Source organism: Microtus pennsylvanicus, chromosome 2 (genome assembly GCF_037038515.1).
Source record: "Microtus pennsylvanicus isolate mMicPen1 chromosome 2, mMicPen1.hap1, whole genome shotgun sequence".
NCBI classification, from domain to species: domain Eukaryota; kingdom Metazoa; phylum Chordata; class Mammalia; order Rodentia; family Cricetidae; genus Microtus; species Microtus pennsylvanicus.
This window is the reverse complement of record NC_134580.1, coordinates 132703374-132845717: the sequence shown is the minus strand read 5'-3', so window position 1 is coordinate 132845717 and position 142344 is coordinate 132703374. Positions and strand designations below refer to the sequence as shown.

At 50.8% G+C, this 142344-nt stretch overlaps 3 protein-coding genes across 15 annotated transcripts; 1 reads left to right on the top strand and 2 right to left on the bottom strand.

Moving 5' to 3' along the window:
* The first annotated feature begins 4546 nt into the window (after nt 1-4546).
* On the top strand, nt 4547-32019 carry Blcap (BLCAP apoptosis inducing factor). Of its 3 annotated transcripts, XR_012909732.1 has the most exons (4): nt 4547-5140; nt 12665-26147; nt 26241-26348; nt 26858-32019. XR_012909732.1 is itself a non-coding variant. In XM_075962844.1 (2 exons), the coding sequence occupies exon 2, from the start codon at nt 12839-12841 to the stop codon at nt 13100-13102; it is 264 nt and encodes an 87-aa protein (XP_075818959.1). In that variant the 5' UTR covers nt 4938-5140; nt 12665-12838; the 3' UTR covers nt 13103-14593. The 3 variants fall into 3 exon arrangements, 1 of the variants encoding a protein (XP_075818959.1); XR_012909733.1 differs by lacking the exon at nt 26241-26348 and having other exon boundaries at nt 4548-5140; XM_075962844.1 differs by lacking the exons at nt 26241-26348; nt 26858-32019 and having other exon boundaries at nt 4938-5140; nt 12665-14593.
* On the bottom strand, nt 8865-11135 carry Nnat (neuronatin). 2 transcript variants are annotated; one of them, XM_075962841.1, is made up of 3 exons: nt 10934-11105; nt 10727-10814; nt 8865-9770 (listed from the first exon to the last, which is right to left on the bottom strand). In XM_075962841.1, exons 1-3 carry the CDS (start codon nt 11003-11005, stop codon nt 9541-9543), a joined length of 390 nt encoding a protein of 129 aa, XP_075818956.1. In that variant the 5' UTR covers nt 11006-11105; the 3' UTR covers nt 8865-9540. The 2 variants fall into 2 exon arrangements, with proteins under 2 accessions (XP_075818956.1, XP_075818958.1); XM_075962843.1 differs by lacking the exon at nt 10727-10814 and having other exon boundaries at nt 10934-11135.
* Nucleotides 32020-72035: 40016 nt separating the features above from the next.
* Nucleotides 72036-118774, bottom strand: Src (SRC proto-oncogene, non-receptor tyrosine kinase). Of its 10 annotated transcripts, none has more exons than XM_075962827.1 (16): nt 118636-118774; nt 101974-102050; nt 86934-87090; nt 85723-85980; nt 84358-84457; nt 84130-84147; nt 82026-82058; nt 81154-81252; nt 80913-81016; nt 79466-79615; nt 78275-78430; nt 76733-76912; nt 75814-75890; nt 74574-74727; nt 74353-74484; nt 72036-74113 (listed from the first exon to the last, which is right to left on the bottom strand). In XM_075962827.1, exons 4-16 carry the CDS (start codon nt 85970-85972, stop codon nt 73905-73907), a joined length of 1662 nt encoding a protein of 553 aa, XP_075818942.1. In that variant the 5' UTR covers nt 85973-85980; nt 86934-87090; nt 101974-102050; nt 118636-118774; the 3' UTR covers nt 72036-73904. The 10 variants fall into 10 exon arrangements, with proteins under 10 accessions (XP_075818942.1, XP_075818943.1, XP_075818949.1 ...); XM_075962828.1 differs by lacking the exon at nt 118636-118774 and adding an exon at nt 110485-110686; XM_075962834.1 differs by lacking the exons at nt 82026-82058; nt 118636-118774 and adding exons at nt 100706-100807; nt 110485-110684.
* Between the last annotated feature and the right edge of the window lie 23570 nt (nt 118775-142344).

The following is a 142344-nucleotide window of genomic DNA, read 5'->3' as shown; positions in this document are numbered from 1 at the left end:
CTAGGGTCTAGGGATTTAGACTGCAAGCCCATATGGCCTGAATTCAAGTCCAGCCACCACCTGTAGCTGTGCAGCCCCAGCCAAGGGATTCCACCTTCCCGCGCCCATTTCATCTTGTGTAAAATAAATAAAATAATAGTTTATGTGTTACAGGGTTATACTGAAAATTAATAAATTTCATTTAAGTGTCTGGGGCACAGTAACATCTTACAGGAGATTGAGGTTTTAAAAAAGTTAGGCAGTTCCAAACTATACCACTAGGTGTCACCACAGACTTGGCTAAAATAATCCTTGCTTCCCAAGCCCTAAGACTAAGGGAAGGAACCTCCCCACTGAAAGTAGAGGCCAGCTCTGGGAAGGGCTACTCCATATGTGTCCCTAAAGATCACTTGTGGACAAAACCTAAATGCTACCCTCAAAAGTTATCTGGTGAATTCATGGGACCAAGCTTTGGGGAAGTCATTAAACTCAAATAAGGTTACAAGAGGAAGGCCCTCATGGTGCCATTTCTGGCTAAGAACAGAAACCCTGACTAGCTAGCTCAGTCTCTCCCAATGCTGCCTTCCTCCTTCATTATGATCCAGAAAGAAGGTCCTTCCCACATGCCAACAGATGCCAGCACCATGCTCTGGGATCCACGGGCCAGATAAACCTCTTTCTTTGATAAGTCACGAGTCCCAGGTACTCAGTGACAGCAACAGAAAGCAGACTTAAAACAGGGGCCTTCTCTGCTAGGCTTCCACAGCGCGGCGGGGTAGTGGCCGGCTCCATAATCCTTAGCGGTAACAGCTGACAGGCGCTGCCCTGAGCAATTGATGATATGAGCTCACTGTGTCTTCACCGAAGACCATATCGGCTGAGGGCTAATGTGTCCATCCCACTTTACAGATGGGGAAAACAAGTCACGGGGCTGTCAATTAGTGTTTGAGAATGCACAGCTTACAGTAAGTAAGCAACAGCAGTAAGCTGTAACAAGCTAATTGCAGCCTCTTTTCCAGAACTTACATACTTCTTTAATCACCTTGATAAAACTTCTGGCTCCATTTTGAATCAATTGATGTCACATGGCTGCTTTGGTGCTTTTAATGTTAGTGTTCCACTACAGGTCCAATTTCCCAGATCTCATTCTTGGTAAGAAAATCACGCTAACTTTCAGAAACCAGAGCTGGGTAGCAGTGTTGGTATGGGAAGGTAGACACCCTGATTTTACTTTCTGGTCTCCCATCTGTGACATAAGTTCCCTGAGGATTAGTCGCTGGGCCCCAAACCTGCACCGCGGTTCTAACAGACTTCTATGACTCTAGTTACCAGCTAAGTAGGGGTTGGGGATCACTAAGAAGGGGGGAAGCTGAGCGTGGTGATAGTCGCTAGCACTCAGGAGGCTGAGGCAGGAGGAGTTTGAGGCTAACCTGGGCTAGCCAGTGAATTCCAAGCCAGTCTCAAAATGAACAGCCCAGAAAAAACAACAACCAAAATAAAGTAGAAGTTAGTCTTTCGGGGCTGGAGAGATGGCTAAGTGGTTAAGAGCATTGCCTGCTCTTCCAAAGGTCCTGAGTTCAATTCCCAGCAACCACATGATGGCTCACAACCATCTGTAAAGAGGTCTGGCGCCCTCTTCTGGCCTTCAGGCATACAGACAGAATATTGTATACATAATAAATAAATAAATAAATAAATAAATAAATAAATAAATAAATAAATATTTTTTAAAAAAAGAAGTTAGTCTTTTGTTGATGGTCCATGTGGTCTAGAGAACAATCTTCCATAACTAGTAGGTCCAGCTAGCCATCAAAACATCCAGCAGAAAGCTGCATGTAGCGGTGTGTGTGTGTGTGTGTGTGTGTTCAACTGTGACTTCTCTCGCCTGTTGAGCTTTCTTCACCATGGGGTAAAGGTAGTAACATCTGTTGGAAATGGTTACTTTTCTTTTTTTAAAAAAAAATATTTATTATGTATACAATATTCTGTGTGTATGCCTGCAGACCAGAAGAGGGCACCAGACCCCATTACAGATGGTTGTGAGCCACCATGTGGTTGCTGGGAATTGAACTCAGGACCTTTGGAAGAGCAGGCAATGCTCTTAACCTCTGAGCCATCTCTCCAGCCCCGGTTACTTTTCTTTTTTCATTTTTTTTGGGGGGGTGGGGTTTCAATACAGGATTTTTCTGTGTAGCTTTAGAGCCTGTCCTGGAACTAGCTCTTATAGACCAGGTTGGCCTCAAACTCTTGTAGATTCACCTGCCTCTGCCTCCTGAGTGCTGGGAATAAAGGCATGCGCCACCCCTGCCGGGTGGAAATGGTTTCTTTTCTAGCTGTTCTGAAGAACAGAGTTTTGATTCGGCTGCTCCATTGTTCTGTCAGTTAAAAGGCCTGGCCATCTCTAGAGGGGGATTCTTAGAACACACTTAACAGAAACATTCTTGGGTCGGAAACTGGGGGATGGGGCACTTTCAGAACCAGCTTTTTAGCATGTGAGTTTACCAATATAATGATGCCAAGCTGATCCAGATAATCCCTCAACAAGATTCTCTCCAGGTGACTCTAGGTCACATTCACAAAACTAGCAATCCCAAAGACCATGCTCTGGGTGACAGGAGCCAGAGCACAGAGGCCAGCGCAAGCCCCAGGGAGGAAGGGTGAGGAGAAGGACCAAACTTGGGCAGTGAAGGCGAAAAAGTCTAAAGAGGGCAGGGGTCCCGAAGGAAAGGACATTTCAGAGGGAGCAGAGGTGAGGATAGTACTCCGGAGTCCTGGGGGTGTTCTCAGGTGGGCAGGGACAATTTGGGAGACCGTGGCAGGAAGACATGTTGGCTTGGCCAAATTTTAGGGCAGAAAGGGTTTCTGGGTCATTCGAAATCACAGGACCCCAAGTGGAGCAAGCCTGAGGACTGAAGGCAGGCACCTGGTTAGTGAGCAGAGCTCAGAAGCCCCACCTGCTTCGAGCTTTGCAGAGCTCCCATAAGAAAGTTGACCACTAGACCTTTGCCAGTGCCCAGACCTGCCAAAAAGTACCACAAACATACTTTCTGAGCCTTGTTTGGGGTCTTTTAAAATATCCCTATTCTTTTCTTGAGGAATAACCTATATAGAGTCCCCTAGCTTTAGGACCAACTTGTTAGAGGTTTCCCCTACCTGAGCCAAGCCTTTGCACCTTCCCTTCGTCTCCTGACCCTCTGAAACCACTGATCTGATTGCTATCACCATAGACCAGTTTCACCTACCTTTGAACTAGAGCAACGGGATCATGCTATTTGAATTGGTTTGGGTCCTGGCTCCTGTTAAGCCACCACCTGCATGTCAGAATAATCTGTAGTATTTCATAGGTCAGTACTTTGTCACATTTCTGTATAAAATACGTGTGTCCCTCAAAATTCAGAGGGAATTGGTTCCAAAGTCCCCAAATATGAGGATGCCCAGTCTCTCACATAAAACGATGCAGCATTTACAGGTAACCCACACACATCCTCCCAGCTCTAGACGGCTGAGCTAAAGCCCCTAAGAGCCACATATGCAATCATTCCATTATGTTTCTTAGGGACTGATGACAAGAACGTGGTCAGTGCCAGGGCAATTTTCTTCTTCCAATTGTTTTAGAAAACATTTTGAACCTCCCATCCAGAAGCTGTGGCTACCAAGTGTCAAATGTTACCCACAGACTGAGCACTGCAGCACGGATCGGCCCATTCTCCTGTGGATGGATACTGCACTGTCTCCAGACCAGCTAAACTAGGGGTTTCTCTGCTCCGGACAGTCCACAGGAGTGGAGAATCTAGACACAGCACAGGGGTGTGATGAGCACAAAGGGATGCTGAGAGTTTTCTAGAGTGGTTGCACCACCATTAGCTGTGCACAAGAATATTAGTTGCCCGGTCCCTGCCAGCGCTCAGTATTTCTCCTACTGAATCCCTGCTGTATGAACCAGACCAACACAGTGAGCCTGCACCTCACTGTTGACCCACATCCGGTCTGATCTCTTCTAGCTCCCTGAGCCACTGAGTCACCATGACTGTCTGGAAAGCTGTTCAAGTTGCTTATCTGGTCTCTCATCTCAAACCTCCCCTCCACATCTTCTAATCCAGAAATTCTGTGGTCTTGGAGAGACCCAAATTCCTTTTCATTCCCCTGAAGAAAATAGCTTCGCATGCCTCTCAAGACAAAACTTCGAACTCACGACCAAGGTACTTGTCATATCCCTTGCTCACCTCCCGCCCTCCTAGGCTTGTCACCTCCTTCACGCACACAATGCACACACTAACTCTAGCTGCCCAAGAAGTCCCTAACCCTCATTCTTCTCCAGACACCAGGATCCCATTAATTTCTCCTAACTCTCTTTACTAAACAGCACGGAGCCTAATTAACGTACTGGTATGATTAACAGTAGTAATATACAGTGATTGCTGGTGACAGTCTCTCTTCTGTCCTCCAACACTCACTCTCCCCTCTTGATTGAGAACATCGGGGTCAGGAGCCGGATTCTACCTACTTAGCCTCTAGGATTGCGCTTGCGCGTAGTGCGCGCCCAGGAACGTGTCTAATTAGCTACTAAGTGAGCACGTTGACTCATCTAAACTTTAACAAGCCCGGGGCAAGCCATTTCATCATCCAGAAGGAACCACCCAGAATAGCCTGGGTCTGCGCCCAAGGTTTAAAGGGCCAGATCTGAGCCGCGAGAAGTTTTCCCCGACTGCACAGACCACAAAGTACAAGAGCTTAGCGGGAATCAGCGCAACTAAGCAACGCTGGCCCGCCCCGCTCGTAAAGAGTAAGGATCATAATCTGCTGCATATGCATGAGGAGGACCATAGGCCAGATTGGGGCTATCCAAATTGCGCCTGACTAAAAATTCTTCGGGTTTGAAGACTTCAGTGCCCCATAATTTTATTCACGTGCATGTAAAGTCTATAAAAGATCTTTTGTGGAGGATACTGAGGGAAGAGTGTCCGAGGGTAGCCCCACTTTGGGTCTGTAGATCAGGCGTCTGCGACGGACAGCCTGATTCTGGACGGGGTCCTTGGGCCGCCCGACTTGAAGACGAAGGGGGCGTCTCCCCAGCTTCTGCGGCGTCGGTGGCGAGCTAAGGAGGAGGCAGGCTGCGGCAGCGACGGCGACAGTGGCGGCAGTGCCATGGCGGGGCTCGCAGGTATCGTGGCAAAGCCCGCCTGGGCGGGGTGAAAGGTCCTCGGCGCGGCCGCGGCGCCATGTTGGCCGTCCGGGGTCACCTTAGGCGCCGCTTGGCCTCTCGCCGGGGCTTTCCTTCCGCGCGGCCGGGGGCGGGCGCACTCTTGTCTGACGTCGGCCGAACCGCCCCGCTTCTCCCCAACCTGGGCCTTGGGGGAGGGGTCCTCTTCCCGTCCCGAGGACGGGTTCCGGGACTCCTGGCTGTCACTCTGGCCTCCAAGGTCAGCGAGCTCCCGGGGTGGGACTTGGAGCACGGGACGCGACCACCACCTCCTCTGCTTGAGCCTTTGGCCAGGGGCTCAGCTTTTGAGAGGCCGGCCATTCTTTCCTCGCCACTTCAGTATCTGTTTGTCTCTCTCTCTCTCTTTTTGTTCCGTCCGAAGAAGTGTGGGGAGAAGGGAGAACCAGGCCCCGAACCCTCTCTTTGGTGACTGTCTGCTTCGGGTCCCGGTTACTCTCCCACCAACTTTTCATCGATTCTGGACACCGGTTCCCTCTCCTCCAGTGTACGGGGAGTGGCCCTCAAGGGCAGCAGAAGGAATGGAATGCCTGTCACACTCGTCTTGGCCTGGAAAGGAAGGGGGGGGGATGGGGACAATCGATTTTTCCTCCTCCTTCCAAACCTCTTTCAGTTCCCGTCTAGCCTTCGTGTCCCTTTTTAGTTGAGAAACTGCGACCTCTTCTGCTTGATAGGTTCTTTCTGTTTATAGGTTCAGATCCTCCTTTGTCAATTTCAGGGAACTGATGTATTGATGTATTGGGGACGGCTTCTCTGCCCAGCCTGACATGGTCCAGCCATCCTGTCAGCCTTCTGGAACCCAAAGAAGTTCCATTTTAGGTGCTCATGCCAAGTATTAGAGCGAGCTTACTTGTTTCTTTTAAATCACGATTCATTAATGCCGAGAATTCCTGTCCGGAGATTGGGTTTCTGGAGCCATGGTCAGTTTCCAGGGATCAGCTTAATTCTGTATCTGAAAGTGGGCGTCTTCGAGTTGCTACCAAAACAGTTTAACTTCTTGTCTGTTGTTTCTAAGGGGAATCAGAGTTAGGCTGTCCTCTCTTCTTGTTCTCTGTCTTTGAAACACATGCATTCCATTGCAAGTGTGCAGCTGTGTGACCTACCAGGAGCCATATATTGCCTTCCTCTCTGTCTTCCGGCTAAACCTTGGGAATGTTCAGGAATCCGTCCTGCTGTGGAAGGGGGACAGGATCATTTCCAGAGAAGTTGTGGCAAACGTGTCTCTCTGGCATGTGCAAGAAGTCAGTAGTCACCTGGAAAAAGAGACTTTGATAGACCAGTATAGTGTGTGTGTGTGTGTGTGTGTGTGTGTGTACACATTTAAATCTCCTGGGGGCGATCAAGTGCCAGCTGAGATTCTCCTTTTGGGATATTGGCTCCTCAGGAGATCCAAGTTTGAAAGTAGATATCTAGGAAGTGGCCTTTGTGTAATTAGGCTATCTTTGGCTGGCCCCATAGCCCAAGCCAAAAAAACTTAATCCCTGTCCTGTCCCTCAAAGGAATCCCTTCTTTCAACCACGGCTCAGTTACTCTACAGATGGAGGTAATAGTCACCCAGAACCCACATCTCGAAAAATTTGGTACTTACTGACCTCCACCCTACTGAATTTGGACTGGTCAGTCCAAGAAATAGCCTTCTCCAGCATTAGTCCCTGGCATCTTCATGTTTTGCTAGATTCCCATAAAGCTATTACACTTTGCTCACAGTTCATCTGCTTGCCTTTCCCCTGCTTGGAGGTTGCAGCCTCTTTAGGAAAAAGGGATATCTAGCTCTGGGTACTAAGGGCTTTGCAATAAAAGAAAACACCCTGTTATTTTATGTGAGAATAAAATGTTTTAATGGCATATAGCTTGTGGAAACATTGTATAAATAAGGTATATTTGGATCAGGCTTGCAGGTATAACATAAAAAAGATGGGGCATGAACACATTCCTTCTGCCTTCTCTAGGTTTAGTTTGCTTTCAGGACAGCAGGGGATGGGGCAGGAGAAGAAAGTGAATAGTGCATATTTCACGTTCTAAGGGCCACCAGAGCAATCCTTGCCTGGAAGTCCACACTTATCACTGCTGGAGGGTAGATGGAAGGAAGAAGTTTTCAAGATCATGTGGAAAGCCCTGGGGTTCAGTAGCCCCTTGGCTTGGGGGATGAGGGGACAAGATGCACTGTGTCCAGAGTAGCCACACTCCTTTCTCCCTGCTTTGGCTGCCTTTGAACTCAGCTGGCATCTAGCCTGGGCTGAGGTTAGAACATATGGAACAGTGAAATGGCAGTGCCCCCTCCACATCTCCAAGGGGAGGGTCAACCTTCATTGGGAGCCTGGGTTGATATCTACTCATGGCTCAATGGGTTTAGTATGGCAAACCACAGAAATTCCCAGTCATGAAGGAGGTAGGTGCTGACTGCTGATAAGTAATCCTGGGACAAAGGACCTGACCTAACTTTGAGCCTTGGTAGCAGCTGTGTCCACCCTGCTGAGGAAGATGGAGTCTTAGAATGCATGTCATATCCAAGTCCTGTGGAATCCCGACTGTCTCTGATGTGTGTGGAGTTCATCTGGACCTTAGTAGGGAACTAAAAGCAACCTGACAAGGTAGCCTAAACTGATTTGATGGATGGTAAAGCCAAGGCCACACATAATTCTACACTACTTGCCCCTATTTCCTGGTGCTGAATGAAATTACAAGTATCTTCAAAGGTGCCAATGATTGGCCTGAACATCAGGCTTTCTCAGGGGATAGAGACAGGTCAAGGTTCGAGGGGATCAAGGTGCTTTGCTTTGTGTATTTGTGATGTGCCTAAGGGATTTGAGGAAGTAGCAGGAGATCGGTGGCTTTCCAGCTCATTCCTTTAGTATTGACATAGGAACAGGTGTGCAGTGACAAGGATGGATAAAACTAGAGAAGCAGCTTAACAGGTGGCAGGACTGTTGGGTGAGGCAACTGACACTTGCAAGAAGAGCCATGGCTAACCAAGGAGGGGACTAAGCAGCCAGCCCGCTCTCCCTGATGCCGTCAATGGAAGAGGAAAGTGCATCCTGGCGACCTGATGAGGCTAGTAAGGATGTACCAAGAAAACTGGGGGCAGGAGTTGTCCAGCTGGAGGGTTGAGAAAGCCAGGCAAGGTGACCTTGGGGGTGATTCTGGGACCTGGAGCGCATTGAGATGGTTGGAGGAGTTGTCAAGTCATGTCTTGTCCAAACTAGTGCCCCTTTTCCTCCTCAGCAATTGTTTCTTGGGGCTCCTGGGTGGAGTTCTGGGGTATAGCTTTATCAGCCCTCATGGTTCTCAGGATCCCATTTAGAGGGCCATCCCCATTTACTTTCTCCTCATCTTTTCCAAATTGATAACCTGCCGTGGCATGGTACCTTATCTCAGGACCAAGTAAATGCACCCGTTATCCTGGGGAAGGGGAAATGTCCCTTATTCTGAGACAGATGCATACCACTTTTTTGATTGGGGGTGAGAAATAGTCTTTTATCTCAGGACAATATTGAAGTGAGGCAGGTTTGAGAGTCTGTTCATTCTTGTCTTCTTGTCACCCCCTCCCTTTCCCAAGTGGTGTACAATAGATACCTTGCCCAGCTTTAGAGACGTGTGACGCTGTCACAAAAGAAGCCACAAAGGAACTTTTTGGTGCACCCCACTGCCCTGCATGATTCTAACACTGTACAAGACAGGAGAGATGATTTTTTATTTTTTGTGGAGGTGGGCCCTGATCTCCAGGAGCTTACAATCTAGCTGGGGAGACACAACTAATGCACATGTAAACCAGTACAGTTAGTGACTACCACAATATTGACCTCAACTGCTGCGTGAGACCAGGGACAGCAAGATCAGTGAAGGCCCAGGGGTCGGAGAAGGTGTTCTGGTGAAGGTGGGATTCAGTTACTGGTTAAATAGGGCCGAATCAAGTGACACATTTTGGGGAGGGGTTTGGAAGGCCGGGTTGAAAGGGGGAATGAGGGATCAAGGCAGAAATAGGCGAGCCATAGGCAAGGGACAGCAAGAGAACCCCACTTCCTCCCCCACCCATACCCTCCAGTCCCACCACGCTGCATGCAGTTGATGTTTTCTCTTCTGTACCAAGATTCAGGGCTTCAGCTGGTGATGTCAGAATGTCCATTCTGCTGGTTGTTGGGGTGTTGGATCTCTGTGGCTGAGATGGTGCTGTTACAACTTGATTCAGATCAGAACGTGGTGCATACGCCCAGATCTCGAGAATTTGCTCCCCTCTTCCCCCTCCTCTCCCACCCTCCGGTAGTGGGACAGGGTCAGAGGGGTTGGGAAGGGAACGGATATCTTCATCATTGTCGGTGCTGCTTCTCCATGGGCCTACCGGCCCCTCACTGACCTTGGCAAGTGCTCCTCTGACGAGGGAGCACAGGGGACCCCCCATTACTGCGCGGCACTGGCTCCCATGCTGGTCGAGAAGCGCAGGAGCACTTGATGACATGGCCGCCCAGAGCTGGGATCTGGGGCCTCAGTTGGGGGCTTGCTGCCTGCGCTCCCCCAGCACCTGCCGCCCGGTCCGGGACACTGTGTGTGCCAGCTTCTGCAGGGAGTACCTGAACACCTGCGGTGAGAGATTCAGGACCCACCCTTAGAGAAGCACCTGTGACTCCTTGTGCTGCTGATACTGCCTGCAGCTTGCTGGTCCTGCGGTGTGTCCGCCCAGCCCGCCGCCGGCCACGCCTGCCTGTCCAGTGTAGCCTGGAGTGGTGGACCCGGCACAGCTTGTCCACGAGTCAGGGTAGCTGTGTGTGAGAGCTGTGCCGAGAGCTGCATGGATGCAAGCTGATTGGACCCACAACTTAGGTATACCTCACTTCTTGCAGTGGGCTGTGTCCCTGGAGGATTTCGAAAAGTGAATCCTACCCAGTAAATGGCAGCATTCCAGGAACACCTTGAAGGAAATGTGCGATTCCTTTGGCAAAGAATTCCTTGAGCAGGGAACTCTTCCTGCAAAAGGAGCTCTTGGGGTAGATGGTTTTCTGCACAAAGCGCCTTCTTCGAATTCGGCTTTAAGAAAAGCACTTTTGCGCTCGCGCTCTTTTTTTCCATAAAATGATTTGTCCCCTCTTTTTGAAGCTTTTTCCATTTTTTTTTCTGCGAAAGGCATTTTCCTCTAATTGTCTTATTCAAATTGTGTATCTAGTTCTTTTTTCTGTCCCTTTGTTTCTCATCCAATGCTCTTTATCTAATGGTTTTTTCCCTACTAAGTGCCTTTGTCCGGTTATTTTTCCTACATTGCCCGTTTTCTTTATTTCCTCCCCTTTACTTTTTCCTCTGATTTAATAAGATTCTTTTCGTTGAGTGTTTTTTTTCCTGAAAAGTGCCATTTTCTAACTTATTTTTCATCCCACCCCACAAGCGTTATATGTGTATACAGTGTATTATTTTTCAAAAATTTCCCGCAATGCGCAATTTTTTAAGGCAGAAATTTTCTCTGGGCAAGCTCTAAAGTCTCGCTGCACAAAGTGCCCCGCCTCCCTCCTGGGGTCGAGTTTGAGTATAGCAGGCGATTCTTACCGCATTGGTCGTGATCGTCAGCAGCGGGCGACCGCCGAACCCCTGAGTCTTTGTTCCCGGCCTGGCGGGGGCGCACTGGGGACAGGGTCTGTGCGAGGATGTGGGCACGCACGCGAACGGGCGGGGACAAATAGTACCACTGTGGCACTTTGGGTCCGGGTGCGCTTCGGGTGCCCTCTCCCATCCAAAGCCCGGGCATATACTCACCTGCAGCAGCACGCGGAAGATGTACCAACCGATGATTAGCAGTTCTGCTGAAGCTGCTGTCACTGCGGCCATGGTTCTGAGAGTGGGTGGTGGAGAGCAAGGGTTCGCTGAGGTCTACTGGTCTCAGAGTCCGCTGTTGGGCGCACTGCCGCAGCCCTGGTGGCCGTGTACCCTCCTGCCATCTGAGTGCGCATGCGCGCTTGGTGGGGAGGGCGCTGTTGAGGAGGAGGGGTGGCGGGGGGCGCTCCTCATTCGCCAGGAGAGGAAAAAAAAATCTGTCTGTTCTTTCCACACGGACCCCCACCTCCCGAGTCCGCTCGTAACACCCTTCCAGAAGATTCTGCTCTGCCCACTTTTGAAATTCAGTGTTAAATGGAGGGGAGTCATGGCTCTAGAGTTTAGAGTGAGGATAGGGGTGCAGGCTTTTTGGTATGACATACCCAAGTCTGCAAATTTTAAACTCATGCCAACTGTTTTGTGAAAGTCCTTGTTTCTCGGCTGTTGCTTCCCCACTCTGCCCAGCAGGCGATGGTGGCTGCGATCCCCAGTTGGACCGGCCCTCTGCTCTTAGTAGCTAAAGTGATTGTGTCTGCTCTGGGAAGGATGTAGGAAGGATTGATGCCCTTTGTGTGCGCCGAAGGTTTTTGAAGAAATGGTTCAAATGTATTGGGACTGGTTTTCTGTGGCACAGCTGGTATCAATCCCTGTCTTGTGCTCCCCTCCCCCATCTCTAGTAAGTCTGCTGGGTTGGTTTTTTGTACAGGTTGCTTCGCAGCTGGAGCACAGAACAGTATTTTTCAGTAGCCGCCAAGGGTTATATGGCTACTGTCGCCTAGTTTCAAAGTAAAGCTAGTGTCCTTCTCTTAGTGTGATCTTAAAAGCTCTAGTGGAGTGCAGTTCAGGTGGAAAGACCAAATTGCCATCAAGCTACTTGGCACAGAGGCCAAACGTATTTGCCCCTTTGTGGACAGGGATATATATATATATATATATATATATATAAAACTTAGAGAAGCCCAGTTCTGTTCAATGTCAGTAACAGATGAAGGTTCGTTTTTGGTTTTGGTTTTGGTTTTTTGTTTTTACATTGACTTGAAGTTGACTGGTTTGAGCTAAATGTTATTGGACTATTTGAAAAAAGCAAGCCTGGTCCAACCTGCCATCTTAAAATATTTGACGCCACTTGACTGTGTCTTCCCGTAGCTTGCCAGCAGCACGCGGAAGTACTGTCTGGCATCTCCAGGTTAGCAGTTCACAGATAATTGCTGTGACTTGACACACTCCCTCTCTGGCGCTGCAGATGGGACTATATACAGAGCCATTTCCTACCACACGGGGGCACAACACCAAATCCATGGTGTCCTGTGGCAACCACAGGGCGGTATTGTGAGGTCTGGGACCTTTGAGGACGGGCCGCAGCCCCAGGAGGCGATACATGATCTCTGCTGGGCAGGGCCTAGGCAAAACCAGTCCACTGTGGGGACCGTGCCCTCCTGGGAGCCCCCAGTAGAAGCCCAGGGAAGACACACCCCAGGAGGCCATCTTAAACTAGTAATTTGGATAAGACATTCATGGGTGGGTGGGTAGGAAGAGGCATTCACATTTGCTGTTGTTAACCATGATCCATTTTCCCAAATAAGTATACATTTTGTTCCTGTTTTTTTGTTTGTTTTTTGTTTTTGTCTGTCTGTCTGTCTGTTCTTTGTTTGTTGTGTTGGCTTTTCTCTTCAGGATCCTTGCTGCCTTGGTGATCCCAGGCTGACTGCCAGAGAGCACAGCGGCTCAGCTCCTGGAGAGAGAGTCGAAGAAAACGGAGGGCAGCCACCTGTGCCTGCTGGCTCCCATTAGGTCGGTTCCTGCAGCGGTGCCTGGCAGCCTTGGTGAAGGCCCTGCCCGGCAGAGATCATGTATTGCCTCCAGTGGCTGCTGCCCGTCCTCCTCATCCCCAAGCCCCTCAACCCCGCTCTGTGGTTCAGTCACTCCATGTTCATGGGCTTCTACCTGCTCAGCTTCCTTCTGGAACGGAAACCTTGCACAATATGTGCCTTGGTTTTCCTGGCAGCCCTCTTCCTCATCTGCTATAGCTGCTGGGGAAATTGTTTCCTGTACCACTGCTCCGATTCCCCGCTTCCGGAATCAGCCCATGACCCCGGCGTTGTGGGCACCTAACAGCTGCCGAAATAGCTTTCCGAGGAAGCAGAAGACGGGAGGGGAGGCATTGGCATAGGTCATAAAGCATTGGAGTTTCAAATCCCGCAGCCCTGCGGGTGCCACATTCCTAATGGAGCCTTTTGGCCTGTGATGTTTTATCCTTAATAATGTGAATAATGGCACTGACCGGTGCTTCTATTGTAGCGTCCTGTAGTCGTGGGTGGTCTTATGGTCGTGCGTTCTGTCACCATCTGGGTCCCAGCTGACGGATTGGCCCACCCCCTTGCTCATCGTTTTGGAGAATCTACACCCACCCTGGTCAACCACCCTTGGGCAGATACAATGCTAGTCTCATTGTCACCTCCATGACCCTTCCTCATCAGGATCGTCCTGCTTCCCTCCTCAGTCCCTTTCCCTGGTTTCCCCTTGGTTCTCTCCCACCCCTTTCCTTTTGGGGGAAGCACCTGTCCAAGACAGGGCTTATTTTTGCACTTATCTCAAATTTGAAGAGATTGCTGACGCCCGAGAGCCTCGCTTTTTCATCCTTCTTTCCCTGTCAAGCAGAAGAGACGGAATCATGTCTTAATTGCTTGTTGTCCACAAACCTCCAGTATTTTCTCTGCCTCATTTTAAAGAAAGAAGCAGTGGAGAGACATTGTTCCTTGGCCTGGGTGTCTGGGCTCTTGCCTTCCAGTCCAGCCTCTCTCCCTTTGCTCTTCCTTCTGCCTCTCAGCCGTCCTAAGGGGGCCGCCTCTTGTTTGCAGTGCATGCTCTTCAGGAGGGAGGTATGCAGTGTTCTTGTAGATCAGTGGTCCCCAGTGAGTGAATGAGAAAGTATTATGTGTTTCATAGCAGCCACAATTCCCTTGGTAGTTGTTGGGGTATTTTTTTTGATGTGCTCTGTATATGTGTGCACGCATGTGTGTGAGAATGTGTGTGTGTGTGTGTATGTGCGTACATGTACAAATACATGTATATATTCCTTTTGAAGAAGCTTTACTGAATGTGTTCTGATTTTGAGGTTTGGTAGTAGTAACTAGCTAGTAGGTCCCACTGCAGTTTTTATTTAGCATGGGGATTGCAGAGTGACCAGCACAGTGGACTCCAAGGTGGTTCAGACAAGACCCAGGGGAGCAGTGGCCATCACCCTCCTGCCAGGAGCCTCTTCGTTCCTGCACACATAGACTGTACACTATGAAGAACACACAGAACGACTTGGTGACTTGGTACTTGTTTTATATTCTCTGTGCTTCAGTAACAAGTGTTGGCAAATGAGACTTTCCTGGTCCCTGCCCACTGGGGATCAGCATGGTTGTTCTTCCAGTCGGAAATGTCCTCTCTTGTGTGCAAGTGAGGGTGGTGAGCCAGGCACAGAACTGGACGCAAGCACTGGGAAGTGGGACTTCGAGGCCACACTTGTGAAACGCTCGGACTGCTGTTGTAAAGCTTTTTTCTGGTGTGTTCGTTCTACAGCTGTTTGAAATGTTTAATAAAGCTTTATAAACTTTACTTTGTGGTTTTATGTGACTGCAGCATTTGGGTCATGGTGTTGGATTTCTGGGTTGGTGGGGGGCAGGGTAAAACACATGGGGCTGAGTCCTTGGCGCCAAAGTACCTTAGCTAGAGAATTTGATCTGTTCTCTGGAGAGCAGATGGTGGGGTCGGGGAGGGGCAGGGGCAGTGGCAATCCAGGCAATGAACAGGAGAGAGTCTTGAAAATTTTCAGAGATGAGACATTTGTATTTCTCAGCTCCCATGACTTCCTGCCTGAAACTTCGCTCCATAGAAGACTTGAGTAATGAATCCCTTGATAAACAATTTAGGACAGCTGGTCATCAAAGATTTTTATGATGCTGCTTTTGAAGTAAAAATAAGTGAAACCCCTCATGGCATCTCAACTGGTAAAATAAATAAGGCTTGCCATTTACCCAGCATACCTTAGGTGCTAGCTGGAAGCACAGAGGGGTAAACCCTTTGCTGTGGATGTGCACGTGTTAACTGTGGCTGTGACCTGGGACACTCAGTTGTGGCAGCATGCCAGGGCCCTTTGCTGGGTATTCACCTGCAAGTCTCCCTCTCAAAAAGCGGAACAGGAGCACTTCCTGAGAGTGGGAGCTGTTGTGAGGGCTGCCAAGGTAATGTTTGAAGATGGTTTGGTGACTTTAGGGAAGTTCATATTGACCTACCTAGACATTTCCTTTATTGTGGGAAAGCTGTATGGATTTATTCCTATTCTTCTGCCCTTTTTACATTCCTGGTAGGTATTGCTAGTCCATGCTTTCCTCTTCTTGATATAACTTTCCAAAGAGCCAGGTGTAGTGGTTCACACCTATAATCCTAGCAGTCAGGAAGCTGGGGCAGGAGGATTGTTCGGAGTTGACCTGAGCTACTACAGAGTGAGACCCTAGCTAATACAGAACAAAACAGAATTCCCAAAGATGTGTCTGTTGGAGAGGAATTTTTCTTTGAAGAATTGCAGTGACCATTCTTAGGATGTCTTTTCTGTCTGCTTCAGTGTTGGCCTTCCCTCTTGAGGTCTTTGCTGTGCATAACTGGGGTTCTAAAGAGATTGACAAGTTGAGCTGGGCATAGGGAAAGGCTAGTTTGTTCAACAAACACAGAGACACTGTACAAGGCTTGCTCACGATTTCAGGACAAGCAGGCCTGACACTCCAGGACCCCACGATTCTAGCCTAGTGGGGAGACTTAGCAAAATAGACAACTGCAGATTGCAAAAACAAACCAAACAAGCAGATGCTTTTGTGTCTTCTCCTGTGGAGGCACCTGGATGGTAACTGAAGCCAAACTCATTGCTTATTTTGCTCTTCCTTGGAAAGCAGCTTTCTGTTTTAGATCTTGTGCTTGAGAGTCACGTATAGGCCACCCTCCAAAAGATTTATGGTCCTTTCGGTGGGGTGCTAAGAGCCCATTCTTGGCAGGGTGCTTGCCACCTGGGGGTTCTGTCTGCCCACAGGACTCCCCATATCACCTAGGATGCCACCCTTCTCCCTGAGCTGTCTTCCAGGAAAACAAAGACACTTCCTTTGCAAATCTCACCCTGCACTTGTGTTGCCACTGTAGCTCTCTGAGAAGGTGTCCTGCTTCCGCTGTCAGTTTCTGCATAGGTAAAATGTGGTCTTTGGAACAAATACAATTTTCCCAGCCCCAGTGATCTGAGAGTCTTCCTGAATCCTAGGCTCTTTTCAGCCCAGCTGAGGTAGGTGGCTGGAGTGAGTTGGTGGCAAGGGACTTTGGGAGCTGCCTGATGTACTTTGATCAGTGTAGCATGTATGCCCAGATACTGCTTGTCTCGGGAACTTCCCTTCATCTCTTTCCTTCTCTGTGTTGAGAGCTTGTCTATGGCCCATCATTCAGCCCTCATGCATGCTGTTGCTCAGGGGTGTCAGAGTTCCTTTTAAGAGACTGAACTCCTGGAGGGCGTGGCCCGTGAGTCCTGCTCAGAGACCAGCCCTTCTATTCTCCAGTTTTTGTCAGAATCTCGTGTATGATGAGACCCTGGGACCATAGTGGAATGATGGCGGAAGTCACAAAATAATCCCACACTAGTTCAGAATTATGAATAATAAAGGGTTATTTATTTAGGGGAGACTTACAGATCACTGTCCTAGATAACAATCCTCTGCATGAACAGGGAACAGGAACAGAGTCTAGCAGCCAGAAGCAAGAGCCTGAAGCAAGAGAGCAAGAACATGCTTTAAAGCTGCATTTATAGTATGAGACCATGCCCAAGTGGGCTGGTATCTTAAAGGCTATTAGCTGAAGGAGGGAAATGTGCTCCCACAGCAGTGGACAGTTCATTTTCACCAGCACAGTGTCCTCTTGGGTAAAGAGAAAAGGGATAGTATTTATCAGTCAGGTTGTCCTAAAGATTCTTGACTAGGCACTGTGGTAGGGGTTCTGAGGGTCTCAGAAAGGAACTGATGCAGACTGAGAGGACTGGCTGTCAGACCTGAAGACTAAGAGTGAATACCTGAGCAGTGAAGTAATAAACGAGATATTGCTGGATCACCATCGAATCCAGCATCTTGCTTACAGATAGATTGAACTGAAAAGTAAAATGAAGAACCACTAGTATCTGGCTAGATACTGGATACCTTAGAGACAGACCCCAAAAAGCTTCTGGGGAAAAAGAACAGTCTGTTTAAACCTAGAGCACTGACAGTTGGGGAGCACTAAGAGAGGGTTTTAAAGTTGAATTGCTGCTAGCAAGCCCCCAAACGGTCCTGAGAACTCCTGTTTCCAGCTGACTAGGAGCCATCCCAGTATACTAGCAGCATGTGAGATGGGATTCGTCTCTCAGGGATATAGAGAAGGCCACGTCACTGGGAATGAGGAGAAAGGGCTCAGAAGTAGCAGTGGTAAGGTTAGCAAACTAGTACTGGGTGAATGGAGTATGTTGAAAACAGCATTGTGCATCCTGGTCAGGCAAAGCCAAGTGGCTGGAGGTTCTGTATCGGCCTGGAAAGGGACTGAAGCACTAGGGTCAGGAGTGGACTAAAAGACTAAACACCCTGCTGGGAGGAGTCAGGAGCCCTGGGTCTTGTGCTCTGCCTTTGTAACTTGTACCTGTCCAGATCCCACCACCACCACCTTAGCTTCCTCCCCTTAAAATGGAGGCCAGTAGCATCAGCTTCAGGGCAGTCTCGGATGCCACCCTTGCCAGTAGGGCTGTGTGGGCACTCTTGTTCCTTACTAGGCTCCCTAGAGCAGTTAGTGCAGGGGCATGTATGAGGGTGCCTTGTTGGATCTGGTTGAACAAGACCCACCCTAAAGACAAATCTCTGGGTAGTCCTGACCTCTCACCTCTTTCCCTGGGCAGTTGTAGAGAACACACACTTGGACAGCTCGTCCATGCTGCTGTTCCCCTGTCCCGTGCTAGTGGTGGCAGCCTTCCAAAAGCAGGGAGACGTAGAAGATTATAGGGCCCTGGACTTGATTCCCACCCCTTGGCATGCGACCTTATTCTTTACTGTTCATGTTCCTTGAGGCCTGTTACCTCATTTATTAGTCAAAGAAGTCCTTAACATTTCCAGAGACATCTGTGAGACATTGGTGACCTTTAATTTATTATTGTTACTTGAGTCTTAAAAGATGCTGGCTGAAAGTGTGTTAAGGCAATGAGGTATTTAATCAAAGGATTTTATATTCGAGGAATAAACTTGAATTTTACTCTTGGGTGCAGAAGTGCCCAGAACATTCATGTATAGCCAAGGCAGAAATGGAAGGGCCCATGAGGGAGGGAAACAGACGACGCATTTCAGTGGTTCCCGTTGCTGGTTCCCACTCCTTAGCTGGATCATTGAGGTCCTGCGTGACCCTTAGTCATAGAGGCTTTGTCACTGAACCAGTCACAGAACCGGCCTGACCAGGCCTGGCGCAGTGCCCGTCAGTCTGTGTCTTTATGGAGAAATAGGCAGTGAGGTGACTGGTCTTTGCTAGAAGGCAGGGAATCGCCTCCCAAGACTCCTCTTGGCAACTCTGAAGTGACGAGGATAATTTCCAGACTAGTATTTTGAGAAGAACCTCATCAAAAACACACAGCCCGACATCCTTTCTGTGGAGCAGAGCACATGAGGCAAGCCCCTATCAGGCCTAAGGTAGTGGCTCTGTTTGCCTACAGATTGACAGCGACCCACTGACTCTTGATTCCTGAGCTCCAATAGACCATAAACTGAGTTAGTTATTGGCATTGCTCCTCTTGCCTTTCCATCTCCTTTCCTCAAAGATCATGAGCATTGTCACTAGAGGTGGGCTCAGAACTGCCTCTCTTCGGCCTCACTCTGCTGCTGTATACCTGCATCTCTGCAAACACTCTGCCCAGATGTTAGACTTACTCCAGGCCCATGCCCTCTGCAGCCCTCGGGCTTCTGCTCTGTAAGGCCACTTGCTCACAGATGAACAGGGCTCTTTGTAGGGCTGCTTTTAGTGTATGGCAAAAGGGTTGGCTGGTTTTCACTTACTGGTCAAGTATGAACTAGGTGTTTCCACACTCAGAGCCATTTTGGGGGCTGCTGTGTGGTTCCATTTTGCACAGACAGGAACTATGGCCCACAGGGGCTTAACACACACCCAGCTCTTGTCATAATGGCCCTCGTGACTTTACCCATCTACAACCTGGTATGTGGTTGTGGCTAATACTTGAATTGGTAAGACTAGACTGATACTTCTGTACCAGTCTGTACACCTGTCTTTCTGGCCCCTCTGTGTTTCCCAGGCCCATGGCTTTCTCTTCATTTGGATCTAGTCATTTCTGGCTGCTCAGTTTCATCTGTGTCTCTGAGGATACAGCCCAACTTCTTTCAACCCATGGTCCATGTAGCTATTGGGTTTCTGTACCATATTAGGACATGTTCTGTGGCACTTGGCTCAACTTTTGTCTTTCCACAAGGATGACATGCTCCCTATGAGTGGAGCAACTAGTGCTCACAGTCTGGCTGGCACCTCTATGCTCCTTCTCCAGGTGCCAATCAGAGACACTCACCTATCCTCAAAGGACGTGGTCCAAAAAGGTGTCAGGGGTTGGAGTGACAACTGCTACCATCATGAAGACCAAGAAGGAATCACTGCATCACCTAGGGGTCTTATCCCTCTGGAGCTAGCCAAGTGGGAGAGGCAGAGGAGGAGAGTGAACAGACCAAGAGGATGGGATGGCTTTCCCGACTTTGGAGGAAGGGAGCTGGAGGGTGACACCTTTGTGACTGCTCGTTTTTGTATGGCCGTTATTTGGCAAGTGCTTTCCTAGGTTAGAAGCCATGAGCAGCTGTCCTCAGGACCTCCTGAACCTCATAGCACTCCAGTGAGAGTGGTACAGCCGTGCCTGCTGTGCAGATGCCCTCTAGATGTGAATTGCCCAGCAGTAAAAGAAGCCCTGGGACTTGCCGCTGTCCCATTGTCCTCCCAGTCATGAGTGGAGAAGGGGTGTGGAGCAACAGGGGTGAAGCGTTTGAGGCTGGGAGCAAGAGAAGATGGAGGAGGTGGGTGGGACTCCAGGGCTGGAACACATCTGCTCAGGAGGGAGGGGTAAGAGGGTAGAGAACTTTTTAAAACAAGTCAAATTGGAGATAATAACCTGTTAAAAGTTAGGGATGAGGGAAGAAATTAGAAAAGGTATCTAAACTAAAAAGCAAAGAAATGACATCAGGAGAGTGAAGGTCAACAGTAAGCAAGGACAAGTGATGGTCCGTGCCCCGATGGCCTGGAATGGACTGAACTATTTAACCTGGAATAGCCAGCATGGAGCAACCCACCCACCCAAACCAAAGTGGCTTGGCACTGGGACAGTGACCTCGTCTATTCTGAAACCATTGCTGGGAGGTACTAAATAAAAATTTGCTGATAGGAAATGAACATCTGAAGTGAGAAATTACATCAGATGAAGCAGCCAAGCACAGAGGCTCATGCTTATCATCCTAGCACTTGGAAGGTAGAGGTTGAGGGGTCATGAGTTTCAGGGTCATCCTTGGTTGCAGAAAGAGTTAGAGCCCAGAACTGTGTAGTAGTGGCATACTCCTTTAGTCCCAGCACTTAGGAGGCAGCTCTGAGTTTGAGGCCAGCCTAATCTACAGAGCAAGTTCCAGGACAGCCAGAGCTATACAGAGAAATCTTGTCTCAAAACAGACAAACAAACAAAAAAACAACCGACCAAACAAACCGAAAAAAAAAAAAGTAGAGGACACTGTGAGCTGCATGGAACCCTGTCTCAAATAATAAATAGTACACATTCAATTGAAACTGTCAGTGTTAAACTGCTGATGACAGAAGGGGACCAGGGTATCATCCATCTGATGGCCAGCTAGGTAGGGCTACCTAAGTCATTAGAATTAATACATACAGTGGTCAAGACTAGGAAGACAACCCTCCCTTGACCACAGGTCTGCATGGTGTTTGGGGGTATTATGCCCTTATGGTTCTTGAGAGTTGAGGATCCCCTAGAGAGACGCACCCAGTCTTGGATGAGTTTGTTTTCATCACCTAGGGTTCTCAGTCATCCAGATTTCACATAAGGGACCTCCAACAAAAACTAGCAAAAATAACCTGCCCTTTCTGATTGTAGCATCCCTTTCACACAATATGCTGCTTCCCCGGATAGATACAAACTTACTACCCGAGTCTTACAACTCATAACTCCATTACATTTTTTCTTCTTTGTTTAGTTTTTAAAATTTATTTTATTTTATAAGTGTTTTGCCTGCGTGTCTGTAAGTGCACCATGTGTGTACCTGGTGCCCATGGAGCCAGAAACAGCATTGGATCCCCTGGAACTAGAGTTACAGACAATTGTGAGCTGCCATGTGGCTGTCAGGAACTGAAACCACTGCTCTTAACTGCTGAGCCATCACTCCCACTCCTGTGCTATTCTCAATCAAGATTAGATAGACAAAGTAATCCTGCTTTTCCCAGTGAGGATGCTTCTCCACTGACTCGCTGGATACACCTTCACTCACTAAGCCTGTCTCCCCATCTGCAGAGGGAGGCAGCTGAGCTAGATTATCCCCAGTTCCTTTTCAGAGCTAGCATCACGTGAATCTTCAGATGCCCCAAGGCTTGTGACGGTATTAATGGGGAATGAAGACCCCAGACTTTGTCAGCTCCACATTTTGGAACATGGAGGGATCAAGATGGCTGCAGCCCCAGAAGGTGAACTTGCTGGGAACCGGCTAAGATGATTCTGCTGCTTGTGGTGAAGTGTCTTGGCAAACCATTCAGGTAGGTCTGCAGAATTGAAGGAGAGGGTGGGGTTGACACTCTGTGGCCCCTGAGTAATGTTTCCTTGCAGGATTGGATGTCTTCAGACTGGTAGATGCCAACTAGATGGATCCATCCACACTGGCAAAGTAGGTGAGCTGTCTCTCCACACACTTTCCTGGCAGACTTCCAGTGACTTTCTTACTTTGAAATGCTGTCCTATATTCATTGTCATTGTTTCCAGTCATGCCTTCCTGTAGCCATCTGGTTCTCTGTCCAGATGGCACATTCTTTGAGAACATAGCTCCAGAAGTGGTCATCAGTCAGTAATAGCTAGTCTCAGAGCTGGAGCATGAGGAGAAGGCTTGTCCAAAGCCAAAGTTCAGATTGTTGATCTGTTGTTTACTACAAGGAAAGCTCTATTCTAAATCCACCTCAGAGCACACAACTAAGGCGGCTTAGTTGATATGCTTTAAAACCTGAGTTCAATCCCCAGCCCTGTATAAAAAAACAGATTGGCAGCACACATCAGATAACTAGAGAGGATCAGTGGGGCTTGCTGGCCAGTCAGTCTGGCAAATTTTGAACTCCAACAAAAGGGTCTCCCAGGAACCAGGCCCCAAACCGACCTGTGACAGGCATTCCAAGGGCAGTTGCAACATGGACCCTGCTGAGGAGACTGAGAAGGGGCCATCGGAAGAGACCTCAAAAGCACATAGGTTCCTTTTTTTTTTTTTTAATATTTTTATGGTGTATTTAACTTTATTGGTGTGAAGTGTCAGATCCCCTGGAACTGAACTGATCTTCAGACAGTTGTGAGCTGCCATGTGGGTGCTGGGAATTGAACCCGGGTCCTCTGGGAAGAACAGTCAGTGCTCTTAACCACTGAGCCATCTCTCCAGCCCCAGCACATAGGTTCCTAAAGCTGGTAAAGAGTTTGCTGCACAGCTCTGAGAACAGGACAGAAGTCCCCCAAGTGGGGGACAGTTGACATCTATTCTGGCTGAGAGGAGGGAGAAGGGGGCTGAAGGGGCTACAGAGCCAGGAAAGCACCCATGTTCATTGGTCACATCAGGATGGGAAGGCTGAGCCAGCCACCTGCAGAGTAGAGACAAACAGCAAAGGGCCCCAGAGCAGTGGGATTAAGTATTGATGTGAAGGGATTAGTCGTGTTGGTGGAAGGAGCAAAATTCAATCATGTTCCTTTTTGTGGGGAACCTGATCTCCATGTTCTCAGGGAGCCTTCATCTGCCCTGTGGGTCCTAACTGCAGCTCTAATTGGCTGTGGCTGCTTCTTGCCTGGTGGCTGGGGTCATGTCTTAGCATTCTTTGTAGCTCTGGGCACCTAGCAACAGGCAGCTGTTGATGTAGGGGCAGAATAATCATCGTCTGTCTCAACTCCAATATCTGAATTGGAGATTCAGATAGATGCTTTTTGTCAAAAAGATTTACGTCATACAAGGAATCAACAAATGACATAACATTCATAATTACTTTATCTAGATCTCAGGGAATGCTCCCTGGCCTCAGTGTGGGCTCAATTTCTCAAAGTGTATACTACAGGGTCATGGCCACTGTCTTATCTGATCACTGCTGCCCCTCCCCTGCATACAGTGAGGCAGCCAACCAGCTGGCCTGTTTCACAGGGAAAGAAACAGACCCAGAGAAGTAAAGCAAAAAGATAGAATGGTGAGAAGTACAGGGGATGTTATAAGGGCACAGTCTTGAGTTCTTTGGTCTCTCCTAGACAGTGTGTACTGAATTGTAACTATTTCTTCTATAATTGCACAGAAATCAAAATCAGTGAACTGTGGCTTAGCTGCCTGGGCATGTGTCTTTCAGGACTGGGTAGTGTGTCTTCTGCATAGAAGGGCAGCCCGGGTTCCACTTCAACTCCCTGGAAGTTCCTACCAGGAAGTGTCATGGGTGTTAGAGCTGTGTGAGACGTAGGGGTGCTAGAAAGCCACAGATCCCTCACTTCCTTTAAGCATGGTCTTCAGAAGCAGGAAATTGTATGAGAGACAGTTCTCAACTAAAAGAGTAGGATTGCAGAGGAATGGATCAGAACTTCATGGTAGACAGAAACCAGAAGTGCTTAGACTGGTTGTCTGTTAGGCAGTCGGGCTGGGCTGGAGAGGTGTTCCATGGCTAAGAACTCACATTGCTCTTGCAGAGTCCCCAAGTTTGGTTCCTGTACCCATGCCATTCTGACCTCCTCAGGCTCCCGCACTCACGCGCACGCTGCCACACATTTGCATACGCATGCATACACACTTAGAAGGTCAGTCCTGGAGTGGCCCTCCTGTCTTGAGTGCAGCCCTGATGGGTTGGGGAACACAGTATTGTAAGACAGTCAAGAGACATTGGAAAGTGGCTTACATGGCCAGGGTGTTGGGAACACAACAGTGGGTGTGGCAGACACCTGAATCCTAGGTTGAAGGCTGAAGAAAGACACAGCTGGCCTGGAGTCAGTGCCACTCTGTAATGGGGACCCTAAGAAGATGACTTTCTAGGGAGCATGTGGAGAAGATGGCAGAGAGCCTAGACCAAGACAAGGAGTTAGAAACATTCAAGGAGCTGATCCAGGTGGCAGAAAGAGAAGGACCTGAGAGATGCAACACACAACTAGGAGAGGGGGTTGCCATGGCAACCAAAGTAGTAAAGAGTTTCAAGGAGAAAGTAATCAACATTGTCAAATGTGGCAGCGAATTCCAATCTGATCAAGACAGGAATTTCCCTGTTGGACTTCAGGATTAGCTGACTTGTACTGAACTTAAAAGAGCATTTGTGGGGTATTATAGGAACATAAAGGGGGATGATGTTGACATGCAAGGGGGTAGACTGTCACTAAGTCCTTTAAGGAATCAAGAAGGAAAACTTGGAGCTGTGAGAGATGGGGATGTAGAAGGTGAAGCTAGGAAGGATGAGCCAGTGTGTACAGCCACACCCTCCAGTGTCCCGCTGCTGTGTTTCTGGCAGTGTGCCTGACACGATGGCAGTCAGTACGGTTTCTGGAGCAGTAGAGGAGAAAGAATGAGTCGTGCTCATCCATGTACAGTGCCCCATACTGATGGGTGGTCTGGCATGCTTCAGACCAAGATGGGGAATCCAGCAGAAAGTATTTTGGGTCAAGGATAACCTGTGCCAGAGGCTAACCCCAGGAAAGACAGAAACAAGCACACAGAGGCAGACAGACAGGAAGGAGCTGCAGAAAGAAAGGAGCAAACAGAACCCTAGCCTTTTTTATCTTAATCGTGAAGGAAAGAGCAATGCTGATACATGGCTATTCTGGGCTGTGGAGCCAGCGTAATTGAACAATTAGGGACAGAGACAATTATTTGAAATAAGCTCCCAAAGGGGCTGGGATGAAGTGCGGAGGAAAATAATTAGTTTGGGCAATAATGTGTGTATGACCAGATGTGGGCAAAACTCAATTATTTACCTTTTAGAGAGTAATACGATCCCATGTTCTTTTGGGAACATTTTCATCTGCCATATATCCTGCCTACATGTCTAATTAGCACCAGTTTGATCCTGTTTCGTGGCTGGGATCATGTCTTAATATTTTGTGTGCAATAGACTGAACTCTTTAGGTGCCAAGCCAGTGTCTTCTGCCTTAGACTGGAATTCTGAAAATCAACATGTATTCTTGCTGCAACCAAAAGGTATGACTGTGACAGCACAAGAAAGGGAGTGGTTAAATCTGGGGAGGCAGACCTTTGGGTGGAGAAAAAGTCAGGTCTGCCTCGCTCATCCTTGTGATCTCTAGGTTCACACTCACCATCTCACATGAACTTCCTCTCTCTCACAAGATCCAGAGAGGACACACCTGATTGTGCCAACACTGTAGGAGGGACAAGACATGCTGGTAGATTCCCAGCCAGTGTGGTAGAACCAGTCTAAGAGAGACAGAAACAGAGGAGAGAAAAGCAAACAGAATAGGCTGGAGGTTCAGGCCGGCAGACCCAAGCAGTAGATAGAAAGCTTGTTTTCCTGGAGTCCTGTCCCCCCTGAAAGTGACCCGTCAGGGTCCCATCTTACTCCCCTGGTATGGTCTAGAGACAGGATCCTCCCCAGTGGCAGACATTTCTATATTTGCACCCAAACTCTCTAGTATCATTGTTGTGTCTTTGTGTTTGCTCCATCTGAGGCACCATTTGTGTGATGTGACAGAGATGGAATCCGATGGACAGCAAGCTTGTGAGCTCCGCTCAGAGCAGCTCTCCTCACAGTCCTGCCCGATGTTCCTCGAGGCCCCTGCGACTAGTCTCTTCATGCTGCTGATCTGTGTGTTTTTCTGAGCCAAGGCTGTATTTTAATAAGCAAAACTTTGAATAGTGTCTTAATACCTGATGTGGTAAGTACCCTTACCCTGCCCTCTCTTCTTTTAAAAAAATTACCTTGTTATATTGCTGGTTTACTTATCTATCTTATAATTAACTTGTCAAAGTTCCATAGGGGAAGAAATCTTATTAAGCAAGACTGCATTGGAGGGAAAACGGCATCATTAGGATGCCATCAGCTTCTCCCATCTGCGACAGTGGCGCCGTCTTCCATGGTCAGTCTCTCTTGTTTGGTTTTGCTTTGCTTTTAATGCCCTCTGATAAAAGCTGGCCCTGCAAATCGCAGGCGTCCTCCACGTTTCTTAATGGCTTGGCTCCTGAACACCTTATTAGTTTTTGTTGCTTTCGTGAATGGAAAAACTTGCCTAGTTTTTCATTTTACTTTCCAAGTTTTAATCAGTTTGCTAATCACTATGCCGCATTCACAGACACACACCAAGTAAGCGTGCTTTGTCCCTGGACAGACAAAGGAGAGCACAGCACACATGCAGATCTGAGCTAATTGGCAAAGAATGAATTTGAATGTTGGAATTAAATTTCAATTATACAAGTAAAACACGAATACATTTTCTTTTCAATACAGTCCACATTACAGATGGGGCATCCCTGCTTGGCCTCTGTCTCAGGTCCTTGGACATTCAGGGGAGGAAGCTGATATTTGTCCAGTGTTTGCCTGTGCCCTGTCCAACATGCTTCTGTCCTTTTGTTTCGTCTGTCTTCATAGGCAGGTGGTGTCCACACTGGAAGTGCTGCTGAGCTGTGTGCCCCACAGGATTCGCCTCGAGTGGCTCTCTGCATCTCCGTTCACTCCAGTGCTCCGCTCAGCTGGCCACACACAGCCGCACACAGCCGCACATAGCCGCACACAGCCTGCCACCTTCTATTTCAGTTGTTTCCTATTGACTGACTGTGAGAATGCCTCTGGTGGGGTCATAGCAATCACTCTGAGGTACCCGAAGCTGTTGGACTACAGGGAAGACACGTCCTGAATTCAGATCAAAACAGCTTCCATCTTCTCCAAAGTGTTCATTCTCCTGCCAGAGCATCTCCAACTGAACATTTCACCAATGGAATGGTGCATGGGTAAAAATACTGTCCCAGGTTAGTGTGCCTGTGTCATGCCACAGCCAAAGCTTTTGTTTACCTCCATTCCTAGTTTTCCGTCTGTACTGTGTGCCCAAGTCCTTCCTCCTCCTTTTCCTCTGTCTGCCTGCCTGCCTCTCTCTAGCCTCAAGCTCAGGGTCCTCCAACCTCAGTCCCCCAAGTACTGGGATTATAGGGTATGATACCACATCCTGCCCACTTCTTTACTTTCTCTTTTTAAAGATATTTTTATCTTTCAGTGGTTTCTGGTCCTTAATCTGTTTCAAGCATTTTATACTAATTCTTTGTTGTTACAGATGTTTTTCTACATTGTGATTTTTTTTTTTTTTTTTTTGCCAAGACAGGGTTTTTCTGTGTAGCTTTGGAACTCGCTCTGTAGAACAGGCTAGCCTCGAATTTACAGAGATCCTCTTGCCTCTGCCTCCCGAGTGCTGGGATTACAGGCGTGCACCACCACCTCCCGGCTTATGTTGCAATTCTTTTGTCATTTAGTTGAATTGTTTTTAGAAAAATTTAAAATTTTGATAGTCATATGTAGGTTTTTACTTTTACACCTTCTTTTGGCAATCTTAAGAAGCCTTCTTTAGCAGGGCATTGATGGCACATGACTTTTACCCCAGCACTCAGGAGGCAGAGGCAGGCGGATCTCTGAGCGTTCAAGACTAGCCTGGTCTACAGAGTAAGTTCTAGGACAGCCAAAGCTACACAGTGAAATTCTATCAAAAAAAACAACAACAGGGGCTGGAGAGATGGCTCAGAGGTTAAGAGCATTGCCTACTCTACCAAAGGTTCTGAGTTTAATTCCCAGCAACCACATGGTGGCTCACAACCATCTGTAATGAGATCTGGTGCCCTCTTCTGGTCTGCAGACATACATTCAGACAGAATACTGAGAATACTGTATACATAATAAATAAATAAAATCTTAAAACAACAACAAGAACAAAAAAAGGACAAAGAGGCCTTCTTTATATTAATTTCAAGGCATTTTTCCTATATTCTCTGGCATTTATAGTTTATATAAACATAAGCATATACATATATATAGTTTGTAAATGTATATTTATGTCATGTATGAAGAATAAATTCTGTATGCACAAATCTTATTGTACAGTGTCACCGCCCTACTACTTTGTGGAATGTAGATGGTGTCACCTAAGCCTGCTTTCTTTACCTGGTACCACCCTGCTGGCCTTGGGCACTGTGTAAGGCTATTCCTGGTCCTCTGCCTGTCTGCTCCTAGATTGCTCTCTCTCACCCTCTCTGGTATGCAGAACTGCTTCCGTCATCCTTACACATTGGTCCCACCATGTGAATTTTAAAATGTATCAGTTTTCAAGAGAGTGCTTGCTAGGAAATTGTGTTGAAGTTACACTGAATCCACAGGTAAGTCTGGGGGAAACCAGCCTCTGCCCTTTGCTCGTGTCATCCTCCCAGCTCAGGGCATCTCCCCCTCTGCAGACGACGGCTGCATTCTCTGGGTCAGCTTGCCTTTTTGTCTCTTGATGGATTTACTCCTCAGTCTTTTTCCAGAGATTTCCAGCAGCTCTGGATGGCAGGGCCACTGTGCTCCTGTGCGCTTGACCCATGTCCTCCATCTCAGCCTCTCACTAATGGTGAGCTCGCTCCGCAGATACACAGAGTAAACCTTCTTCCTCCCTAGGCACAAACACAGCAGCACCTCTGAACACAGAGCTGGCATAATTAGCTGAAAACAATTTAGAAACTTCCCAAATTACACTTCAATAAGCAAGCAAAGCATGAATACATTCTCCCTTTTAGAGGAGGAGTGGCGTGGACCCAGCTGCTGTCTCTGCCACCTGAGATTGGGCCCTTCTCCCAGAAGCCTCTGTGCAGAGCTTCAGGGATTTCTTTTCAGAATAACACACATCTCAGCAACGGTGAGGGTATCTGGAATGAATGTGGTTTGGTCATGCGTGTTACACAGTACTCTCTCATTTACCATCTACCCATCTTCCAAACACCACCATCCTGAAGTTAAAGTGTTTCCTTAGTCAGAAAGCACATCAGAGAGCTCCAAGGCCCTGCTCCAAGAACACTTTCCAGTGGACTCTAGGCTGTCCACTGTTTGTGTTTTTATTGGTTTTGATTTTTTAGGCTAGCCTCAAGCTCACTGTGTAACCCAAGAAGAACTGAACTTATCTCACTGTGTCTCCCTCCCAGTGTTAGCGCACAGTCCCACATCCAGCCAGACTTAGACTCTTGCCTGCCCTTCACCAGCCTCACAAATATTTCCCACTTCTTTTCCTCTGGAAACTTCCTGCTGCTTATCTTACATTTGTATCATGTGATTGTTTTCCAACTCTCACATCTAACACATGACTGCAGGCGAAGCTTATTAGAGTGTGGTATTGGTGTTTAGTTTTGATACATTTCAAAATGGGTGGCTAAGTTGTCCGTTGCGACTTACTGGCCATGCCATCACTTCCCCTCAAGGTTTTGGCTTGCTCCCTTTATTCGGCACAGCTCCCAGATGAGCCCAGCACGGGCCCTTTCTCTCCAGTCATCCGTTTGCTCCCTTGCGTGCTTTGATAACAGCGGAAACAACCCACTCTTGGTCTTGTATGTTGTCACACAGTTTACATTTTTGAACGAGCTGGTCAAGCTTTAAAACCTTCCTGAGATTTTTAGGGAACCAGGGAACCAGTGGATGAATCTCCGGGAAATGGACATCTTCATCCTGGACATAGATGCCTCCCAGTTCAAGCATCCTCCTGCCTTTTAGAAGTGTGGTGGTTTTCCTCTGGTAACAGCCTTGCCTATTTCTTGTTTTATTCTTAGGTACTTAAGATTTTGTTAGCAGCCCTCTGCTCCTGTTTGTTTGACCCATGTTCTCCATCTCAGCCTCTCAGTAATCACTGAGCTTGCTCCGCAGACACACATAGTAAACCTTCTTCCTCCCTGGGCACAAACACAGCAGCACTGCTGAACACAGAGCTGGCATAATTAGCTGAAAACAATTTAGAAACTTTCCAAAGTGCACTTCAATTCAGCAAGCAGAGCATGAACACATTCTCCCTTTTAGAGGTGGAATTACCTGAACCCAGCTGCTGTCACCTTTACCTAAGTCCCATATCCCATCCCCTCCAGTTCTGTGTATCTGATTCTGGGGCGTGCATGAAATCTGTGTGGGTGCTTTGAAGGAGTCCACTGTGCAGAGAGCTTGCGGGAAGCTGCATCCCGACTCACCTTCGCGTCTTTACTACACAGCCATGCTGATTCCAAAAGGTCTCGTCCTTTATCACAGCGGAGCACCCTTCCCCTCAGCTCTCCCAGTCTCCATCTCCAGGTGGTTCTTTGTTTCTGTTCTGAGCAGCCTTCTCTTGGCAGTGATGCAGAAGGAGGATGCAGGGTCTGTACAGTCTCTATTTTAGCAGACTTCCCCGCTGCTCTCCATGGCTTCTGTACCATAAGTATCTAACCAGAGGCTAACTTTAATCCCCAGACTGAACAGTTATCAGTGTTTGCCAATCGGATGAGTGAAAAAGTTAAATCCATTTTTTAAATTTGTATTTTCCTGTTTGCCAGTGAGGTTTTCATGTGTACATTGGGCATTTGTATTATTCCTGCAGCTCTGAGCTGCCTGTTTTTGCATTAAGCTCTTCATTGGCCTGTAGAATGTTCTGATGTAATCAGGATAGTAAGCTTTTGTGCTTTTTAGACAAATATTTTGTCTGGCTCTCAGTGCTTTGTAGAATCCTATGTTAGAAGTTACCAATTTGATCTAATGTATTTCCTCAATCTCCTTTATTCCTTTTTGAATATATATCATGTTTGGTTTAAATGGAACCTTTATTTATTTTTTAATGGTTTCAGAGTTTTTGTTCTTGAGTCTTTCTTACATCTGAAATGTATTTCTGTGATTAAATTGAGACAGCATCTAACCTTTCTCAAAACGTACAGCCAATTATCGGAACATAATAGAACAGGTCGGCTCGTTCATCCTTTCTCTGCCACTCTGAAGAGATGCTTCCTCTAGACTGAGGCCCCGGTGCTAGGTGGCTTATTTATTTATTTATTTTCATTTATTTATTTTTAACTAATCTGTTTATTTCTGTCAGCACCAGACTTTAATTTGCCATTGCTTTTTACCACTTTTTGATATCTGTTAAGTAAAATGCCACATTTCACCACGGCTCCTTCCAGCTGTCTTAGCTCACTCCTCCACACGGATTTTAAAAGCTTCTTGTCAAATACTGTGAATTCAGAGATGAACTCGGGGGAGGCTAACGTCAGTACAATGCTTTGCCGTTCACTGCAGGAACGAGGCAGGACTGTATTTGTCCAGCATGTCTTCCACACACCCAGCTTCCTCCTGAGAAACTTGTGGCTTCCCTCTTGGGCTTATTTCTTTGGTTTCCCTCATTGTTGTGAATGAATTTTCACTGCCCCCCCCATTTTGTTTGGCTTTTGTTTGCTACATTTCTTTTTAATCTGCTTTCTAATCCCTGTACTTCATTCACAGACACACAAAGCAAACGTTCTTCCTCCCTGGGCACAAACACACAAGCACAGCCGAGCACAGAGCCAGCGTAATTGGATGAAAATGAATGGGAATTTTTCAAATTAAAAGTTTAATGGCACAAGCGAAACATGAATGCGTCTTCCAGAGCACCACTGCTGGAGCCTGAGTCCCTTCTGGCTACCTGCTCTTCCCCAGCGGCAGCCACTGTGATGGGCTTAGTATGTACCTTTCGAGACCTTTCTAAAAACCTGTAAATACGTATTACACACCCTTAGGAAATACAGGATTTTTGTCATCGATACTCGGTTTTTACATTAAACATTATTAAGTCTGTAGAATGTCAGTATTGCTACGTCTCCTAATGTGGCAGTTGGGGAAGGGAGCATTGCAAGGAAGACTGAGCAGCTGTGGACACATGGTGGAACGAGGGGTCAGTAATGCCACCTCTCCTGATGTGGCAGTGGGGGAAGGAAGACCGAGCAGCTGTGGACACATGGTGGAACGAGGGCAGATTGATTCCATACGAGTCAGAGATAGCCAGAATCAAACTGTAAACCATATGTGGGCATGGGGCTGGCAGGGAGTCGCTTCCAAAGGCCCCAAAGTGTAGTCTGTCATGTGGGACATGGAGGTCTTACAGATAGGAAAAGTGTATAACAGGCAGTTTTGCGACCTTCTGTGAGCCCGTTTCAATCCATGGGACTTAGAAGGGCGGCTTCAGGGCCCCGCTTCACTCCCTTGCCAGAGTGAATATTCTGGCTGCTTTCCTGGCCTTTCCCTTCCCTTTCTGTCTAGGTGCTGCTGGGTGGAACTCCGACAGCCACCCTGCGATCAGCAGGGGACAAGACTGCTGACTGAGCCAGCCTACCTGTAGCCACTGCCTTCTGGACAGCTCACGCTTGAGTAGATGCTCTTGCTGTTAGCTGCTCTTAGATTTGTGATGTTATGTTTTGTCAAAAGCACCTTTTCTAACACAAGAAGTTTTAGAGCTGGGGTGGGGCAGCCTTGAGGAAGGGAGCCACTCACTAGGTGAGGATCTGGATGTTTTCCTCTCATGTCCCTCCTGGTCAGCCCTCTTTCTCAGGCTTTCTGCTTCTCCTTTCATGGCAATGATGGGATTGAAAGGGCAAAGCCCAGGCTCTGCAGAGCCTCACAGCACCATGTGAAGACATCTGGTCACTATCCTACAGTCAGTGGGCCCGTGAAGGGTTTCACACCATAGTGACAGGTCTGATTTTAGAAGATCACTGTGGTGGCAGATGGGAACACCATAGTTGAAGATAACAGCCTCCAGGTAAGAGGACCAATTCAGAGTAAAGTCAGCAGTGTACCCCAGTTGGTGAATATTGTGTTAAGAGGGTGGGACCCATAGTGATCCTCCTTTCTGTGGGATCATTGGTGGACAGTGAAGGGTGTTGGAGCTGGGGTCCAAGTTGGAGGAGGGCATCACTGGGCTCAGTGTCAGGCACAGCTAGGACTGGGGTACATCTAGGTAGTCAGCAGGCATGGTGTCCCACCTGGGTTCTAGAAAGGACCAACCAAGGGATGAAGGTTGAAAGGAGAGGATCTGAGGAGTGAGTGGGCTCACCAGGGAGAGGGTAGAAAAGCAGCTAGTGAGGAAATCAGAGTGAGAAACACTTCGGGAACTGATGGAGGTGTGTACAGGCAACAAAGAAGAAAGAGGAAGGGCCTGAGTGATTTGAGGAACAACTAGGAGAGGGGGTTGCTATGGCAACCAAGGTAGTGAAGGGTTTCAAGGAGAAAGTAATCAACACAGCTATGTGCCTGGATCTCAGAAAAATAAGAAGCAAACACAGCTCTTTGAATTCGGCAATCAAGGGGCTATTGTGACAAGAACTGTTTTGAGGGGTAAAGGGCTAAAAGCTGGCTTTTCAGAGGCAACGGAGTAAATGGGCAGAGGAATCGGGTGGTAGAGAGAGAAATGGGGGTGATGAAGGCTTTCCGAAAACAGGAATGCCCCTAGGATTGAAAGAAAGCGCCCGCAGGGAGAGAGAGGATGACAAGATCTGGAAGTCATCTGGCATCCATCCCTGAACCAGGCTGCAATGAAGTGAGAGGGTCTGATTGCAGATGGGCAATGGCTCATGGGAGGCAGGAAGGACAGTGGGGTTCTTGCGGTGCTCTTTCTGGCCCTGATTAGGAGTATTGAGGCTCACTACACTCATAATCTGCCCTTTGGCCGAGACTTTCTTTTTAAAAGGAAACGGGTGTGCTAAAGTGTGTAGGCAGACAGCCATTGTGCCTGTTTGGGCTAATCACTAGCCCCGAAGCTGTGCCCTAGATAGCTGACCTTAAGGCCACCAGGCTCCACCTTTCCCTCTGGCTTCCAGCTGTGTCCCAGGGGAGAACACGGCGAGAGCAGAGCAGGATGCCTGGCTTTCTTCCCTGTGGTTGTGAGATGGCTGTGTGCCTGGTTCATGGTTATGGTGAGGTGGCTTTCTTAAAGTCCCCATCTTTGTCTAAAAGGCCACACCCATCTCTAACCTTTTCAGGCTGGAAAGTGTGTTATCGGTCACCTATCACTCATGCTGGGCACACTGTCATCTCTGGAACCCTTGGCTCCATCCTGCTTTTGGATGATTCCTTTTTTTTTCTTGACAAGGTTTCTCTGTGGTTTTGGAGCCTGTCCTGGAACTAGCTCTTGTAGACCAGGCTGGCCTTAAACTCACAGAGATCTGCCTGCCTCTGCCTCTGCCTCCCGAGTGCTGGGATTAAAGGTGTGCACCACCACCGCCCGCCTTTTAGTGTGTTTCAGGTCAAGCCATTGGAGTACAGTGACTTTCCTTCCTGCAGGACATTGGGGGACTGAGTCAGGGGCCTGTGGTCTAAGCTCCCTGACCGGTACAGTGGGAGGTGTAAAGGGCACTGTCACCTGCTCCCTGACTGGAGCTGCCAGGCCAAGGGGGAGGCAGGTGTCGAACCAGGAAACCTGGAGTGGAGTGGACACTAACTGGGCATGAGGAGGACTCATGAAACAATAGCTAGAGGGACTCTTTGGTAAGAATGTGACACCTTCCAGAAACCAGAAGAAAGCTAGCACACCCAAGACAGTCTCCAGGAAGATGTGAGACAGAAGACTGGACTCAGAGATATTGAAACAATAATAGGTTTATTATCACACAATGAGGACTCCTGGGGCAGCTTTAATGTCATTAAGGACCTATGTACTGTTGGTCTTTCATTTCACTAAACCTCAGAATGTGGATCCCTGACCCCATGGTCACAGCATGGCTGCTGTCACTCCAGGCATTATATCCATTTCCTTATCCTCTTCAAAGGCAGTAAAAGACGTTTCACAGAAGACAGACACACACATACAAACACTTTATTTTTATTTCATGTGCATTGAGGTTTTGCCTGCATGTATATCTGTGACAGTTGTGAGCTGCTATGTGGGCGTTGGGAATTGAACATAGGTCCTCTGAAAGAGAAAACAGTGTTCTTAACTGCTGAACCATCTCTCCAGCTCCCAGAGTTACTTTCTAAATTTCATTAAAAAGACGTGTGTATGTGTGCATGCGCACAGTCAAAGGCAGTTGTGAGCCACCAGATATGGTGCTGGGAACTGAACCCAGATCCTCTAGGTGAGCAGCAAGTCTTCTGACCCATTGAGCTACCTCTCCAGCCCCACCTAGGGTTACTTTTCATGAGTCAGATTTGCACCACCTGTTACTCATAAACCAATCACTATCAAATAAGGTGGGCATTATCAATCATGATTCGCCACCCCGGAGGGACCAGGCTCACTGCTCTGTGCAGGACATGGAGCATGGCCCCTGTTTCTCAGAACCAAGGAGGAATGACCTAGGTATGTCTATGCTGGCATAGACATGGTGCTCAAAGGCTGGAGAAGTCCATTTGCTCTCTTCCTGGAGGCCGCTGAAAGTCTTGAAGGGAGAAATTCATCTCCACAGAATGGACTGGGAAGTCCAGAGCCAATCCCAGAGTCTAACACTGTGATGATTGTGCGGGCATTCCACAAATTGCTGAGCTCACCACTAAGTAAAACTGTGTGGTTGTTTTCTCTATTTGGGAAACAAAATACCTACAATCTTCATCTCCCTTTATACCAGGTACCTAAATCAATATCAAGTAGTTTAAATGCAAAAGCAAAAAAGCACATTAATAACCACCCAGAGTGGAAATGGCTCATGTTCCGAACTGTGGTGCGGGGAGGCACTGTAACTGTCACAGCCACCGTAGAGAGAGCTGCACTGGGAAATAGAAATATAATTGAGGGAATGCGTGTCAGAAATTCTCATAAATAAAACATTCAGAGGCAGAAAGGATTTTCATAACGAAATGTTGGCACAGTGAGAAGTGTTGAGTCTATTTATGAAAGACGAAGTTCAAAGGGCAAATTCGGTTGCAAGTGTTGAGCTTACACTTACCGAAATGAGTGTAAATGAAGATTAGAGGTGGCGCTCTGGGGCCGTCTAAGGAGTGCTTTACAAACACCAGCAGCTGTGGCCTCGGACCTCTCTCACAGCTAACCAGACTGTGGAGTGCAGGAGGTGTAGCTCAGACGTGAAGATCCGGATTGTCAGACTCTGAGCTCCATTTGCTCAGGTGTGAAGATCCGGACTGTCGGACTCTGAGCTCCAATTGCTCAGGTGTGAAGATCCGGACTATTGGACTCTGAGCTCCATTTGCTTGAAATTCATCCCAAGAAAATGATCAAAAGCCGTGTTCCAAGATGTGTGCAAAAAAAAAAATGTGCCTTTTTCCGAGAGAGAGAGACAGAGACAGAGAAAGAAAGAGAGGCAGAAGGAAGGGGTGGGGGGAAGAAAGCTGTCAAAAGCTCCAGCTTCAGGGGAGCAGTTAACCAAATTATGTTCCATTCATTAGCTGGATTATAAGCAGTCATTAAACTCAATAATTACAATGACTGTTGACTAACACAGGGAATGTCTACTATGTAATCAGTGTAAAACTATGGTGCAGGACTATATAGATATGTAATAAAAGCATTCGGCATAAATGAATGTATGAAAAGAGATGCTTCTTGGATGTGTTCCCTAGAACCTGACAGCAGGTGCTGGAACTGTTAGTTGAGACTTTCAAAACTCTCCTAGCTTCGCGTAGTCATCAAACTTTGTGCCCTGTTCAAGTATCAATGCTTTTATGGCAGCTTATTTTAAAAACACGGAAGCGTGCAAGGGTGGTAGAATGAACACTTCAGAACACACCCACCATCCAAGTGCATGCGGTTCTTGCAGAGCGGGAAAACTCGAGTGTGGCAGCACACACACGTGACCCCAGCACTCAAGGAAGATTCAGGAGAAGCAGAAAGAAGTTCAAGGCCAACCTTGACTGGAGAATTTGAGACCAGCCTGGGCTGCCTTCAACCCAAAGAGAAAGAAAACCTGAACAACAGGACAATTCAGAAGAAAACAATGGGTCACCTTAAGGAGGTGGTCCTCACATAGGCAGTTTTGAGGGCGTGGGGTGGAGTGTGGGGACTCGGGGGTAGGAAGGAAACAGTCCAGCCTGAGGCAGGTAGCCAAGAACTAAGGAATGAGCATCTTTGAGATCCAGTGAGCTCCTAGATTCCAGTACCCACTGTGTGAAAGGGCCTTCCTCATCTTTAGCAAATATTCCTCGGCCTGATTGACACTAAAGTCTTCAGTCCTCTCTTTTTCTCTCCCTCCCTCCCCACCCGCCTCAGCACCATCTCCACAGTCCCATGTCATCTCTCGCCTAGTAGGGCAACTCCAGACCTTTTCCTCCTACTGTGTTCCCAACCCTGTTTTTCTCTTAACATCATCCTGGCTGCTTTTGACCATTTCCTCTACCATATGGTTTTAAGAATCAATATATTAAATACCATTAAAAAAAAAACTAGTGATGTTGTGATTAGGAAGGCATCAAGTTTGTTCGTTAATTTGGGGTGAGTCAACAGCTTCGCAATATTGAATCCTCAGGACCCTAACATTTCAGGGGTGGTTGAGTCAGAAACTCTGATGAATGAGAGTGGGGAGGAAAAGTCGTCATAGAGATGGTTTAAAAACAAGGAGTGGGGGTTGTCATGGAAACCAAGAGAGCAAGAGCTGCTGAGAAGGAGAGTGATCAACAATATCAAACCCTGCAGAGAATTCCAATAAGACAGGGATGGAAAAACACCCAGTGGAGGTGGTAATTAGGGGGTTATCAGAGCCCGAGCCCCAGCGAGAGTGGTTTCGGGGAGTGATGGAGCAGAAAGCTGACCACACTGCCTGAGGATGACAGAGGCAAGGACGGCCTGGTGCAGAGGTTTAGATAGTTAAGTTCAGATAATTAGAAAAGTTTAGAGCCGGGTTGCCTTGGAGATGGAAAGCAACTTGTGAATCCAAGAGAGAGTTTTCTCTTTTTAATCAATTATTTTTTATTGTTTTTATTGCACTATACATTTTTCTCTGCTCCCCTCCCTTCCTCTCATCTCCCCTCTACCCTCTCCCGTGGCCCCATGCTCCCAAATTTCTCAGGAGACCTTGTCTTTTTTCTCCTTCCTCTTTAGCTCCATGTATGTCTCTCTTAGGGTCCTTTTTGTTGTCTAGGTTCCAAGAGAGAGAGTTTTCAACCCAGTTTCTATACATGATCTTTGAGCCTCTCCAGTGGGCTGACGGGGAGACCGTGGGGAGGAAACAGTCTGACCTCACGGAACTTCTAGTCCAGATGGGGAAACAGACCCTTGTCAAGCCTGCAGACTAAACGGTGATCATGAACAGGGCAAAGGATTTGCTGAGGCTTCCCTGAGAGCTGACAGATGACAAGATCAAGCAGGACTCAGGGCAATGGAGGTCATCCAGTTTGGAAGTTTTGGCACTTTGTCCCAGAGCATGAATGGATGTTTAGGCATGAGAACATGTCCTGATTCATGTGTTGCAGTCCTCCCTCATGATGGGCACAGAAGGGCAATGGGGAGGTCTTTGAGGGGACAGCCTCTTGTCTGTCACCCAGAGGAATGATAACACCTGGACTGACACAAGTGGAGGAACAGAAGAGAACTGAGAGGTGAGGCTTCCGGGAAGGTGGTGGGGCAGGTCGGGTGACATTAGGAAATGAAGTATATGCCTGGCTGGTGGTACATGCCTTGAATCCTAGCACTCAAGAGGCAAAGGCAGGTGGATCTCTGTGAGTTTCTGGACAGCCAGAAGTACATGGAGAGACTCTATACCAAAAATAAATAAATAAATAATAAAAAATTAAAAAGGCCAGGCAATGATGGTGCACACCTTTAATCCCAGCACACAGGTGGATCTCTGTGAGTTCAAGGCCAACCTGGTCTACAGAGTGAGTTCCAGGACAGCCAGAGCTGTTAGACAGAGAAACTTTGTCTGGGAGGGAGGGAGGGAGGGAGGGAGGGAGGGAGGGAGGGAGGGAGGGAGGGAGGGAGAGAAGATGGAAGATAGAGAGCTGCGGAATTGGCTCAGTTGGTGATGTGCTTGCCACTCCAGCGTGAGGACCCAAGCTTGAATACCCAGGACCCACATAAAAAGCCAGGCAAATCCACTCTGGGAAGACAAAGACGAGCATCCTGGCTGAGCTCCAGGTTCAGGGACAGGCCCTGTGTCCAGAAAATAAGATAAAGAGTGATTGAGGGATGGCCGGGCGATGGTGGCGCACGCCTTTAATCCCAGCACTCGGGAGGCAGAGGCAGGTGGATCTCTGTGAGTTCGAGACCAGCCTGGTCTACAGAGTTAGTTCCAGGACAGGCTCCAAAGCCACAGAGAAACCCTGTCTCAAAAAACCAAAAAAAAAAAAAAAAAATGATTGAAGGAGACACTTGATATCAAACTCTGTCCTCCATACACACATGCACACACATGCATGAACACACACACAGAGAAACAGAGTTCATAGAGGACAGAAGCCCAGGCCTTCCCAGACAGACCAGCAGGGGCTGAATTTGGAGGGGAGAGACACAAGGGGGGAACAGAGGTCTCTGCCAGGAAGGTCTCAGGAGCCCAGCAGGGAGAGTGCTTCCAGAAGGACAAAGAGGCCATGCCAGGAGGCCAGGGGACACCAGGGCTGACTGGTGGCCCTAGACTTGGGCTTTGGGGCCAGTTTGCAGGGTTTCAGAGGACCTGAAGAAGAGTCAGGAATGAGGGTGACCTTGGGATCACGCGTGTGTGGGAGAAGGCCAGAGAGGACGATGGGATCGAGAAGAATATCTGCGTACCAATTTTCCCAGAGGAAGATACCTGTGGGACCCAAGTCACTGCAGAGAAAAGTGCCATTAGCTAAATGAGGCCTTCCAAGGGAGGAGGCCGCTGGGGAAGGAGCTGTCTTCCAGATAGAAGTCCATGTGCGGTTTTTTTATAGAGAAACCTGTGCCCCGCTTCCTTCCAGGGAATGTTCATGGGCCCTTTGTGACTTAACTGTGTCTTCATCCTGTTTGTGTTTGAATAAGACAGCCTGGGACAGCTGGTGGGTGGTTGCCAAAGAAGTATGTTCTAATTTTAAATAAAATGCCTGAAATGTAAGGTCAATAATTCTTAGCCTAAAAGCTTGCAACCGGTGGAATACACGAACACCATGCATGCAAGCTAAGTGTGGCCGGGGAAAGGGGCTGGGAAGAACAGGGTGTGTCTGGTGGCTTGGTCACCAAGGGCAAGGACCCAGTGAGACACAGGGCTCCACTGTGGACCCAGGGTTTGTAGCCATTGACCGGTGCCAGGGTATCACCATCTCTAATTCTCCAGGCAGATGAACCCCGCACCCATTGAGCAGCTTAGAGATTAGAGACTGGTGTGGGGCACTGTGGGAGTGACAGAGGGGACTCCAGTCTGCTTCCATCAACCCTCAGGTGTCCATGATCCCCACAGGTTATGCTGGGGCTCCCTTTCTGCCTTTCCTATGAGCACCGGGTTAGATTTGAGGATTCTGCTTGGGGGATCTCTCCTTGGAACTTAGAAGACAAGGGAAGGGCCTTATCTGAGGGTGGAGGATCAAGCGGTATCAGGTTCTTGAAGAATCTTTTGGATGCCCTGCTCCTACCCAGGTCTTACCTACCCCTCCCTGGGGCGCAGGATACGGCATTGTGAATTATTCCCAGTCCGTTCTCTCCACGGTAGCTCTGCCACTTGGTTTAGCTTTGATTCCCATCTTAAAAGCTTTGAGGACTCACGAACCTTTGCTTTTTCAAGCCCCAGAGCCAGCCCTGGAGAGCTGTGGCTTGCTTTTCCCGGGCCATGGTTTAGACATTACTCCTAACAACTGCTTTCTGTGCCTGGAACTCACAAGAGCCCACCCAAGTGCCTCAGCCCATGCAGGGCAGAAGACGGAGGTGCCAAGTCTACAGAGCGAGGTGCCCACAAGCTCACACAGAGGGTGGAGAGCGAGGAAAAGGACATGGAAATCAGAGTCCAAAGAGAGAAAAGTCATCTCACGCTCCGCACAGTGTGGTCGGGGCCACCCCACCCTCAGCTGTGAAGAGAGGGTGTGAGGGACGTTGCTTGAGGAAGCAAAGCCACGTTCTTCTTTGTTTTATGTCATATATTAGCATCAAGTCCAGTTGGATTAAAGATTTCAATTAAAAAGCAAAACAAAAAAAAGCACACTTAAATAAAGTAGAAAGGCTCTCCCGGAACTCTCTGGATGGGACTCCTAAGCTTCACAGTAAATGAAGCAAGTGCAAAGAAAAGAGAGAGAGGGTTTGAAATTTCTACATGTAATTGTAGGAAAATTGAAAATAACATTGCGGCCCCATGCAGAGGCTGATATCCTCGGTGTTTAAGAGCCCACACAAATTGAGTTTTAAAAATTCGAGTCACTGCTGGATAAATGTGAGCGGGTAGGAACACTCATTAACAGAAGATTAATTTCTTACAGCTCATAGGTTGAACCTATTTTCCAATGTCTAATTATTTTTTAAAAAGTGAATTAAAACAACAGCCAGATAACACTGCCCATCACTGAGTGAAGAGGGAAATTTTAATGAGAATACCCCATGCTGGCTAGGCTGTGAGGAAACACTCAATTCTGGTGATGGGAATGTAAATTACTGCCGCCTTTGACCCAGTAATTACAATCATGGCGCCTCATCTGAGGGGAATAATCTCAGATTGACAAAAGATTTATGTACAAAGAGAAGTGTGGCCTTGTTTATAATAAAAAAATAGAAAGAACCAAAATAACCAACTATCGGGAACATGCTAAGCAGATTGTTTTAGATCCACTCACGTGGACAATTCTTTAAAGACTAATTGTTTTTTGTTTTTTTAGAAAAAGCTCTGGACTATTCTTCATGGATTAATTGTATTTAAAAAATCTCTAGAAAATTCTTATATATTATTTTTTTAAAAAAGTGAATAGCAACAGAGATGCCAGAGTGAAATTGTATATAGGCTATAATTTCCACTGTGGAAACAAAAAATTACATCCAAAAAAAAAAAAACCTTGCAAAAGTGCAGAGTGAGGCCCAGGTGCCAGGCGGTGTGAGAACACGGGGCTAGAAATGGAAGGTGCCCAGGGGGTCCTGGCTGCAGTCTCCAAGTCAAAACCATAATCTATGGACCAGAGGGCAGCCGAGTCTTGCTTCAGCCTGGCTCTCTGGTCCAGAAGAAGGGTGGCTGTGCCCCTGAGTTTACAGAAAAGAAGCTGTTTGGTCAGTGTGTGCAGAGTGCAGTGCTTGAGAAGGCGCCAGAGAGGAAAGGGTGGCCAGCTGGGCCAGGACTCTGTCACAGGCCCTTTGTAGGGAGCCTGGGATTTTAATCCAAAATCAAGGAGGAGCCAGGGAAGGTTCGGGCTTTTGCTTTTCACATAGATGACCATGTTAGTGAGGTCTCTCTCCTTGGCAACACCAAAGCCCACTAACTCAGCCACAAAAATAAAAGCAGAACATAAAATGGAGAAAACCAGAACCTGTGGAGAACAGAACATACGAGAAAATGTATACCTCCCAGAGTTAGGCAAACAGTTCTTAAATTCACCTTGAGAGGACACAGTGATAAAAGCACAAGCCCTAAAGGACAAACTAACAGGGCTGAGATGGGTCGGTGGGTAAAGACACTTTGCTCAAGCCTGGTGACCCACATGGTGGAAGGAGAGACCTGACCCCTGCAAGATGTACATAGTGGCATGCCTTTGTGCATGCATGCACGCACACACAATACATAAATAAATTAAATGAAAATGTAAAAGAACAAATTGATATACCAGATCATAAGAATCAAGAAACTTACGCTGTGAGTTGGCTCAGTGGCAGAGCACTCTCTCAGCATGCCCAAGGCCCTGGGTTTGATCCTCAGCACTGCAGAAGATATAAAAACTTAAGCTCTTGGAGAGAGCCACTAACAGAATAAAAAAAAACCAACCACAGACTGGAAGGAAATATTTGCAAATAATATATCTGATGAAAGACTTGTTTGAAGTCTCAAAACTCAAATTTAAAAAATAGGCAATAAAAAAAATAAGCAAAAGATTTGAACAGACATGTCCTTCAAGATACACAGATGGAAATAAACACGAGAAAGCCTCAACACCATTTGTCAGTGGAGAAACTCAAGTTAAAATCACAAGAGACAGGCTAGGAAGCTGGCTCAGCAGGTAAGAGCACCTGGCCGCTTGCTCAAACGTGAGACTCCCCGATGCCTGTGTTAAAGCTGGGCATGGTCATGTGCTCTTATAGACTCAGCACGATGGGGGCAGAAACGGGAGGCTTGTTGAGGCTTACTATCGACCCACCTAACTCCAGGTTCAATGAGAGATCCTGGTTCAGTGTGCAGTAATACGACAGAGGGTAGGGCACCTAACAGCCTCCTCTGGCCTCCACACACACGGCACATACATGTACTAATAAACATAGGAAAGAAGAGAAAACCACGGGTGGTACACATATTAGAATGTCCAAAATTAAAAGCATTGACCTTGTCAAGTGTGGGTGGGTGTTGAAGGAGCTGCGGGCTGCATTCCTGCCACCCAGCTCCCGGCCGCCTGGCTAGCTTATGCCCCAAAATAACGACACACAAATTGTATTCATTTAAGCACTGCTTGGCCCATTAGCTCTAGCTTCTTACTGGCTAATTCTTACATCTTGATTACTTATTTCTATTGATGTGTGTAGCACCCCAAGGTGTGCTTACCAGGAAGATTCTAGCCTAAATCCATCCTGGGTCAGAGCTTCATCGCATCTGCCCCAGAGAGGAGAGCTATCAAGTCTGAGCTCACTTCCTCTTCCTCCCAGCATTCTGTCCTGTTGACTCCACCCACCTATGTTTTAACCTATCAGGGCCAAGCAGTTTCTTTATTAATTAACCAATGACCTTCCTCCATCAGGTGGGGACATGGGGCGACTGGCACTCTCGCGGTTTGCAGGATAGGAGTACGAAATGGCACAGCCACTTTGGAAAAGAGGTCGGCTGTTTAAGATCACATTAATGGCATAGTCCAGTCGTTCTTCTGGGAATTAACCAGAGACCTGAAAGCACGGACCATTACAAAGACCGGCCCATGACCATACAGAGAAGTTTTATCTGTAAAAGCCCCAAACTAGAAACTTCCCACACATCCACTCCTGGGAGAATGGATAAGCCATCAACGATGGACTGCCAGTGGATGTGTGGGTCGGCAAGACTGAGTTATGAGTTGTTTTGCTTTGTTTTACTCAGGATCTCCTGTGACTTGGGCTGGCTTCAAATATACTATGTAGCCAAGAATGACCCTGAGCTTCTGACCTTCTGGTCTTCTTGCCTCAACCTGCCAATAGCTGGCGTTACAGGTGATTGCTACCATGCAGTGCTGGAACTTGAAGCCAGGGCTTCATGCATGCACACTGCCCACTGAGCTCATCCCCAGTCTCTGAGTTAGGTTTTATAGAGCTCTCCCTGGGATTTGGAGAAGGAAACAGCAAAGCTGACTTTGGGAGACCTGTGGACACCTGGGAGAACTGACCAGCAGGGACCTAGGTCTAATAGCTTGGCTCTCAGTATATCTCAATTGAGATATGAGGTGTTCACTGAAAATCTAACCCTCCTTGGGGAAATAAAGAGGAAACAAGGTTCCCAGGCAGCATTCTCAGGGCCTTTACGCCACCATTTCAGAGGCCGGAGGAGCCCAAGACTCTCGCAAGAGCATCAGAGAGAAAGAAATGTCAGCACCACGTGGCGTGTGAGCAGAGCGGGCAGACTGGGTTGCCATGGAAACCGAGCTAGTGAACCATTTCTAGGAGAATGGGATCAGCAGAACCAAATGTAGCAGAAAATCCAAACCGATGAAGGCCGAATCGTTCCTTCTGATCTGGCAATTAGTAGAACACTGATGAGCTAACAAGTTCATGAGACCACAGGCCAGGCAGGGTGTGGTGACAGAGACAGTTTAGAGGCAGGGTAGGCCAGCGTTCGTGATGGGGTGTGCCCTGGAAGGGATGTGTCAGACAAAACCCTTGGGCTCCTGCACTGTGAATGGTCTGGATGGCAATGGAGAGATCCTGCCATGGGCTAGAGCTTGCAAGTGGAAGACTGGGAGCTGACCCGGGACACTTGCATCTCACAGATGTGTTCTGTCCTGAGAGCTTGGTTTACAGCAAAAAAGAAAAAAATTAAGATGGTCTCATAGCTGACTGAACTCATTATGTAGCCAGGGATGACCTCGAACTCCTGATCCTCCTGCCTTCCTGGGATGCTGGGGTTACAGGCATGGGCCAGGGAGCCCAGGTTTTGCAGTGCTGGTAATAGGACCCAGAGATTGATGCATACTGGGCAAGCTGTTTACCAGCTGAGCCGTACCCCTCCCAGCCCTCATTCATTTACAGGAGAGTGTCTCTTCAAACAGAAACAGGTACAGGAGAAACTGTCCCACATCAGGGTGACAGAGGACAGATCTAAGCCAGGCAATCCATACACACAGTGTGCCATCCCTGGGATAAACAAACGGGGTGTCCTAGAGACAGATGGACTGGACCCTGAAGTGCCATCATAAGTGCAGACCTCAGGCAGGACAGACACAGGTGTGGCCTGTACACCAGAGGTCACAGGCTCCACTAGGAGCTGCAGCACTAGAGATGCCAACACAGGGCAAGATTCCAGAGGCTGGAGGAGAGGGGCAAGGCGAGGCCAGAAGACAGATGTGGACTGGAGGGCCTGCCAGCTCAGGACACAGAGCACCCCAAAGGCTGGGTAACAGTGGCCCATGCCCAAGGAGCTGGCTTACCCATGGGGGGGGGGATTTGGGAGGCTTTTCCAGAGCAGCTCCAGGGGATACTAGGGAACTCTGAGCAAAGGAGACAAACTGGACTCTGGGATGAGGGATGCTAGATTAGGAATTAGAGTCTTGGCTGTGTAGCCAAGGCTGGTCTTTAACCATTGCCTGCTTGCTTCTGCCACCTAAGTGCTGGGATCACAAACGCCAAGACACTGGGCTTCTGAGGAGTTTTTTTGTTATTGCTGCTGGTGGTGCGGTTTGGTTTTTTGAGACAGGATCTCACTATGTAGCCCTGGCTATCCTGGAACTCACCATGTAGACCACACTAGCTTCAAACCCGGAGATTAGTCGTCTTCTGTCTCCTAAGTGCTATGATTATAGGTATGCATCATCAGACCCAGCCAGGTGGGTATTTTTAAATAGACAACCTTAAAAAAATCAATATTTAAAAAAATAAAAGGATAAAGCTATGCAGTGGTGGTACACATCTTTAATCCCAGTACTCGGGAGGCAGAGACAGGCGAATCTCTGTGAGTTTGAGCCCAGCCTGGTCTACAAGAGCTAGTTCTAGGACAGACTTCAAAGCTACAGAGAAACCCTGTCTCAAAAACAAAAATAGATAGATAGATAGATAAACAAATAAATAAGATTTATATGGTTTGAAATTCAAAATAAATGCCCAATGAAAAGCCTGTCTCCTGTCCTTCTTGCCCCTGGGTCCCCTTCACAAGAGGCAGCTAGCACAGAAAATAAAACTCATGCTGTAGAAATCTGGAACCTAGAACCAAAAAATAAGCTTGCCATACTGGCACTTCAGGGAAGGATGGCACTAAGTGAGGGAGGGAGCAGAGGCACCAGCAGGCTTGGGGGGGCACCAGCAGGCTTGGGGGGGCACCAGCAGGCTTGGGGGGGCAGCAGCAGGCTTGGGGGGGCACCAGCAGGCTTGGGGAGGCACCAGCGGGCTTGGGGGGGCACCAGCGGGCTTGGGGGGGCACCAGCGGGCATGGGGGGCACCAGCAGGCATGGGGGGGCACCAGCGGGCGGGGGGGCACCAGCGGGCGGGGGGGCACCAGCGGGCTGGGGGGCACCAGCGGGCTTGGGGGGGCACCAGCGGGCATGGGGGGCACCAGCGGGCATGGGGGGGCACCAGCAGGCTGGGGGGCACCAGCGGGCTTGGGGGGCACCAGCGGGCGGGGGGGGCACCAGCGGGCGGGGGGGCACCAGCGGGCATGGGGGGCACCAGCAGGCATGGGGGGGCACCAGCGGGCGGGGGGGCACCAGCGGGCGGGGGGGCACCAGCGGGCTGGGGGGCACCAGCGGGCTTGGGGGGGCACCAGCGGGCATGGGGGGCACCAGCGGGCATGGGGGGGCACCAGCAGGCTGGGGGGCACCAGCGGGCTTGGGGGGCACCAGCGGGCTTGGGGGGGCACCAGCGGGCTTGGGGGCACCAGCGGGCTGGGGGGCACCATGCAGCTGTGGAAATGAGTGTTGGATGAGAATATGCATTTTATTGAATGGCAAAAATAGAATCATTTTCCCTCTGCCAAGAAACATGAGCTGAACGTCTTCCGGGGCTCGGTGGCAACTGGCGTCCACAGCGTCCTGCCCCACTCCATTGCTGGAGCCCCCGTCTCCCTCCTTTGAAGGGCCTCAGCACCTGGCAAAGTGCACGAAGCCAGGCAGCTGCCGATAAACACTCTCACATGAAGTGAGTGGCTCAGTCTTTCTTAATTACCGAAATAACTCAAGTGTCAAAGGGGACATTACTGAACCTTCTGGACCTGAGGGAGGAGAGGCTATGCTGGGGAGGGGTTCTAGGCGTCTCACAGGATAACACTGTCCCCAGCACTTCTGAGAACCCCCTTCATGACATGCCCTTTAATCTCAGTAGCATCCCACTTTGTGGAAGCAGGTGTTAGACTGGGGAGAGCTGTGAGGGTTGGAGGACTCAGGCAGGGGCTTCTCTGTCCCCCATTCCTCTCTCTGTGGCTCCTGGCAGATGGCTTCCTTGCTGTGTGGCTCACTCTCTCCGCTAATGGTCTGCAGTAGACAGACATGACCTCCTTTTTATTCTGTTGTGGGTTCCCTGGTTCCCACCTAGAGCCCCGTTGTTCTGTACGCTCTCATCCTGGAACCACAGCAAGAGACAGGTGGGAGCGTAGGGCGTCCCTGAAGACAAACTCCAAGAGGCTGACAGGTAAGAGCTGGGGCCTGGGTCCCAGTGGCACCCAAGGGAAGGTGTTTCCAGATGGGCATGGTTACTGAGGACTGTGAGCTGCCAAGTCTGGTGTGAGTCAGGAAGGAACGATGCTCCTGAGTGCGGCCCTGCGGGGGGTGGGGGCTTGGGGGTCATTTGAGAACAGCTGACAGGAATGGGGTGGGTCCAGTGGATACCGGTCCTCATGGAGCAGGAGAGGTGAGCATGTGTGCTCTGAGAAGCGGGAGCCTGGGACATGGAGCAATTAAGGATGTGACAGTGGGAGACCAGATGGAGCTGAGGGTACAGACACAGGGATTATCATCAGATAATCACAGGGGTTAGGTTGAGCCTGACTTAATTAAAGCAGCTCTCTTGCATGGGAACATGACCCTGGTGTCCTTCCAGAGGCTTAGCGGTCTCCATCTATGGATGAGGGTAGTCTTGTATGTACCCTCATGCTATTCTTCCTCTTCTCCCACCCCTGGCCCGCCACCTGTGGCTCCCAGTGACAAGTGCTGGGTGTACCCGGTTAGGTAAACACCTGGGAACACGTCATGTCTGGCCAGTGTGGCTCGCTGAATCTTTAATGGTGTTTGCATGCTGTATAGAAATTTCTAATATATAGAACAGTTTCAGCCCTCTAGAAGGTTCTATTGCACCCTCCTCCCAGAAGGAGACTTTATCACCCTACAGCTTTGCTTGTTCTTGAACTTCATGTGATTGATTCAGTGGCTTCTTTCATGAAATAGATGTTGTATGTCTGTGAGATTCAGCCATGTGTGTGGTATGTGTGTGGGGTGGGGTGTGTGTGCTTGCATGTGTGTGTGTGTGCACACGTGTGTGTTCCTGGGGGTAGATACACGTGGAGTCCAGAGGTCAATCCCGGGTGTTGTTCCTCAAGAGCCATCTTCCACCTCCCCAGTGCTGAGACTGTGAGTGTATGATACCACAGCCAGCTTTTTACAGGGTCTTGGGATCGAACCCAGGACGTCATGCTTGTGCAGCGAGCACGTTATCGACTGAGCCATGGCCCCAGGCCCTATTCTTTCTCGTTGCACATAGGATTCCTTCGTGTGAGTACATCAGTGGACCCGTCTATCTATCCATCTTCTGTCAGTGAGTGTGTGGGTGGTCCCCAGAGCTTGGGTGTGACCGGTGAGGATGCTATGAACACTCTGAATGCACCCATTCCTGGGGACCCTATAGATCCAGTTCTGTTTGGCATGTTCTCAAGACAGCGGCTTCTGTAGGGATTAACAAATCTGCTATACCAATTTGCATGCTGCAGAGAGAGTTTTCTTTTTTAACTTGGTTTGGCTGGGGTGTTGTTTATATAGCATGGCCATGACCTTCACTTTTTTGCTGTGCAGATTTTAACAAACACGTATAACTACACAATCCCACAGAATGGAGCTATAAACATGGAGCTAAGGGTCAGGCCAGCAGTAGAACCCCTGGCCCTGGATTCCCCCAGCACTACAATAAAATAAAATAAAATAAAATAAAACAGATAAAAGCCTGCACAGATTTCACTGTGGACAACAAGGTCTGGCTAGCTAAATACATTTTTTAAAGGAGGCATGGTGGCTAGTCTGTAATTCCACACTACTCTAGAGACACAGGCAGGAAGGTCAGAGGTCCAGCATCAGCTTAGGCCAGCAAGTCCCTGTTTCAAAAGGCCAACAGGTCAGAGGACTCAAGTTTCAGTCCCAGCACCCACACAGGGCAACTCTCAAAGTGACTGGACCTCCAGCCCTAGGAGACCCAAATGTCTGTGACCTCCACAGGCACTTGCACTTATGAACACAGATGCACATAGACACAATTATTAAAAAATAATAATGAAAGAAGCTGGGCATGGTGGCACACACCTTTAATCTCAGTGCTGGTGTGGGGGTGCAGAAGCAGGAGGATCTCTGAGATTGAGGCCAGCCTGGTCTATAGAGTGAGTTCCAGGACAGCCAGGGCTACGCAGAGAAACCTTGTCTCAAAAAACCAAAAAGAAATATAATAATAATAATAAATGTTTTTGAGCCAAAAGAGGGCAAAAGGAAGATACTAACCAGAGACAGTGTGGTTTGGGGACCAAACCAGGCAGGGCTCTGTGGTGTGGAAAGTCATTTTGTATATGTGTTGATTTTATTGGTTAATGAATAAAGAAGATGCTTTTGGTCAATGGCTTAACAGAATATAGCCAGGCTAGAAGATATATATAGAGAGAGAGAGAAAGAGAGTTGGCGGAGTCAGGAAGACGCCATGTAGCCAACTGAGAGGAAAGATGCAAGTTGTTAGCTGGAACCTTGCCAGTAGGCCACGAGTCTCATGGTAAAATATAAAATAATGGAAATGGGTTAATTCTAGATGTAAGAGCTAGCTAGCAATACACTTAAGCTATGGGCCAAACAGTGTTGCAAATAATATATTTTCTGAGTGATTATTTCGGGTCTAAGCGGCTGGGAACGAACGAGCAGCTTCCGACAACAGCTTTGCATGTTAGACCACACTTTAATACCGAGTTGCATCCCAAACCCTAGCTTTTTCCATTTTACTTTGAGACAAGGTCTTGCTAAGTTTCCTGGGCAAGCCTCAGATTTGTAATCTTCCTCATCTGGAGCAGGTGGAATTACAGGTTTGGCTCACTACACCGGGTGTGTCAAGCAGCTTGGGAAGACTGGACCGACCACTTTGCATCGGATCGTGAGTATCCATTCCCTTGCTCCCTGTCAAGGCGGCGCAGCATCATGTGGGGTTGGGAATGTTGCGCATTGCAGCAGTGCTGGTGAGACTTGGGAAGTTCTAATGTTCAGCCCATGAGTGTCAGGTCCGCTGGGAGGCTGCTAAGTCGGGAAAGGAACGGTGGGTTCCCGGCTGGAGGGGAGCAGATTAGCTAGGGTGACTTTCACTGTGATACAACACCATGATTAAAGGAATGGGTTTATTTGGCTCACACTTCCACATCACTGTTTGTCTATGAAGGAAATCAGGACAGGAACTCAAACAGGGCAGGAACCTGGAGGCAGGGGATGCAGAGGCCATGGAGAGGCACTACTTACCGGCTTGATCCTCATAGCTTGCACAGCCTGCTCTATTGCCCAGGATCACCTGCCCAGGGATGTCCCCACCCATGGGGACTGGGTCCTGCCACATTAATCACTAACTTAAAAATGCCCTACAGGCTTGTCTACAGCCCAATCTAATGGAGGCCATTTCTCAGTTGAGGCTCCGTCCGCACAGATGATGCTAGCCTGTGTCATGTCGACATAAAACTGGCCAGCAAAGGGAGGTAGACCACAGCAGACAAGCTGGACACCTGGGGCTGGGAAGAATCTGGTGCACCCACCAGGGTCATGGCTCAAGGACGCAGTGGGTGGCAGAATCCCAACAGGACTCAAAGCATGTTTCTTGGAGCTGACCAGTCATCATAGCTGAGTTCCCTGACCCAGCAGAAGACTCTGTGACAAGAATTTAAGTGCCATGGACTTATTCAAGCCACTAAGGGCTTACAGCACCAGGGACGAGGACAGGGTGGGAATGGAGGGACCCAGAGACAGGTAAGAAATCAAGGAAGATGACGGCCCTGGGACCTTGCAGAGAAGAGCTGTTTAGGAGTCTCAGATACAGGAACACTTGACAACAACACTGGCCAGGGAGGTTTCAAATGCCCTGGGAGCTCAGAGTGACTTGGAAGCTGTTGTTAAGTATGTAAAGCCAGGCCTAAGCCAAACCTGGGGCGGGGTCTGAAGCCAGCTGGAGACCCCACACTGATAATAACAAGACCCAGCTGAGTAGCGGGATTAGAAGGGAACAGCTCAGTGTTGGGCTGAGCTGAGTGAAGGAATTAGGCCTCACTGGTAATTTATCCCCATAGCCTAGAACAACCTTGCAGGGGGTCCCAGGAAGAACTCTTGTCTGGGGTTTCCAAGAGTTGTCCCACCTCACTGTGCACCAAGTTCCCAGGAAGAAGGTGGCTGGGAGAGCTGGGAGCCTGGTGACCACTGAGAATGCCTCAGGGACAGTGGAGACTGTGGCGGGAGAGTGAGACAGGATGGCTTACTAGAGAAACTTGCCCAGGAGGACGGCGGCCATGGACAGAAGCAGCTAAGCACTTCTGTGGGAGGAAAGGAGAAGAGAAATCGGAGGGAAAGGGTGTGAGGCCTAGGAGGAGATAGGCACAGGAAGGTGCTGGCCCCGGACTGGAGAGGCCCGAGAGGGAGGGACTGGCCACAACAGCCTCCGTTTGCCCACCCAGAGACACAGGCATCAGAACAGCTGTGGTAATGGGAAGGGAAGAAGCTAGGAGACCAGGAAAGGGGCGGTCGAATGGCCCTTAGGACCCAGCTGAAGTAGGAGGAAATCAGTCTGTGCCGGCGCCAATCAATCAACACGGCGATGTGATAGGCATCCTTCAGCCAAAGCCAGATGTTCCTCGGCTTCAACCCCACCACCATCTTGTTTAGTCTGCCTGGCAACCCAGCTCCCTGTCATTTGCAGAGAAACTGACTCCCAGGGAGAGGAAACCAGGGGCCTGAGTGTTGCAATACATGGGGGCAGTTCTGGGACCTTGTGCCATCACACACCATGAAAGCATAAAGTCCTTCCCTAGATCTCCAGCCCAAAATGCACAGAGCCCACTCCCTGGAAGCCCAGAGCAGGTTTAGGTTCAATTGGTCCCAATCGGCTCTCCAAGATTCTCAGGGAAGCTTCAGAGGTGACCTGAGGTTCAGAGGTGACGTGTGAGGAGTCTGGGTCACGTGGGGCCTTGAACAGCAAGTGTGGTGGTTTTAAACTATGTCTGCAAATTCTTTGGCAAGCCTCCCTCCAGAAGCAGAGCCCGAGGTGGCCAGGACTCCATGACTCACCGCTACCAACAGGACAAAGCAGGATTGATAGCATGGAATTTGGGCATTATTACTTCTGTGGGGAGGGAGCCAGCAGCCAATGCCATGGGGGGGGGGGGGAGTGGACACTCGAGAGCCCTGTGAAGAACATTGCAGGCCAAGGAACAGCAGTAGATAAATGATATTTTGATATTTGGAAGTGGACAGCTACAGTAATGAAAACCTGAAGTTTGAGAATGGCCTCGGGAACACATAGCTGAGAGAAGCAATACTGAAGAGAAAGAACTGAGGAGCCCTGTGGGGAAATGTCAAAGGACTTTTCCTCCGGGGAGCCAGTGGTGAGGGTGTAAAGGGAGAAGCGTACTGGAAATGGGGGCGGTGGGTGGCAGAGTTTGTAAAGCCCACCGGCTCACAGCAACATAAACAGTCAGAAAGGGCCTTGAGATGAGCCTGGCGAGGAGTTACAAGGTTTCCAGACAGAATGTTGGAGATGCCTGTTGTAGGGAGCTGCGGGCTGCATTCCTGCCACCCAGCTCCCGAGGCCGCCTGCTAGCTTATGCCCCAAAATAACAATACACAAACTATATTCTTTTAAACACTGCTTGGCCCATTATATCTAGCCTATTCTGGCTAACTCTCATATCTTGCTTTAACCCATCTCTAATAATCTGTGTAGCACCAGTCTTACCGGGAAAGATTCAGCACGTCTGACCTGGTGGCTTGCTTCATTGTGTCTGCCTCAGAGAGGAGAGCTCTGGCGTTGGCGTTCTCTGAGCTCACTTCCTCTTCCTCCCAGCATTCTGTTCTGTTTACTCAGCCTACCTAATTTTCTGTCCTATCAGGGCCAAGGCAGTTTCTTTATTTAACCAATGACCTTCCTCCATCAGATGCCCTCTGGTTTATTTCTGGTGTTTGTAGTGAAATGGGACAGAAAAGAGATTAACTAATAGCTGTCAAACACGGAGAAAGCAGGCCTGCATGGTTCCAACATGCTAGGCTTCTCCGGGAGACCCAGTGCTGAGGCTAAGACTCAGCTTTTGGCTGGGTCGTTGTTTAGAGGGAGGACACTTGACTGGTGTGTCTGAGAAGTAGGGTCTGTTCCCAAGCACCAAAAAGGAAAAGAAGATGCGTTTGAGTAGAATGAAATTCAGAGAACCTCAGTCCACTCTGTGTGGCTGTGACCAGGCTGGGCTCTTCACTTGTTTTTGTTGTTGTTGATTGTTTTTCTGAGATAGTCTCACTGTGTGGTCCTGCTCGTCCTGAACTCGGATCCTCCTGTCTCTGCCTCCTGAGTGTGGGGGTACCCAGCATGTGCCATGATACCCAGTTATACCCAGCTATTTTTGTTTTGTTTTTGTTTTAAAAGACAGGACTTCTCTGTAGCTTTGGAGCTGTCCTGAAAATGGCTCTTGTAGACCAGGCTGGCCTTGAACTCACAGAGATCCACCTGCCTCTGCCTTCCACGTGCCGGCGATTAAAGTCGTGCATTACCGCCGTCCTGTCCCCAGCTTTTTTGGGGGGGGGGATTTACTTGGCCAGTAGTTCTGGAGCACTAAGAACATAGACAGAAATTTCAGCCTGAACATTTCTCAGCATTCACAGAGAGACTCGGGTTTAATGTCCTCTTAACCTAGTTCTTGGTGATCACCCAGGGCACATATCCCAGCCCTAGTGCAAGAATAAACTGGCTTCTGAATGAAGGCGCTGGGGACCTACCAGTTTATTCGTGAAATTTCAAATGATGAGGCAATTAACATGTAGTTTGCTGTCTTGCCAGTATTAATCTAGTGACAAGGAAATGCCGTAAGTCTGCAGTGTCTTACCAACCCAAGGTTCCTGGACAAGCCAAGAAACAAGCAAGCAGAAAAACAAATGTAACCCAAAACCATCAGAAAAAAATTTAAAAAACAGAAAAAAATAAAACAAACAAACAAAAGGGGTGCAAAACAACGAGGCTAAAAATGTTAAAGGGTTTTAATGTCTGTATCAGCTGTGCACTTAAAGTATCTCTCCCCGCAGAAGCAAAGTCAAACCTGGGCTGTGGTTTGGCTCCGCTCACATCCTCTACTGGATGCTGTTAAGGAGGAGTCCTGAGGGAGGTTTGTCTGCCCAGGAAGCCAGTGTGATGGAGAAGCCCCAGCCAGGAGGAAACAGCGAGATAACTGTATAAGGTCTGAGGCCACCAGGAAGTCATAGGGGACCTGGATCAACAGAGGTCAGTGGAGGATGAAGAGAAGTAGGAGCTGATGCTGAGGACAAAGGAGGTGCACAAGATGCTGCGACCTGTCAGGAGCAGGAGCTGAAAGGCCTTGGAGGGGGGCATAGAAGGAGGGCAGCACAGATGGGCTGTGGGAGGCCAGAGCAGGAAGAGTCAGGAGGCTCGGGCTCCTGCTGAGACCTCCAGCCGGCAGCTGCTGTGCTAATGAGAAATGCATTTTAGTGTGAGAAGCCGACCTTCTGTGTGTGAAGCACCTGTGGAGGGCTCCAACCTGGCAGGATAGGGAAGGGAGGCTGCAGCCCCAGGAGAAGGGCAGGATGAGGGCATCCCAGGAGTGTGAAAGGTAGAAGAGAGGCAGGGCCTCCCAAAATGAACTAGCCTCACCCTGGGCAGCTGGAGGGACAGACCAGAAGGCGAAATGTCCATAAGAATGACGGAGTGGGAGCCAACCCAGACCATGGTCTAGAGAGAGAAATGAGGCTGCATGCGTACATGCATGTACAAATCCTGCAAGTACAAATGCATGAACACACATGCGCATGCACACACGCATGCCCTCCACACATACTCACATAAACCCCTGTATGCACTCATGTATATTTTGTATATTCACACATATACAGAAATGTCATGCATATAGACATGTATGCCAGGTACACACACACACATATACCAGTGCACACTTATGCATACATGTACACCCTGAATGCATACATGCATACGCACAGCACCCCCTACATGTACACATGCACATCCACTCTACATGTACATAAACACATAGGTGTACACACCCTTCAGAACACATGCACACACGTACTTTGCATGTAACAAAATAAATATACAGATGGCACATTATACACATACAAATATAGCATACAGAGCACTCCTTGCATGCACATACACATGTACATAACATATCTTGTATACATATACACACGTGCACACACAGCAGGAGTGATACACAAGCAAAAAGTTGAGTGGTCTCCTCGGAAGGGCAGTATAGCATGTGGCTGAAAAAGGCAGGCGCTGGGATGCACACAGGGGAGGGGTTTGTGCTCACATTTTCATCCACGAGAAATCATTTGAACAACTTAAGCTTTATCTGGCTCACGCTTCCCAGGGAATCCATGCGTGGTTGGCTAACCTGCTGCTAGTATCTATAATAGTGCAGATCACTGAGGCAGCAAGAGCACACAGAGAGCAAAGCTGCTCGCCCCAGGACAGCCAGAGAGCAGAGAGAACAGAAGAGGCCAGGAACAAGGTACCTTTCAAAGGCATGCCCACAATGTCCTTCAAACATGCCCTGCCTCCTAGTTCATTACATCCCATTAACACTACCAAATTTTGAATCCATATATGGATCAACCAACTGATGAAGCCAGAGTCCCCAGGGTTCAGTCTCCTCTCACTGATGGACTCTGCCAACTGGAGGTAGGTATTAAAACATGAGCATTTCAGGAGAAACTTGCCATCCAAACCAAAGAAACATCCAGACCCACCCATGCAGGCCATTCCAGATGCCAGGTTCTAGAAGATGCTCATGGTTTGAGGTAGGCAGATTGATGGATGCCAGGATGAGTGGGGGCATAGGACTTTCTAGTCCCCAGCAAATGACAATTTTTTTATATTTATTATGTATACAATGTTCTGTCTGTGTGTATGCCTGAAGGCCAGAAGAGGGCACCAGACCCCATTACAGATGGTTGTGAGCCACCATGTGGTTGCTGGGAATTGAACTCAGGACCTTTGGAAGAGCAGGCAACGCTCTTAACCTCTGAGCCATCTCTCCAAGCCCCCGCAAATGACAATTAAAATGTGAAAACAAAACAAAAAATTCCAGCTGCATGTAGAAATGTTGACAGGTGTGGGGTGGGAGACAGGCGTGGCTGTGGTAGACATAAAGGCTGGATCTGCAGGGAGGATGTGGGGGGGGCAAAGAGAGATGTGAAGACCTGGAGGAACATGCATGTGCATATGCATCAGGCAGGCAGACAGGACAGACACGTGCTGGCCTGATGACAAAGACTGGGTGGGGACCAAAGGCAAGCAAGGTAAGGAGAGAAGCCATTCACAAAAGCTGCTGTCAAAAGGGCAGGGGACCCGATACTCCCTGACAGGGGAGGTCAGCCTAATCAGGCTGCCCCTGGTGAAAGAGGATAAAAGAGGGAGTTGGGTTTAAGTTCTGACAAGTCTGAGGCCACAAGGCATTGCTGGATGGGGAGGTCTGTTGTTAGACTTATGTTCAGACTGCAGCGGCAATGGCCATATCAACACAGGAGAGCTGTGCCGCCTGCCTGCCTTTCTTCCTTCCGTCTTCCCTCCTTCCTAGTATGTATGTATATATCTGTTTTCTATCTACTTGTCAATCATTATCTATCCACCTATTCATCTACCAGAACAATTCACACCAATATAATAACTGTGAATGCTACAGGAAGATCAGTCCCGGGCCCACAGTTGGGAGGGAGTTCAAAGCAGGCTTTAATCTTTCCTATGACGTTTCAAAGCTGTTTTTAAGTCAAACATGTTCACACCATTGCTGAGATAATGAACAATTAATTCTTCAAAGGAAGAGAACAAAAAAGGAAGCCAAAGAGAATAAGAGAAAGCGTGGGAAAGGAGCCAGCCACAGACAGACACTCTGTCTGTCCTGCCATCCTCCCTGGCAGGTGCCAAGAACTGGGGACAACTCAGACAGACCGTGCCCTGGAGATGCTTGTGGTCTGGTGGGAAGAAAAGATCCCCAAACGCACACGTGGGCCTGGCTGTTAGGAGCGTGTGCCTGTGGTCTAACTGTCCTTCGTCAGCTAGCGAGGCTAGGAGCTAACTAAGAATAAGTGCAAGGACCGGCGTGAGAAGAGACCAGAAGGCGTACATAACCTGCACGCAGGTACTACCTCTTACAAGAGGTTCCTGTGGCTAGGGACAGGGTAGAAGTCTCAAAGCATGGAAGAACTTGGGTTGATTTAGAAAGCCATGAAGCAAAATTAGTCAGCTTGAACTTGCCCAGGGGTGCAGTGAGGATCTGGCTGAGGCCAGTTAAGCCAGCAGAGGCTGACCTCTCAGACGGGGGAGTTAGAGAACTGAGGTGTTGGTGCTGGTCAGTGGTTAAGGGCAGTGCTCCCTCCCCCCCTTTTTATTTGCGGAAGACCCATACTTGATTCCCAGCAATCACACGGTGACTCACAACCATCTGTAAATTCAATTCCAGGAGATCTGACTGCTTCTTCTGGCCTCTATGGGCACAAGGCATGCACGTGGTGCCCAGACTTACATGCAGGCAAAACACCCTTATACATAAACTAATAAATGTTTAGAAAGGAAATGAGCAAGCATGCAAGCATTCAAGCAAGCAAGCTTGTGTGGATGCAAGGAGTGAAGCTGTAGAGGGAGGCGGCACACAGACAGTGTGGTGGCGTCTGCTTAGGAGCAAAGCACTGTGCCTAGGTGCTGGGGAGGAGCCCTGGCTGCTTTGGCAGGATTGTATGTAGCTGGAGGAATCAAAGAGGTGCCTGCAGCTTTGTTGTTACACTACAACAGGTAAGAGTAAAGACGTGAAAGCCAATGTAGGAAGGGAGGAGGAACCTCTTCGGTGTGCACAAGCTCTTGTCCCCTAGTTCATGTTCACGGGCATGGGTGTACAAACGCAGCTCTGTGGCTCTGTGCCCACAAAAAACACAAGGCAGCAATCATTGTCTCATAGGGAGGAAACCTCAGAATCCAACAGGAAGACTATTTGGAGCAGGGATACCCACGGATGGGAGAAAAGCCAGGAGGAGACGGTGGATTAGGCAAGGATGAATTCTCACTATCTGTTGGGGCCCAATGGGCCAGCGGGGATGAAGGGGCAAAAGGTAGGGGCAAATAGGCTCTAGGGGATTTTATCAAGATCCTGGGTGAGCACTAGGAGGGTTGGGCTCTGTTACCAATGTTGGCTTGAGTTTTGGGCTGGAAGAGAATTGAGGTCTCAGGGTTCCTTTCCAGTCTCTCCTGTGGTTAAGAGAAGAATGATGACTTGCCAGGGCACAGCCCGCTTCAAATTCGAGGAACATGGGCAGAGGAGGAGACCATGCTGGCCACGGGTACAAAGACCATGAAACGAATTTGAGCCCTGAATCTGTGGTGTATGCCAGAGAAAGTGGGCAGAGAGCGTCAGGAGACAAGAAGAGATTGGGGGGTCCTCACAGACAGCAGGAGGTGAGCTTGCGAAGGAAGGAAATGTGAGAAGAAGTGAGCAGGAGGTGCCGGGACAGGCAGACCCTGGGTCAGGGTCATGAGTCACTCTTGTAGCAGGACCCAGCCTCAAGCCTGTTTTTGAGAGATGGGGCTCACAGGCAGGGGCACGAGCACATACTCAAGCATGCTGGGAAATACAGGAAACTGCAAAACTCTACAAACTCCAGAAAGAGAGAGAGAGAAGGAGCTGAAGGGAAAAGTGCTGGATGCACACACGCATGCATGCACGCACACACAGACACACATACGGACGAAGCAGGGATGACGCACGAATGATTCCAAGCCAAATCTAATAAGTTCTCTGCCCAGAGGAGAGAGCGCAGCTGAGCGAGATAAAGGCAGAAGCTGCAGGGGTGAGGAGGGTGGAACATCAATAATGAAGTTACAAAAGAAATTGATGGGGGGAGTGGGACCCTCCAGAGGCGAGGAGCCAGGCAGGTGCGTGCCCATGGAGGATGAGAAAGGGAAGGAGGAAAATGGATGAAGAAAAGCCCTAAAGAGAGAGGTCAAGGTGGCTCCACCCACACTTTCACCCAAAGTAGATACCAGGTGCGATCTCCGGGGTCAAATGTAGAGAAAAGGAGAAGGTGTGTGTGGTAGAGGAGAGAATAAAGTGAGGGAGGTGGTTAGCGCATGCTCAGACAGACCCACTGACAGAAACATGTGGACAAGTTCTAGAGAGCACCCTGGAACCGAGAACAAGGCAGAAAGACCTGTCCAAGCACAGGTGTTGGCAGCAACCTCCTGCACCCTGAAGGAAAAAGAAAAACACTCAGTTCACATGCACAGAAGGGCAAAGCAAACGCAGGCAACCTTTCCTCTGGAAGGGCTCTGGCAGGTGTTTAAAAAGGTGTCCTGTGTCCGCAGCAAGTTGACAAACTGCCCCGGTGAAGGGGAAAAGGAAAAAAAGCTCCATTTTGTATGTCTTCTGCCCTTTTCCACCACTGTGGCCAATTCAAACCAGCGACACAGCAGCCCTGAGTTGGGGGGCTGGGTGACGCCCACCAGGACCTCACCACGCTCCATAGAGACCCTAGATAACACCAGATAAAAACAATTCACTGGCTGGGCTGGGGAAGTGGTGAGTAAGAGCTTAGCTCCAGGTCCAGTGAAAGACCCTGTCTCAAGACACAATGTCCTCCTCTGTCTTCTGGAGATGTGGGCGTGCATACTTGTGCACATCACACACACACACACACACACACCACTCTTATTTTAACACCTCCCCAGCACACATACAAGCAGCTGTGTTCACCCAGTGAGAAGGTTCTTCTGTGTGGGTGGGTCGCTGGAACTGGTCACTGTACCGTCCTTTGGGAAGGAGAGGAGGAAACATCAGCCCTGTGCCTTGCTTTAATTCTATGCCTGAGAATTTCTTTTTGTATCCCATAGATAATTAAAAACTTTTTTGTGTGCTCAGAAGGCTAAAGCAGGGGGGGAAGAAGAAGAAGAGTACTTCATGCTCATTCAGAGGACCAGAGTTTGGTTCCAGCTCCAGGAGATCTAACACCCTTTCCTGTCCTTGGCAGGCATGCGCATGCGCACACACACAACAAGAAGGAAGGTCAGTGTGAATAAAGGACACACCACCATGCCCTGGTCTACAGTTTGCTTTGCTAACCGTGTGTCGGCCACTTGCTAACAGGAAATATCTTAGCAGTTGACCTGAGTTTTGAAGGGTGCATATGAGTTTTCCAGAAGGAAAGAAAACTTGAGTCATCCTCTCAGATGCTCTGTGGGGTCCCAGACCAGAGGGACCTTGTGGCAGACCTGTCCTCAACATTCCCAGTCTGTGGGGAAACCAAGACAGATGAGAGAGCTGCTCACAAGAGAATGTGGTCACAGCAGCTATAGTGCTACACTCAGGGGTCCTCGGGTCCCCAAGGTAGGCTGCCCACATGAATGAGGGGTGTGGTAGGATGGGACATATGAGACAAGGAATGGAAAGGAAGCTGGGTGGAGGGCAGCAGAGAGCACAGCTAGAAGCTGGAGCCCAGCAGAGAGGACAGCCACAGCACAGCTAGAAGCTGGGGACCTGTGTTGCTAGAAGCACTGGTGATCCCAGTCTTTCTGACCAGCCCGCCTCCTTCACCGTCATTACCCACAGGCCTCCATGATTTCTCTCATCTGTTCTCGATCCCCTGAGCACCTAGGAGGAGCCACGCCTAAGCACAACAGCCCCTTCCTCCCTCCCTGACCCAATCCACCACACAACCGTTCTTCACCTGATGCCTAAGGCCCAGTTCTCAAGCTCCACCGTGGTCAGGGGGTCACACTCTCACACCGCAGCTTTCGCTAGCCCTCATCGGGCGGTGGGTTAGAGCACAGACTTGCCCTGGCTGCCAAACCATGCCCTAGGGAGTCACAGATCTTTCCAGGCTCACCCCTCAGGTGCGGCTCCTCGTTTCACCCTCCCCCCCCAGGGCACCTCCCTTTTAGAATCTTCCTCCAAGCTTATTCTCTTTTTTCATCCCTCGTTGCACACTTGAGGTCCCACTTGTCCCCCTTTCTCTCTGTATTTCTCCTTTGTTTCCTCTGCCTCCTTCCATCTGTGCCTTGTTCTCGCTCTAGTACCTTCTGGCTCCACTTTCAGGCCCTGAATTAACCCCACCCCTGCCAGCACCTGCAGGGCAGACTTGGTGCTACTTCCCAGGCTTTGTAATGGGCCTGGGGCTGCCCACCAAGGTCTTCACCCAGAAACCTTTGCTCCCTTTCTCCCATTGCTAGTGTCTAAAGCTGAATTCCGTTCCCCTCTGAGCCCAGTCTAGCTTTGCTGTATGAACACACACACACACACACACACACACACACACACACACACACACACACACCAATCTGTACATCTCTTAGCCAGCTTTAGCCAGGTCAGGTCCCAGAGGGGCCCTGTGTTACCCACTTACACTCACACACACTACAGGCCAGTAATGGACCTAGGATCCCAGGGGAAAGGGCAGGGACAGTAGCAGAAACGTGCACAGCCCAAAAGGAAACATCCAGGAGCACACTGGTCACATGCCAGACCCTCATCTAAGTCCTATGTGAGCATCGTCATCCCTGCCCCTCCTACCCAAAGAACAAAGGGGGGCACAGAGGGACCAGGGCACAATCACATCCTTGAAACATTAGTGAGCGCCGGGAGAGGAAAAAGAAACTAATCCGGGGTGTCTTTCCCCATATCACTTCTGCTCCCCACAACACAGACACCCCAGATAGAAGCAGACTTGTCAGACAGGTGACCTTCCCAGACAAAGCCAATCTCCCAAGTCAGGGCTCCCAAACGCTTTAGCAGGGGTGCAGAACCGAGGAGAGGAAAACAGAAAAGACCCACATGAAGAGGTGGCAAGGCACCCCAGTCACCCAGACCCTCCTCACTGGGAGGTGGATACCGTGGCATTTTATTTTATAGTCTTCTGCACGCACTCCCGGCTTATCTCTGCTTTTTCTGCAGCGAACACGTATTCTGTCTGAAGCCAAAGGAAAACAATGAATGTCATTTCACACAGAACAAAGCTGTCCGCGGAGCGGGAACAAAGCCCGTGGAGAGGCTGCTGAAGCAGTGAGAGTGGGGGAGGCGGGAAGCACACAGACAGACGGACAGACACACACACCATCCTTCAGTATTATAGCGTGAGCAGAGAGGGTGAAATTCCAGAAACTTCTAAGGGAGAAAAAGGGTTGAGGAGAGAGGGACGACAGCAGAGAGGGAAGCTGGGGAGGGACAGACAGCCACACACTTGTTCCACCCCAGCCTTCACAACTCAGTAACAATACTACAATGGACTCAGTCCGTCCTCCGTGAGGACGGGGATGTTTGTTTGCTTTCTCTTATTACAAAGGTAACAAAGCTTTCTGTACTCAGGGCCGACAATTTAGAAAAAGATTATGTTCTACTTTTTGAAAAGCAAAGGTACCTGTGAGTGCCCCAGGGAGATAGGGAGAGCACCTGGGAGGCAGCTACAGAGAGACAATACAGGGAAATACACACAGCAGAAGTGAAAAGGGTCACATAGACAGGGAGGCAGAAGAAAGACAAGCAGACAGTGACCGAGGGACATATGGACGCAGGCACTCCAGCGTCCTGCAAGGACTCCAGAGTGGTGGCTAAATTCAGTGAGGCTCGAATAAGTGAATGAAGAAATGAGTGGGGAGGGACCCAGGGCAGAAGTGGACGGGGCAGGGAGAGAGTCTCAATAACAGACCAGAGAGACAGTGGCAGAGGCAGGGAGGGACAGAGTTCTGACCGGAATAAGAGATCCTAGGAGGAAGCAAAGGGGCAGGCAGGTGGGGGCAGGAAACACGTGCCCCTTCCCACACCTGACAGCGAGTGCTGTGGACAGACCCTTGCCTCGGGAAAAGGGACATTAGGAGACTCCTATTTTTTTTCTCTCCGTATCTCCTATATGTTCAGCCATAAAAAATAGATTTGTTCCTTTCACATCAGGCAAAACCACGTGTCTGGAAAGAAAATGGAACGGAGCAAAGTGAAGCTAGAAAGAATGAGACGGATGAGCCCTCCACACACACACACACACACGCACACACACACGCACACACACTCATGTACAAGCGCACACAGGTGTGGGAGGACTAAGCAGAAGGAGAGTTGGAGAGAAGTAAACCAACAGGCCTAGGGCTCTGGAGCCCATGTATGTAGTAGCCCTCACTCCAAAGAGACAGTGCCTTTCTCCACAGCCTGTTGTACGCAGGCTTCTGAGTTAGGTTGAGGCTGCAGCTTGCTCCCCTGGACATCAGAGTCAACTGAGCTATTAAGTCTAGCCTGAGCCGGAGGCCAGGGCAGGCAGGTGTCCTCGGAAAGAGAGCCCCAGGGCCCAGGATGCAAAGGAAGCTCTGGGGAAAGCAGAAAGAAGGAGGAGCAGGAGAGCTGTTTGCCAAGCACAGGACTCAAACTTGCAGGAACAGAAGGACATAGTGAGAGGGGAGGGGTAGGGCATGGTGGGGAGCGGGGCACCGCCCACCCACACCCGCCCCAGCCACTGGACCAGGAGGGGAAGGGCATGGTGGAGAGCGGGGCACCGCCCACCCACACCCGCCCCAGCCACTGGACCAGGAGGGGAAGGGCATGGTGGAGAGCGGGGCACCACCCACCCACCCACACCCGCCCCAGCCGCTGGACCAGGAGGGGAAGGGCATGGTGGAGAGCGGGGCACCACCCACCCACCCACACCCGCCCCAGCCGCTGGACCAGGAGGCAGCTGTATTCTTTCCACATCCTAGGGCTGATGTGGTTGGAGTGGGGCATCGCTGCTCCACAGAGGAGCTCAGAGAAAGGCCGACTCAGAGGAAGAGGAAAGGTCTTCCTGACTAGGTTAGGTGGTCTGCAGGGAGGGGCTGCAGGGAGTGGACTGAGAGAGACTTAGGGGCATGTAGGGACTTTCTGAGGGGTGGAAGGGATGGCTGGCCACCACGGGAATGACTGGTGTACATATCTGGCTCTAGATACTGTGTCCGGAGCTCAGGAGGAGGGGGCAGTGTGGCATGAAGAACACGGCTCCCAGGAGTGAGTGAACCACAGTGGGCACAGGGTGGCAAGAAGACAGGACTGTAAGACAGCTGCCTGGAGGAGCCTGGCAGTCAGGGGCGGGCAGAGGGAGTGGAAGGAAACAATACCCCCCCCCCCACACACACACACACACACGAGCTGGATAAAGAGGAGAAGACAGAGCCTGAGGGGAAACGAACGAGGAGGGAACCGTGAGGCATGAAGTAGTCAGACGTGGCACATCTGGAAAAAGTGATCTGGGAGGAGACAGGCCAAGAGGAGAAGGCAGGGGAGCGCTGAGAGAGACTGAAGACAGAGAAGGGAGAGGCGCTGACAGCTCAGCCGCACAGGCACATGGAGGGCTTGCAGAGAGGAGTGGAGGACATGCAGGTGCAGAGGGAGGGGGCCAGAGAGCTGGGGGGCACAGTGCCGCAGCCTCCCAAGTGACATCCTAAAGATACAGAATGAATCAAGGGAAGAGCACTGTGGACACACACACATTCACATACTCTCCACACACACTCACAACTCTCTCCTCTCACACACACATACACACACACTCTCCCTCTCTCTCAAAGACACACTCTTTCTCAAACACACTCACACTCTCCCCCTCTATCTCTCGCACACACACACACACACACACACTCTCCCTCTCTCAAAGACACACACTTTCTCAAACACACTCACACACACACTCTCCCTCTCTCACACACACACATTTGCACACACACACACACACACACGCTCACACACTCTCCCCCCTCACACACATTCCCCCCCAAACACACTCTATCTCCCTCCCCTCCCCACTCTCTCTCTTTCACACACACACACACATTTAATGGAGGATGAAAGTCTGGCTCCCAAAGCACAAAAACAAGAGCCCCTGGAAAAGGCCAGAGGGACTCCTGCCTACCCAATCCTGCCTCCTTAAAGACTAAAAGGACCCCAAGGCTAGAGCAGAGAAGAAAACAGTACAGTAAAAGGATCACATGGACAGACAGACAGACAGACAGTCCTATTGAGAGGAGAGACCCAGTATGCAGCGGGAATTCCTGTGTGCATATACATCTCTGATGCTCACTCAAGGTGTCCAGAGCCATCAGGTAACACTTAGACTCAGGAGAAAGGGCAGAGGAGAAGTGCTGGCCTGGGACACATCCCCATTGGGGACAAGTCACCCACTGGCTTTATCCACGCTTACTGGAGGAAAGCCCATCCTGGTATGGCCACTCGAATGCTAAGTGATTCACGGGCACCCTGATGCCTCCAGCACACAGCAGGGTGGAGCTCTCCCCTTGGGGTACCTCATGGGTGTAGAGAACCAAGGGATGCAGAAGAGCATCAGAAACCACTCAGAGGGGTGGGGAGGGGACTTTCAGCCAGATGGCAGCCTAAGGCAGGTCAGGCTGGACACTGTGGCCAGGGAAGGTAACAGGTACAAAGGCCCTGAGGGCAGGTGGTCATCCCATCCCAGCTGGTGACAAAGGAAGGCGAGATGTGGAAAGTGTGCCACCACCAGGCTAAGGCCTGAACTGCATCCGCCCTAGAGCTGCAAGGCCAGGATGAGCTCAAGCAGAGGAGGGACAGATAGATCAAGGGTGTGTTGGAGGAGCTGGTGTCTAGAGAGGGTAACAGAGGGATCAGGGCTAGGTGGACAGCCAAGGGGAGCAGGAGAAGCTGGCAAAGAAGAACATCAGTAACACCAAGGGAGTACACCAAAGGCAGCTGGGGGAAGGAGGCTCAGCCTCAGAGGGTCATGGTCCAGAGCCAGCTGGGGTGACCTGGATCATCGCAGCCAGAGTGGGGCTCATAAAGATAGCAAAAGTCATGGGCCTCGGGAAGGGGTGAAGCAGGAAACCCCAATTTCCCACAGGAGTGAGCCCATGCCCACGGGGTGAGTCCTCAAAATAGCAGTCAGTAAAGAAGTCACTCTGAAGTCACATGCTGAGATCCATTCACAGGGTGTGTCCAGACAGATGTCCAGGGGACAGTGCACAGACAGTGTTTCCAGGGACAGGCTGGGCGTGGAACTGATGAGAGGCCAAGGGAAGGCTGCAAGCTAGGAAGGCAGTAGTCTGACCCCATAGGCCACACCTGAGGGGACTTGAACGAGGCAGGGGGTGGGAATGGGGGTTGCAAAGAGCACCAGAAAAGCATATGGGGTGCTGGTGGACGAGCACTTGGGACTATGCGGGGCTCCTGATTCATGAAGGAGTCTGCAAGACATTCTGCAGAACACAACGGATAGTGACTGAACTAACTGACTGCATTTTCCTGCTTTATGGAAATGTCTGCTGGATACTAGGGGCCTGAAGGCTGAAGATTGATGCCCCAACCGTACAGAGGAACTTTGGGTGACTGTACAGGCAGCGAGATGTCTCTGTCATTTCTAGAGTTTTGAAAATTGCTTACTTTTTGTTTGCTTAGGTAATATTGTATTCTTCTGGAGTCTTTGATGGAGTTGCAGAATATATAGTTATATAGTTTTCCATTGTTATGATAAAAGATAAAATAGATATAAATATTGTAACTGTAATTCTTGCTTGATAACTGTTTTGTTATATGTAATTTTGCTATGTTAAAGTTAAAGCCTTCCTTTTTTTGTTTAAACAGAAAAAGGGGAAGTGATGTGGGAGTGTCATATATCAATCTGTTGATTTCATTGGTTAAGCAATAAAGAAATTGCTTGGCCCTGATAGGTTAAAACATAGGTGGGAGGAGTAAACAGAACAGAATGCTGGGAGGAAGAGGAAGTGAGCTCAGAGAGACACCATGCTCCCCTCTCCCGGGCAGACACGATAGCTCTGCTCTCTGAGGCAGATGCAATCAAGCTTCGGCCCAGGATGGACATAGGCTAGAATCTTCCCGGTAAGCGCACCTTGGTGCTACACACTTTATTAGAAATGGGCTAGTCCAGGTGCGAGAGTTAGCTGAGAAGAGGCTAGATATAATGGGCCAAGTAGTGTTTAAAAGAATACAATTTGTGTGTTGTTATTTCGGGGCATAAACTAGCCAGGCGGCCAGGGTGCTGGGGACGCAGCCCGGCCGCACCAATTACAATACCATATAAACTGTCAAGGACACAAATGAATAAATTGGTGACAGAGAGAATGGAGGGACCAGTGTTCTGAGTGCGTGTAAGAGGGAGGGAGGCTGAAGGCAGCTTGTTGATTATAATAACAGAGGGGAAAGGGGGAGGGGCACGGAGGGAGGCCAGAACATCTGGAATAATCAGGATGGAAGGAGACCTGGAAGCCGCAGGAAATGGGTGAGTGAAGCCCCCCAACCCGTATCGAGCACACACACAGGCATGCACACAGTCACAGAGACTGGGTAATTCCCTGGAGGCAGGGAGAGGATGGAAGAATGGATGAGGGCCTCTGTCTGTCCCTCTCCCTCTCACACACAGCTGGGTAGGAACAGCTGCTCCACTGTTAGTGTTTTCAGAAGAACCACGGGAGTAAAAGGAAACACCCCCGCAAGCCGATGGCAGTGACCCCCGAAGCTGGAGCAAAGAGAGAGGGAAGGCAACATCAAGGGGGCAGGGGAGGCAGGGATTGAAGAGCTTTGCAGAAACTCTCGGGTCTAAAGGGTAGGAGACAGCGTGAGGGCTGGGTGAGGGCTGGGTGAGGGCTGGATGAGGGCTGGATGAGGGCTGGATGAGGGCTGGATGAGGGCTGGGCCCACCCCAGTCCCCTGAAGACCAGCAGACATCAAAGCCCCATGCATTTGTTGTGAAATGAATGAATGAATGAATGAGAGAGAGAGAGAGAGAGAGAGAGAGAGAGAGAGAGAGAGAGAGATCTCCAAGGGTAAAAGACAGAGACAGAGAAATGCAGAGCCAGAGAGATGTCTCTCTCACACACCCCCTACCCTGGGTATGCAACAAACAAACAAAGAAAAAAGGGAATGGGTGACACAGGACTCTCCATCCTCCTCCTCCCCTCCCCACCCCCCACAACAGGGTTTCTCTGTGTAGCCCTGGTTATCCTGGAACTCACTCTGTAGACCAGGCTGGCCTCAAACTCAAGAAATCTGCCTGTTTTTGCCTTGCCTCCCAAGTGCTGGGATTAAAGGGGTACACCACAGGACTTTAATACCAGCAATGGGGAGGCAGAGGCAGGTGAATCTCTGTGAGTTGGAGGTCAGTCAGACCTATATAGTGAGACCATGTCTTTAAAAGAAAAATGCAAGAGAACAAGAGCCTGAAACGAACAGATACATCTACAACACAACTCCTATACCAAAGGCTCAGGGACTTTTTCTGGAGAGGGGACAAAAGATTGTAAGAGCTAGAGAGGCCAGTGGTGGTGGCACATGCCTTTAATTCCAGCACTCAGGAGGCAGAGGCAGGCAGATCTCTAAGTTTGAGGCCAGGCTGGTCTACAGAGCAAGTTCCAGGATAACTAGAGATATACAGAAAAATCCTGCCTCAAAAAAAAAAAAGACAAAAAAAGCAAACAAAAATTATTTAAAAAAAAAAAGAGGGGGCTGGAGAGATGGCTCTGTGGTTAAGAGCATTGCCTGCTCTTCCAAAGGTCCTGAGTTCAATTCCCAGCAACCACATGGTGGCTCACAACCATCTGGAATGAGGTCTGGTGCACTCTTCTGGCCTGCAGACATACAGACAGAATATTGTATACATAATAAATAAATATTTTTTAAAAAAAGAAGAAGAAGAAAAGAAAAAAGACGAGAAAGCAACTGGCAGAAGTGACCCACTGACAGATGGCCCCAGGGATCCATGACTCTTCCCAGAGTTTCAGAGGTACCAGACATACGGGTGCACAGGAGGCTCTGCAGACCCGAATCCGGTCTCTGCAGCACCTTCCCACAGCTTTGTCTGCCTCTGTCTTTCTCTCTCAGAGAACCACAGTTTGGAATCTACAAGAGAAAACTAGAAAAGGAAAGAGATGAGAGAAAAGGCACACAGTGTGCACGCATGTGCATGTGCCTGCACGCATGTGCATGTGTGCATGTGTCTACGCATGGATGTGTGAGGCAGGTCTGCTTTGGAGAATTCCCTAAGGAGGGAGCAGAGGACAGGTGAGACGCTCTGGTGGGCGGCACAGGAACAGCAGGCCGTGTTGCTGTGGGTAGACACCACACGCTCGCAATCCACAGCTAACACACCACACACTACACAACTCCCAGACACCCCACATCACACATAACACATACCAAAACACCGCACACAGCATCCCTCTTCCGCACACCACACATACAATATGTGTACCCCTACCACACCCTCCCTTAGAACCCATACACACCCTGTACCCCAGTCACACCCTAGATCCCATGCTCATCCTCATAGTCCACACCCTACACTCACAACACAGGCAGGGAGGTCGGGCATGCCCTAGAGGAAGGCAGGAACATGAGGGCTGGCCTGCAAGCCATGAGCAGACATCACACACAAACACACATCCAGGGCTGGGGCAGTGCTGAACCCAGATGGACCTCTGTTCTGAGCTTTTTTGTGAAGGAACCAATGACCAGAAGATCAGATGTGAGCCAGGAAATGGGGGCTCAAGGGAGAGAGAAAAGGAAAAGGGTGAACACCCAGGCATTCCACAACCTCGGGGGAGATGCCCTATCTGCTGAGCAAGAGAGGCAAACAGGTCTGGGGCAGACAGGTCTGGGGTACAAGTGACGTTTGGTTTTTCCTTACTTATGCTTTTCTGAGTCATCCTATTTTGCAAGTAGGAACATACATTACTCTTGTCCCAGGGAAATGTTTTCCCAGAAGACAAATGTGTGCAGAGAAGGAGCCCAGAAACAGAAAGGACCCCAGGGTCTCATGCGTTGAAGCAGCTGGAGGCCCAGGCCAAACCATGGCCTCCTCTGCTGTCTGCACCTGTCCATGTCTCTCATATGCAGAGCCCCAGTGAAAGGAAACCTAACACGGGTCAGAGTGTGGGACTAGAAACTAGAGAAGGAACTGGTGGGGAGAGGGAGGGAAGTGACCACTGCCTACCTCCTGTGCACAGATTTAGCCCCATGGGTCGAGTCTGCGGACATCTCAACCATTTCCCCAGCACTTGTCCCAGTGGGTGGAACTCTGTGAACCACCATGACAGCCCCTGAAGATTCCAGGGCGCAGGGAGAACTTGCAGGGTGCTCTGTGGCCGCTGACATGTTTTGAAGGTTGGATAGGCGTTTTCAGCCAGTAAGAGGAAAGAGATTTCCAGAGTAGAGCCAGGTCAGGCCCAGAGTGTGACGCAGAGGAAGGAGAAACTGAGACAGAGTGGAAAGGGAAAGCCAGAGAGAGCACTGCATGGAGGCGGATGTCAACTCATGCCACCTGCTGCAGCATGCACGGCTCATATGGGCCACTTCCACTCTCAGATCACAGTGTGTGTGTGTGTGTGTGTGTGTGTGTGTGTGTGTGTGTGTGTGTATGTATGTGTGTGCGCGCATGCGCATGAGCACACTGAGAACAGAAGATTCGTGGGTAAGCTCTTATTCACGCCCACCTTGCTCCCAGCACACATTTTGAAGAAAACAGGACAGAAAGCTGAGGCTACCTTACACAAAGGTCCTTCAGCAGCTGAAGTGGAATGGGAAGAACGGGGTGGCCTCGGGTGCCCACTGTGGTCCTGGCTTGTAAAGTGGACATGAACTGAGACGTGTTCTGGTTTGAACTGAGCAGCTAGCAAAGACTTGCAGGCCCAGGTTTACTCTGAAGAAGTCTCTGCAAGTCTCCAGATGGGCCAGGGACAAGGCAAGGCAGGTGGCATGGCTTCTCCCTGCTCAGGGTTTGCATGGGTTCACTCCTGTCCAACCCAGCCCCAGAGCCTTTGAGATCACCGGAACACACATGCACAAACAGAGAGAGTCTTAAAGATCAGGACAGACACACACACACACACACAGTCTCTGAGATCACCAGGACACACACACAGTCTCTGAGATCACCCATGAACACACTCCATGCAGCCTGGAATGTGCCCCATTCTGCCAGGTACCCATATCTCATAAGCATCCTTGTCCTAAACTGGGTGCTTCCCCCAGACCCTCAGATGGGATGTGCTGTGCCTGTCCCATCTGATCACATCACCTCCAGGCCTGAAGCCACTCAGCCGCAGGGATCAAGGCGCCTACGGGCTGTGTCCCCTCACATCCAGGACCCTCCCACACATAGTAGACATTCAATAAACGGTTGGCCAAACTGAGGTCTGTTTGTGTTTAATCAGACAGTATGCAAAGTATGTACAACCAGTTCAGGGTCCCCCTCCCTCCAAGTCTGGGCCATGGAATGAGGGATCCCCGGGCCCTACCCAGAGCTGGGGAGGGGGTCCCCAAGGCCTCTGCATAGTCATCTGAAATCTACAAAACACTGTTAAAAAAGAAAGAAAAAGAAAACAGAACAGTTGAGGCCACCGTATGCAAAGACCCTTGGGTAGCTGGAGTGGGTGGGAAGAATGGGGTGGCAAGCTCAGACCTGCCAGGTGGATGGGAAAACTGGGCAAGAGACAATGGGAGGAAAGTGGAAATATCAGGGCAGGCCAAGCTTGGCCTCCTTCCCTGCAGGCAGGGCCTGGCTGGCTCAAAGCCCCGGCAGTGGGGACATTATTGCTGTGATGGGGCAGTGGGTGAAATGGTCATGTCTGGGGAGAGAGTAGGGGTGTTTTTACATGTTAAATATGGACACAGGGGAAGACACATGTACACACACACACACACAGGGGAAGACACACAGGCAAATGTACATACACACATACACACAGAGGCCCTCAGCGGAGATGTCACAAACCATCAACTACCCACCTTACAGATGGGGACACTGAGGCAGAGAGAAGCTACCACACACTCCAAGGCTGGGCAGAAGAGTCAGGGACTGAGCAGTCAGCTGACTGCTGTGGCAGAGCTGTGCTCTCCTGGACCCCAGCTGTGATCGATACAGAGGCTGAACAATGGCCACAGCTGGAGAGACTGCAGCCCCCAGAGAGGGCAAGGCCAGTGTTGATACACAGCAGTGAGGGTCCATACCCTCCCTTCCCTGACCAAGGAGCTCCCCTCCCTCCCCGCAAGCTAAGGAGTACCAGCATGGGGCCAGGTGTTGAAATGATTGGGACAAAGGACAGCTAGGGCTCCCAGCTTCTTAGCTCTTCTACTTCCACTTGATTGCCTCTGCAGCCCGAGAGCTCACTCCATCTCATGGCTGGCTCTTAAGGTCAAAACCCACCCGCACTGTGACTGAGCCTGGTCCACACCATCACTCTCTACCCCATTCCTGACTCAGCATTATGCTTGCCCCCATTCTTCCCCCACGACAAACCCATGAGCTTCAATGGCAGCCTAACTCCGCCACCTTTAACCCATTCTCAGGCCCCAGCCTGTCCAGTGCCTTTGAGGACAGTTTTCATTGGTTCCTGAGGAAGACAGAGGGAGCACCAGGTGCTAACCCACCTCAACCCTGAACTGCCCGTGGTCTTGGGCAAGTCACAGTCACTCCTGGATTCAGGTTTTCTAACAGAGAAATGAGGGTAATGTGTCGGTGATCACCAAGGGTCCCATGTGGAGGACAGGGCTGAAGGAAGGCTCACCCTGACTCGTATCCCAGCGTGTGGGGCCTTGGACTGTCTAGCTGAGAGCCATGGGAGATGGTTCTAGACCCAGTGTTCCAACCAGAAGCCTCCAACAAGGATGGCCAGGGCAGGAAGTACATATGGGCCTCTTCCTCTTTGGAAAGGCTCTTTGGCCAGTTTGAAACAGACCCAGGGTGAAGAATGTGGGAGGAGTCAGGTGAGTGGAGAGGGCTGAGGCTGGAAACCACCCCAGCCCTGATCTTCACCCAGGGTCTCCTGAGAGAAGGAGGCTGACTCCAGACAGAATACAGAGTGGGCCTGGGCAGGCTATGGGACAGTCACTGTACCAGCCTCAACCTGTCCTTCCAGTCTGTCCCTGTCCCTGAAGCCCTTCCATGCTCCAGAAGGGGCACTGCTGAGGCAACCCAGCCCCAGAGAGAGGGTGACGGAGGCAGGTGCATCAGAGGCCACACCCAGAAGCCTAGGGTGACAGTCCTGTGCACACAGTTCCTATAGGTTCTCCCCAGGCTGGTACTGAGGCTCGGTGGACGTGAAGTAATCCTCCAGGAAGGCCTGCAGGTACTCGAAGGTGGGCCGCTCCTCAGGCTCCTTCCGCCAACACTGGCACATGAGATCGTGCAGGGACTCAGGGCACTCAGGGGGACAAGGCATCCGGTAGCCCCGCTCCACCTGGTCCAGCACCTCACGGTTCACCATTCCTATGAACAGAGGGCTGTGAGGAGACGGAGCCAGAGACTGATGCAGCCTAGACAGCTTTTAGCTTATGGTGGATAAAGCCCTGTCTCTGAGACTAAGAGTCAGCCTGAGATAGGAGATTAGCCCCTTTTGGTATTCAGCCCCAGAAAGAGGAAGCCCAGAGGTGGTGTGTGGGGGGTGGGGAGAGAGGTGAGACTTGCTCCTAGGGCAAAGGTCAGGGACACAGGTGTAGCCCTCTCACCAGGATAGGGCACCCGTCCCTTAGTGGTGAGCTCGGTCAGCAGGATCCCAAAGGACCACACGTCTGACTTGATGGTGAATCTGCCATACAGAGCAGCTTCGGGAGCAGTCCACTTGATGGGGAATTTGGCACCTGAAGGCAAGAAGGCACAGGGTGTCACCCCCAGTCTCACTTCCACCTGGTGGCCCGACATCATCGGATGCACCCCCGGGAGCTCCCACCTTGCCGGGCTGTGTATTCGTTGTCTTCTATGAGTCGGGCTAGACCAAAGTCAGCCACCTTACACACCAGATTCTCTCCAACCAGGATATTGGCGGCTCGGAGGTCCCGGTGCACGTAGTTCATCCGCTCCACATAGGCCATACCTGAAGCGATCTGTAGAGACAGAGAGCCTGGCTCAGGGACCAAGCCACACCCATCCCAGGGCTGTAAGCAGGTATTCCAGGCTGGTCATCCCCAGGCATAGAGAGACGGCCAAAGGCCTTGCCCATCCCATGTCTTTTCAAGCAAGGAATTCATTCAGCTTATAATAAACACCACTGGTCCAGCCTGGTCTACAGAGCTAGTTCCAGGACAGGCTCCAAAGCCACAGAGAAACCCTGTCTCGAAAAACCAAAAATAAATAAATCAATAAATAAATAAACACCACTGGTCTGAAAAAGGAGACCATGGCTGGACAGATGGCTCAGTGGTTAAGGCACTGTGTCTGCTCTTCCAGAGGCCTTGAGTTCAATTCCCAGCAACCACAGGGTGGCTCACAACCATCTATAATGGGATCTGATGCCTTCTTCTGGCATGCGGGCATATGAGCAGACAGTGCACTCACACTTAAAAGAAAATACATAAATAAATAAAAATTTTTTAATACTTATTTATTATGTATACAACATTCTACCTCCATGTATGTCCACATGCCAGAGGGTGCCAGATCTCATTACAGATGGTTGTGAGCCACCATGTGGTTGCTGGGAATTGAACTCAGAACCTCTGGAAGAGCAGCTGGTGCTCTTAACCATTTGAGCCATCTCTCCAGCCCAATAAATAAAATTTTTAAAAAGAAAAAGTAGACCAGAGCTCAGTGGGGGAGGAGGACAGGCAAAGGACAATGCTGCCAAGGAAGAAGGGGGGGCATAAAAAAGAGGTCCCCGATGACCCACAGACACAGGCACAGGCCTAGTCCTGCCTGTTATCCCAAGTCCCCTCTCTGAGCCTCGGTTTCCTCATCTATCAAATGCAAACAATAAATTTTAAACTTTTAATATTTTATTTTTATTTTTAATTATGCATATGTGCCTCTCTGATGCCCAGATATGGTGAGCAGTCCAGAACTACCAACCCAGGCATTAGCAAGAGCTCCAGAGTGGCAGGGTGAGATTTGGACATGATGACAGCAGGCATCCTAGAGAGGGCGCTCTGACCCGAGGGCTAAAGGTGTGTGGGAAGGTGGGAGGGGAGACTTACCTGAGCAGCCATGTCCACCAGCTGGGGTAGCCGCAGATATTTGCCCGTTTCCCCCTTGAGAAAGTCCAGCAGACTCCCTGCAGAGAGAAAGCCAGCTCTAGCCTTGCCAGGGTTTCCCTGCACAGGAAGCTGTGGCTCCCAGACCCTGGCCACCTGCTCAACCGGTAAGGAAAAAAAGCCTCAGTTCAGTGCTTGGAGCTAGACCAAAGAATCCTACTGGCCCTTGTAGTAAGGTGTGTGTGTGGGGGGGGGGGGTGTTAGATGCAAAAGACCATGTATAAAGCCCAACAGACATTATGTTTATCTGACAAGTCTGCCGGTCTGCCAGCCGGTGGCTTCCTGGGGGCTGGAGCTGAAGAGTCCTATCTATCACTAAGAGCAGTAGGGAACTCTGGGGTAATGTGGGTGATATATAGATATATATTTGTTTTGAGACAGGGTCTTAAGTAGCCCAACTCACTATGCAATGGAGGCTGACCTTGAACTCTTGATCTTCCTCCTTCTACCCCCTCAGTGCTGGGACTACAGGTATACGACATGTAATCGGTGCAGTGCTGGGGGGGTCAAACCTACAGCCAAGCCTTATGTGTGCTAGGCAAGTAGTCTACCAACTGAGCTACATCCCCAACCCCACATTGCTGTTTACTGAGACAGTCTTGGTATGTAGCCAACCTGGCCTCAAACTCAAGATGCTCCTGCTTCAACCCCCTGGGTACTGGGATTATAGGTGCGAGCCACCACACCACCCAGCAACAACAGGTGGTAAAGGACAAAGGTTAATCCTTTTAAAAAGGTATTATTAAGGCAGTCGCTCAGGTAATCTGAGTTACCTCGTCAAGGGTTGGCTCAGGGTAGGACGTTCCCTTGCGTGCCCTGCCCTGCCCAGGCACCTGAATGGATCTCCAGGCACAGGCCTTACCCTTGCTCATGTACTCCGTCACGATGTAAATAGGTTCCTCCGACACCACGGCATACAGCTGCACCAGTTTCTCATGCCTCAGTTTCTTCATGACTTGGGCCTCCTGCAGGAAGGCCTCTGGAGACATGGTGCCTGGCTTCAGGGTTTTGATGGCAACCCTCGTTGTGCCGTTCCAGGTGCCTATGGGAGAGGGACATAGTGACCTCAGTACGGGCCACCTTTCTGTTTTACAGGGCCAGGCCAGCCTACATGGGTGCCTATCTCAGCTCATGGAATGGGCTCAGCCAAGGCCAGGGACCTTACTGAGACTGTATTCCCACTTATATAATGGACTCGAGGAATGGAGACTCCTCCCAGGGCTGTGACATGAGTGTCTGAAACCCGCTAACAGACCGTAACCGCTACTAGACACTGACTGATCAGGAATGTTGCCAGAAAGCAGGACAGCAGCCTGGCGGGGGGGTGACCATGGTTCTGCCCAGAGGGAACCGGCAGTGCTTCAGGCATCAGCAATGAGAACATAAGACAAGAGAGGGAGCCTGTGTCTGGGGCCACTGGGGACACCAGAACGAGAGTTCTGCAGGGTTGGCACCATACAAGCAGGGGAACTGACAGGCCAGCCTTGGGTCCTCCTTGTCACAGGACTGGATCCGAGGTGGCGCAGGTCAGCTCCTAGCTCTTCTTGAGTCAGGTCACTCGGGGATCTGATTATGGTGATTCCTGGTCTGTGCAGAAACCCCACAGAGAGGTGGCAGGCCCTCTAAGATCCCCACTATACACTTGCCAAGAATCATAGTGAGACGGGCCAAGGCTGGGGCTCACCCAGGTTCTGCCTAAACCCTCCTGTAGGTCTGAGCTTAGGAGCTGGCTTTTCCCCTGCTCTTTCTCTTCACAGCCCAGGACTTTCTTCCCCCACCTGGTCCCAACCCCTCTAGCACCCTGAGAAGGGAGAAAGTGAATGGTACAGCCACTGCAGCCCCAACCAGTTCCCCTCTACTCCTGGTGGCCAGAGAGCAGCTAGTGGCAGAGGGACCTGGGGTGTCTGTGGCTAACTATCTCAGGGGACTCCCAGTGGCTCCAGCGTTAGACGGGAAATGGAATAGGGACACTGATTTCCCACAAATCCTTCCCCACAGCACTTTCTCTTTCTGTGCCAAGCTAATATGCAGATGCCTCTTGAAGCTTAATTCAGGAGGCTGAGGCCTGACCAGACCCTCACCGGCCCTGGAGGACAGTGGTGCCTAGGCCCCAGCAGCTCTGGGTGCACAATTCCCCTAGTCTTTACATGCATGGGCTACAAGGAGTCGGGTGTGCCCATCTCGGTGCTGACCCCAGCTGGGTCACAGTTGGGGTAAAGAGGCATGAGCAAGTAAGTATGTTACATGTGGGTTTAAATCGCAGGAAACGTGATACTCTGTACGGTTAAGTACAATAATACAATAAAAACGGAGACTAGCTGCTCAGCAGAGACAATTAAAGAGAGGGGGACCCAAGGTCTTGAGCTGTCTGTCTGGGGTGGGGACAGAGGTGTGTGTTCCTTACCCATCCACACCTCTCCGAAGCAGCCCTGGCCCAACTTGACCTCCAGACGCAGGGACTCCCGGGGGATCTCCCAGGCATCCTTGGCCAGGCCCTGGGTCTGCGGCTTGGACGTGGGGCACACGGTAGTGAGGCGGTGGCACAGGCCATCGGCATGTTCTGAAGATGGAGGCAGGGAATGGGGCTCAGGCAGGGTCACACAGCAGGCTGGCTTCCCTGTCCCGAGGGCACAGCCCTACACACCATGTACACACCAGCTCTGGGGACAGGTAGACACACGCCTGTGCACTCCACTCCCCACAGGCCCACAGCATGAAAGTCCCTGCCCAACGCACTCATTCACTCATCCATCAGACTGGAGGGTGCAAGAGGACCAGGAGGGACAGGTATGGGTGCCTACCCCAGGGAGTCCATGGATACCACCTCTACCCCAGTCATCTATCAAGCTCCCCTGGTCACCTCTCAGGACCACAGACGTGACAGAGGATAGTTTGGGAGGGGGGAGTCAAGCTTTGGGAATCCTTCGGGAGCCCTGGAAGGCATTCCAGACAAAGAGGTTCCTGGCCTGGCTTGAGGGGTAACTAGAGTCGTACCCCAAACAACACACAGCCTGTGCCAGGGACCAAGACAAGATCAACTGTGGTGTTGGAAAAGCTGCCAGGAGGCGGGTAAGTGAGGTTGGAGGAACTGACGGGTATTTAACCACCAGGGCTTGGAGCTTTGCCCTAGTGGATTTGGACTAGGAACCAAATAAGCCCCAGAGCAGAGGCAGACGGACAGATGGATAGAGAGGCAGCTGGTCCTAGAGAAGCCAGAGGCCCAGGCTGAGGGGACAGTTCTAGTAGCTTATGCCCGCAGATGCCAGGCAAGAAGGGCACACCAGCCCTATCACTGCACAAGGCCTGCACCCCAGCTCCAGCCCCCTGCTGTTCTATATCAAAGAGGCCTCCCCTCCTCCTCTCCCAGGAACTGGTTCAGACCAGTCTTAGAGCTGCAGAAACAATTACCACCAGCCCCTCCACCCCTCCCTTCTAGCTTGCTCAAGGCAGACCCCTCCTCACCAACCAGCTGCAGGAGAGGAGGGGGCTGGGCAGGAAGAGGGAGGGAGGAGATGGAAAAGAGGCACTCTATGGTGTCCTACGCCCCTCCTGGGGTGGCAGCCAGTGAGTTCCCACACAGCCAGGGGACACTCACTGGAGTAGTAAGCCACTAACTGCTGCAGGCTGTTGAACTGGGTGCGGGAGGTGATGTAGAAACCACCGCTGTCCAGTTTGCGGATCTTGTAGTGTTTCACGTTGAGGCCCTTGGCATTGTCGAAGTCAGATACAGAGAGGCAGTAGGCACCTGTGGACAAACAGGGAGGAGACGTCCCTGGCACCCTGCTGATGTGCCCCTTACTTGGGGAAGTGAATTCAATCCCCCCCCCTTTTTTCAGTATGATGAGGATTAGATTCCAGGGCAGCCATGTGGGTGCAGCCAGGCAAGGCACAAAACCCCCAAGGCAGGATCCCCCCTCCCCTCAAACTCTTAGCCCTGGTAGGATCTCTGAATCTCTAGTGTGTTCTCAATTGTGTGACCCTGACAAGCCACTGCTTGTCCTCTCTAGGCCTCAGTTTCCTCCTCTACACAATGAGACTACTGTGAAGAGTCACGTGACCTCAGCAAGCACACTATAAATGCTGGCTGGGGTCTGGGAATGGCCCCAGGCAGCCTTGGGTTCTTAGCTTTGTTAAATAGAGCCAGTGACTTCTGGGGTAGCATCAGAGAAGAAAGGGAGCCCAGAGGTGGAGCACAGGCTCCAGGGATCTGATGGAAGGCCTACCTCCCCATCACCCACTGCTGAGGCCCCTGGAGCCCCACTGGGCATCAGCAGGTAGATATGATGATCCTCTGGTAACCTGTGAGTGAGCAAGGTGGGCCTGTACCTGGGACCCATCCTTGTCTGTCTCAAAGCAACACTGGGAAGACATGGTTTCTGCAGGTGGCCCACATCGTGTCCAAACAGGAGGCACCGGCTGAAGTCCACGGCCAAGTGGGACCTCATATACATACAGTAGCACCCCTACGCCCAGTGACCACATGCTCACACTGGCCCATGCCCACCCCACCCCCGGGCCCCAGGAACCAATGCCAGGCCACATCTCACTCCTAGGCAGCGCTGGTCAACCCCAACCCAACAGTGCACAAGCACACACTGGGGCACACACACTTTTCTATCTCCTGCTGAGCCCCAGGCCCGCAGGAAAGAGCCTGGCTTGGTTGTCATGGTGACATGACATGACATGGAGAAGGGGCAGGACCCAGCAGAGACAGACTGTGGGGGAAGGGTGAGGCCAGGAAAGGCCCCTGGGAAAGGGGGAAGGGGAACAGAGGGGTCCCCTGCATCTGTGCCCATCCAGGAACAAGTGTGGCTGTGTGCACTCAGAGCTCCTCACTGCCTGTAACCACTCCCCGTGTGAGAAACAAAGCAGAAAGCTTTTGGGTGCCATGACCACCTCTGGATTACTCGTCTTCCCCAAGCACCATATTTAATTCCTGCTATCACCCCCACCGAAGGGCTCTTCCTCCCCATCCCATGTGCCAAACTCCTATTCACCCTCCAACACCCAGCTCAAACAGTACTCTCAAAGCTCTGGCTTACCTTTTGTGGTCTCACTCTCCCTCACAAGGAAGGTCCCTCTTGGGTTCTCAGCGCTGAGCAGTAGCCGCTCCGACTCCCGTCTGGTGATCTTGCCAAAGTACCACCTGGGGCGGGAGGGACAAATTTGTGTTGGTTGGCTAGTGTTCACTGCCCACAACGCTGGCCCTGGGTACTGGTGCCACCGAGACCCAGGAGGGACGCTACAGTGGTGGCAGTGGCAGCAGCCAGACAACATACTCACTCCTCGGCCTGGATGGAGTCGGAGGGCGCCACGTAGTTGCTGGGGATGTAACCGGTCTGCCCCGTGCTCAGCGAGTGTGCCAGCCACCAGTCTCCCTCTCTGAGCAGGTGGGAGGGAGCAAGGAATGACATCATCAGGGGAGCAGGGTCAGCAACCCTGACCTTCCCACATGCATGGCCAGGCTCTGCAGCAAGGGAAGCTGGACCAGCCCGTGTCCACAGAGAGCCAGCAAGAGCTGGCCTGGAACTCACACCTCCCTGTCGCACTGACCCAGAAGGACACCACCCCAAACCTCAGCAGGACTGAGCCCTGTCAGCCCAAGGACTGAGCCCAGAGGCACTGTCCAGAGTGCATAGCGGCCTGCAGGTGCCAAGGGCTGCCTTGGGAGAGAGGAAGGGAGAAAGCTCCCTACCTGGGGGAGGAGAAGGGGTAAACAGGGTTTACATGAGATGGATGCCAGATTAGACCTTCGATGTCTCCCCAAGCCCTGAGAGCCCTGACACCCAGTGGAGACAAGGATGGCCTTTCTGGGGCCCAGCAACAGCTCAGGCTTATCCCTTCAAACAAGCACTACCTGCCCCTGCCCCTGCCCCAAGTCATAGCTCACTCCTAAAGGTCCTTAACTGAAACGACAGGCCTCCTCTTGCAGCCTACCCCTGTTCAGGGGGAAAGAGAAACCAGAGAGAACTGGGCCGTGCCCAAAGTCACACAGCGAGTCATGGGGAATGAGGTGGCAGAGCCCCAGTGCCCAGGGCCCTCTACACTATCTGCCCCAGGAAGAGGGGAAGGAAAGAGGAAGAGGGAGGAGGGAGGAGGACTCCTGGCAGGGTTCGGGCTCTGGGCTTGGATGGGAGGGGGAGGGGAGGAAGTACCTTTGCAGCCATCTGAATGTGAACCAGGTCTGGCTGGAGCAGGGGTCCAGAGACAGAGGAGGGAGGAGCAAGCGGGAGCCCAACCGGAGAGAAGAGGTAGAGATGGGGGTGGTGAGAGGCTGTGGCAGGGGGCCGAGGGAGAGAGCGAGAGCCAGGCAGTGCTGGGGACACTGGGAATGGGGCAAGGGGCAGCCAGAGGCCTCACATCCAAAGCAACCAAAGGGGACAGGGCAAAGGCTGGAGGTTTGAGGGAAGATCAGGGGATAGGGCTTAGGAGATAGGGTCCAGCCCTTCCCAAACCCCCTGTACAGATGGAAAGACTGAGGCTGGAGAAGCAAAGGGCTCTGTGCAAGGTCACACAGCCAAGCCAGGTCCTGGTCCCGTGGAAGGGGCCTCCCTGCGGGTACCACAAGGCTCAATGGCTCTCCAGCTCATCTCCATGCAAGGCTTGGGGGCTGGCAAGGTGGGTGTCAAGTGAGTCAGCTAGTGTTGTCCTTGGCCCCTGCCTTGACTCTGTGAAGATACACAGCAACCTCACCCCGGCCCAGAGACAGAAAGGCCCGAGCTGGAACACACCGGATGTCTGAGCATCTCTTCGCACAGCTTTACAGAGGCCAGGTGAGCACCAGCCCTGTCTCCGCTGGTGCTGGGCCAGAGGAGTCCCTTCTAGATGGAGCCGTGCAGGACAGACACACAGGCAGGGTGCAAGCTCACCCTGCACCCATGGCCCAAATCTCCTCTCCCTCTTGGGGTACATACAGTTTCTTGTCTTATTTGAACCCCAAGGTCATCCTACAAGGAAGAAGGTAAGACTTCCACCCCCAGTTGAGCAAACTACATTTAAGAGAGGAGAAAACTGCAGTCACTCTGGCAAGAGAGACCAGTGTTTTCTTTATAGAGTTGGGGAAACTGAGGCATAGAATAGAAGAAGATTTGCCCAAAGCTACAGACTCAGGTCCGAAGCGCTCTAAAATCTTTCAATCCAAAGCATCCATCTCCCCAATGGGGAAAATGAGGCACAGAGAGAGCCGTGATTTGAACAAAGCCACACAGCATAGTCAATGGCAGAGAGAGGCTGAGATCAAGGGGCCTCTGATGTCCACAGCCAAGTGCAGCAACCTGAATCTACAGAGGCTGAGACCCCAGAAGCAAGGGGACAGGATGGCAGTCTAGGAAAAGGAGAGCAAATGTCCAGGTTCCATCCTGGGCTTGCTACTCAGTAGCCATGTGACCTTGGACAAGGGCCTTCACAACTCTGAGCCTCAGTTTCCTCGTCTCTAAAATAGAGCCAGCCCCTCCCCTATTACTGCTGTCCCCAGGGCCAGCAATAACAGACGAAGGGGTGTGGGCAAGAATGACTGGCGCAGCTCGTGGCACCTGCTCGCTTTGCCCCACAGAGGGCAGTCCCACCCTGGATCCTGAGGGATGAACAGGAGTTGACCAGGCGGATACAGGAGAAGGCATAGTCAGGCAAATGGAGCAGCATGCACACACAAGGATCAGGAGGCACGAGCAGAAAGGCACGTCGGGGATGTGGGAAGCTGGCCTCCTTGGCCAGGCCTGTGTGACTCTCAGAGAGGGATTCCTCTACCCTCCAGAACATCCCAAATCAAATTCTCCAAACCTTACCTGCTCCAAGGAGAGTTCCCCACAGTCCAGCACACACCTCCAACCACCAGCTGCCCCCTCCCAGAGATGTTGCTCACCTGCCGTAGCTCACTGTCCTTCCTCAGACCAGCAGCCCCTCTCCTAGGGCCATCTTTTGGGGACCCCAGCCTACTTCTACCCGCCCCTGGCCTGGCCTGGGGTAGCCCACTCCCCACCACACTGCCTCCCTCCCTGGCCTCCAGAACGCACTGGGTCTTGTATACAGTTGGCACTCAACGTGGAATCGCAAACCCGAAAAGGGAGGAGGTGAGCTAACAGGAAGGTGTGGGAAGAAGATGGAAGGGTTGGCTTAATCGGATGGGATACAGGATAAGCTGAAGGGACAGGGACAGGGAGGGAGCTGGAGACCACACGCAGGGGCAGTGGGAGAAGCACATGCAGAGAGCAGCCCCCAGCTTCAGCGAAGCATCCCCCTCCACCTGGCCTCGGTACACACCTGACATCCACCTTCCTCCTAAGGGCCAGCGAGAGAGAAGCAGAGAGAGGGAGAAGCTGAGGTGCAAAGGCAGGGCCCAGGACAAGGGAGGACAGCGGTCAGGGTCTAGGGAGGGCCACCACCCACCAAGGGCAGAAGCGGCCCTGCGGGCTCTGCACCGCCCTCTGCCGGCAGCTCTGGGTATAGACGGGTCCACGCCCCCAGTGCATTCCGGACAGTGCCACTCACGTGTTGTTGACAATCTGCAGCCGCTCTCCTTTCTTGAAGGACAGGTCAGTCTCTGTCCGTGACTCATAGTCATAGAGGGCCACAAAGGTGGTCACCCCACCTGCAGAGAGGGGTGCAAGATATCAGATCCGTGAGGTTGAGAGACTGCCTTCCTCAGCGCCTGCCTAACTCTGAGAAGTGCCACACTGCGTCCCCGGGAGGAAGGGAAGGAGGGAGGGAGGGAGGGAGGGGGTGGAGGGAGGGAGGGAGGGAGGGAGGGAGGAAGGGAGCTGGGGCCTGCGCCTCCCTGCCGGGCTGTAGGCTAAGCGGTCTCTGTCTAGTATGTCTAGCTGACACAGGCAGAAGTCCCGGGGAACAGACACCCTTGCTCTGCTCAAACCCCAGCACACAGTGGGAATCCTGCCTCTGTGCGAGTGTACCAGGAAGTTCTGGGTATCTGGGCCAAGCTGCAGGGCCCTTCCCATGGGGCCTCCCCTCACCCACAGCTGCTCCACGGACTCCTGCAGCCCACCCTCCCTTGGCTAGGGCTCCAAAATGCTTCTCAAATAAACGAATGGGTAGTGTGGCTGCATCAGGCAGAAGTCAGCAGCCTGTCCAAGGGTCGCCTGAGGTGAGCTGTGGGGCTGGGCACCCTAGCCCGTCTGCATCCCATGTGCAAGCAATGACTGCAGGTGCATAGCAGCATCTGAGTGTGTGAGGTGTAAGCACACCTGCATCTGTGTGTGCTGTATTGCCGGTGTCCGGCCTAGTTGTGTCTCCAGCACAGGGAACATTGTGAGCATTTCCATGGTACCCCCACTCAATGTGGGCGCATGCCCAATGTGAGCACATAATATGGCTGGGTATGGCCATGAGAGGTGCTTGCATGTGTGGGTGTGCAGCCGTGCGTGTGGCTGTGTCTGAGCGTGGGATGTGCCCCGTGTGGGTGTGCAGCCGTGCGTGTGGCTCGGTTTAAGCGTAGGATTTGCACGAGTGGGTGTGTAGCCCTGCACTCATCTGGCAGGAGCGTGAGTCACCCCGCTCAGCTCCTCAGTGTCAGAGCTGCAGCACCTCGTAGCGCCAACAGAGGGCGCAGGGGCGCACTCGGGCCACCTCACAGCGGAGTGGGGAACAAAGGCTGGATGGGAGGCGGCAGCTAGGCGGTCCAGGGCGGTTCTTCCCTTCGGACCACGCGGTTCCCTACAGTCCTCTCCTTCGGAACCCGTTATGCTATGAACCCGGCAGTCCCCAAAGCGGCAGGAACCCCGCTTTCCAGTTTACGAGTTCTTCCCCACTCGCAGCCCCCGGTAAACCAATTCCCGAGAGCCCAGAGAGGGTGCGCCTAGCCCAGGGACACACAGCAAGGGGGGGAGGGGGAGAGCCGACCTGCCAGAGGCCCCGCCCTCTGCGGGGAGGTGACAGTGTCCGAGGTATTGAAGCCTCCGAAGAGCTTGGGTTCGGCCGCCCCGGGGGTCACGAAGGCGGCGTTAGGCCCTCGAAGGCCGTCGGCGGAGGCTGGCTTGCTCGGTGTCTGCGAAGCGGGGAAGGCGCCCCCAGCCCCGTGCACGTTCTCAGCGGGCTCCAGGCTGCGGCGCCTCTGGCTGGCGTCTTTGGGCTTGCTCTTGTTGCTGCCCATGGTCCTGGCTGGGGACGACAGAAGACGTCGAGGTAGAGGGGAGCCTCTGGGGGCAGACAAGGACCCACCCCATCCACTCGGCAAATGGGGAAACTGAGGTCCTGAGAAGGAAAAAGCCCGACTGGGAGAGTTGGCCTCACAATTTCTTTACTTGTAAAATGGGCGTATTATTGGCACTTAAGACCGAGCTAGGGATAGAAGACAAGCCAGTCCAAAGCGCTGACCACTGCTACCCAAAGTCAGTTTCAGTCTTTCTGAGCAGGGACCCTGAGTCATATCTGTGTCCCCAGCAGACAGGAGGGGCTCGGTTAAGTCTGACCAGTTGTCTATCACCGGCCGGGGCGGGAGGCGCTAAATGTGGTGATCGCAGCAGCAGTACATACAGTATGTGGCTTGACGAAGGGATGGCGTCAACTCTCACCTCAAAGGTCACTTCCTGGGTTGGGGAGATGGCTCAGCAAGTAAAGGCACCTGCCACAAACCCTGCTGACCACAGTTCAATCCCCGGGACCCACATCATGGAAAAAAAAGGTGGAAGATGACCCTACAAGCTGTCCTCTGATTTCTGACCTTCACACATGCGTGGCTCACACACACACACACACACACACACATACCCATAAGCACATAGAATAAATAAAGTTCAATAAAAATGTTTCAAGTCACCTCTTTTAGAAAGGGGCCCCCAAATCCTTTCACGAGCCCCCTGACTACTGTACCCCCCTTGGCTACATACATGCAACCCCTCTTCCTTTAATTCCTACAACTGTTCACTGGTGGGCACAGAGTGAGGTATACAGCAGGTGCTTAATAAAGAGCCAAATGAATGATGAGTGGTGGGAGAAATTTGAGCCCAAAGATGAAGCCCCCGGAGGGAACCATGTTGAAGGTTCCCTAGCATCCAACTCCCTGCTGTGCTCCTCCTGCTGGGCTGGGGTTCCCCTCTCTCATCTCCGCTAACCTGGTGGGCAGCAAGGCTACCCCAGTGGATCTGGGGAACAGCCTGAGGGCTTGGCACAAACACCAGCTGGGGCGTCTGGGGTCCGCCTCTCTTGCTGTGCGTCCCTAGGCGAGTTGCTCCCCTTCTCTGGGCCCCAGTGTCCACATCTGCAGAGCCTCTGTGGGGATGTGAACATGGAAGCTGTTAGACTGTTAGAAGCCTCCCCTTGCCAAAACACCCTGTGGCCCTTCCAAACATTCTGGGAATGAGAGAAAGAGAGGTGACCGCAGGCGGGAAGGCTCAGAAGCCGAGCCCTCGGTTCTGGTCTCAGCTGTCTAGTCTACGCTGGGTGTCATCCACGACATCACCTCTTCCCTTTATGTGACAGGGCTGTGGCATGAGCAGGGGTCACTCTGCACACCGGTTCACTGGCGTGCGTTCTGGATGTGCCGCCGGGGGTGGGGAGGGGTGGAACCCCTGGGAGCAGAAGGCCTCAGCGTTAGGCCAGATCTCCTCACAGAACAGTACCAGAACAAGTCTCCTCAGTACCAAGCCCAGCTCTGCGGCTCCTCCCCACTGGGACCCCAGTATAGCAGTCCGTTAGTCCTTTATTCTCAGAGCTCTGGAGCTGCACACCGGGGGTGTGGCTCAGGCTGACGCGCAGACTCGGAGAATGTGGAGCTGGGGAGACCTGCCTAAAGGCTCAAGGAATCACCAGACTCCTGAGGGCCAGGTCAGCAATGAGCAGCCAGAGAAAGCCTGTTTCCATGGCAACCCATTCCCTCCAGGCCTGTGCCCACCAGCACCCACAGACTCAGTGTTCTGAGAAGTCTTCTGACCAATGGGTTTCCCTACAGCCTGGCTTGCTAGAAGCCAGCCCAGTTGGCCCACTCAACCCTGGGCAGTTGTACAGTTCTGGACACCAGGTCCTTGGCTAACCGTCCCATAAGGACTTTGAGAGACAATACAAAATACAAAACAGATTTTAAAATAAAATCTATTTACTACATATAAAAATTGTCTGAGAGCGAGAGCTTTCTTTGGAATGCACACAACACTGCACAGTGTGTCCCCCATCACTGAGGGGATCAAGAATGTCTCTTGGCAGATGTGTCTGAAGGGAGGGGGAAAACCAGGCCCTGGAAGATTCATGTCCCATCTTTTGAGGAGGTAGAACATGGGTATAGGCCCTGCTCTTGAGACTTTACACTAACCAAGTCTCCCAGTATACAGAAAAGTAAAGGGGGGCCTTTAAAGCAAACCCAAGGGGACCTGGGCCAGAGGTTGCAATGCTGGCTGATGTGTGAAGTAGGAGTTGTCTGTGGTTAATGCGGTTATATAAACCCAGGTAGCTGAGAAGGCAGCAAGGTTGGGAGCCAGCCCAGGAGCAGTGGGTTGCAGCAGAAGAGCCAGCAACACTCAGTACCCTCTGAATCTGAGGGCCGACAGACAGGGGAAACCGAGGGACTGTGGGAAAGGAAAGGAAACCCTCACACAAACTGGAGTCCAAGTCTCTTCAGCCAAAAGTCAGTAACTCCACCACAACTGGAGTTTGCAGTGCAGGCTGCCAACAGAGATAACTTCCCTTCTTTGTAGACATATTTCCAAAAAGAACCCAAAGTAACCAGGCAGTGGTGGCACACGTCTTTAGCCCCAAGCACTTGGGAGACGGAAGCAGGTGGATCACTGAGTTCGAGGCCAGCCTGGTCTGCAGAGTGAGTTCCAGGATAGCCAGAGCTACACAGAGAAATCCTGTCTCAGAAACCAAAACCAAAACAGCTACCTAATATGGTTCAGTCAGTAAAGGCCACTGTGGAGCCCGGCAACCAGAGCTCCAGCCACGGAACCAGTGAGGAGGGACCCCCAAAAGTTGTCTTCTAACCTCCACATGCTTGCTGTGGCATGTATGTGTCCACAGTCACTTATATCATACACACACAATAAGAAATAAATACCAAACTAGCAACGAACCACAGTTGAGGCCCAAGACTACATGACCTTTGAGTGTGACCTTTCTTCACTTCCAGATAAACCTGGATTTTCTTTTTTCTTTCTTAATTTATTTTTTTAAAAAAGAAAACAAACTTTTTTCATTATACATATCAATCCAGGTTCCTACTCCCTCCCCTCCTCTTTTTTTTTAAATTTATTTTTACTTTACCGCTAGAAATGGAGTTATAGACAGTTGTGAGCTGCCATGTGGGTGCTGGGAATTGAACCCAGGTCCTCTGAAAAAGCAGTAAATGCTCTTAACTGCTGAGCCATCTCTTTAGCCTCCCCAACCCCCAAATTCTTTCCTAAATAAACTCAACTCCGCTTTACACCAACTCATCCTGAAATCCTTCTCTGCTGCTGCACACACATGCAGATGTTTGAAAAGAACCCTGTGGGCCGCTGCAGCAGGCGGCCATGCGGAACTTCTGCACACAGGTCCGCAGCACAGACCGCTGCGAATTGATGAGAGAAGCGCCCGGAATTCAACACAGAGGGCCTGTACCGGCCTCTAAACATGGTAACCAGTTCAGGTGGACTTGGAATTTCTGTCTACGAGGGGCAATGGGCACCAAGCTCCTTGGGCTCCAGGCTCCCTCTCAGAGCAGCACCCAAGACAGACAGGCCACTACCAGCTACTCTGGAAACGTTTGACTGAGCAGTCTTACAAAGCTGCACCCTGCTTAGTCACTGAGAGGGTCACGTTAGAGACCGAGGAACACTGGGTGTTGGTGTCCAAACCCTCCACAAGCTGGGCCGGCTCTAAGCTCTTGGCAAACACTGGATCCTCATGAGCATCTAGGATGTGAGTAGTAACAGCATCCTTAGTTCACTGATGGAGAGGCCCAGGCCCAGAGAAGCTGAAGAAGTTGCTGAAGTCACACAGCAAGAGTGGCAAGACGAATGTTACAGCAATGAGATCCACAGGACAAGCAGGGAAAAGAGCTGCTTGAGTGGTCTTGCAGGAGCTCAGGGCCCCCGCAGGACCCTTCCCTCCCTCTCCCTCTCCCTCTCTCTCCAGTAGGTGGGGAGTACACCAACAGAGCCTTCAGCAGTATTTGGGGGGACGTGCATACAGGGTGGAGTTGAGGCTCCTTTTGTAGGGTGCCTCTCCTGGAACTCAGACCCAGACCTCGGGCTCCCTGGAGTAGGGGTGTGACATCTGCCCAGTCACCATGAGTCACCATTTGAGGGGGTCCCCATCTCTTCCGCCACTTGAAGGCTATGAAGTAGAGATAGGTCCTGGAGGGCCGAAGGGAAACAGGGCAGGATGTGAGCTGGAAAGTTGAGGTCCCAAGAGGAAGGTGGCCCTTTCCTGTGAGTCGCATGCCTGACCACAGGCTCCTGATTAATTCCAAGACACATCCCAGTACCAATGGCCCTGGGCCCGCCTGCCCAGCATCTCCCTAAGCCCGCCCCACCCATGCAGCTCAGCCTGTCACCAGATACCTGCAAGTGGCGCTCTAGGCGAGCCTTGTCTGGATGCTGCAGCATGGAACCCTAGGGAAACTCCAAAATCTCCCTCCAATATATAACCTGTCCCAACCCAGCCCCATCCCTCAAGCCCTGCCATCCTCAGAGACACAATCATGGTGTCCCCTCATGCCCACTCTAAAGATCTCAGCAAACCACACAGGCCTAATGAGATCCACAGAAAATGAATAAGAACTGGGTGTTCATCAGGGGTTCTAAAGAAACAACTGAGGTCTGGAGAGATGGCTCAGTGGCTAAGAGCACTGGTTGCTCTTCTAGAGGACTTGGGTTCAATTCCCAGCACCCACATGGCAGCTTATACCTGTCTGTAACTCTGGTTCCAGGGATCTGACACTCACGCGACATTCATGAAAGCAAAACACAATGCACATAAAATAAATAGAAGGAGGAGGAGGAGGCGGAGGAGGAGGAGGAGGAGGAGGAGGAGGAGGCGGAAGAGGAGGAGAAGGAGGAGGAGGAGGAGGAGGAGGAGGAGGAGGAGGAGGAGGAGGAGGCGGAAGAGGAGGAGAAGGAGGAGGAGGAGGAGGAGGAGGAGGAGGAGGAGGAGGAAGAGGAGGAGGAGGAGGCGGAGGAAGAGGAAGAAGAAGAAGAAGAAGAAGAAGAAGAAGAAGAAGAAGAAGAAGAAGAAGAAGAAGAAGAAGAAGAAGAAGAAGAAGAAGAAGAAAAGAGCCAGGTGGTGATGGCACACACCTTTAATCCCAGCACTTGGGAAGCAGAGATAGGCAGATGGATCTCTGTGAGTTCGAGGCCAACCTACAGAGAAACCCTGTCTTGAAAAAACAAAAAACCAAAAAAGACAGGAGGAGGAAGAGGAAAATCCCCTTTTTACTTTAGATGCTGTGTTAGGTGCCATCTGGAAATTATGTTTCACAATTATAAGTATTACCTGAGTGCTGGGGATGGAATCCCAGGTCTTGTGCTCACTAGGCAAGCAGTCCAGGACCACTGAGAACTTAAGAACCTTTGAGAGTTCCCCACAATCCCCCCATGCTGAGGCCTAAGTGGCTGGCCCAGGGTCCACTGATCTGCTCTGGGTATGGTACTCACTTCCCAGCCTCCCACTACCCAGGACTTCACACTCCTTCTCAGGGAGGCTCATGATAGTCCTTCTCCTTTGAAGCCCTGTTTCCTCTTCTCAGGGTGAGGGGGGGGGCCAGGCACAGCAGGGGGCGTGGCTTTGCATCTAACTGAACCTTCTCCACAAGCCACGGTGCCCTCCCAGGTTCCCACCTTTCAAATGGGCATGGGCTGGGGTGCAACTCAGTGGAGGATGTTCACCTACACGACGAGCCCCCAGTTCCATCACTAGCACCACAGTACAGACAGACAGACAGACAGGGCTGGTAATAAGCCTAACATTTGGAGCTAATAGTCCGTGTGACAGGGCAGAGTCCATTTCTGATAAACACTCTCCTTACAGAGAACAGAGGACCAGTGCAAGAGGGGTTGGAGGGGCCTTGAATGCCAAACGCAAAGCTGGGTGCTCACAAGGGATCCCCAGTTGTCCCTACAACATAGTGAAGTAGAACATGGCTGCACCCATCAAAGATGAGACCAAGGTTCAGAGAAGCCAGAGCCTGGCCCAAGGCGACAGAGGAAAGACAAGGTGCCAGCCATGCCCCTGGACCCTGCCCACCATGTGGATGGCCGCCATCTCCCGAGACACCACAGGAGTCAGAGTGATCACAGGCCTGGGGCTACAATGCCAGGGCAGGTGGCAGCTCACCTTTTCCTAATCACACAAACTAGACAAGACTCATTTTACCCCTCCAAAATTAAAATGGCGTGATTGTTCCTGCATAATCAAGCTTGTTGTAGGGAGGATGCAGGGTAGTGGCTTAGCAGGTGCAAAGTGACCGACCAGTATCTGCTGATGGCGTCCTTTCTGTGGAAGACCTGTCCTGACCTCTGACCTCTGACCTGTCCTGACCTCTGACCCCTTTTGAGTGGGGACAACACTCAAAAGCCTCACCAAGCAGCAAGGGACGGACCAGGAAAGGGATCAGAGAGTCCCAGTCCGTAGATAGTACAAAGGCCAGAGAGAACAAGAGACGACATTCTAGAGACCTGCACTGCCTTGCAGAGGCCTCACTCAGTTCCCAGCACCTACACTCCCGGAGAGCTCACACACACCTGTAACCCTGCCTTTAATCTCAGGCAGGCCAAAAGTACTCAGAAGGCCAAAGCAGGCGGATCTCTGTGACTTTAAGGCCAACTTGGTCACATAGTGAGTTCCAAAAAGACCCTAATGGAATTTATAAAATATATTTTTATTTTCTGTATACAAGTATTTGCTTTCATGAACATATGTGCACCTTGTTGTGCCTTGTGCCCAAAGAGGCCAGAAAAGGACATTGGGTCCCTGGGAACTGGATACAGGCAACTGTGAGCCACCATGTGGGTGCTGGAAACCAACCCCAGGTCCTCTGTAAGCACAGCCAGTGCTTTTAACTATCTTTCAAGGCCTGATTTCTTTTCCTTTTTCTTTTTTTTTGTTTTTTGTGTGTGAGTCAAGTTTTTGGTTGTTGTGTTTGCTTTTGTGTTTTTGTTTTGAGACAGGTCTTCCTACATAGTCCTGGCTGTCCGGGAAACTTACCACATAGACCAGGCTGGCCTTGAACTCACAGAGATCCTCCTGTCTCTGACTCCTGAGTGCTGGGATTAAAGGCGTGCACCACCATGCCTAGCATGAGTAATATTTTAAAGACGTAAGTTTCTTTAGAAAAAGAAGATAAAGCAGTCCACATAAAAACTTAAAATATAGAGGCACACACTTGTGAACCCAGCACTCAAGAGGCAGGAAGATGGTAAGTTCAAGCTATAAACAGACCCTGTCTAGTGAAGAAAAAAAAAGGCTGGGCCTGGTGATGGACAGCAAACACCTTTAACCCCAGCACTCGGGAGGCAGAGACCGATGAATCTCTGTAAATTGGAGTTGGAGGCCAGCCTTGTCTACAGAGTGAGTTCTAGGACAGCCAAGACTACAGAGAAAAATCCTGTCTCAAAAAACCAAGAAAAAAAAAAAACAGGAAGAAAAGAAAAAGAAAAAAAAAAGTCTGTCTGGCTTGATAAACAAATTTAAACATTTAAACTAGGAAAAACATTTGCAGCTCGTATGATGGACAAGAGCGTTTTCTTAATATATAAAGAGTTCACACAAGCTGAAAAAATAACCACAGACAGTTCACAGGAAAAGCAAACTGAGGGAGCCTTAAATACACCACAAGACTCAACAGACAAGCACACGCCGAACCACACCAGTCACCAGCAACAGCAGAACCCACACGCTCCTCCAGTAGGCATGGCGCATTCTCCAAGTCAGACCATATGCTATGCCATGAAACAAGGCTCAATAAATTTAAAAGAAACAAAATCATACAGAGTGTGTTTCCAGTCATGGTGGAGCAAAACGAACCTAAAACAGAAAGAGACAGGGGGGCCTCATAGGTGAAAACTACTGAGGAAGAAAACACAAAAATAATTAGAAAATACTTAGAAAAGAAAGTGACCACACAGAACAGCAAGAGTCTCCGTGCAGTCAATAGAGAACTTTGCAGTGTAAATGTCTCTGCCCCAAAAGGGAGGTCTCCAATCAATACACTGACCCGCCACTGTCTAAACAAACCAAACTTGGATGAGCAAGTGAAAGAAATAATAAAGCTTGGCATGGAAATGATAGAGCAGGAAACAGAGGAAGAACCAGCAAAAACGGGTTAGTGCTTTTGAAAAGGTCAGCAAAAGCCACTGAACAAGAAAGAAAAAAAAGACTCAAATCCCCAGGCTGGGATGAAAGCAGACTATCAAAACCCTGAAAGAAATAAAATGAGCAGGGTGTGGTGACGCCTACCTGTGATCCCTGCACTCTGGAGGCTGAAGCATGAGGGCCGTGAGCTTGAGGGTAGCCTGAGCCACACGATGAAAACTTGTTCGAAGGGCAGAGGAGACTCAGGCATCGGGTTCACCATAGGAGGACAGCTTGTAGAAGTCAAATCTCTCCTACCACATGGGTCCCGGGGTTTGAATTCAGGTCGTCAGACCTGGCGGCAAGCATCCTTACCTGTTGAGCCACCTTGTTGGCCCCAAACCAATAAATTTTTTATTTGTGTATGTCTGTGCCTGCATGTGTGCATGCCACCCACGGAAGCCAAAAGAGGGTGTCAGATCCCCTGAAAGTGGGGTTGCGGGTGGTTGGTCATACGCCTCCCAGTGTGGGTACTAGAAATCAAATTCAGACCCTCTGGAAGAGTAGCACCATCACTAACCACTGTCTCATAAGAAAAAAAAGGGGGGGCAGATAGCTTCATTGATAAATTCCCTTGAGCTTTGCCGACTAACTGGGAGGCTTCACAGGTGGATTGGACCAGATACGCAAGGAGAGTTAAGGTCAGTTCTCCATCAGGGCACATCTCCAACTCACTCCATGACCCTGACACTGGAACTCTACAAAGACATCATAAGCAAACAGCAGACTAACATCTCAGAATCCAGAGGTAAAGCTGTCCACAAACAACCAGCAAACTGCATAGGGAAGAGACTGAACCAGGCCAAGCATCCCTTTATCCCAGGGTACACGTTAGGTTTCACTTCTAAAGACTAGTGAATAACACACCACTCTACAGAAGAAACCCTCATGATGACCTCAGCGTGTGGTGATGTAAACACACGAACAAGACGTCTGATGTAACCCCACACCCTTTCACCACAAATCACACACACAAAGCACTGGGTCACACCTGAGATTCCAACATCCAGAAAGCAGAAGATCACAAGTTCTGAGGCTATCCTGGGCACCGTGAGAGTCTATCAAATAGCACGGGGCGGGGAGGGGGGAGAGGATGAGGGAGAGGAAGAGACAAGGAAGCTGGGGGAGGACAGCTGGGGAACTATCTCACCTGACAGAGGACATCTAGAAAAGCCACAGCTCATGTGGTGTTCATGGTGACAGACAGACAGGAAAGCCCAGACGTCTCCAGACGCACGTCTGGTTGAAACTGTACTTAGGGCTCCAGCCAGGGCAGCTGAGGAGGAGAGCATCATACAAAGCACCCAGGCTAAGAAGGAAGGCGGCAAATTACCTCGGCTTGCAGATGACACCTTTGGTTTGCTTGTTGGTTTTCTTTTGAGACAGTCTCAGGTAGCCCAGGATGACTTTGAGTGACAAGGCTAGCTCTGAACTGATGGTCCTGCCTCCATCTCCTAAATTCTGGGATTATAGGCATGCACCGCCATGCTGGGCCATCATGATCTCATAGAGAGGAACTCTAAGGATTCTACTAAAGTCTCAGAACTAGTGAGTGAGTTCAGGAAGGCTGCACATTACAGAATCTCCATGTAAAAACAGGGCCAGTGGTGAAGGTGCCTGCTGCCAAGCCCCAGCCACACATTCTGATGGAGTCTCCAGGACCCACATGGAGAAAGGACAGAACCAACTCCCCAAAGCTGTCCTCTGACCTCCGCTTACACACATGTGCACACACAAAAGAAAACATTTTAAAACCCTTTTTTAATTGAGCTTGGAGAGTGGCTAAAAGGTGCGATGCTCACCAGGCACGCACGTGGCCTTGGGTTCCAGCCGCAGCCCCACAAATTCAGAAACTGTTCTTCTAGACATTAGCAAGTAATAAACCAAAATGAAAGTAAGAAAAGAATACCCCATAATAAGGAAGAATCTAGCCAGACAGTGGTGGCACACGCCTTTAATCTCAGCACTTGGGAGGCAGGCAGAGGCAGAGGCAGGCAGATCTCTGTGAGTTCAAAGCCAGTCTGGTCTACAAAGCGAGTTCCAGGGTAGCTAGGACTGTTACACAGAGAAACCCTGTCTCGAAAAATAAAAAAAAAATTGAAAAAATTGAAAATTAAAAATAAAAAACAAAACAAAGAAAGAGAGACAGAAAGGAAGAATCTAGAAAAAGATCAACAAAAGAGAGGTAAGACCTAAGCTCCCGAGAGTTAGGAACTTGCTCCAAGAAGTTAAAGAGCTAATTAAAGGAAAGCTACCCTGTGCACAGGTCAGAGAGCAAATAATATGTGCTGAGTGGGGGTGCTGTCAGCAATACCTGCCATACAACCATGAAGACCTGAGTTTGAGCCCCAGCGCCCACGGCCTGGAAGCCCAGCTGTGTGAAGCAGCTGGGGCTCACTTGCAGCAGCCTAGCCTATGGAGAGGCCAAAAGTCAGTGAGAGAACCTGTCTCAACCAACAAATTAGATGGCACCTGAGGAATGACACCTGAAGAGCCTCATCCTAGCACATACTCACACATGCATGTGCACCTGAGGAATGACACCTGAGGAGCCTCATCCCAGAACATACTCACACATGCATGTGCACCTGTGCACACCTGAGGAGCCTCATCCCAGCACACACTCACACATGCATGTGCACCTGTGCACACTTGCACACACACACAAGATAGCAATACTTCATGCTGGGGCAGTGGTGGCACACACCTTTAATCCCAGCACTCGGGAAGCAGAGGAAGGTAATCTCTATGAGTCTGAGGCCAGTCTGGACTACAGAGAGTGTTTCAGGACAGCCAGGGCTACACAGAGAAACCCTGTCTCGAAAAACCAAAAGAAAAGATGGCAATACTCTCACCCGATCAACTGAGGTGGCACAGTCCTGCCAGAGTCCCAGCCGACTTCTCTACAAAATCTGATAACCTGACTTAAATATATATCTGGAAAGTCGAGACCCCAGAATTGTCAAAGCCATCCCAAAATGGAAAACAGTTTGAGGAGCTGCACCTCTTAGTTTCAAAATACATTTCAGACCCGAGGGCATCACTACAGTGTGGATTGCAGCCCCCACAGCCAGCCGTACAACCCGACAGAACATAGCACCAGAAACACAGCTTCAGGGCTGACAAGATGGCTCAGCAGATAAGGTAATTGCTTCATAAGCCTGATGAACTCAGTTCCATCCCCAGAACACAACACAAGCAGCAGAGAACTGGCTCCCCATAGCTGTTTTCTGAGCTCCGCACGAGCGCCACTTAAAACCTTGATGGTCTGAACAAAGCAAAGAGAGGAGCCAGGAGAGGATAGCAGGACTGGAAAGCCCAGCAAGTGGGAGGCTGAGGCAGAAGGACTGTGAATCAGAGGCTAGCCTGGGCTACATAGCACAGCAAGTTATGGTTAGTGTTAAGTGTTAACTAGGCAGAATTTAGACTCACTAGGAAGACAGGCTGGTGGGAAAGTCGATGGGAGACACGCCCACTATGGGTGGTAATTCCCTGGCTGGGTCCTGGACTCAGTTGGACAGCAGCCTGCATCCACCCCTCTGCCTCCCGACCGTGGATGAGCAGTATCAGCGGGTCAAGCTCCCGCACCTTGACCCTGCCATGATGGACCTGCTCCTGGGTGACAAACCAGAGCCCTGTCTCCCTCACGTTGCTCCTGACAGAGTGCTTTGTCAGAGCCGCGGGAAAAGCAGCTAAGATGACCCCTGTCCAAAAGGAAAAAGACAACCCAAAACAAGAAGATATTCCCTAATCAGGTAATAAGGGTTCATATCTACACGATATAAAGAAACCTAGACCAGCAAGATGGCTCAGAGGGGTAAAGTCCAAAGATCTGAGTTCAACTTCCAGGACTCACATGGTAGAAAGAGCAAAACAACACTCCAAAACTGTCCTCTGACTATCACATATGTGCCATGACACTTGGGCAACATACACACGAAAGGAAGGAAGGAAGGAAGGAAGGAAGGAAGGAAGGAAGGAAGGAAGGAAGGAAAGAAGAAAGGAATCAACATTTAAAAAATAAATTCTGGCTGGGCAGTGGTGGACACATCTTTAATCCCAGCACTCTGGAGGCAGAGGCAGGAGGATCTCTGAGTTCAAGGCCAGCCTGGTCTACAGAGGAAGTTCCAGGACAGCTAGGGATGCCACACAGAGAAACCCTATCTCGAAAAACAAAATGAAAAAAAAATTCTAAGGCTGGAGAGATGGCTCAATGGTTAGGATCACTTGCTGTCCTTACTGAGGACCAGAGTTCGGTTCCCATATCAAGTAGCTCAGAACCACTGATACCCCAGTTCTAGGGAACTGAAACCTCTTCTGGCCTGGAGGGCACCTGTGATCATGCACACACACACATAAGTCAAAGTCTAAAGAAGAAAAACTCCTGGACTGGTGGTTAAGTGGCAGAGTGTTTGCCTGGCGTGAGTGGGGAGGCCTAGGTGTGAACCCCAGCACAACTGGACAACAATCACAATTGTTTAAAACATTCAAAGGACACAAACAGACATTTCTCCCAAGAACCAGCCTGCAGCCGACATACAGAAGCACATTGCCAGCACGCACAAGAAAAGGCAAGTCCGTCACGTGAGACGCTGTGTCCTGCCCACAGGACGTCTGTCATCAGAAAGGCAGCCAGCACCAGGCACTGTCAAGACATGGGGCGCTTGGACCTTCCTCTCTTGTTGTGGGGCATCAAGCGATGCGGCCCTTGGAAAAACAGCACGGCCTTCCTTTAAAAGATTCGATAGACTTACCACGCCACCCAGGAAATCCACTCCCAAGTACCCATCAGCAGCAATTACAAGATACAAGCACACAAAACCCCACACCCCACTGCACACAGGGCAACATTCACTGTGGCCTCACACTGAAACCACCCAAGGTCCATCAGATGCACACGTGATTAGAGTGTACACCTGCCGGATACAACGGGAGGAGCAACACTAGGCTTAGAGCCAATGGCTGTGCCCACTTGGAAAGCCTAAGTTTGTCTTTCTCCTCTTTCCATCTCCCTTGGGCACTGTTGGGCATCCTTGCTTCATCTGAAGAGTTTCCTAACTCCATGCAGCTGGCTGGCCGATGTCCGTCACAGAGCCCACCTGGATTCCTGGCCCCCAACTCAGGAAGCACAGTTTTCCCTTATTCTTATCCATCTCCCTCCTCCTGGCATCCGAGGGCTTCAGCCTGCCTATCCTGCTGTTTGTTCTCAAATTCCAATAAAACTGCCCACCAGTTTCAAAATAAAACTGTACATTAGAGAGACATGGTAACTTCCAAGTCCATCACAGCAGAGTTCATAACAGCCAAGAAACAGTCCAGTATCTACCAACCGATGAATAAAGAAAGGAGGAAGCTGTCATTTGAATCAACATGGAGAGAAGTGGAGGACATGTGGAAAGTGAAATATTCCAGGCACCAGAAGTCCTACCTGACCTCACTCACAATGTGGAGCCTCAAAAAGTAACCATCGGGAGCTAGAGAGGCAGCAGTAAAAGTATTTGCTGCTCTTGCAGAGGCCTGGAGTTCAGTTCCCAGCACCCATATGGTGGTTCACGACCACCTGCAACTCCAGCTCCAGAGCAATGACGCCCTCTTCTGGTCACCTCAGGAACCAGCACTCACATGCACACACACACACATACACACATATTTAAAGTAAAAAGAAACACTTTTCTAAATGTTGACATGGTGGGCTGGAGAAATGGATCAGTGGTTAAGAGCACTGCTCTTCCAGAGGTTCTGGGTTCAATTCCCAGCACTCACATTGCAGCTCACAACTGTCTATAACTGTAGACCCATTGCTGTACAGATATATACATGCAGACAAAGCATCTATATGCATAAAATAAATAAATCTTTTTAAAAGAAATGTTGACATCATAGAAGCTGGGATAGAACAGTGTTTACCAGAGGCTGAAGAGGAAACAGGATGGGGAAAGATGGATCACTGTGCAGAATGTTCTAGGACTAAGGTCCCTGTGTTCCTATCCCCGAGCACTGGGTGCCAACAGGTAACAATGCACTGCACATTTCAGAAGCTGCAAGAACTGATTCTGAATGTTCTCACCCAGAGACACTGAGAGGTTAAGACAGACAGGATCACTCGGGTCTGACCATTATAAAGCGCTCTCTCTCTCTCTTTCTCTCTCTCTCTCTCTCTCTCTCTCTCTCTCTCTCTCTCTCTCACACACACACACACACACACACGCTGTGGCTCAGGGTGGAGCAATTGCCTACCAGGGGTCTCAGCACAGAATCAATCAATCAATTACATATTATCTATAAACACATGCAATTTTTATGTAAATTTAAAGATATTTTTATTACAATTTTTTTTTTTTGGTTTTTCGAGACAGGGTTTCTCTGTGGTTTTGGAGCCTCTCCTGGAACTAGCTCTTGTAGACCAGGCTGGTCTCAAACTCACAGAGATCCGCCTGCCTCTGCCTCCCAAGTGCTGGGATTAAAGGCGTGCGCCATCACCGCCCGGCCTACAATTCATTTTTTGAGATTTATTATTTTATGTGAGTATTTTGCATGCATGTATGTCTGTACACCCTACACATACCTTGCCCTCAAGAAGGCAGAAGAGAGCGCTGAATCTCCCGATACTGGAGTTTCAGATGGTTGTGAGCCATCATATGGGTGCTGGGAATTGAACCTAGGTCTTCTGGAAGAGAAGTCAGTGTTCATAACTGCTGAGCCATCTCTCCAGCCCCTACAGTGTGTGTGTGTGTTTGGGGGAGGGGCACTCCTGACTGTGTGCATGTGGAGATCACTTCTAAATGTGGGCTCCAGGGATCACACTCAGGTTGTCAGCCTTGATGACAAGCACTTTTACCCACGGAGCCATTTCACTAGCCCTCAGAAACATTTTAATGTGTTAGAAATAGATCCATGTAGGGTCTGGGGAGATGGCTCAGTGGGCAAAGTGCCTACCGTGCAAGGCTGGGGCTGAGTTCAGATGCCCAGCACTATATAAAGCCAGCCATGGCAGCACATGCCGGTGACCCCAGGGATGGAGGCAGTGACAGGTAGATCCCGGAGACTTCCCAATCTTGTCTAGCTGAAACAGTGAGGTGCAGGTTCAGTGATAGACACTAACTCAAATAAGATGGACAAGTGATTGAGGAAAACGTCAAACTTCAGCCTCTGAGTGTGTTCATGTGTGCATATATACCCACACCCCCCCACAGGGAGACAGAGAACAGAGACAGACAGACAGGCAGACAGACATAAGGACTTATCCACACAATGAAATATTATTTGATAAAAAGTCTTGGCACAGCTGGATAAATGATGCCCTAACTAAGTAGATCTTAAAAATATTACGTTAAGTGAACAGAGCCAAACAACTCTGATGAAACCATGCGATGAACCACTCAGATGGATTAATGCCACAGGAAATGATCTTCTAACATTGTGATTTTTTTTTTAAGCTATTCTGGAAAACAGTGTTCAAGCAACAGACTGGCAAACTGGATACTTCTATAAGTTAATCTCAAATCCAGTAACATCTCCAGTTTGGTAAGAGAGTGGGGAACTAGGGAGGGTAGGACACACAGCTACTGTTAACACTACCCAAATTACAAATGCAGAGTCAGATCATGAGTTCAAGACCAGCCTGGGCTACCCAGTGAGCTGAAGGCCAGCCTAGGCCACCGTAAATTGTAAGTTAGCCTGGGTTACACAGTCAGTTGGAGATAAGCCTGTGTTTTATAGTGAGCTGGGCTACTCAGCCATTTGGAGGCTAGCCTACGCTATGTAGTTCACGGTCAGCCTACATGAGATACACAACCCCTCCCACAGCCAGAAACTGACACACACCCAGCTTACCTGCTTCCGGTCAGATCCTGGCTCAGTCTGTCATGGCGGCACAGGCCGCTCAGTGCCTTCAGCCTCCGTATTCTGTCCTGCAGAAGGATGTTCGTCAGTGACTTCCACATGGCTGTGGTAAGCCGCAGTCTCTGACAGTGATCAATGTTACTATGGACACCAGGTGACTGTCCTAGTCACCCAGAGCCGTAGAGTGGGTGTGCATGCGAGAGCTGCAGAGAGCGAGCAGACAGGCTTCCTGCAGAGGCAGCCCCCCAGAAGGGCAGCAAGGAAGAGCAGAGTCCCCCCAATAGAGTGGGGTCTCAGGCAAAAGCAGTCTTTCCGTTACCCATCCTTGAAAAGTCACCAGGCTGAGAACCTGCTACATACCAGCTGGGCTGGCTGCTGCCAAGGGATGGGACACACAAAGGGAGAACCACAGAGGGCGCTGTGGCCAGCAGCGCCTCACCCAGCCTCCATCCCACAGATCAGGAGAGGGATTGACTGTTCAGAGTCACCCAGCACTCTCAGCCCTCCCTCCTCTCCCCTTAGCCCAGAGGACAAACCCCATAATCTATCTAAATTGGGGGCTCTCAGAGGAGGGTGACTCCTAGGGACAACACTCCACACATGGATCCAGGATGTCCCGCCCCACCCTGTGTGGTCAGCTCCTTTCTGTAGATGAGAAAACTAGAGTACAGAGAGGCCCAGCTGTTTCCCTAAGGTCACCCAGCAGCTAAGAGACAGCATTAGGAAGCAAGCATGGATTGTCTGGGACCCACAGGGACATCCCATGGTGAAGGCACCAGCAGGGCCTGCATCTACCATTGCCCATTCTCCCTTAGGCTGTTCTAAGCACGGCCAGGAACACCAGAGCACCGCTGAGCACTGGGAAAGTAGGTGTGCTTGCCATGTAGGAATGAGTAGCAGGTGGCAGACAGATTGGGCAGTGCAGGGGTCCCCACAGGCACCTACCCAGTCAGGTCAGGGGTGCATCATAGTTTGGGGTATCCTAGACAAGTCCTTAGAAACCTCCTTAGATGTCATTCTTGGGGGCTGCACCCTAACCCACAGGCTGTTGGTAAGGAACCTTCCTCTGACCCTTATTGCCAGCTCCCCAGTTCTCCCATGCCCTGGCCACAGGGATAGCCAGCCAGCCTTGTCTGTCTGCAGAGTTACCAGGAAATACGCAAAGAAGCTAAGTCGGGTGCCTGAGCCACCATCTGAGGTCCCAGCTATCTTCCAGTCCTCTTCCCAAGAGCCCAAGATCACAGGCCAGCTCGTTTTTCCAAAGGGGAACAGAGACCAGACAAAAATAGGAAGGGTGGGTTACACACTATAGGCCCCAGGAGCCAAGCTGCCACAGCCTCCCCTCTAACCTTCTAGCCAGAGAGGGGTAGCACGGGAGCTTGTGGGGCCAAAGGATGGGCCCCCAGCAGACATTCAGACAAGTCCTAGCAGTGACCACCTGTGGTGGGGCAAAGCACCTGGGAGGGCATCACCCATCTCCCAGGTATCGCTCTTGGGGGACACTCCCTGTGGGCAGGTACCTGCTTTCTGACTCTCTCTTTAGTACGACTCTGGGAACTGCCTGGGTAGCCTTCCACAAGTGGCTTGACCATGTGGGAAGAATAAAGGGCTAAGGAAATATACAGGGGAGCAGAGAGGACTGAGACTTGACCCTCACAGGGCCTCATGCAGCCCAGGCTGAAGTTCCAACTTCCTCCGTTCACCTTCCAATTTCAGTTTACACGGTGGTGGGGACCGAACCCAGGGTCTTGGGTAAGCATTCTACAATTCTGCCAGCGACATCCCCAGCACCTTTCATGAGTTTTCTTGAGATAATTGTCATGCAACACAGCACTGGCTAGCCTAGAACTCAGTCTATACATCTGACTGACCTTGAACTCAGAGATCCACCTGCCTCTGCTTCCCTCCCAAGTACTGGAATTAAAGGTGTGTGCCCACTGTGTGTGTGCCCACCACACAAGTCCCTATGTGTCATTCTTTTTTCTTTTCTGAGACAGGTTTCTCTGTGTAGCCCTGTCTAGCCTCACTGTGTAGATCAGGCTAGCCTTGAACTCACTGAGATATGCTTGTCTCTGCTAGGATCAAAGAAAGGCACTAGGATCAAAGAAAGGCTCAGGGGTTGAGAACACTGGCTGCTGTTCCAGATGTCCCAAGTTCAATTCCCAGCAACCACATGGTGGCTCACAACCTTCCATAATAGGATCTGACTCCCTCTTCTGGCATGCAGGTATACATGCAGAACACTCATCGTTAAAATATAAATAAATAAACTTTTAAAAAGACACCAAAAAAACCCAAAAAAACTGGGCGATGGTGGTGCATGCCTTTAATCCCAGCACTTGGTAGGCAGAGTCAGGATAATCTACAAGAGCTAGTTCCAGAATAGCTAGGGCTGTTACACAGAGAAACCCTGTATCAAAAAACCGAGAGAGAGAGAGAGAGAGAGAGAGAGAGAGAGAGAGAGAGAGAGAGAGAGAGAGAACAAGAAGGCCTAGCCCCCATGTACCATCCTTAAGCCCATTTTACAGATGAGGAGAAATAGGCGAGTCTAAGGTCCATCCTGTGACAGCTTGACTCCTGTGATAAGCCCTCAGGTTTTTTCCTGCAGCAGGCTGCCCTCAGGGGCTGCAAGAGGCTCCAAGAGAAGAGTACGCAGCTGGGTTGGGTTGGCCTGGAACCCAGCAAATGAACGGCCCCAATGCAGACTCCTCCTAGGCAAGACAGGAGCAGCGGGGCAGAGACAGACCTTCCTGTAAGAGTTAACAGCACCCAGAATGAGATCTTGCAGCCCGCAGCCATGTGGTTTTATATCCAAAGTCAGGGTCCAGAAAGCACTTACTTCCCATGCTGTCCCGGAAAGAGGCAGGGAGGACAGGCACGGAAGACAGGAGGGGTGGTCGGAGCTGTCCCAACTTAGTGGAGGAGCTACTGGCATAAGGCCTAAGGGACACCCCAAGATGACTGATTAATGAGCTCAGGAAGGTCCCCCATCACTGTGTGACCCCAGGCAGGCCACACTTCCTCTGGGCCTCAGCTGGTGTCTGGGCACAGAATCTCTGACAAGCTCAGGATGAGGGAGTGATCTTGGTGGGACACTGAGATGACAAATTCCAGTCTTTTCCCAGTCTCTCCAAGGTCATCTGGGCGGCCCCTCCCCACTGGTGGCAGGCGGATGGGCCCTGAGGGGGGCTGCCAGCCAGCCCCTGCCCACGGTGCCCGCTGTTCCCTGCCAACAGCTCTGGTTGCGTCTCGACTCTGGGAACACAGTGCCCCCTCCTCCCCGCCCACACCCAGGTGGCATCTCCCTTGGGGACATGGGTGGGCAGGAACACCAAGTGGCCAGGCCCTACTGCACAAGCAATCCTAAGCTCCACCCCTACCCGAGTCCACAGGCGCCGGCTCCTTTCCCTTTCCATGAACATGAGTGGGGGCAGTGGTCAGCAAGATGGTCCCAACACTCCACTGCCTGCTGGGGCCACTGCTTGCTCCATCTCCCTCCACTCCCTCCCACCGCTTTACCCCTAAATGAGTCTCCAGCAGCTGGGCCTCCCCACAGGCTGCTCCCTCCTCAGGGGCCAATCCCCCAACCTCACCTATCCTAACCCAGCTGAAAAGAAAAGAGGAACCCCTCTTTATCTGGGCTAACAAAGCCCTTCCTCAACGTGAGGATTAAGAGCAGAACCACCTTGGTTCAAAACACAGCTTCAGCCCTTTCTTACTGTGTGACCTTGGCACAGCTTCTCGACCTCTCTGCGCCTGTTTCCTCTCCTATATAATTAGAGGACACAAACAGCCTACTTTAAAGAATGGCCACGAGAATAAAGTAAGTTCCTGTCTGTAAAGCCCTGAGAACAGGACCCAGTGCCCAGCAAGCACGCTCTGCGTATCGACGGCCCATCACAGCCATGGCTACTGTGTAGGGAACCTACTGAGCGCTAGGCCCTGGGGTTGTGTGGCCACTCAGCACAGCAGGGAAGCTGCCCATATGACCCACATCAACCTCACCAGCAAACTGGTGAAAACTCCCCAGAGGGAAGAGGGGGCCGCTGGTAGAAAGAAATGGTAGGCTTTGGGCAGCTTACAGATCCGTAGCTGTGCAGAAATACACTGGACGTGGGACACTGGAAATGGACTCTTGCATGACACAAGGGAGAGCCAGGAAGGGGAGGGGCCAAGCGCTCTGCTAGGGCTCCTCGATACAGAAGATGCTACACTAAATAGTGAACAATGCCTGAGTACTCCGGTACTCAGTACCCGAGAACTACAAAAGACAACGTCTGCTCCTCACCAACAGGTACTGAGCCCCACCCCACCCTGGGCACCCGACTCCGTCCCCCATTCTCCCCTTTCTCACCCTGTTCCTCAGACTCTTGATGTTGCTCTAACACTCCAGGCATGCCCCTGTCTCAGGGCCTTTGCACTGGCATTCCCTCCCTGAGAGCTCCCAGTGCCAGCCAGTCTTTCAGTGTGGGCACCATCCTGGCTGCCCACCCAGATCCACTCCCTGGTGTATGTGTGGAGCCCACAGCACTGGGCTCCCTCTAGCAGACCATGCACACTGATCCCTTATTTGCTACTTTTCTGGCCACCCTGAGGGTTGACAAACCCCAAAGGCGGGGCTTGTGTCCAGCTGCTTCTCTAATGTGTCTCCAGCTTCCAGAACACTTTCCAGGGCAAAGAAGTGCCCAGTGTACACGGCCGGATGACGGCCGGACGCGTGGATGGATGGTTGATGGATAATTGGATGGATGGATGATGGATGGATCATGGATGCATGCATGGGTGGATGGATGGATGCATGGATGGACGGATGATGGATGCATGCACGGGTGGATGGATGGATGCATGGATGGACAGATGATGGATGCATGCACGGGTGGATGGATGGATGCGTGGATGGACGGATGATGGGTGCATGCACGGGTGGATGGATGGTAGGTGGATACATGGACAGATAGGAAGAAGGATGGACTGGTAGATGGATGGGTGAAGACGGCTAGGTAGGTGGACAGATGGACAGATGGATGGAAGATGACAGGGTGGAGGGTAGATGAGTGGATAGACAGTAAATGGACAGCGGGGGACTGGGTAGTTAGGGATATGGATGGGCCCCACCTAGAACCTCCCAGGAAGAAGAGGTAGCCTAAACCATAGGTCTATTCATTCCAGAAGCTGAGCCCCAGCCCCAGGTCTCCCCGCATCCTGCACTGCACGAGCTCCCAGCAGAGACTCTGATCACCCGACTTACACAGGCAATGTAAAACATAAAGCAACTCTAGTCCCGGGCCCCACCCAGCACAGGCCTGGGCCAGGAACTGGATGGGAGGTGGGGGACGGTGTCTGCCAAGTGAGTAAGGAGTGAGCAGGAGTGAGAGAGGGTGCATGGGGGCGGGGGAGCAGGCAGATCCAAGGGCCACAGCAGTCAGAACATGTCTGGTCCTGCATTCTCAGTACAAGCATGCTAGGGGCTGTCAAGCCTCAAACCAGCTCCGCCAGTGCCACTGGGCAGAGTGCCTGCAGTCTCCAGCTGGCCCTGGCAAAGGTAGAGGGGGTGCTTTTGGACCCTGGACCTGCAGCCTGGGAAGATACAAGCTATGCAAGTGGAAAATGAAGCTCACACAGCAAACCTGGTGTAGAATGAGTAGTCCCTGCTACTGTCTTCTGGACTTCAGTCCCTGACCTGTGCCCACTAGGCTGTGTCCTAAGCCAGGAAATCCAAAGTGTCCACCCTGCAGCCTTGAGGCCACAGCACCCCAGGCCAGCTAGGAACGCAACCTAACACATAGTTGTAACTTGCCTGAAACAAGATTTCCCCCATTTGTTTCACTTTTGCTACTCTAGAGTCCCTGGTGCACGAGATATAGATGACAATACTATGTTGCAATCTTAAGAATCTGGAAATGCAGCTTCTAGGATAAAGGAGGCCAAGGCCTGGAAGTGAGCGGAGCCTGCACAGGACAGGGTGAGCTGGGCCCTGGAGGCAGGCAGCTAAATGACCCAGCTCAGAACGCTGGCCTGCTCCGCAAGGCTAGGCCTTCTGTGAACCGTGGTGCCCTTCTGAGCTGCTTCCCGCTGTGTGAAGAGGCCTTGGACTCTGATTCCAGGAACCGTCAACCCAAGGTGCTGAGATATCTACAAGAAACTCCACCTTGCTCCGAAGTCCAGCAGTGGATGCGCAGGCCCTCACGCCCCAGACTCTTGCAGTGACCGAGGGAGAGACTTTAACAAGAGAAGAAACTGAGACCCAATACACACAGCAGGATGGAGTCAAGCTCTCCCCAGCCTAGAGGGATACTGAGCCATCTCCACTTCCCAAGACAAGAAACGGGTATACTTTAAGATCACTGGCAGGGATTTGAGGACCTAGGTCTGTATTTTCTAAAGCCATAGGTTCCCTAGGCCTTAACAGTCCAAACCCAGCCCTGCCCAAACCTTGTCAGCTTCAGCTCCCAACACTTTTGTTCCTTCTCTCGTGCACCACCACTGGGGCAGAAAGCATCTGCGAAACACGGATCTAAATCCTTCAGCCCTGACCTTACCAAGGCCCCACCCTAAAGGAAAGACCAAGTCTTTTCAGGGGTCTCAGAAATCCACTGGTCCCCACACCAGCCCTACCCTTCCCCCCATTTCCCTCTAGTGTACAGGTCAATAGCTCTCCCTTCCCTGGAAACAGCATGTTCCTGCCACAGCGCCCCTGCCCTGGCCGTTCTCTTTGCCCTGAGTTTACTCCACACACACACACACACACACACACACACACACACACACACACCCATGCACACAAGCCTCACTCCCTCACTCTCTCTGAGTCTTCAGAACCCATGTCGCCTACTCCAATAGGCATTTCAGTAGCAGCATCCCAGCCAACTCCAGCCTCGGTTCAAAAGAGATCTTTTCAGGGGATATAAGGGTCCCGCAACCCTGCCTAAGGCCCTCCATTTCTCTCTCCTGGCCCAACTCTTTTCTCTGATGACAGCAATCTCTAAATGATGGCAGGGCCACGTCTACTCCCTCACAGCCGGCTGTTTGGTCGTAAGTGTTGTATTAAAACCTGCGCATAGTGCCGGGTGGTGGTGACACACGCCTTTAATCCCAGCACTCGAGAGGCAGAGACAGGCGGATCTCTGTACGGTCAAGTCAAGGCCAGCCTGGTTCCCGGGGTAGAGGGAGGAAGGAAGACGGGCAGATGGGAAGATGAATGGGTGAACTGGAGGATGAGAGTAGATGGAAGGACAGATGCACAGGGCGCCCACAGTAGGCTCGGGATTTGCCAGGGATGCCTGACCTGAGAAATGGTCAGGACAGGGAAGAGACACTGGGCTCCCCAGCCAGAACGGCCAGGATGTGCAACCCACCGGGTTCCCACTCTTGGCCTCAGAAAGCTCCTTCTCCCAGGGGATGGAGTGTAGAGGAGGAGCAGACAGCCCTGCTTCCCAGGGAGGGGGATCCCAGGCTCCATCTGTCTCCCCACAAAGGGGCTTTGTCCTTGGAACTGAGAGCCTAGGGCGTCCGGAAACTGCCCCTTGGCAGCTCAGCAAGGCCTCGGCTCTGAGCCAGGTTCTCCCGGCACTCTGCAACACTGGACACAGCCCTTCAAAGGAGAGCCTCCGTTTCTGTTGGGGGAGAAACTGAGGCTCAGGAAGGCAAAATCACTTAGCTAAGCTCTCTCAGCCGGAATCAAAATGAGGCTTCAAAGCCAGGCCTGTTGGGTCCCACAGTAGATAGTTCTCAGACCATGGCGAGCTCAAGAGAGGGTAGACTGTGTCTTGGGAGGCTCACCCAAAAGGATGAAGCCTGGGACCTGGATCAGAGCCCACCCCAGGTGCCTGTGGAACCCACCAGAGGATCCCCCTATTTCCTGAAGGGCAGTGTGACCAAGAGATGCTGTGAGAGGGGACTGTGGCAGTCCTCCCTGCCCCCCACCCACCCAGGCTCTTACTATTCCTGGATGGAACCACTCAGCAGGGTTCCCTGTGCCACTGCAACAAGGCCACACTGCATGAGCCTGGCATGACCCACAGAACTGGGCACATCCATGTCCCCGGGGGCCTCCCACCTCACAAGCTGTGTGTAATCACTTCACTGTGTGCTTGGGGTGTCTACAGAGGGCACCAGGTCCAGGAGTTCGCACACTGCACCAGCAGCCCCTGTCAGGCTTCCTCTCAGACTGGCCTCTGTCCTCCACCCAGGGCTTTGATCCCTGTTTTGAACCCCAGCCCCACTTCATCTTCCTCTGCCCTCCGCCACCTATGCCTGCCCTGCTCCCATCACTCAAGACAGCAAAGTCTGAGTGCACCAGATGGTCGAGGGCCCGTTCTTAGTACCTATACATGACCACAGCCCCAGGCTACACATACACACACACACACACACACACACACACACACACACACACACGCTCACGGATATACACACGCTACACTACATATACACACTTTAGCTGCTGGGCTCTCTCTGTCTAGCATGCCCTCACTCTTCTCTCTCTCATCACCTCTTGCTCACCCTTTAAGTCCTGGGTGTCACTTCCGGGAAGCCCTCCTGGCATAGTCAGGCTGCCATCATTTCTGTGGTACCGAGCTCACAGCAGAGGCAACCATCGGGGTCTGTACTTAGCTCCCCAGAGCACTGTTTCCAGAGAGTCCCAGATCAATTCCCAACACTGACCATGTTGTCCTGTCCTCTAAAGAGCATCTCCTCTCAGAGCCTGGGAGCAGCCTCCTGTGCCCCCTCCCCCGCCAGATGTGCACCCCATCACTGGCTCAGACATCATCAGTTGCTAATCATCCAGACAGCCCCAAAGGCAGGCAAGGCTTGTTCTGGCCATGATGCCCATGGATCTAAGGTGTGGGCAGAGTGGATGGAGGGGGAGCTGCCTGCAAGTGGCCAACTGGTAACCAAACCCACATTGCTTCTAAAACTAGGGCACAGGATAGAAATGGGAACAGGAGAATTGTCCCCAAATAGAACGGTGGCTCATCTGGTTCCGGGCTTTTAGAACACCTGGAGGGGTGGGGGTGGGGAGCAGGAGGCAAATCTTGCAGTGGGGACCCACTCTACTTATAAACACCCCCCCCAGATCCTAGGCTGCCCCGCCTGCAAGCCTTTGACCACACCATCCTCTGCCTGGGACAATTTTCCCTTCCTGATCCTCGACCTCGACCACTGAGGCAAAACTTCCTAAAGCTGTGAGATATTTAAAGAGAAGGAGCTTGTGATCTTCCAGCTGAGCCAAGAGGAAAAGCTGCTGCCTCCTGACGCAGACACGGACAAGGAAGAAGCTATTTTCCTAGGCCCCCAGCAGAGGCAGGTGGAACAGGGCTGGCTTCAGCCTCCCTTGGGGACTAGGTACAGCTCAGAACAAAGTCCACAGGGCACAGCCTGGCCACTGAATACTTAGAAGGAACCTCCCAGCATTACCCTTTCAGTGCTATGTGACCCCAGGGAAGTCATTTCACCTCTCTGATCCACTTAGGAACTCACAGGAAAGGCAGACACAAGGCGCATGCCTTTAATCCCAGCACTCGGGAGGCAGAGGCAGGTGGATCTCTGTGAGTTCGAGACCAGCCTGGTGTACAAGAGCTAGTTCCAGGACAGGTTCCAAAACCACACAGAAACCTGTCTCGAAAAACCAAAAAAAAAAAAAAAAAGACTCAGAAGCAAGGGAGTATCCTAGCTGCCCCAGCTGAGACCAGTTTCCTCTCTGTCAAATGAAGGTGCTCACTGGGTTCTATCTCCCTCACAGTGCTGCTGGGGCACACAGGTAACTACATACAAACTGTAAAGTGCTATACTGTTGGGAGTGATAATTACCACACATTTCCCTAGAGGGAGAGAAAACCAGCCTTGAGTCAGTACTTGCCACCTACAGACAGAGCTGGAGTCTTGAAAGACAGCAGGAGAAAGGGTAGAGGAGGCTCAGGGAGAGCCAGAGATATGTCAGCTACCGGAGGCCTAGCCCAGTGTATGCTGGATCCTATTATTCCAACCCTCAGAAAACTGAGGCAGGAGGATTACTGATGCCAGTTTGGGCTACAAAATGAGTTCCAAGACAGCCTGGGCTATATATATAGCAAGACTCTCTCTCTGTCTCTGTCTCTGTCTCTCTCTCACACACACACACACCTGCCCAATAAAAGAATAGGGGAGCCGGGCGATGGTGGCGCACACCTTTAATCCCAGCACTAGGGAGGCAGAGGCAGGCGGATCTCTGTGAGTTCGAGACCAGCCTGGTCTACAGAGCTAGTTCCAGGACAGGCTCCAAAGCCACAGAGAAACCCTGTCTCGAAAAACCAAAAAAAAAAAAAAAAAAAAAAAAACAGGAATAGGGGACCTTCACAGGAGTGGAGGACCTGTACAGGCAAAGACATGGACACCCAACTATGTAGTAAATATGACACCAGCCAGTGGCTCAAAGCTCCTGCAGGGTAAACAACAACAGAGACACATGGAAGAAGGGAGGTTCCTGCTGAGGAAGGAACTCGGTCCCCACAGGCAACATCTCCAGGAGCTCCGCAGAGCTCAGACCCTTCTCTGAGCCTCTCCTTGCCACCACAAGGAAAGTACAGCTGTACCCAGGCCATGTGGACCAGCATGTGGAGAACCCGCTGCCCAGATGGCAGATACCTCCTAGGGAGGGCCCACAAGTCAGGGGAATCTTGGGCACTAGAGGTCATGGGACAGATATGTGATCAAGTCCTAGGAGCAGCAGGAAGAGGCAGGAGCTTGCCTCAGAGTAGCTAGATGGAGCTGGCAGGTTCCAACCAATGCAATCCTTCCTAGATGTTCAGGGCAGGGCAACCAGAGTCCAAGGTGGCCGGTGCCAGCCCTGAGGGCTCCCAGATCAATTTGCCCTTCTGCCTCACCACAGAATCGACTTCCCTCACAGCTTCAAAACACCTTGAGTGGGCCCTGGGCCCAAACACTGGACAAACACTAGCATGCCTGACAGTCAGGCCACCTTCTCATAGCTATACTAGAGCTACACAGATGGGTGAAACTGAGGCACAGAGCAGTCATTTTTCCCACAAGCAGATGTAACAAGCAGACCACTATGCCAGGATTCAAACCCAGAGTCAACTGCCTCCCTAGGCCTCACTACTGCCAAAAGATCGGGTACCTGGCCTATCCAATACTCACCAGCCACAGTTACATGAACCCCCAGGAAGTCACTGAACCCATAATCTCCCTAAGAAAGATGTCAGCCACACTGGGGACACTCACCAGGATCAGACACCCACAATCACCGAGACACCACAAGTCCATGCTCACATTTCACGCCACGGTCCTTTGCTTCTCAGAGCCCCTACTCGTAATAGGAATAAAAGTTCCACCCACTTCCTTGGACTTCCCACAGGGCAGGGAACCCTGATCTCTCTTTGGGAGGGGGACTTGATTGGGGGAGGGGGAGGGAAATGGGAGGCGGCGGCGGGGAAGAGACAGAAATCTTTAATAAATAAATTTTAAAAAAAAGTTCCACCCACTCCAGGATAAGGAACAGAGATAGTGGGTCACCCTGCTGTGCTCCAGCTCTGGAGAACGTAGTGCGTGGATACTGATATCAGATAAAGTCAAATGGAGGCCACAAGTGGGCAGAGTGACCTGAGGAACACTATCGGACTCCAGCAAGACGGCCGTGCCTCTTGGTGCCACCCCGGCCCTGTTTCCAACCCCCAGTGTCAAATTTGACAGTGCTGGCTGCACAGTCCAGCAGGCCCAAGGACGCCTAAGGACCCATGTCCACCATCACCAATAGTTGGCAGACAGTCCCTGCCCCAATCAACCTGTCTCGGGTTCTCAAGCACGGGAAGACACCGAGGGCAGAACAGGAAGAGAAACACCACAGTCTTCTAATTTCTTCTCACTTCTCCTTTCTAGAAATCCTTTGAGTAGTCCTAGGGGAAGTCACTCGTCCCAAGTCCCACAGCAATGAGTCGGAGAGATGGGGGTTCTGGCTTCCTGCTCTGGGATTCTCCCTAAATGCCTAGCCCTCTCTCTAGTCAGGCCATCTGACAGTGTTGAAGTCATGAGCAGGCTGGCTAGGGGGGACAGACATACACCAAAAAAAAAAAAAGACATTAGCATTTTCTTCCTAGCTTGGCTAACTTGCCCTGGGTCTTTCTCCTTCACCCCCCCCCCCCCACACACACACAGTGAAGGAGAAGGTCTGGATAGATCAGGAATGACAAACTCATAGCACACACACCATGCTTGCTAAGCTTCTACCCAGAGCAGACATTACTAATTTATCACAGCACTGCTTCCCATGAAGCCAAAATTGGATGTTAGAATGCTTCTCAGCACAGCACTTCGGCTTGTGGAACAGGAGTCAGGGCTTCGTGTCTGAGCCAGAGAAGAGAAAATATATAGAACATACACTAAACATCAGTAGATTAAGCTACTTACAATTACTCTAGCAAAGAGTCTGTGATTTGACTCTGGGCTTACCAGTAGAATGAGGCCTTGAGCAACAGGTCTCCTGAGGCAGAGCCGACTCCAGGGAGGGTCTGTGGGATCCCAGCCTCTCCTTGTCCCTGCCAGCTGCAAGCCCATTATACAGTTTCAGCCTCAAGTCACAGGACTGGGACCAGTTACTAGGAGGTATGATTTTAGCCCATGTCTGTCTCTAACCTGCCCTGAACGCATTATGTACTCCATGCTCATCCTCTTGGGACAGCCAGGGAGCCATGAATCAGCCCTACTTTATGGATGAAGAAACTGAGACCCCCTCAAAGGTGATGGTTTCTCCCCAGAAAGTCAGAGAGGTTCCCCCCACCCCCGGGGAAGTTAATGTACATAGGAGGCACAAAGGGCTGTGAAGTCTGGAGGACCACGGAGGGACAGGAGGACCATGGAGGGACAGGAAGACCACGGAGGGACAGGAGGACCACAGAGGGGACAGGAGGACCACGGAGGGACAGGAGGACCACGGAGGGACAGGAGGACCACGGAGGGACATGAGGACCACAGAGGGGACAGGAAGACCATGGAGGGACAGGAGGACCACGGAGGGACAGGAGGACCACGAAGGGATAAGAGGACCAAGGAGGGACAGGAGGACCACGGAGGGACAGGAGGATCACAGAGGGGACAGGAAGACCACGGAGGGACAGGAGGACCACGAAGGGACAGGAGGACCACGGAGGGACAGGAGGACCACAGAGGGGACAGGAAGACCACGGAGGGACAGGAGGACCACGGAGGGACAGGAAGACCACGGAGGGACAGGAGGACCACGAAGGGACAGGTGGACCACGGAGGGACAGGAAGACCATGGAGGGACAGGAGGACCACGAAGGGACAGGTGGACCACGGAGGGACAGGAAAACCACGGAGGGACAGGAGGACCACGAAGGGACAGGTGGACCACGGAGGGACAGGAGAACCACGGAGGGGACAGGAAGACCACGGAGGGACAGGAGGACCACGGAGGGGACAGGAGGACCATGTTGTAGCTCACAGGGGGCCTCTACAGAGTTCCGAGACTCCAGCAGCACCAGTGCTGAATGTGGATTCAGAATCCTACAGCCCATCCTGGGCTGTCACCTGGGAAACCCTAGGCAAGTGGCCTTTGCTCTCTCGGTCTTAACAGTGTACATCCAGAAAGCTAGACTAGACCATCTCAGGGGCACAACCCCCAGCGCGGCTTTCTGGCTCAGAGAGTGCAGGCTCACGGTCACCCAGCACTGCTGGCTTTTCCTATCAACATCCTCCTCTAGACAAGTTCTGCCCAAACTGGGACCGACCTTCAGACCCATTGCCATCATCCACTCAAGGCCATGGCCACACAGATGGCCAGACTGAGCCCGGAGATACCAATGGACTTCCCAATGCTACACACAGCCCAAGGGTCCCATTTTGCTAGGCACAGAACCTTCTCTTAACCCTAACTGGAAAGAGAGAGATGGTTGGCCTCCTTTTCTGTGAAGAAACCAAGTCTCAGGAAGATACAGTGAAAGACCCAAAGACACACAGCAAATGGGACGGTCAGCAGCCAGAACTTGAACTCAGGCCTATCAGACGCACACACATGATCTCCAGTTTCCTGGCTGACTATCCCTGCCCTGCAGCTCTCTCCCAAGCTTCCCCCACACTACACTGTGCTTCCTGATCCCTGGATCTCACCGCCTCTGACTTCATGGGTTGAATGAACTCCTACTATACCTTCAAAGCCCCAGCTTCTTAAGATCTGATCGGGCCCCCACAGAATACTGGAGGCCAGCCTCCACACCTATTCCACTAGCTCTGTGTGTTGGCCTCCAGCTTGAGCTGCTTTGCACAACTCCCTGTGTAAAAATGGAGGTCAAGATCCTTCTCAAGGCTTCGAGGGACCCCTCACAGAGACCAGCCCTACTGATAGCAGGCCCTGTTGGTCCGTCCTCTCTCAGAGCTCTCCCCTTGTTTCTCCACAACAGGCATACAACTCCCCCCAACACCTCAGGGCTCTGCACACACCCCTCCCTAGCTTCATGCCCAGGTACCTCCTACACTCTTCCTTCAAGATCCCTCTGTTCCCCAGACCTTGGCCTTATCACAGCCATGATTATAGATACTCATTTATCTGGTCACTTGGCTTGTCCTCCATACTCCAGTTTCTAGGAGCCAAGGACCCGTTCACAGTTTCCCAGTAAGTCTCCAGGCAGATGACCTTCTGCGCAGAGAGGAAGAAGGCTGGCCCACTTGCACTCTTGACCAGCTGGCCACTGCTTCCTCCAGCTCAAGCCCCTCCCTCCTCCAGGAAGCCGGCTGGTCCTCCAACCACAAAGCTGCTCAACAAAGCTCACGGGCCCTGGCACATAGTAAGTGCTCAATGTACAATCAGAAACCGTCGAGGACCAGATGGATAGCAGGGACAAAAATCATTTAACTGAGTCCTCCCTAGATCCTGGAGCTTGGAGGACACAGACTGGTGGAGGGCTGGGAGAAAGGAACACAACAGGGAACAGAAGAGGATGGGGTGGGAGAGATAGGGTAGCCCTAAGGCTGAAAGGACAAGGATGAGCATGAGATAGTGATGCTCCTGGCACTCACTCTCAGTGTGGACCCCAGGATGTAGGCAGGCAGTCAGCTGAGAGAGGTGACACGCTATAAGTCACTTCCCCTTGTGGAAAGGCCGCCTCACTGGGACACACCCCGTCTCCAGTAGGGACTTATGACTCCGCCAGGTGGGGGTGATATGGGAGAAGCTTTTTCCAACAGTGCTTTATGCCTGACCCCCCTCACCTCCCAGCCTTCATTGTCAACTGCAGGTTAAAGGGCAGCCAGCCAGCTCCTCTGCCGTCTAGGCTCCGGTTCCCGCTGCCGACTGGGCTAGCCCCAGGAGTTCAGTGGACTTCAGCAGCTCTGGTTGGTCATCACGGCTCCATCTGATCTACCTGGCCGTCCTGTGGTGCTGCGGCGAGCACCAGGGCCTTGGACACGCAACCTGTGCTCTACCACTGAGCTCCCTCACATCCCACCTGCCCATTCCTCCCTGACAGGGCTGAGGCCAAAGGGAACCCAAAGCGGACTATGTTCACCCAGCTTTGAGCGGCTGGAGGATGTTCCGCTGTTTCTTTCTGAAGGGGCTCTAGGGCACCCTTTGAGGTAGAGTTACCCTCTTCAGCTGGTGGCTGTCACAAGCACCCCAGCCATCTCGTGTAAGCTCCAGATCATTTACTGAGCCCCTCCCCCGCATGTATGACAACGCCTTAGCTCCGGAAGTGCAGGGAATAGTCACCCGAGGACCCTGTCGCTGATGGGACAGGTCCAAGGAGCAGCCCCGGCTCAGATCATGCAGAAAAACAAGAAACTTAGATACCTGGAGTCACAGGTCAGGAAAGAGCCCCCATGCCCGCCTTGGAAACTGAACCTGACTTCCACCCAGGTGAACCCATCACCATTGCCTTTATTGGGCAGTTTGTGGGGCTGGGAAGACCTTGTTCAGGACCCCATAAGCCTCACACGCCTCTGTCCACTTTCCGTCCTCTGAATACCCTAGAGGTTTAAGGGTTACCAGGGGTGAGTCCTCTCTGTGCACTCCACCCTTCAGCCTGGCCAGGACCACCCATCACTGAGGAGGGCCTGGGCTCAGAGAGCGAAGGTAGTTGTCCCCAAGACACACAGCATGACAAGTGGTGGTCCTAGCAGGGTACACAAACTCACCTCCAGTACCTGCCCGGGTGGGCAAGTGGACCTAGCGGTAGTAGTGAAACCCCAAAACTTTGGCCAACTTCTGAGCCGGCCGGTCGCTGGGCCTAAGCAGGGGCGAGACAGGGGGCTGGGGGGGCCCCGAGGGCAGAGTGGCCCAGTCTCTTCCAGGCCAGGAGCACCAGGCCCTAACCGAGGCCCCGAGACCTCCTTGGGTCGTGTGACCGGCAAGGCGTCCAGTCCCCAGCGCCCACCCCACCCCCACCCCCCACTCCGGGCCGGGGGCGTTGGGCCCCGCAAGCCGCGGTCGCGGGCGGCGCCGATCGGCCCGGTTTTCAGATGTGGCCTAGCCGGGCCGGGGACTCCGCGACCGAGGGTCCCCACGCGCCGGTGCCCCCCGCGCCCCTCCCGGCTTCCCCCGCGCATCCCAACAAAAGGCCGCGGCGGGCAGGTCGCGGGCCGCGGCGGGGAGTGGGCAGGGCGGGAGCCCACAGCGGGGCGCGGGGCCGGCGGGGCGGGGGCGCTCACCTGCGCGGCGGCCGCGGGCTCCGGACGCGCCCGGGCGGACCCCGGCGGGGCGCGCGGCGCTGGCGGGCGGCGGCCTGGCCGCTCCGGCGGGGCGGCCGGGTAGATTCCGGGCCGGGAAAGACAGACCTAGAGAAAGGGAGGAGGCGGCGGCGGCGGCGGCAGCAGCGGCGAGGGGGAGGGAGCGCGCGGGAGGAGGGGCCGCGGCCGCGGCGAGCCGGAGAAAGGAGGAAGCGCGGACCCGGGCCCCGCCGGCGACCCCGGGGACCTGCTGCGCGAGCCGGGCCCGCGCCTCCCGCACCCAGCCCCCTCCGCGCAGCTCCGTCGGCGGGAGCGCCCTCCACGCCACGCGCCCACCTCGGCCGCCTGGGGAGCACGTTAGGGTTCCACCCTAGCTACCTGAGCTACGCACCGGTAGCTAGCACTACCTTCCAGACACGAAAACTGAGGCACTGGCTAAACCTTGACCTGAGTGTCTTTAACTGGAGACCGGGACCAGACGGACGGAGTAAGGAGAAGAGGCAGCATTATTCCAATGTATCAAGAGGCGAAACGGGCTCACTACGTGTCCCAGCTTGGCCTTGAACTTGTGACCACCTCCAGCCTCTGCCTCAGTAAGACAGGGACTGCAAGCATCAGGCCAAGACTAAATTCATTTCTAGTGCATCTGGAGACCATGCACATCTGGGGGATAGTGTGCAGGTAGCCAGCCACTAAGGACAGCAGGACCAACTGGACAGGAAGTAGAGAAGGAAAATGGGACGGGGGCGGGGGGGGGAGGGATATGGCTTCAGGTTGGTCTCAAACACCACCCCCTGACACACACTACAGTCCCTGCCCAGGTTCTAAGGCTGCTTCTTGGGGGGGGGGGTATTGAGGGGGTCCACCTTTGACTCCTCCTTTTCCCTCTAGAATGGGTCTGACTAGCTATCTTCTTTGCTTGAAAGTGCTTCCGTCTCACAGATGGGCAACTGAGACCCAACCAGGTGATGTGGCACCAGGCCTGGGCTTCTCCTAACAGAAATCCTTACGAAGGGCAGGTTCCCGTCCTTCTTGAAGGTAAGTTGTTCCGGCCTCAGGGTACAATCTGTCTCCCAGAAGGCCAGGAAGAAGCAAAACTTTGAGTCAGGCTGATCTGAGTTCACATCTAGGCCAGGTGCCTCAGGGCTCCTTTCAGTCCATCAGCTTCCTGTTCCAGCCCCCTCCCGTCGTGAAGCGGGAGTGGACGAGACCAAAGAACCGAAGGCTGCGCTGCCGAGCCGCCAGGGTAGCCCACCTAGGCCCGAAGAGGGGATGGGACTACTCAGGGTTCCTCAGGAACAACAGGCAAACTAGCCACTCCCGTTTGCAAGGCTTGCTTAAAGATTAACGGCTGTTTCCCAGGTCTCCCCTCGGCAAGCCCTAGCTGGAGGAGCAGGTTTCTCCGCCCTCTTCCCTGCCCAAGTCTTGTCTAATGGCCTTTACTGGCCACAGTGGGCTGGGGGAAGGGTGGATACTCTCCGGTGAGGTGCTGAAGCTGGTTCTCAGCGGCTTGCAAGAACTGAGTGACCGTTGTCCTTCCCAGTATCACAATTAGTGATGTCAGATTGGTCACCTGGCATCGGCCTCCAAGGAAGTATGTTCTACTCGAAAGTAGAGAAATTTGACAAACCATGCCTTAGTTTCTTTTTCTTCCAGAGAGTTGGTTGTTAAATATTTGCCAGCATATCACTAAAACCATTGCCAGAAGTTCCCCCAGAAAGTTCTGGGCGTTTCTAGGGCTGAGACGATAAAGCTCTAAAGCACAAACTTTGGACCCGCAGGCTTGGGTTGAGGCCTCAACGCCACTGCTTTGCAAATCTATAAGTGGCCTAGAGCATGCTATCTCTCTGAGCTCAGAATGCAAAAATCCTGCAAACTGGAGAAGGAAAACACAGCCCCAGAAGGCTGGGTACGGAGAGGCAAGGTGGGTTTGGACACGACACAGCCCCAGAAGGCTGGGTACAGAGAGGCAAGGTGGGTTTGGACACGGACAGGAAGACAGGGAGACCGCTGTTGGCTCTGCTGCCCATGCAGCCCACACCTGGAGCTACCTCTAGCTTGGAGGTTCTCAGAAACAATGGCCAGCAACAATGGTTTCATTGTTGAGCTTTCAGAGTGCTCTTTATTTTTAACCATCCCTGCCAGGCCTTTGCTCAGTTGGTAACCACCACCCGGAATGCCCACCCCTATCACCAACCTCCCCACCCTCCCAGGCCTTCAAGATTCTGGGTAAGAGCCATGTCCTCCAGGACATGCTTGAAGACACGCCCTGACAGAGGCACAGCCCAAGCCCGTTCTGGGTGTGTCTGTTCCCACCCTGAGGGCAGGAACCATGGCCTGGTCTATGCCCAGCATTGAGTGGTCACTGGCCAGCTGGCTGTGGAAAACACGCTGACATGGTATCCACAGACTCTAACAGTACAAGAAGCAACTCTTTCTGTCACTGGCTGTGGGCCTCCTTCTGTGGGCCTCAGTTTACTCATCAGTCACAAGGGAGTGGCCATGCCACTACTTTGCAGAATATGGTTGGGAGGGTTGCTGGTCGGCCTGGCAGACAAATGATTGTGGGGATTATTTTGCTTTGTGTTAATGAAACAGCAACTTACTGCTTTGAGCCTGCACATCATTGTCATCAAATGTTCGGGGCCAGGCTTGGAACGTCTACAGGGGCTGCCTTCCAGTACCAATCGCTGACACCTGGTGGGCGCTCCCCCACCCCCTGGCCTCGCTCAGCCTTTCAACAGCCCTCCTGTCTCATCCTCCCAGGAGCCGAGACCCAGGCAGAAGCCATCTTGCCGAGCTCTGGCAGACTCTGCTTGTGTGGACGTTGTCCAAAAAGGACTGCACACCCAGCCGTGGAGGATGAGTCAGTGGATCAGAGCACTTGTCCAGTGTACGAGCATGGGATCTGAGTCTGAATCTTCGGCCAGGCCCTGCACATGTGCAGAAAACCCCAGCGGTGGAGGGCGGGGACAGGTGAATCCTGAGAGCTCCCTGGTCAGCTGATCCAGCCCCAAAAGCGAGATTCGTGTTCAGTGTCAGGCCCTGCCTAAGGGAATAAGGTGAAGAGCAAAGGAGGAAGACACTGGAATCCTGTCCTGCCCTGGTTTCCACATATGCACACACAGTACACCACACACACACACACACACACAGTACACCACACACACACACACAGTACACCACACACACACACACACACACACAGTACACCACACACACACACACAGTACACCACACACACACACACAGTACACAACACACACACACACAGTACACCACTCCACACACACACACACACACACAGTACACCACTCCACACACACACACACACAGTACACCACACACACACACACAGTACACCACACACACACACACACACAGTACACCACACACACACACACACACAGTACACCACACACACACACACACACACAGTACACCACTCCACACACACACACACACACAGTACACCACTCCACACACACACACACACACAGTACACCACACACACACACACACACAGTACACCACACACACACACACACAGTACACCACACACACACACACACACAGTACACCACACACACACACACACACAGTACACCACACACACACACACACACAGTACACCACACACACACACACAGTACACCACTCCACACACACACACACACAGTACACCACTCCACACACACACACACACACAGTACACCACACACACACACACACACAGTACACCACACACACACACACACACAGTACACCACACACACACACACACACAGTACACCACACACACACACACACACAGTACACCACACACACACACACACACAGTACACCACACACACACACACAGTACACCACTCCACACACACACACACACACACAGTACACCACACACACACACACACACAGTACACCACACACACACACACACACAGTACACCACACACACACACACACACACAGTACACCACACACACACACACACACAGTACACCACACACACACACACACAGTACACCACACACACACACAGTACACCACACACACACACACACACAGTACACCACACACACACACACACACAGTACACCACACACACACACACACACAGTACACCACACACACACACACACACAGTACACCACACACACACACACACACAGTACACCACACACACACACACAGTACACCACACACACACACACAGTACACCACTCCACACACACACACACACACAGTACACCACTCCACACACACACACACACACAGTACACCACACACACACACACACACAGTACACCACACACACACACACACACAGTACACCACACACACACACACACACAGTACACCACACACACACACACACACAGTACACCACACACACACACACAGTACACCACTCCACACACACACACACACAGTACACCACTCCACACACACACACACACACAGTACACCACACACACACACACACACAGTACACCACACACACACACACACACAGTACACCACACACACACACAGTACACCACACACACACACACACACAGTACACCACACACACACACACACACAGTACACCACACACACACACACAGTACACCACTCCACACACACACACACACACAGTACACCACACACACACACACACACAGTACACCACACACACACACACACACAGTACACCACACACACACACACACACACAGTACACCACACACACACACACACACAGTACACCACACACACACACACACAGTACACCACACACACACACACACACAGTACACCACACACACACACACACACACAGTACACCACACACACACACACACAGTACACCACTACACACACACACATACACACAGTACACCACTCCACACACACACACACAGTACACCACCACCACACACGCGATTCCACATGTGCACACACAATACACCACACACACACGTGGTTCTATTGCACCCAAGTTGCCGAGACCCCAAGACCACCAGACACAGTGCAAAAGCAAGGTTTAATTGTGCAGTACAAACTGCGGCAGGGACCTCGTTTCACACACCTATGCAATGGGGGCCAGAGAAGGTGCCCCACTGTTCTTAGGCAGGGTTTATAAAAACAAAAAAACACAAATCTACAGTTATGGGAATAAGGGGTACAGGTGACTCACTGATTGACTCCAGTCTAGGGGACTTTCCGTCCTGCTGATATCCACCTTGGGGCCCAGCACAAAATGGAGTTGGTTTGGTCCCTTCATTCCCCCCTTTTCTTGTAGATCGACCCAATCCTGGGACTCTTATAGTTAGTTCATAGGTATCTTCTGTCCTGAGGGGTCTATAGTTCTGAGAGCACTGCACCGTAAGTAGGATGGTCCCCAATATTTCCTTCATAAATTGAACTAGCTTATTGAGTGTACATGGTCCGAAAGTCAGCAGTGTCAGCAAAATTACTAGGGGTCCTGTCAGAGTGGAGATGAGAGTAGTCAACCAGGGAGAACTATTAAACCAGGATTCAAACCATCCTTGGTTGGCTTTCCTTTCTCTCTTTCTCTTTGTAAGTCCCCCCTGCACCTTGGCCATGGTATCCCTTACACATCCTGAATGGTCTATACAGAAACAGCATTCTTTTCCCAGAACTGCACACAGTCCTCCCTGTTGTAGGTCCAGTCCCCTTCTATTTCAGCCAGTGAGGAGAGGGAGTCCTGCAAGTGGGAGACTGAGGTCTCTAGGCGTTCTGTGTCAACATCTATAGCTTCTCTCAAAGCAGAGTAATGTTCACTTTGGGACAGAAGAGAGGTAGTTCCTGTCCCCAGCCCTGCGAGGCTTGCCCTCAAGAGATACTGAGTGTAAGGGTGCTTACGGGCTCCCTGTTTATTCTGGTTAGACCAGCATCCTGCTCCATTCTATCCAGGAAACCTTGGTAGTCGTGATAAAGGAGCCGGGTACCAGTCTGATGAGGACACAGTATCCGTTAGACTCCTTTAGACCTGAAGTATGTACACAAGGAGTTAACCCCAGGAGCATGCCCACCAGGTATCATTGTGGGGGAATTAGGTGCTCTGCAGTGGCTGTGGGAGATAAGGTGAATTGCAAAGAAAAGCCTCGGCAGGCAGCGGGAACTTTACCTATGCAAAGCCCCTGTCCTGGTACTTGTTCCAGAGTTAGAGAGTGTGGTGAATGCAAGTAACATTCATCAGACTTAGCTGCTTCTTGAATAAGACCCTGGACAGCAATTCCCTCATAATAAGGGGGAGCCGCGCCATAACAGAGCCAACAGGAGTTGATTAGGGTCGGCCGTGAGGAGTTTAGAACCGTATAAGTCTTGGTCAGAAGCTCTAGGAGGGGATGCTGTTCTGGCACCGAAGGCTTGGTGATAGCTAAGGCATCTGGGGCCCATGTTTTAGTGAAAGTGTGGTTAGAGTGAGTGCTGGGACACCAGTCTCTTTGTGGGTGGGGGAGTAGGATTTGGGTCCAGTGCCTTATTGGGGCCTATAATTGCTGGTTTTATGGGCTCTATCTTAAGTCAAATTACAAGGGTGGACAGAGCATGTCCCCCACATCTATAGTATATTATACTCCAGCGTAGGCCTGATGACCATCGTGTGTCCCGTTTTCCCTGATTAGTGAAAGTAATTTTTATCTGGTCTAGGGTCACCAGTCCTGCAGGGCTTGTCAAGTTGAGGAAGAGGGGGGACCATACCAGATTACATATTTAGAAGTGACTAAGTCTGGTCTACTAACAGCCCATCTGCACTCCCCATCATTAGAGGTTACACAGTCCCAACTTTTGCAGAAAGAGGATTCCAGGCCGCACTGCTTCCTATTCCTGATGTGACCTGGGCACACGTAAAAACCATACCTCCTGGCCTCCGCCTGGCCTGTTGCTCTATAGACATGGTTCAGGTCATGAAAGCAGAAATATAGATCAGGCCAGCAGGTGTTCAATGGGACCACACGGGTAGTCTGGTACAGAGTTTCCTATGACTCTCCATCCTCAAGGACCCAAGACAGTTTAAAGGGTACATGGGGGTTGACTTCTTTAGCAGGAGCAGGGGGAACCAGCATCAACATCAACAGGATCAGGAACCAAGCTTGAGCAGGCAGGTGATGGCTGGCCCCGGGGGCCAGAACACAGTGAGCTGTGTGTGAATGCGTGGTCTGTGAGCACAACCACGGATCTGTGTTGTAGGAATGAGGTCAAGTGTCTTGGACAGCTAACACCTAACACAGCTCAACTTCCTTTGAGTCAGAAAATAGGCAGAGGCATGAGTGACATCTCTTCAGAGGCTGGCCACCCTGAAGTGTGGTCATTCCTCCACCTACCCACTGACCAGGGAAGAGAGGAGAGAGCACGGAATCAAGAGCAGACAGGAGTCTCATCTGTCAATCTGCTACCCAAGGAAGCTGAGGCCCAAGAGTCAGAAGTCAGTCCCTGCCTGGATTACGATGATAACACCAGCCGGGGCAGCTTAGTGACATCCTGTCTCAGAATTAAAAGCAGCAAATGACCAGGTATACAACTCAGTGGAAGCATGCTCGTATAGCATGCAGGAGGGTCCCCAGCACTGGAGGGGGGAAAAGATTAAATTTGCTCGTGGGAAAGTAGGGAGCTATCCAGTCTCATCAGTCCCACAAGAAGGCCAAGTGCCAATAAACTCAGCTGCTCATCGACTCGCTCCCTTCTGGCCCAGAGAGGGTCAGACAGCTTCCCAAGGCCACCCAGAGCAGAGGGGTGGGGACCTCCATCCCAGGCCTCCTTCCTCTAGATTGCCTGTGAAGAAACTTGAAAGAAGTCAGGCCCTTGATCCCTCCCCACCCCCCAGGCCTGACAGGAGGGCAGAGGGCAGGCCGGAAGTCTGCAACAAGAGCAGAGATTTTCCTCCAGTGAGAGCAGCTTAGAAACCTGCTGTGCGAAGGAGCCCTCGGGATGGAGGGGGGGGCAGTGGAGGAGCGGGAAGGGGGATTCTGGGTGTGTGGAGGGGATAATTACAAAGACAATGCCCTCACTGATAGCGCCTGAGCGTAGCCTCAGAACAGTCCTTTGTTCTTCGCTAGGGAAGTGGAGATAACTGTCTTTCCCCGGGACGGAGGAGAAAAGAGGCTCAGAGCTGTAATTTAACTGGAGACGGTGACTAGTGACGGACGGTGAGGCCTGCTAGACTCTAGCGTCCCTAATCTGGGCTCAAACACGGCCGAAGACTCCTGCTGGGAGCCTTTCACACCTGAAGGACTAGCCGCCACTCCCCCGCTGCCCCGGTAGCCCTCCCTCAGGTCTGTCTGCACCTCCGCAGATTCTCTTTACTTTCCCCCAGGAGATGGAATGCAGTCTGTCTGCCTGAGTGCTCAACGGAAAAATGCGACCTGTCCTCCGTGAGGGAGAGGAGCCAAGTCCTGCTCCTTATGTGTACCAACGGGGACAGTGAGCAAAGGAACAGGGAGGGCAGTTAACTGGACAGTGGACACACCTGGCCAATACTTCCTTAAATCAGGTGACCAAAGTCAGGGTGACCAATGACTAATCCAGTAACTGGTGGACCAGGTAAGGAAGACCATTCTTCCCTACTCTAACTCACCCCAGCTTAGCCCCATCCCAGCTCACCCCAGTTTAACCCCATCGCAACAAAGTTCTTCCATGAAGAACCATAAAGGTGTTCACACAAGGCTCTGATATGGGGTCCCCGAAGTGGGGACCAGCAGGAGACTGAACAGTGTGTTTAAAAGCAGCTTTGGAGACTGGGTTAATCCTGCTTGACTTTGCTTCTCGCATTTGCTTGCGGAGGATAAGTAGTTGTTATTTTATTTATTATTATTATTGCATTTATTCATTTTCTGTGAGTGTGTGTGTGTGTGCCTGCCCGCTTGTGGGTGTGTGTCTGTGTGTATGCATGTGTGGAGTTCAGAGGACAGCTTGCTGACAGAACGTGGTGGTGCACACCTTTAATCCCAGCACTCTGGAAGCAGAGACAGATCGCTGTGAGTTTGAGCCCAGCTTGGTCCACACAAGGAGTCCCAGACCAGTCAGGGCTACACAGAGAGACCCTGTTTCAAAATAAACAAAACAGAAGACACCTTATAGTGTCAGTTATCTTGTACTACTGAGCTCAGGTTGTTGGGCTTGTGGCAAGTGCATCTACCCACTGAGCCATCTTGCTGGCCTTTGTGGTGATGATTGGTTGAGTCAGGGCCTCATGTTTCTCAGGCTAGCCTAGAACTCATGACAATCTCCCAAGCCGCCAAGTCCTGGGATAAAAGGCATAATCTATGATACCTGGATTTAAAATATTGTAGTCTTGATGACATAACCCCATTCATGTATTTTTCAAACTGTGGGCATAGAGAAAATAGAAGGGACAAATACAATGAATGTCCTCAGTTGCTGTCTGGGGGCAGAGCGGTCATCTGAGAGGAGCTTCATAAGGAAATGTTTGGAGAGCACTCAGTTTTCTTCTGTGATGTTCAACCCCTTCCCTGTGTGTCCCTGGACACCCTGGCGTTGTCCATGAGCCCCCTGGGAAGGATCCTGTTCTGAGTAGTGGAATCCTTGGCGATCCCAGGTTGGGGGGTTGGGACTAATGTTGGCCTGGGGAAGCTCCTGCATGGTGGATTCACGGGATCTTAGTCCGCTTCTCCTGAGGGAAGGTAGAGATTAGTAGTTTTGGATGGTCCCAGAAGGGGAGAAAAGCAAAGAGTATGCTAGAAGAGAGACCAGGAAGAAGAAACAGAAGAGAGGGTTCCATTCAAGAAGAATCAGCCCCTAGAGTCTGTGATCCTCACTTCATAATAAGAGCATTAGTCTCAGAGTAGAGAGAGAAGGAGACAGCTTATTTTATGACTTTAGAACAGCAGGCAAGCTGCAGACTGAATGCAGAGAACCGGTTATAAACCCTGACCTATGACCCTTTCTCGCTTTTCTCCTATTGAATGGGCAGGGGCGCAATCCAGAGTCCTCAAGGTCCCGTCTCCCCCTCCATAGCTCCCGGTTGTCTTTTTCTCAATAGAATCTGAGCGTGGGTTTGTCTCTGCTTTACATCCAGTTTATTTTAAAGCTCATCAGATGCATGACCTTGCAAGCAAACATTAAGACTAGTTCTAGTTTGGGGCCGGGCACGAGAGGGCGTCCTAGAATTTAGGTGGGGGTAGGCAGCTGGATAAGCAGGCATTAGCAGGCTCTAGTGTTTTCTGTTCATTTATAGCTTGATCTGAGCTGGTCCAAGGTACCTTTGAAAATGAACCTTCAGATTTCATTTTAAAGAAAATTTTAGATTTATTTATTTGATGCGTGTGTTTCATTTGCATGTATGTCGGTGTACCACGTGTGTGCCCAGTGCCTGGGGAAGCCAGAAGGGGGCATCATGTAGGAGCCCTGGGATTGGAGTTATGGATGCCTGTGAGTTACCATGTGGGTGCTAGGAACCAAATCATGCTTGCAAGGTCATGCATCTGATGAGCTTTAAATTTTTATTTGAGGGCAGTGAGTGTTCTTAACTGCTGAGTTGTCTTTCCGGGCCCCAGATTTCACTTCTCACACCTCACCCTCGCTCAGGGGTACTGCCCCTCTGAAGCTCCGCGGGACAGGCAGCTGTGTGGTCAGCCTCCAACGCTTCCCTCACACTGGTCCCAGCGAGAAAAGACTACCCCATCATTTCTGGAACCCGGGTTTGGCATGTTTAAGATGCCCTCTGCTTCTTCAGCCACCCTGGTCTCTTTCAGAACACTCAACCGGACACCACCCCAGGTCCCCTCCCAAAGCCCATTTTCTCCAGTGGGTCCCTGTATGGCATCAAACAAGCCCACATTTAAGATGCCACACGGGGCCTGGTCAGCTTGTTCCCTCACCTTTGAGCTTCCCCCTGCTTCCTCTCCACTGGCCTCTACTCCCCGGTTAGCTCCTGATCGCTTCTGAGCTCTCTCTGGATCCCAGCCCTATGGACCCCATCCCTGTTTCTCGAGGAATGAGTAATGACGACCTATGTGTTGTCCCGGCTTGCCAGGAGTACAGGGTAGAGGTTGGGCCCCGGTTAGCTTAGGGCCCCAGACTGCTCAGACCACATCTGACTTGTTGTAACAAGAATCTGACCCTAGATTCCTCTGGATGGCAGGAGCCCTGCCAGGCAAGCTCGGCCCTGGCCTGAGGCTATATTATCAGCTCTGGCTCCCAGAGTGGGAACTCAGCCAGCTTACTCTATCCTGGGTCACACCCTGTGTCAAGCCTCACCTTCTCCACAGCCCCTGCCAGCTCAGGGAGGAGCCTCAGGGAGGGAATTCCTGAGGAGGCTTGACTAAGCCCAGATCCTTCTACAGCCAAGTAGGACCACAGGTCCGACATAAACCTCTGTCCAGTTGCCTGAGTTGGGGGGTGCCCCCGAACCATCAGGGAGGGTCCTCTCCACATATTTGAGCCATGTTGTGGTCTGTGCTGAACTTTCCATTACAACTTCAACAATTAGACATTATTTAACCATCCAATAGTTAAATTAGCTGCCTGGCCCTTGAGCTGGCTCACCCCAGCCTCCCCATGAAGCTGAGGCAGCTGCACCTGCTGGGCCTTAGGGCAGGACTGTTTGACTCAACCAGCTCCTCAAACCTTGTGGAGCTCCCTGTCTCAACAGGGAGGAATCTTGCCTCCAGAGGAAAGCAGGAGAGGACTAGCCTGGGCAGCTCCACCTAGGACCAGGGTCAGCCGCTGTACTAGCCTGGCCCCTCTGTCTTCCAGACAGCAGAAACTCAGCAAGGCTGAAGCACTTCTAGCTCTAGCCAAGGCCTTGGGAGCAGATTCAGGGTTCAGCCTGGGGGCACTGGTTAAACACAAGGCTGGGGAGTTCACAAGTTGGTGTTTGAGATGGTGGGTGGGGAAGAGGGAGAGAGCTCAGCCAACAGGAGGTCAGGGGAACACACAGAAGAGAGCAATTCTGGAAAGCTTGAAGGCTGAGAAGGGCCCATTTGATGACCCAAGGAGAGGCCTTCAGGCAGAGGCCATGCACAGGTGGATTTGAGCTGATCCCCCTGGTGGATGGAGACCAGTGAGAGGTGAACCTGGAGCCCTTAGCAGAACCGAGGGCCTGGACTGTGGAAAGGGGCGAAGTGTGGAATCCCTGGGGACAGTAGCTGGAGAGGCAGTCTGTGGCCCAATGTTTCAGGGTCTGTTTCTGGAAGGTCCCAATTGGCAGCCAGATGGAGGGGTGGAGAGAGGCAGGGGAGGCCAGCAGATACATACGGTGGGGAGTCATTCAGGAGTGGGTGACAGTGGCTCATCAGGGGCAGAGGAGGTGAAAGGAGAGCAAGTGATCGGAGTCTACACAGAGGAAGGTCCCCGGGTGCTTGCTGGTTAATCAGGAGTGTGGGTGGTCAGAGAGAGCGATGGAGACTGATCCCCAGGCTTCAGGGTGAGTGGGGAAGCTGCTGATTGCCAGGGGAGGGGAGGTGGGAGTGTTAGGAACTTCCTCTTCAGGTAGGGAGGAATCAGTCGGGTTTGGACCAGATTCTAAAGGTCAAACTTTCTAGCTGCCCACGGGGATGCTGAGAACAATTAATACTGAACACACTGCAGCAGGTGCCAAGCGCTTCATGGGTATTTACCCTTAGAGAAAGGTGCTATTACCTCCATTCCGCTACGGAGGAACAAGGCTCAGAAAGGCGCGCGTAGTGTGAGAAAGCCAGACACATCCAGGGAGCTCTCCTGTCTCACCGGCCTCTGGAGGAACCTGTTAAAAAATGCCTGTGACTCCCAGGAACAGTCTCCGGGAAGACCAGGGCAGGAAAGACATGTCCAGCAAGTACCCAGGAGACTAGCAGGACCTAGGGATGCTGGAGAGATGGCAGCAGAGGTGGAGAGAATAAGTGGGCTTCATCCTTCTAGGTGCTAGGCTCTCTGGGAACAAACGAGGACTTGATCAGGGCCCAGAGTCTCTGTGGAAGCGCCCTGGTGTCCTTGAGCACTGGAGATGAAGACAGCCAAAGGCACAGGTGCCAGAATAGCAGGGTCTCCTGGCCACTACACTGTCGCCTTCCTGCTCACCAGCTAACAGCATTATGACCCCACCTCAGGTTTATTGGCTTGTTCGGTTAATTTTCTTTCTTTTTAAAGAATAATTTATTTTTTATTTTATGTGCATTGGTGTTTTGTCTACATGTATGTCTATGAGGGTGTCAAAGCTTGGAGTTATAGACAGTTGTGAGCTGCCATGTGGGTGCTGGGAATTGAACTCGGGTCCCCTGGAAGAGTAGTCAGTACTCTTATCCGCTGAGCCATCTTTCCAGCCTGTCATTTCATTTTCTTATATACTTCATGACCATCTATCCATGGGTAACACCATCTACAGTGTCAGAACAAGGTCTGGGCAGAGAAGGGGCTTTGGTGTGTGGCCGGACAGTCCTGGGTGCTCAAACTCCTCTTTCCTTTGCTAAGAAGGGCTTCCATCATTCTCTGACTGGGGAAGCAGAGTGAGTTACTACAGTACAAAGTCTCAGGGTCCCTGAGTGGCAGAAAGACAAAAGGACATTAGACCTCCCTCCAGTGTGGAGGCGTGGCCCCTGGTTAGATGGCCCTTTCCCACTGAGGCAACATCCATGAGGTCATCATTCAGAGCTGTGCTAGCCCCAACACTCTCTAGAATTTCAGCCACTGCTTGGTTCCAGGAATTCGCAGGCTCCAGCCTGTGGGGGCAGGGAGGCCCTCAAGAGGTTATTGGTCATCTTGTCGCACCCCGCACCCCAAGCTTTCAGAGTAAAGCTCGCCAAGAAAAGAATGACTCACTCGCAGTATCCTTTGTCAGTTCCTGGGAAAACACAGATCATGAAACCCATCCTGGGACTTCTAAGGGCAGAAGGGGATTCCCAGATGGTGCCTCTCCGCGGTGGACAGCAGCTGGGGACACTGGACATGTGTATAGTGCCCCCCCCCCCTGCAAGAGACCAGCTTTCTGAGAGAACCAAGGCTTCATCTGAGTCCTCTCAAATCACAGGAGAGTGTTGTCCAACAACACTAGAAGTGACTCTGCTCTTTAAACAGGGGATGGCTGAGCATGGCCACGGCCACTGAGACAGGTAAGCCACTGTGTGTACTAAAACCAGTTTAGAGGCCGGGCAATGGTGGTGCATGCCTTTAATCCCAGCACTCGGGAGGCAGGGGCAGGGCCGGGCAATGGTGGTGCATGCCTTTAATCCCAGGGCTTGTCTACAGAGCAAGTTCCAGGACAGGTTCCAAAGCTACAGAGAGAAACCCTGTCGGCCTGGAGGGATGGCTCAGCTGTTAAAGGCTAGGCTCACAACCAAAAATATAAGAGTTCGGTTCCCAGCACCCATGGCTGTCCCTCCAGCTACTTTGAAAGAAAGAAAGAAAGAAAGAAAGAAAGAAAGAAAGAAAGAAAGAAAGAAATCCTGTCTCAAAAAAAAGAAAAGAAACCCCCCCCCAAAAAAAACTAAACAAAACGAACAAAATAAAAGCCCAAATAGGCTGGGCGGTGGTGGCGCACGCCTTTAATCCCAGCACTCGGGAGGCAGAGGCAGGCGGATCTCTGTGAGTTCAAGACCAGCCTGGTCTACAAGAGCTAGTTCCAGGACAGGCTCCAAAACCACAGAGAAACCCTGTCTCGGAAAACAAAACAAAAAAAGCCCGAATAGTTTAGAAGTACTCCATGGTGGTACATGCCTGGAATCGCAACACTTGGAGGAACTGAGGCAGGAAGAAGGAGAGTTCCAGACTACCCTAGACCACAAAACTATAGAGTGACTGCTTTAGTTGCTCCGGGAGCTAATCCAGTCAGAATCCAGCTATTGTGTGTGTTCCTTTAACATGGAACAGCTTGCTTACTGTTGGAGTTGGACATTGTTGCTCCGCATTGACAAGAAGGGAGGTGGTAAGTCTGGAGTGGGGTCTCTCAGGTAAGATGGCTAACATGCAATAGCTGGGAGGTTGATGGGCCAGCTCCGTGCTTCACAGACAACCAGGCCTCGCCTTCTAAAAGCAGATGGAGAGCCAGGTGTGGTGGCACACAAGGTCAGGCCCAGCAGGCAGATTGATGGGCTCAAGGTCAGCAAACAAACCGAAACAGCTGTAAAGAGCTTGAACTATAGGGCAATGATGCTCCAGGTTATGGGCTGTCCATGCCTTGTCCTTTAAAAATGATGGGCTGCCAAGACTGATCAATGAATGTGGGTAGCAGAGGCAAGAGGAGCAGAACGTTCAAGGTCATCTTCAGCTACATACAAAAGTTAAAACGTACACTTTTGGGAACCAGATGTGATGGTTTATCCCAGTAATCCATGTACTCAGGAGATAGCTCACTTCATGAGTTCGGAGCCATTCTAGGCTACAGAATGAGACGCTGTCTCAAAAAGGTAGCAAAAGGGCTGGAGAGGTGACTCAGGGGTCAAGAGCACTGGCAGTTCTTCCAGAGGACCAAGGTTTGATTCCCAGCATCCAAAATACACAGCCATCTGTGCCAGGGAATTTAATGCCCTCTTCTGGCCTTTGAGGGCACTGCATCCGTGTGGTACACATGCACACATATAGGCAAAACACTCATACTGTGACAGAAGTTTCTGTCCCATCTGGTCCTGCAGCTGTTCAGTCTCAAAGGAACACACAGAGGCTTATATTAATTATAAGTTGTTTGAGCTTATTATTCACTAGCTCTCACAACTTAAATTAACCCTTAATTCTTGTCTATGTCTAGTCATTTGGCTTGGTACCTTTTCTCAGTAAGGCATTCTAATCTTCCGTCCTCTGTGTCTGGCTGGTGAAGGTATCGCTCTGCCTTTCCTCTTCCCAGAATTCTCCTAGTCTGGTCTTCCCACCTATACTTCCTGCCTGGCTACTGGCCAATCAGCATTTTATTAAACTAATACAAGTGACAAATCTTTACAGTATACAAGAGAATTATCCCACAGCACCCATACACTGTAAATAAATAAATAATAGAAAATTTAGGACTAGGGTTATAACTCAGAAAGGAGTGCTTGTCTAGCATACTAGAGATCTTGAGTTTCATCAAAAATAGACAAAGCTACACTCTCAGCTCCCTACCCCAAACTAGGCAGATGTGAGAATAACCTTGGCCTCCATTCCCCAGGCTTTCTGGGTCCCGGCACAATCCTGACACCGATGACTTCAGGGCTGATGAACTTGTCTCCAGTCAGCTGCCAACACAGTAAACCCTCCAGGGAGGAGACAGGGCAGCCCAGAGTCGTGAAGTCACCATCACCTGAGCTCTGATCTCACTGTTCTAGCAAGTTCCTCAAGGCAAGTTACTTAATGTAAACTGAGCCTCAGTGTCTTCATCTGCGAGGCAGAAGCAAGCAAACCAGCTGAAGAGATCTGCGGAGGAGGCAGACAGCAAAGCGTTTGACTTGATAATCCAGCCCTCCAGATGGAGATTTGTTTAGTGCAGCTTACATGGAGTGGGGAGGCCAGCTCTTTCTCGGCATCCAGTCCATTCTGGTGACAGCATATCAACACAGAGAACCTTAAAGTGGATTCACTACTGTTGTGTAAGCGTAGGATGCGTGTGTGTGAACGCAAGCGCATGCATGCTGCGGCACACACTGACGGACACAGGACAACTCTGTCGAGTTGGTTCTCCCTTCCTCTGTGGGTTCCGAGGACTGAGCTTAGGCTGCCAGGCTTATGCACCCTAGAATATCCGGTTCCCTCCAGAAAGCCTTTGTACTCAGCCCTCCTCCCAGAGGCATGCAGAGAATCTGTGTCTATTTTCTCATCCCATTGGACGAGAAACAGAAAGTGTGTGTTGCATGTGTCTGCTTGGCCTGCTACATTCACCAACAAACTTTTTAGATTTCTTTAGATACTTTAACATTGGTTTTAAATATACCACATTTACCTATTTCAGGAAATTTTCTTCTTCCTTTTTGGGGAACGGGTGGTGGGACAAGGAGACAAGGTCTCACTGTGTTTTGCCAGGCTGGCCTGAAAGTTACGATTCTACCTCAGCTTCTTGCGTACCAAGACGACATAGATGTGTGCCACCATGCCTGGCACACTTTGCCAATTCTGTTATTGATAGCACCGGGGTTATTTCTAGTTGTTTTACTTGGTTTTATTTTTTGAGACAGAGTCTCACTGTGCAACCTGGCTGGCCTGCAACTCACTATGTAGACCAGGCTGGCCTCAAACTCACAGAGATCTGCCTACCTCTGCTTCCCGAGTGCTGAGATTAAAGGTGTACACCACCACCCCTGGCTATTTCCAGTTTTTGGCTTTTATGAAGAAAGCCGCCATGAACAATGCTGCTAGAATTTAGCACAAGACTTGTGGACAGGGCTGGAGAGATGGCTCAGAGGTTAAGAGCACTGACTGCTCTACCGGAGGTCCTGAGTTCAATTCCCAGCAACCACATGGTGGCTCACAACCATCTGTAATGAGATCTGGTGCCCTCTTCTGGCCTGCAGGCATGGAGGCTGAACACTGTGTACATAATAAATAAATCTTAAAAAAAAAAAAGACTTGTGGACAGCTGTTTTGACTTCCCTTGGGTGATGCCCAGGGGAGAACACAGAGCATCTGGACCGAGAGGCCTGTGGAGCTGCCTGGAACAACTCCCCACTGCTCTTCTGAGGTTACCCCACTCCTCCCACTTCTGCCAGCCATGCCAACCTCTCTGTAATCGGTGCGTTCAGTCTTTTGACTCTAGTCAGTCTGGGGTGCTTATGAACATTGTGGTTTTAATTTGTATTTCCCTGATGACTTAATGGTGAACTTTTTTCTTGGACTTACCTAGAATTCTTAAATATGTGCAGACCTAGCATGCAAGTTTATGTGCACACAGGTGTGTGCATGTGTGTGTGCGCGCGCGTGTGCGTGTGTGTGTGTGTGTGTGTGTGTGTGTGTGTGTGTGTGTGTGTGAGCGAGCACATAGAGGCCAAAAGCCACCACACCCACTTTTTTATTTGAGTGTTATGGATCAAACTCAAGTCCTTATTTGTACTTGCATGGCAAGCACTTTATTGAATGAGCTAGAATTTTGAGAGACTGGAGGTGTGCTAGCCTGCATATATGTGTGTGAAAGTCACAGATTAGGCCTAGAGAAATGGCTCAGTGGTAAAAAGCACATATTTCTCTTCCAGAGGTCCCAAATTCAGTTCCCAGCACTCACACCAGGCGGCTCACAGCCACCTGTAACTTCAGCTCCGAGAAGAACTGGCCTCTGCTGGCACCTGTATACATGTGAACACACCCGCACACAGGCATAAACACATAACTTAGGATAACAAAAATAAACCTTTTTAGCTAGCGACAGTGGCACAAGCCTTTAATCCTGGCACTCAGGAGGCAGAGGCAAGTGGATCTCTGAGTTTAAAGCTAGCCCTGATCTACAGAGTGAGTTCCAGGGCAGCCAGGGCTACACAGAGAAACCCTGCCTTAAAAACAAACCAAAACAAAATCTTAAAAAAAAAACAGAGCCAAGTGGCGGTGGCACATGCCTTTAATCTCAGTACTTGGGAGGCGGAGGCAGGTGGATCTCAGTGAGCCAGAACTGTTACACAGAGAAACGCTATCTCGAAAAACCAAAAAAAGAAGAAAAAGAAGAAAAGAAAGTCTCCACTTTTTTTGTTTTGTTGTTTTGCTTGTCTTTTTTGGTTTTATGAGACAGGGTTTCTCTGTCTTGGAACTAGCTCTTGTAGACCAGATTGGCCTCAAACTCACAGAGATCCACCCGCCTCTGCCTCCTGAGTGATAGGATTAAAGGCATATGCCACCACCATCTGGCCTCCACTTTAGTTTTTGAGATGGTCTCTTTCCCCCTCTCTTTCTCTCTCTCTCTCTCTTTGGTTTTTTGAGACAGGGTTTTTCTGTGTAACAGTCCTAACTGTCCTGATACTCTCTTTGTAGACCAGGCTGTGTAATATTTCATTTGTACTTCAATAAATAAAACTTGCCTGAAGATCAGAGAGTAAAACAGCCCCACTGGTCAGCCTTACATGTCTATAATCCTAGTGGTTCACACCTTTAATCTCAGCCCTAGAGAGAAATATAAAACAGGAGGAGAGTCCCAGAAGCCAACCCAGTCCCGGGACACTGGCAGACCAGGATTGAGCCAGCAACCAGATCCAGAGTCAGCAGGAACAGGTTCAACTCCAAGCCAAGAATTTCTGCAGGAGGGGATCCAGACCAGGATTTATAGAAACAGGGCAAAGCTGGCAACCGAGGCCAAAGTAGGCCTGAGACAGCAAACTGCAAGGGAGTAGAGCAAAGCACAGGAGCGCTGAGCTATCTCCAGGAACACAGAGTAACCAACAGGGTAACTAGAACTGTGACACTGACTGTACCACGAGGAACAACCGTCTGAGCTTTGGATTCTCTGGCACCTAGAAGATTATTCAACAGAATCTCAGACAGCCCCAACCACACCTATTAGAGGAAAAGATGAGTAGAAAAGGTAAGATCACACGCTACACCACAAAGAGCAACACAACACCAATAAAACCTAAAGAACCTACAACAGCAAGACCTGAACAACCAATATAGATGAACCAGAAGAAAATGACCTAAAAAATAACTTCAAGAGAATGTTTGAAATTTTTAAAGATGAAATGAGAAATTCCCTTAAAGAAAATGAGGAAAAGAAAAACAAAAAATTGGAAGATATCAGCAAATCACTTAAAGAAAACTAAGAAAAAGAAATGAAAAATATAAAAGAAACCATTCAGGACTTGAAAACTGAAATAGAAACACTAAAGACAGGAGTCAGCTTTTCAGTCTCACTCCGAGATTCCCGGAGGCAGCCTGCCATTTCAGACTGAGGTAGAGGTAAGAGCAAGTGACCCCAATATCTGTCTCGGAGTTTTTCTTAATTGTGCTACAAGGTTGGCCTTGAACTCACTGAGATCCACTTTCCTCTGCCTCCCAAATGCTGGGATTAAAGGCGAACGCCACCACCGCCTGACTTTCAGTTTTATTTATAAAAATGCATACACGGCGGGCACTTCCTTGCTATTTTTAACCTCCATGATTTGGGCCGTTGAATGGATGAGGAAAGGAAAAACTAATGGCAATATCTACTAGAGTATTCAATGATCTGTAAAAACAAGAGCAAGCTTGACATCAGCCCAGACCGTCTCCATGTGCAATTTCCACGGCAGCCAAGATCGTGCTGGTCTGAGGATGGACCGCTTTTAGAATAATATTGTTCCTGATTTCCCAGTCTTTTTTACTGCCCTCACTTATAAAGTCTTTACTATGCTCTGTAAAGTTTTTGTTTGGAAGCAGGAAATTTCAAAGACAGTTCAGTGTCTCGCAGACTTTTTCATGAATCAGGAACCCCGAAAGACCATCTCACCTTTAGGCAAGTAAGTTCAGCAGTCCTCTTTCTGCAGGTTCTTTGTGTCCAGTTTGTGCAACAGTCCAGGCAAGAGCAATTTCTTTATTAACCAATGAAATCAACAGATAGATAGAAGACCCACCTACATCAGATAAGGACATGGAGGTGCCTGTAATTGAGCTGAGGTTCCAAGACCCTGGTCCCAACTCTTGCCATGTTGCTGTTCTCTTCCCTTCTGGAATTCTCCAGGAGGGCTTCTGCTGGGGGAGAAGAAAAGCTCAGAAAAGCCCAGGCAGGCCTTGGACTCACTGTGTGGCCAAGGATGGCCTTGGGCTTCTGTTCCTGCCTCCATCTCCAAGGTGCTGAGATGGAGTCCTGGGACACCAAACCATGCCTGGTTTGAGTTGGTTTTTTTTTTTCACTTCTTAACTTTATTAAGGTCAAATTCACATACCATAAACCATAAAGTTAAGCATCTTAAAGCGTACAACCTGGCACATATTGTTTATAGCCCCTGCCTCTGTCTAGCGTCTCAAGGAAAGGATAGTTTATTTCGGCTCCCACGTTCAAAGGTACAGCCCATCGCGGTGGAGGTATCATGGCAGAGGAAGCTTGAAGCCTCTGTTCATACCACAACCAGAATCAGGAAGCAGAGAAGGATGACTGAATGCTGCCAATCAAACCCCAGCAGGGAATGGTACCACCCACAGTGGGCGGGTGTTCCCTCCTCACTCACTGCCATCGACAGGACCATTTCCAGCAGGCATTGCCCAGAAACACATCTCCCAAGTGACCCTCGAGCAATGGTTCTCAACCTGCCTAACACTGCGACCCTTTAATACAGTTCCTCACATTGTGCTGACCTCAACCATAGAATTATTTTCATTGTTACTCCATAACTGCAATTTTGCTACTGTTATGAATCATAATCTGAGTATCTGATCTGTAGGATATCTGCTACGTGGCCCCTGTGGAAGGGTCATTTGATCACCAAAGGGGTCGCAGCCCACAGGTTGAGAACCACTGCTCTAGATCCTATCAGGCTGACAACTAATATTAAGAAAGGAACACACCTCACTTCTTTTAAGCAACAAGCAACCAAAATCTAGTGTTTCCTAGTCCTTAAGATTACAGGTCCAAAATGGTTCTCTCTGGATGAAAATGAAGATGCTGGCTGTCACCGTGAAGGAACTTCCTCTATGGGGTGCCGGGAATTCTCTGCTGCATCTTATGACTTCCACAGTCTGCCCACATTCCTTGCTCATGGCTCCAACTTCCACTTCTGGGTCACACCCTCTCTGACTTCAACTTCCTTTCTCCCTCTTTTTCTTATAAAGGCTCCTCTGATTAAACCAGGCCACTTGGATATTCTAGAATAATTCTCCCTGCTCAAATCCTTCACTTGATTATACCTGCATTCCTGCCCCCCCCCCACACCCAGGCTTAGGGATTAGAACATAGATATCTTTGGGGCATCGTAGTTAAAGGAAAATGGAGCTGAAAAGGCTTTAGGGAGGCTACTCACGCTTTCCTAACTAGTTCTCATGACAGTTCATGCGAACAACATTATGGGGGGCGTCATAAGAGGGTGACGCCCCCCAAGGCCAGAGCAAGCTCCCATTAAGCCCATGTGTTGAAGGGGGTTTCTATCACATCCCATACCACCACACTGGGTGCCAGGCTTCTACTATAGGAGACCTTAGGAGACAAGCCCCGTGCAAGCCACAGGATCCTTCAAGTCTTGAAGAGAGATTTCCCATGTTAATAGACTGGAGGAACTAGCAATACTGTTAAAATGTCCACACTAGTCTATGTGACCTAGAGATTTAGTGTAATTCCTTCCAGAATTCATTTTTTTTCACAGAAATAGAAAAAAAATCACCCTAGATTTCATATGGTGCCAAGGACCTTGAATAGTCTGAAGTGTCTTCTGGAAGAACAAAGCCAGATGCGCAAACGAAGCCAGATGCTCAAATGGAGCCAGATACACCCCATTTCAAACTGTCCTACAAGGTTATAATAAGCAGAATGGGATGATACTGGTATTAAAACAAGCACGTGAGCGGGAGAACAGAATGTGAGCCCAGAAATAAACCCAAGCACATGTTGTCGATTAATCTTCAACAAGAGACCAAAAATGCGCAGCAGAGAAATGAGTCTCTCTCTTCAGTCCATGGAGCGGAGACAGCAACACACAAAGCAGTGAACTGGCCCCTCATCTTACATGATACACAAACCTGATCTCAGTTACGTGTGTGTCTGTGTGGGGTTCTATGCGTGGGAGTGTGGGGGCCCGCAGGGGCCAAAGGATTCCCTGCAGCTGGAGTTGACAGTTGTCTGACATGGTGTTGGGAACTGAACTCAAGTCACTAAGTCCGTCTTTCAAGCCCATGAAAACAGACTGCAGACTGACAAAGGGACACTTCGAGGCAGAGGAAAGACCCTTGACATTGGGCACAGGGGTTTGTTTGATACAGGGTCTTATTATGTAGCCTTGGCTGGCCTAGACCTCTCTGTGTTAGATCAGGCTGGCCCCACAGTCACAGAGATTTCTTCGCCTGCCTCCAGTTCCTGAGTTAAAGATGAGCTCTGCCACACCCGCCTTTCCTTCTCTCTTCTTTTCCTTTTTGGAAATGACACTAAAGGAAATGATGAGGTTGCACCTGGTGCAAAGACACGTTAAACAGGTGCAACCTCATCAAAGTAAAGATTCATGAGAAAGGAAACAAGACAAAAAGTCACTCTGCAGAAGGGAAGAAAAAAGTTGCAAGTCACGATTAATTAAGGGCTAATGTCTAAAATAGCATGCATGCAATCTGGTAGAAAAAAGCCAATTTGCCTGACCTAATAACAGCCAAAAGACCTGAACAGACAGACACGTTTCCTAAGATGGACTCCACATGGCAAACTGGCATGTTGAAAGTCCTCACTCCCAGCCTTGGGGAAGTACAAACAAGACCAGGAGCTGTCACCTTGCACTTGATAGAATGGCTGGCTCCAGAGAAAGATAAGTGTTGGCAAGGACATGGAAGAGTTAGAACCCTGGTGTCCTTCATCAGGAATGTAAGTTAAACATTTAAAAAGGCTCAGAAAGTTAAAAAAACAGGCTAGGCCAGGTGGCATACATCTTTAATTCCAACACTCAGAAGTCAGAGGCAGGCAGATCTCTGTGAGTCTGAGGCCAGCCTGATCTATAGTGAATGAGTTCCAGGACAGCCAGTGCTGCACATAGAGACCCTGTGTGTGTGTGTGTGTGGGGGGGGTGTTTGTGTGGTGCTGGGGTAATGTAAACAATAGTATATAACTCATTTTAACAACAAAAACTTGGGCATTGTGGTGCATGACTATAATCCCAGTATTCAGGAGACTGAGGGAGGGAGGGAGGGAGGGAGGGAAGAAGG

Excerpts from the sequence above, each read along its gene's own strand:
- Src (XM_075962827.1), bottom strand. The coding sequence starts at position 85,972 with ATGGGCAGCAACAAGAGCAAGCCCAAAGACGCCAGCCAGAGGCGCCGC. Across the intron at positions 81,253-82,025 it reads ACATTCAGATGGCTGCAAAG|AGAGGGAGACTGGTGGCTGG; the intron begins GTACTTCCTCCC and ends CCACCTGCTCAG. Across the intron at positions 74,728-75,813 it reads TGGTGGACATGGCTGCTCAG|ATCGCTTCAGGTATGGCCTA; the intron begins GTAAGTCTCCCC and ends CTGTCTCTACAG.
- Nnat (XM_075962841.1), bottom strand. The coding sequence starts at position 11,005 with ATGGCCGCAGTGACAGCAGCTTCAGCAGAACTGCTAATCATCGGTTGG. Across the intron at positions 10,815-10,933 it reads TCTTCCGCGTGCTGCTGCAG|ACCCTGTCCCCAGTGCGCCC; the intron begins GTGAGTATATGC and ends ATCCTCGCACAG. Across the intron at positions 9,771-10,726 it reads TGACGATCACGACCAATGCG|GTGTTCAGGTACTCCCTGCA; the intron begins GTAAGAATCGCC and ends CTCTCACCGCAG.
- Blcap (XM_075962844.1), top strand. The coding sequence starts at position 12,839 with ATGTATTGCCTCCAGTGGCTGCTGCCCGTCCTCCTCATCCCCAAGCCC.